This window comes from Gymnoscopelus braueri (genome assembly GCF_963280865.1).
Source record: "Gymnoscopelus braueri genome assembly, chromosome: 5".
Lineage (NCBI taxonomy): Eukaryota > Metazoa > Chordata > Actinopteri > Myctophiformes > Myctophidae > Gymnoscopelus > Gymnoscopelus braueri.
Window position 1 is genome coordinate 10,189,868 of NC_137606.1, and position 144,179 is coordinate 10,334,046.

At 40.3% G+C, this 144,179-nt stretch overlaps 6 protein-coding genes across 8 annotated transcripts in view; 5 read left to right on the forward strand and 1 right to left on the reverse strand.

Annotated features, from left to right (window-relative positions):
- LOC308085110 (beta-galactosidase-1-like protein 2) overlaps positions 1-12,645 on the forward strand; it is a 14,141-nt gene extending 1,496 nt beyond the window's left edge. Inside the window, exons 3-18 of the mRNA XM_080428187.1 lie at position 1; positions 474-582; positions 1,174-1,266; positions 3,074-3,155; positions 3,440-3,504; positions 3,880-3,964; positions 5,176-5,313; positions 6,270-6,350; positions 6,495-6,601; positions 7,659-7,805; positions 8,185-8,256; positions 8,512-8,590; positions 10,112-10,199; positions 11,243-11,354; positions 11,521-11,637; positions 12,430-12,645. The exon at position 1 is cut by the window's left edge and continues 95 nt beyond it. Of these exons, the coding sequence (XP_080284313.1) occupies position 1; positions 474-582; positions 1,174-1,266; positions 3,074-3,155; positions 3,440-3,504; positions 3,880-3,964; positions 5,176-5,313; positions 6,270-6,350; positions 6,495-6,601; positions 7,659-7,805; positions 8,185-8,256; positions 8,512-8,590; positions 10,112-10,199; positions 11,243-11,354; positions 11,521-11,637; positions 12,430-12,540 (1,487 nt within the window). The 3' untranslated portion in view covers positions 12,541-12,645. The remainder of the gene's footprint in view (positions 2-473; positions 583-1,173; positions 1,267-3,073; positions 3,156-3,439; positions 3,505-3,879; positions 3,965-5,175; positions 5,314-6,269; positions 6,351-6,494; positions 6,602-7,658; positions 7,806-8,184; positions 8,257-8,511; positions 8,591-10,111; positions 10,200-11,242; positions 11,355-11,520; positions 11,638-12,429) is intronic.
- Positions 12,646-14,836: 2,191 nt separating this feature from the next.
- On the forward strand, positions 14,837-30,863 carry ilvbl (ilvB (bacterial acetolactate synthase)-like). Its single transcript, XM_080428172.1, has 14 exons — positions 14,837-15,270; positions 17,970-18,171; positions 19,827-19,954; positions 21,593-21,843; positions 23,261-23,360; positions 24,513-24,610; positions 24,928-25,064; positions 25,221-25,355; positions 25,634-25,748; positions 26,125-26,294; positions 26,700-26,770; positions 26,890-26,961; positions 28,002-28,107; positions 28,862-30,863. Exons 1-14 carry the CDS (start codon positions 15,166-15,168, stop codon positions 29,038-29,040), a joined length of 1,869 nt encoding a protein of 622 aa, XP_080284298.1. The 5' UTR covers positions 14,837-15,165; the 3' UTR covers positions 29,041-30,863.
- Positions 30,864-41,597: 10,734 nt separating this feature from the next.
- Positions 41,598-66,099, forward strand: fam118b (family with sequence similarity 118 member B). 3 transcript variants are annotated; one of them, XM_080428130.1, is made up of 8 exons: positions 41,598-42,055; positions 43,938-44,018; positions 44,791-45,100; positions 53,568-53,795; positions 59,126-59,254; positions 59,946-60,246; positions 61,428-61,493; positions 61,808-66,099. In XM_080428130.1, the coding sequence occupies exons 2-8, from the start codon at positions 43,945-43,947 to the stop codon at positions 61,819-61,821; spliced, it is 1,122 nt and encodes a 373-aa protein (XP_080284256.1). In that variant the 5' UTR covers positions 41,598-42,055; positions 43,938-43,944; the 3' UTR covers positions 61,822-66,099. The 3 variants fall into 3 exon arrangements, with proteins under 3 accessions (XP_080284256.1, XP_080284255.1, XP_080284257.1); XM_080428129.1 differs by having other exon boundaries at positions 64,858-66,099; XM_080428131.1 differs by having other exon boundaries at positions 44,848-45,100; positions 64,858-66,099.
- A 1,097-nt stretch (positions 66,100-67,196) lies between these two features.
- Positions 67,197-88,698, reverse strand: srpra (SRP receptor subunit alpha). Its single transcript, XM_080428112.1, has 15 exons — positions 88,613-88,698; positions 88,332-88,478; positions 86,968-87,051; positions 86,620-86,783; positions 85,644-85,807; positions 83,475-83,637; positions 83,209-83,365; positions 81,572-81,705; positions 80,940-81,052; positions 80,170-80,256; positions 76,433-76,605; positions 74,146-74,359; positions 72,768-72,931; positions 69,664-69,762; positions 67,197-69,007 (listed from the first exon to the last, which is right to left on the reverse strand). The coding sequence occupies exons 2-15, from the start codon at positions 88,452-88,454 to the stop codon at positions 68,879-68,881; spliced, it is 1,968 nt and encodes a 655-aa protein (XP_080284238.1). The 5' UTR covers positions 88,455-88,478; positions 88,613-88,698; the 3' UTR covers positions 67,197-68,878.
- Positions 88,699-93,380: 4,682 nt separating this feature from the next.
- tirap (toll-interleukin 1 receptor (TIR) domain containing adaptor protein) lies at positions 93,381-96,852 on the forward strand. The gene is made up of 3 exons (XM_080428215.1): positions 93,381-93,521; positions 94,525-95,121; positions 95,803-96,852. Exons 1-3 carry the CDS (start codon positions 93,515-93,517, stop codon positions 95,907-95,909), a joined length of 711 nt encoding a protein of 236 aa, XP_080284341.1. The 5' UTR covers positions 93,381-93,514; the 3' UTR covers positions 95,910-96,852.
- A 6,849-nt stretch (positions 96,853-103,701) lies between these two features.
- Positions 103,702-105,338, forward strand: LOC308085761 (microfibril-associated glycoprotein 4-like). Its single transcript, XM_080429073.1, has 2 exons — positions 103,702-104,055; positions 104,572-105,338. Exons 1-2 carry the CDS (start codon positions 103,777-103,779, stop codon positions 105,151-105,153), a joined length of 861 nt encoding a protein of 286 aa, XP_080285199.1. The 5' UTR covers positions 103,702-103,776; the 3' UTR covers positions 105,154-105,338.
- The last annotated feature ends 38,841 nt before the right edge of the window (positions 105,339-144,179 follow it).

Genomic DNA, 144,179 nt, shown 5'->3' on the forward strand with positions numbered 1-144,179 from the left:
GGTACTCTAGGTCATCATGGGTTCTCAAAGTGGGGCCCGGGGATCCCCAGGGGTCCTTGAGGGGGTTCCAGGGGGTCCCCAGCAAAATCACATTTGAACCATTTTGAATACTTTTTGAAACATTTTAACAATACAAATATTGGGGGTCCCACTCCCTGGCACACAATATTTTCAGATGGGGGTCGACGGCCAAATGCATATTAATGTGGGGGTCCTTGACCTGAAAAGGTTTGAGAACGACTGCTCTAGGTTACATAATGTACAGGTGCTATAGTTATATATTGACATAAGATCCACTCTTTCCTTGACTTCCTTGGGAATACAACATCAAAGAAGCGTAATGCAGTGTAAAATAAATCCTGAGTAATTTACTCTGAGATTATAGAAATGGAACCGAATGGACTCTAGAACGATAGCCAGCAATTATTTGTTTAACTGTTATCTTTTGTGTTCTTTGTTATTCTGTTTTGCAGTTGGTTATTACAAGATGAAAACATGCAGTTGCGGACAACTTACCCTGGATTTGTAACTGCTGTTAATTCTTATTTTGACAAGCTCATCCCACTTATAAAACCTCTGATGGTAAGTTGAAATAGTCCAGGAATGTCTGAAAATGAGAAAAGAGAGTGTGTGTGTGTGTGTGTGTGTGTGTGTGTGTGTGTGTGTGTGTGTGTGTGTGTGTGTGTGTGTGTGTGTGTGTGTGTGTGTGTGTGTGTGTGTGTGTGTGTGTGTGTGTGTGTGTGTGTGTGTGTGTGTGTGTGTGTGTGTGTGTGTGTGTGTGTGTGTGTGTGTGTGTGTGTGTGTGTGTGGGCACTTTATTCAGCGGAAGCAGAAGAGACTTGAGACTAGAAAAAGTGCTCCTCAGCACAGGTTTCCGTCAGGTAGGTTATTGTAGGCCAACAATGTTCGAAATTCGGCAATGAGGATGAAATGTGAAAAATCGGACAGATCCATCTTGATCACATGACTAGAGATAATGTGTACCGATTTGCGTGATGTTTGGACAAAATCTGTATCCTGTAATCTGTCTCTGCCACTTTTTTCAGTCTAGAAGGCAATAAAGCAATATAATCAGTGGAAAAGTGAAATTATTAACACTGACATTCTCTCTCTCTCTCGCTGCATAATGTTCTTATGTCTGACTAGCTGCATAATGTTCTTATGTTTTTGCAGTTTGAGGAAGGCGGACCCATCATTGCCGTTCAAGTGGAGAATGAGTATGGCTCATTTGCCAAAGATGAGAAATACATGGCTTTAATAAAAGACGTAAGCTTATTTACTTCCCTCCCTGACATAACACAATGTCACAATCAAAGCAGTACTCCAGTTTCTACGGTATAATGCATGTATTTTGAAGTTTTCCATGAGATTCAGAATTTGTTTATTGGTATGTACAAGGAATCTGACTTGGTGCATTGCCTTCAGACACATGTATTTATGTAGAATCCAGGAAGATAAGAGAAAGCTATAAAATATGTAGGAGGGGTAACGCATAAGATGAAAGTTTAAAAAAGTGTGAGCACTTTTTATTTACAAAATAAATAAATAAAAAGAGTATTGGAAGTATGCTGTGATGAGATAATGCATGTGAAATACAGTACAGCATAATGTTGCACATATACCGGTTAGAAATATTGCACAGTTATAATACATAGAATATTCTAAGATTGGTGTTGACTAACAAAGTAAGGGACGGTGTAAAAAAAGAATAATTTGGCAACACATTATTCTTACTTGCTTCTAAATCACCTACCCAATAATATGTGCATAATGCCTTAACAGATTATCGCTCAATATTTGTGAAACTCTTCCAGAAAGGATGATTGGAATGTGCTCAGATCCCCTGAAGGAACCCATCTTTGTATTTAAACAGGTTTTATGTTGAAAAATAAGAAGAAAAAGTTGTGAACAACAACAACCGAGTGTTCTTTGGAGTCAAGTGTTATAGACATATCATATGCAAAGAGAATGATTGTCAAGGCACAGAGAGTTCTGACTGGTGCAACTTAGATAAAAAAAGGCATTATTTAACCAACTTTACCCTAGCGTCCTTTTTCAGGGCATGTGATCATAGCGATCTACAAGCTCACATTGTTGCCGAAGAGATTGGTGTCAAGGTAAAAAAGAGTCGGGCAAGGATAGAGGCCTGGGAGGCCCCTGGCCCTGACAAATTATATAGGGTTTAAATGGTTAACTTTTGTTAGAATTCCAGAATTCCTTGGACTCTCCTTCTTTTTGCAATACAAATTGTTTCAACACATTTGCATCCAATCCAATCCAATCCACTTTATTTATATAGCACATATTACAACTCAAGGTTTCCAAAGTGTGCTGCACAGAAAATCTAAAAGCTAAATACACAATAAGCTAAAACACTACAGCAAAAAACACACGGTAAAATAAGAAACTAAAATAAACAACAAAAGGAGACGCATACTGTATCCCTAAAGAATACAAGACGCAGCAGTGTCAGTGACAGTGAAATAAAACATAGACCACAGAACGCTCAGACGGGATCAAAAGCCAAAGCTATAATCATTATTTTCTACTTTGGCTATTAAAAAATTGCAGATATACAAGCTCATAGCGTGGCACCGAGTGCCGGGCTACAAGCTTGTATCTGCTATTTTTGAAAAATAGCTTGCTTCTGGAGGTCCCTGGAACAAAATATTTTACAAATGTTCGTTCTGAAAATATATTCATTCAAAGATTTGCACAAATGTTCATGATTTTTCTAAAATAGCAGATAGCTCGAGCTTGTATATCTGCTATTTTTGAATAGCCAAAGAAATCTAAAAATGACACGGACAGATGCGTTCCCGGATTGAATGGGTTAAAGCGAGATTTAAGTCTTTTAAATGGCTACTAATTCACAGTGAAATCCTCATTGATAATTTAGAATGTAAAAAATGGATGCTGTGACGTATGACACTCATTTTATATGGTAATTAAAGCCTCTCTCTCTCTCTCTCTCTCTCTCTCTCTCTCTCTCTCTCTCTCTCTGTCTCTCTCTGTCTCTCTCTGTCTCTCTCTGTCTCTCTGTCTCTCTGTCTCTCTGTGTGTGTGTGTGCAGTGCCTACAGTCCAGAGGGATCAATGAGCTTCTGCTGACTTCTGACAACTGGGAGGGTTTGAGGTTTGGTGGAGTGGAGGAAGGTATTGAAAACCTAATCCTTCCAAAACAAGACTCCACTATTTGGAGAGAAAGGGGGAGGGTTGTTGCCGAAACAAATGTAAAGTGCATTATTGAAAGGCAATTAAGTTAATAGTAATATACAGGGTATTTTTTGATGATAACATGTGCATAGAATCATCTCTACTTTTGAAATGTATTGATATCTGCTGATGCTTTTACACGTCTCTAAACTAAATGTTCCTGATGTATATGTATATATAGTATGCTTCTACTTAGTCCCTTACTTTAGTTTTCTTCATTTTAGTTCTAAAAACAATAAACCTTCAGCGACTGTCCTTTGGAGCCATACCATACCTAGCTGATATGCAGGTATGTGTTGTAGTGTCTATTATTACATGGTGATAGTAGCTGTCTAACCTTTGCACTCATTACTGTTATTTTGGCAATCTATGAATTTAGACTCCTGCTATTGTTGTATACACTGGCTATTGTGGAGCTTGGAAAAGTTATTAAAGCATAGTAGCCTACAATACATGTTTGCTTGTTTCTGAAAATGTACACCACACACTTTGTAAACCTCTGTGTGTGTATACAGTATGTGCACCATTTGTTTTGTAGTGAAGTGCAAAGTTCCTTTTGCACTTCACAAGGACATCCTACTTCATTTTTCGTTTCATTTCATCCCCTGGACCTCTCCAGCCTAAATTTATATTCACTTTTTTTCCCACCTCATGTTTCATGTAGCCCCAGAAACCTCTCATGGTGATGGAGTATTGGTCCGGCTGGTTTGACGTTTGGGGAGAACACCACCATGTCTTCCATGCAGAGGGTATGTGTACTCGTGCAGAGCAGGGCTGCCCCATTCCCTTAGCTGATGTTTTTTTCTTTACTTTATTGAGACAGATCGCCAGGAAAACAGAGAGGGAGACACAACGTAATGTACTGTAAAATGGGGGATGCACGGAAGACTTGTTTGTCCCTGGTGGGATTTAAGTCCAGGCCAGCAGGAGTATACTTCTACACTATGTATGTCTGGGGCAATTATCTAGGGAAAGTGTTTGCTGAGCATGCATTGTCCTTTTCAAAATGACCCTGTTTCGTTCAATTTGGATGCACCTCGGACAAAGTGTTGGGCACTCTGTGTAGAGTCACTGGAGCTGCTGGAGGTTAAGTGCCTTGCTGAAGAGTCACTTTGAGGATGTTCAGGCAGGGAAGACTAACCTAATTTATTTGTCTTACCCACAGTGGTGGAAAAAGTACTCACATTTTTTACTTAACTAAAAGTATCAATACTGCAATATAGAAATACTCTGTTACAGGTAAAAGTCTGTTGTTAAAAATGTATTTGAGTAAAAGTACTTAAGTATTGGCATCAAAATGTACTTAAAGTACCAAAAGTAAAAGTACTCATTATACAGAATGTCCCATTTAAAGTTTTCAAATGTATAAAAATCTCTTGTAAATAGCAGATCTACAAGCTCACAATGCGTCACATCGCGACGCATTGTGAGCTTGTAGATCTGCTATTTTCAAATGGCTGACATAGGGCTGAAGTGGTTAATGTATGTTTTGTCATAATAATCTAAATCTATAAAGTAATAACTAAAGTTTTCAAATAATTGTAGTGGAGTAAAAGTACATTATTTGCCTCTGTGTCGTCTGTCATGTAGTGGAGTAGAAGTAAAGTACTGAAAATTAGGGAAGTACTGGAAGTACTCCAGTACAGTAAAATAACCTAAAAATTGTACTTAAGTACAGTACAGTACTTGAGTACATATACTTAGTTATTATCCACCACTGGTTCAGGCAGGGAAGAGAACTGTAATTTATTTTTCTTGCCCACCCATGTTTGGTGTTTCATTCATTCACTGCTACTTGTAGTTCCTGCCTTTTTCGCTGATCTACAGCACTCTGACTTCTGCCTTATGCCTACAACCACAGCACACCACTGCCAATATCTCAAGGTATATAGCATTCCCTTTTGTGTATTATATTGTTTACTAAATCAGGGATTATGTATATCTGCCTCTTGTCTGACAGACATGTTAGCTGTTGTTACAGAGATCCTAGAGAGAGGCGTCTCCATCAATCTCTACATGTTCCATGGTGGAACGAGCTTTGGCTTTATGAACGGTGCAATGGACGTCGGTACCTACAAGCCTCAGGTCAGCAGTTATGGTAGGTAGATATATCCCTACAATGGTTTTATTGTAATATTATTGTGTTGTTTGTGTAAATGTGTTCAAAGTCGTTCGTCATGATTATTAATTCAATATTTCTGGTTCTCAAAATAGGGTCCGGGGACCCCCAGGGGTCCTTCGGGGGGTTCCAGGGGGTGCCCAGCAAAATGTGTTAATATGGCATCACAATAATTTTAACCACGTTCACCTTTTATACTTTGGCTATTCAAAAATAGCAGATATACAAGCTGAACGAGTGCCGCGCTATGAGCTGCAATTTTTCATGAACATTTGTACAAATCTTTGAATATATATATATATATATATATATATATTTTTTTTTTTAATACTTTTTTATTGGGGATAATTCAACAGTCATTGCATACAAAGTCATTGCATATAAAGTCACCCCCATTTTTTCTTTTTTTCTACACATCACAAGACAAACAAAAACACGACATGCAATCCCCCCCAAACAGAAAACAACAAATAAACAGAAAAGACAAAACAACGACGTAACTGAAATTAAGCACTAAAAAATTAAAAGTACAAGCAAGGTCATGGGTCACATCATGGGTCACAGCCATTGTCATTGTGTCATGTACACCCAAGGGAGAGACACTGAAATCCACTGTCCGCTACACTTGCTGCCCCCAGAGCGTTCTAATCTGGAGAGGTCTGCTTATTAAAGTATTCAATGTAAGGTCTCCATGATTCATAGAAGCCTTCAGTGGTTCCTCTAAGAGAGATTTTTTTCTAGGCTTAGAAAGTACATCACATCATTTAGCCAAATTGAGTGAGAGGGTGGTTTTGGAGATTTCCAAGCTAGAATATATATATATTTTAAGTGGACATTTGTAACTCAAATCTTTGCTTCTGGGGGGTCCCTGGAAGTTTGAGAACCACTGTTTTAATTAACACAAATTGTAACATGTTTTTGTGTGTGTGTTTCAGATTATGACGCTCCATTATCAGAGGCTGGTGACTACACTACAAAATATCAGCTCTTGAGGAATTTATTCAGCCAATATCACAGTGAGGAGCCTCCCATCTACAATAATTATAGAGTGGAAAGCTAACGATCTTGGAAATGTCTGTCTGTCTGTCTGTCTCAATCTATCTATCGATCAATCATATATACTCACTGAGCAAAATTCATTTTCCATGCTTGTGTTCCAGTTGAGCCTCTTCCTGAGCTTCCTTCTGTCCAGGAAAGGAGAGCCTACCCTCCTGTTGTCATTCTGCAACACCTGTCCCTGTGGGACAGCCTGCACTTCACTGACAAGGTCAGCTACAGACACAGACAGACTACACTGGGTTCAATTGGCTCTGCCAGATCCAGTCTAGAGACAATCAGGGCATACGGAAATGGTCTGTGTGCGACTGTAGTGGTGGAAAAAGTACAATTTTTTGTTTTACTTAAGTAAAAGTATCGATACCACAATGTAGAAATATTCTGTTCGGAATTCAAAATGTACTTGAGTAAAAGTACAAAAGTATTGGCATCAAAATATACTTAAAGTACCAATTAAAAGTACTCATATGCAGAATGTCCCATTACCTCAAACTGGTACTGAAGTAGTACTTAAGTAAATGTACTTAGTTACTTTCCACCACTGCAACTGTGCGTGCATATAGTGTGGAAATGACCAGATGCAGTGTTGTTGAATAGGTGGGCTCGAGACCAGATGGCACTTAATTGGTTAACAGTAGAATGGAATGGAAAGGCTTGGTACTGCGGAAAGCCTGGTGATGCCAGATTAGCCTGCCTCTGTTTCTGCTTACTTACCTGGGATATCCCCTGACTACACCACAGTTCATGACAACATGTATTACACATGTTATAATTATATTTTAGACATAAAACTGTTGCAGTTCTTAACCCATTTAGACCTGAGGCCGATTCAAAAAACGCCTTCTAAATCCTGACCTAAGTTTTCTGGAAAAAAAACTGCTGCTCAAAAATGGGTTAAGTGCAGTGCACAATGAGAACAACAGAATGATAAGCATACATTCATTCAAACATTACAAGTCAAGGGTGCAAGGCTCAACGGCCCAGAACAGATGTGTCAAACCTCATCAGATACTGTACATAATAGGATAGATGTTTGACATATAGCAGTTCTATTGACCGTATTAAAACTAAAGTCAGCACACCACCTTGTTTTCACAAGAATGTGTGATCATTTGGTTGATGTATTATCGTGTACCTACGTACTCAGTTATACTCTGCACATGCATATGTTTTTGTGTGGTTGCCCAGTAAACCCCATTCTGATATCTGTCTGTGCATTGACAAAAATATTAATATTAGACACTGAGCTGCTCTACCTTTTCATCCAGCCATATTGGTCAGAGAGGCCAGTGAACATGGAGAATCTTCCTGTCAACAATAGCAACGGCCAGTCATATGGCTACACCCTGTATGAGACCACTATCACCAGGGGAGGACTCCTCAACTCCAGGAACAACATCAGAGATAGAGCTTTGGTAAAAGACAGAATTACACACACACACACACACACACACACACACACACACACACACACACACACACACACCAGTTTACGCCTATTTAATTAAAAGACAGTGTGTCCCCCCCATTCAGTCCTGTCGGGGAAAAAAACAGAGAGAAAAAAAAAAGTCCAGTCCCCCGCACCTCTGTGCCGAATTGTACAGATTTGACCGAAATAAAGTAAAAAAATAAATTAAAAAAAGTACAAACCCACACGAAAAAAATTGTTTCCCCATGTCATTTTCCATTCCAGCGCCCCTGACACACACACACACACACACACACACACACACACAAACTAATTATAAGTCACTAAGGACTTCATGTTTTAGTTTAACTGATGTTGTCCTCTAGGTTTTTGTGGACAGACAATCTGTTGGCAGCTTGGATTACAAGACTCATGAGATAGCACTGCCTGATGGAAAGGTACTGTGTTTATTCTTGTCTGAATTATTACCTCATGTCTATGCTGGAGGCCTAGTGCCCCATTACTTTATGAAAGTTTGTTTGTTTGTTTCATTTACTTTCCCTTTTCAATATCTTCCTCTCATGTATCTACACTGTCAATGTTCATTTTGAAACTCTTCAATTGCTCTCAGAACTGTTCTGTCATCATTAAAGTTGTAGTGCAGGCTCCTCTCGCAATAACATTCTCATGTTTTCTGTATTTTAATGCTTAAGGGAGAGAGAACTTTGACCATATTGGTGGAGAACTGTGGAAGAGTGAATTATGGAAAAGCACTGGATCATCAGCGCAAAGGTTTTCTGGCTACAAGCTTCAGTCCGATGTGCTGTATAACATGTCATTACTATAATGTTTGGAAAATCTAAAATGTTCATTAGTCTGTTCTGTCCTGGTGTATCTGCATTTACTCTGTCATTTGGTAAAGCACATTGTTGAAAGATTGTGTTTTTAAAAGAGCTTCATAAATTTGACTTCTCTTCACAGGTGCATATTAGCTAGCCTGGTAAACCCTCCCTCCGGAAATCTCAATTCCATTTCATTTCAGGAGTGAGTCTGGCATGATCCGCCTTTCTGCAATATTGGCTCTGTATGCCAAACGGCCGGGCCTATCAGCGTCGTCGCTCATTGTTCTGTGATTGACAGCTTACGTTGGCCAATCAGGTGGCGAGTTCGAGTGAGCCCAAAACACGAACGGCAGCCATCTTTTTCTTGTGCGGCCAATTCTCCGCTATTTTTTTACTTCAAAAAGCTCTCTAACTTCTATTTTGAGGCACGGAATTTACTTATAAGATATCGTTTGGATAGAATTTAGTTGTTTAACTTCATATATGTGGTCAATTAATCATGACAAAGCCTATTTAAAAATAAAAATTTAGAGAACCGGTAGGGGCGGGCAGTGACACCATTTTATCCGAATAAGGCAACCCATTTTGGGTATGGCTGTCTCAAAAGTCCCGTCGCGTCACATTAAGACTGGTGAACTGCTGATTGGCTGAAGGGGAAAAATTATCATTGGCTGAAGGGGTTGTCAGTCAACGGTATTACTCCCGCCCAACTCCAGCACAGCCAATATTGCAGACAGGCGGATCAGGCCAGACTCACTCCTGAAATGAAATGGAATTGAGATTTCCGGAGGGAGGGTTTACCAGGCTACATATTAGCCTGGAATCCAGACTGATTTGCTACGTTTGTCTTTTTGTCACTTTGCATGAGAAAAACAAAAGGCAGAATGTAGCAATCAGTCTGGATCCCAGGCTAGGTGCATATAGGAGCAATGCATTTGTCTGTGTTAGATATTATGCATATAGCTTAGAACAGTATTGTTAAGATTTTTTATTTTTATTTTTTTAGATAGGTCAGTATGGAGAGACAGGAAACTAAGGGCAGTGACATAGGAGCGATATGTGAGACAAGACTGGGGTCAGATTCAAACCCAGGTCCTCACACTCACAAGGAGCATGCTGTGGTCTGTACTGGCTGAGCCGCTAAGCACCCAAATTTGCCAATAGTTCTTAGCATTCACTTTACCGTACTTGGAGGATCAGAACGACACAGGACTTACCGTTTCTGGACTGTTCAGATGTTCAGATCATAGAGCAGCATTTTTAATAGATTTTGTCATTGTCTAATTATTCTAGTACATGTTGTACCAATATAGCAAAAACCCACTTTTACTATTCAGATTCCAAATCATAGAAAAGTATTTGTGAATTATGTTTGATCCAGGATTGTTAATAACTAATTACAAATGGATCAAGCTGTTCACTAAATTCACTAAATATTAATTTTAAACACATTTTCCTTGTTTTGTGACAGGGCTCGTAGGGGACATTTTCCTGAATCATGCTCCTCTGAAAGGCTTCACTATCTACTGTTTAGATATGAAACCAAGCTTCATAAAAAGGTCAGTTATAGTCAATCCATTTTCATTTGATCAACTTTTAACAACATGCATATGTTACTAATATCGTAAAATTGATGTAACAACATCTGACATGCCTACAGTATGTTGCTACAGTATTGATGTATCGGTTCCCACATACATTAAAGAACCCCTCTTTGGAGATCGAGCCCTGGAGTCTTAACACCTTTACCGCCGGGCCCGTAGTTCTACGGGCCGTTAAATCCAACGGTTAAGCGCCGAGCCCGTAGTCCTACGGGCTGCGGTCTTTTCGCGCATGCGCGGTCCGGGTGCACTTTCGGAATTTTTTTGATCCACTTCCGTTTCCGGTTTGATGACAGGAAATAGAATTATTTGGGATCCGGTTTCGACGATCACGCCCGCTCCCATTCTACAGACGAAACTGAAACTCAATTCTCTTCCTGTAGTTTTTTCTCCTCGCATTTCACTGTTTAACGTAATCCGCTCTAACTCAAACATGGATGCCCCGTTTGACACGCGATCTTCACTGGGAGATACAGGGAGATCTCGCGGATGTAAACAGACCGTTCACGGCTCAATCTTAAGGATTTTAACAAGATCTATGGCGACATGAAAAAAACAAAAAAACAACAAAAACACCTTGGCACTGGTGAGTACATTATGAGATTAACCTCTGGCGGTGGATGTGTTAAGCAATTAATGTACTGACTAGATATTTATTGAATGATTGACATTTTTATTATAGTGTGCTGCAGCTACACCATAAGATGCTTAGCCCTAGATAACTGCAACATCCAGAGTTTAATTCCTGTCCTAGGACCTGTGTTGCCTATCACCCTGCTCACTCCTTCACTTCACTAATTAATTTAATATAGTGCCTTGTGTATTTGCAGGTCTCTCCATTTTATTATGTATCTCAGATAATATGCAGTAGAAAGGAGAAATATAGTGTTCTCCATACTGTATATGGCAGACATTAGCAGATATTTGCACGGTGGAACTTGAATTTGGAATGTAAAAGCTGCACTCGGTGATTCAAATGTGGTGTTCTCCTCTATTCTCAGATTAAGTTCAGGACAATGGAGGCCTGTCAGCCATCACTCTTCCTGCCCAGGGTTTTTCCAGGCCAAGCTTTTGGTAGATGGACCTCCAAGAGACACCTTCATCAGACTGCCTGTGAGACAAATAGTCAATCTGCTTCTGGATTTAATAGATTCATATCGCCATACTGTTGCAATCGGTTCATTTCTGTAACTATGATCATTATCTATGAATTAAGTTTTGAAAAGAGATGTACAATCAAGAAAATCTAGTGATCATTATTGTGTACTCCCATCCACAGGGTTGGGGTAAAGGGGCTGTTTTTATCAACGGGCAGAATCTGGGACGCCATTGGTCAATAGGTCCCCAGCAATTCCTGTACCTCCCAGGACCCTGGCTCAGAAATGGAGATAATCAGGTATACTGAGTGACATATTTGAGTGGTTACTCAACGTGGGGACTGGTAGTACATATAACAATGCATTCCAGCACTAGTGTTGTCTGACAAGTTCGTGGTACAAGTTTTTTTTTTGTTGCACTGGCAGATTCATCTGGTCCCAGGTACCCACAAACTGACCAAAACTGACCAAATGGACACTTTTTTGATTGGCATTGCACTGACAAATATTATTATTATTTGTTTTATGACGAGATACGGTGAGACACTCATGAAGCACTGACTGTAATGGACACTTTATTTGTTTTTACATCCGTTTACCGTTGCTCTGTATTGTTGATGCTTATGTATTGTAGAGGCAGTTAACTAATTCATGTCAAACTCCAGTCCACATGTTTCAATATGAACAAGAGAAGAAATGTAGAGCTTGCCGCCCCATGCTTTCTCATGCTTTCTTCCACCAGGGAGAGCATCCTCTGAGAAGAGACTGACAGCTTCTATGGCCCAGAAGTAGTGCTAGGTGCCCTATCAGCTAACATCACTTTACCCCATTCCCCAATAATCACACAAGCCCGGGGAAAAGTACCTCCCCTCCCTCACTAGGCACTGTCCCAGGTGCTGAAATGTCTCCTCATGTGGGTCATGTATTGTCTGTGCAGTGACACTCCACAGACAATACTATTTTTCCCAGATTCTGACCTGTCTTACACTACTACTGGCTGTATGGAAGTTTGGGGTAATTCACTCACACACAATGGCAAATGCACAGCAATTGTCCCTGAACTGTTTCTTTCCCCTGTTCTTTTGTTCTAGATCACTGTGTTTGAGGAACAAAGGGCGAATGAGAAAATACTATTTGCAGAAAATCCAGATCATGGAAGGACAACTGATGTGTACAAACTCCCCTTCTGTACACTGCTGTGAAAATAATCCTTCATAGCTCAATGTTATTCTATAGAGTGCCTTCATACAAACACTGAGGAAGAAAGGAGCAATAACTTAATTTGCTTGATATTGACTGTGCATCATTGTGATTAATGTAAATTTACAAAATAGTTATGTGTTTAATGTATTTATTAACCTGTGCATCTCAGTAAGCTATGTATAAAACGTGTCTTGAATTAAAAGTCCAAACATCTCCAAAGACCATGTCAGTGTTAATTTCACTTTTACACTGATTACATTGCTTTATTGTCTCCGCCAGGCCGAAGGCGTGGCAGAGACTATGTTTTGCACCCTGTATGTCCGTCCGTCCGTCCGTCCATCCGTCTGTCTGTGAGTAGCTAATCTCCTGCACCGTTGTGTTGATGGCAGCGAAATTGTGCACACACACTCCCTGGATGCCAGAGCAGAACCTCTGCCCCGAATTCTTCAGATCGGCCTGTTATAGCACCACCAGGAGGCCGTTTTTTTTTTACTCCTACAGATTTTGTCCAAACATCATGCAAATCGGTACACAGTATCTCTATAATCATTATTCCATACTGATTGGCTAAGATTGGCTTCCAAAGTTTGCAGGAGTGGTCCGTTTTGATCAAAATGCCTGAAATCATGAACACAGCGTGCGATTGCCATGAAACTTTGCACGCACATTGCCACTCTATATTTTTCAGATCGGCCTAATGGTGACGCTATAACAGGCCGATTCGCGTTTTTACCTATAACTGGACTGAACTATGTGAAACTTTGCACACTCACTCCCTAGACTAGAGGCCAAGGGAAAACCTGTACCCTGCATTTTTCACATCAGCCTTTTATAGCGCCACCAGGAGGCCAATTTTTGCAAAACACATTTCTTGATATTAGGCTACTCATACAGATTTTGTCCAAACATCACGCAAATCGGTACACAGTATCTCTATAGTCATGTGATCAAGATGGAGCTGCCTGTCTGTCATCCGCATTAGAGAATTTCGAACATTGCTGGCCCACAATAACCTACCTGCGCAGTGCGCTCTGAGGAGCACTTTCTAGTTTTCTAGTTGTGTGCGTGTGTGTGTGTGTGTGTGTGTGTGTGTGTGTGTGCGTGTGTGTGACCTTAAGCCCACAACACCACGACACGCCCCCACACGCTTTCCATTGGACGAATGACGTGTGTGTGTCATGGAGACGAAGCTTTCGTATTCACAAACAGCAACAGTAGGAGGGTTGCCATGTCCGCTTATTATAAGTGACTTTGGGCTTATTTCTGTTAAGTTGCTTGTAAATATTGGTTTGAATACTTTATTTAGAAGTTTGCAGAGAGAAAAAGCACATGGAAGTACAGTTCAAAATACAAGGTCATCTAAAAAGGATCAAAACCCCAAAGAAGCCTTTCGGCTTGATTCAATGGAAGTTGCGGGTTGCGTTTTTGCGGGCTTTGTTTCAAAAGTGCGGTTAATATTTTGGGCTTGTTTTGTAATGTTGTTTAAACCAGTGTTTTTCAAACATTTTCAAGTCGAGGACCCGCAAATTAATATGTATTTCTCTGCGGACCCCCATCTGAAAATATGTTATGCCAGGGCCCAGGGATACAGGCACCCCCATACAAGATTTGTATTTTTTCAAATTTTCTTTCAATATTGTTTGAACATAGCAGAGCAGATTGAGCATGGCAAATCTATGTGTGATGGGAAACATTAGCCAAAAATAGCAGATCTACAAGCAAGCTCACATTTTCAAATAGCCAATGTAATATATTTTTAAATAGCGAAGGGCTCACTTATTTTGGGCTTGTTTTTCTAGACATGGTTGCTTATTTCTCCCACAATACCTGGCAACACTGAGCAAATCCACTGACGCTGTTGCGGCATTTGCGGAGCGTACGGCACACCGGCAGTGTTGCCATGTCTGCTTATTATAAGCGACTTTGGGCTTGTTTCTCAGTAAAGTTGCTTGTAATATTGGTAGTTCAAGTTCAAGTTGTTGTTTAAGCCAGTGTTTCTCAAACATTTTCAATTCAAGGCCCCCCTAATTAATATGTATTTGTCTGCGGACCCCCATCTGAAAATATTTTATGCCAGGGACCACACATACAAGATTTGTGTTGTTAAAACGTATATTTTATTGTATTAGCAGTCGCTTTGCGACGCATCGTGAGCTTGTAGATTGACTTATTTTCAAATAGCCGTCGTCTAGTCGCTTCTTCTGGGCTTGTTTTCAGAGACCTGGTCGCTTATTTCTCTCGCAGAATCTGGCAACGCTGGTCGCTACGGTATTTGCGGAACGTACAGAGAGGAGGTGCATCATTTATATCTATCGGTCATTTCAAGTTGAAGTGTTTTAGATTCTTCCTATTGAACCCTATGGTATTACATACATGGTTGAGCTGACATGAACTTCAACTTGAGCAAGTAAACGGTGACATAAAACAAGGAGCTATAATAGAAGTTGTATGAACAGCTTCAGGGTCTTATTACACAGGCTAAACAATAGCCTAGCCTGTTACCAGTGAGCCACTGTGAAGCAGGTTGAATAGGAGAAGATATTACATTAGATATTTAATAATAATAGAAACACCTGCTTCCGTGTATTTGTCACACTGTGGTGGTGTGACAGATACACAGAGAGATGGATGCGTTGGGAGGCGTTGTAGGGAGCGTTCTGGGCGGCTTGGCGTTGGGACTCGTATTTGCAGCCTATAAACTTGGCTTGTTGTACCAGTTATTTCACAAGGTAAGTGCATATTTCATGATTTATTCATTTATTTAATTTTGTATTATATATTTTTTATTTCATCCGTTTTAATACTCTGTTCTCCAACGTCTCTCTTGCAGGCGCATGACTGTCATATCAATATCATGACAAGTCATGGAACCACTTGTTCCTGGTTTTTGAATGGTCTCCATTTTACAACCCGTACATCTACATAAAGGTTCACATTTCATATGTAAAAGTGCTGACCTCATGGATATGGATGTAACAAGTTAAAGCGCCCGGTTCTAACTACCCATATCTTCCGTATTGTTAAATAAAAAGCTTTTTAATCCGATCGGCGGCCATTTTCTCATAGTTATAATGTATCAGAGTGCAATACACCTCCCAACCGATAAGGGCGCGTAGTTGAACACATATGGAGACAATTCTGAAAGAATGGCCACTGATCGGATTAAAATGTTTTTATTGAACAATACGGTAGATACGGGTACTTAGACCAGAGCGTTTTAACTTGTTACATCCGTGACCATGAAGTAAGCACTTTAAATTTGAAATCTGAACGTTTATGTAGATGTACGGGTTGTAAATGGAGACCATTCAAAAACCAGGAACAAGTGGTTCCATGACGCTTGTGACAGACGAGCGTCATGTGAACCATGGCTAATATAGCAATAAGCAGGAAACTCAGTATATTTTAGCATCTGTTGTTGTATGCACACAGTGGTGTAAAGTAACTAGTCTAAGTACATTTACTCAAGTACTGTACAAGTACACATTTGAGGTATGGTTTACTTTACTGTGTTATTTCCAATTTTCTGTACTTTTGCTTCTTCTCCATTACATCTCAGGCAAATATTGTACTTTTACTCCACTGCAATTTTTTTGAAAACTTAGTTACTAGTTACTTTGCAGATATACATTATTATTTTATAAAACATACATTAACCACTTTAGCCCTATTTTTCTACATAGGCTATTTTGAAAATAAACTCACAACGCGTCATATTGTGAGCTTGTAGATCTGCTATTTTCAAACATTTTAGTACTTTTACCTTTGGTTCTTAAAGTATATTTTGATGCCAATACTTTTGCACTTTTACTCAAGCAACATTTTGAACAGGCCTTTTACTATAAGTATTTCTACACAGTGGTACTTCTACTTACTTAAGTAAAATATCTGAGTACTTCTTCCACCACTGTGTTGTATGCATTCTCTTCAAACTTGAGAAAGCAGGGGTGTTTTTCAGCAAATAGATCATGCATTCTTTCTCATGGTCACTGGTCAGATAATAAAAACCTGGATTGTGTATTAAAGGTGAGAGGTGAGCTGCTAGGTGTGTGAGCTCTCCATTCATGTAATATGAGCAGAGGTAAACTTTGAACAGCCCTGGCCCCTGTGGCTATCTGGTACAAAGGCTATCACACTCTGGATCTGCCTAACGTTAGTGACACTAACTATTTCACAATAGTATTGTCCAAGCTTTGTGCACAGTAAAGTGTGCACAAAGCTTGGACAATACTATTGTGAAATATGCAGTGATGATGACATAGGATAACACAGGGAGTTGACACGTGAATTCTGCAGTGGTGGAAAAAGTACTCAAATGTTTTACGATATGGTATTGATACTTTAAGTATAAGTATCATTACCACAATATAAAAATACTTTTTTAGTCCTTTAAATAGCCTAGGTACAAAATAGGGCTAAAGTGGTTAATGTATATTTTATATTATAATATAATTTATATCTGCATAGTAACTAAAGTTTTCAAATAATTGTAGTGTAGTAAAAGTACAATATTTGCCTCTGAGATGTAGTGGAGTAGAAGTAAAAGTACTGAAAATTGGAAATACTCCAGTAAAGTAAAAAAAATACCTCAAAATTGTACTTAAGTACAGTACTTGAGTACATGTACTTAGTTACTTTCCACCACTGGAATTCGGTTTCATGTAATATTTATAGCTTGCATGAGGGTGTAATGTTAGTTCAGAATAAGGAGAATGTGGTTCAACTGGTTTTCATGTGTTCACATGATATTGATTGATTGATTGAATATTTCATTAGACAGAAAAGCAAACAGCACAAGTACATTCAAACACTTAGACTAAAAGAATCACGCAAAAAAAGTCCAGTGGACTTAGCCTACTTTGCATAAAGGGCTTATGCGTTTTAAGTCAAAACGTCTATCCGACAAACCTGTCTTGAAACAACAACCACAAATGAGACACAAAAGTAATGTGTATACCGTGGTCTCTTTGGCACAGTATCTTAAAGGAGTAGTTCACCCAGAAAAATGAAAATGTTCCATCAATGACACACCCCATGAAGCATTGAATTCATGGAGATTTTTTAGTTTGTCGCATTCCTAAGCCAATAATTTGATGACCGGCGGAAAGATGCTAATGTATCCGGTAGGAGAGACCGCCAGTTATCAAATTATTTACGCGACAAAAACTAACTAAAACTAAAACATCTCCATAAATTCAATGCTTCATGGGGTGTGTCATTGATCGAATATAAGTCATTTTTGGGGTGAACTACTCCTTTAATGTTGCTCCTTCAGTTATTATCATATGTATATTATGACTGAATGGTCTCTTCTCTCTCTTACTGTTCTTCAGACTGAGGCACAGTATCTTCATGTTGCTCCATCAGTTATTATCATAATGCATATATGACTGAATAGTCTCTTCTCTCTCTCTTGCTGTACTTTCAGACTGAAACTGAAAGCCCACGCCATGGTGGGGAGAGTGTGGCACAGGTGCTCCGTGCCCATGGGATCAAATTTGTGTTCACCTTGGTGGGGGGACACATTTCACCCATCCTGGTGGCTTGTGAGAAGCTGGGCATACGCATCGTAGACACCAGACATGAAGCCACTGCTGTCTTCGCTGCGGATGCTGTGGCACGGCTGTCAGGTATGTACCTACCGATGGAATCAGTTGTAGAAAGTAACTAAGTACATTTACTTAAGTTCTGTACTTTGAGGTATTTGCACTTTACTTGAGTATTACCAATTTCCAATACTTTTTCTTCTACTCCACTGCATCTCAGAGGCAAATATTGTACTCCACTACAATTATTTGAAAACTTTAGTTACTTTGCAGCTATAAATTATTACATTATAAAACATACATTTACCACTTTAACCCTATTTTATACCTAAGCTATTTGAAAATAGCAGATCTACAAGCTCACATTGTGACGCGTTGTGAGCTTGTAGATCTGCTATTTTCAATCATTCTAGTACTTTTACTTTTGGTACTTATAGTATATTTTGATGCCAATGCTTTTGTATTTTTACTCAAGTAACATTTTGAACACAGGCCTTTTATGGTATTGCTACTTTTACTTAAGTAAAATATCTGAGTACTTCTTCCACCACTGGATGGAAGTAGCACACACCCCTTTGTTGGAACCCATTCCCAGAGTGGGAATTTACATTAAGACACATTTCTGTTGCATTTCTGCATTATTCTTGGCAACAAAGGTACCTATGCCAGGATTTAAGCGGGGACAGCCATGTGGTCCTCAAACCATTCAGCTATGGGAGCACCCACCTATAGTGGTAATTTAATGCTAGACACCTGTTAAGAGCTCTTAAATTTGATCTGAGGCTGTAAATTAAGTTAATCCTTTCTGACAGCCGCTTTGCCCCCGGGCCGTGGTTCTGCTTTGGCTATTCAAGAGCATAGTGGGAATTATTATTACATAATAATGATGATAATAAATAATAATTATGTATTTTTATTATTAGTATTATCTTATTTTATTTTATTACCGTATTATAAACTAATAATTGCATTCACAATAGTAAGTCAATTATGAGTTTTTAAGAAAAAAAAAATCAGGGCAAAAAGCTGTATGCATACGTCTCAGTGTAGCCTGATGGCGTGTTGCGGGTCCGAGTCCCGATCCCGACGGCCTTTGCTGCATGTCACTCCCCATCTCTCTCTCCCCATTTCCTGTCAGCCTACAGTCCTATCAATAAAGGCATAACCCCCCCCCCCCCCCCAAAAAAACGTGTATGCATAAAGTAGTGATTGATATAATGTTAATAGGACTATAGATATTGCAAAATGGGTTTCAATAATTGGCACATTAACTCTTTCACTGCCAGACTTATTTCAGACTGTGTCTCTGCACTGCCAGGAAAAAGGTGCATTTTTCCTCTGTTTGTTTTTTAACATTGAAGTGAATGGAGCAGCATTTTTTTGGATAGCGTTATCTCCTAGTTCATTTGAGATAAACCAAAAAAAATCAGAAAAATTCAAAAAAAAAATTTTTTTTTTTAAATTTTCAAAACAATTTTGTTTTCGTCTTTCCGTCATTGGCCATGATAGCCATAGAGCCATCGGACGGGAATTCCCGTTTTTGGCAGTTAAAGAGTTAATGGTCTTTGTCAGTATGCAGTATGCACAGTACCAGGACACGGCCTCTTTTTTATTTTTATTTTATTCTCATAATATGAATTTTCAATTCAATACAGCAAGGCTAGAACCGTAAGTTTCAGATTAGCATTTTGGTGGGTTGATCAGTTTGGGGCAGGTGATGATACTAGTGTGTTTCCTAGGTAGTGTTGGTGTAGCGGTAGTGACTGCTGGCCCAGGTCTCACCAACACGGTGACGGCGGTGAAGAACGCTCAGATGGCCGAGTCTCCACTGCTGCTGATGGGAGGAGCTGCTAGTACACTGCTTCAGGTTTGCATCAACCAGAGACACAAGTCCAAACATAAATCCAATTAAATTTGACTTGTTAACCAATTAACCCATTCAATCCGGGAACGCATCTGTCATTTTAGATTTCTTTGGCTACTCAAAAATTGTAGATAGATATACAAATCAAATCAAATCAAACTTTATTTATAAAGCACATTTAAAACAACAGAAGCTGACCAAAGTGCTGTACAAGGTTGAGACAAACAAAGCATCAACTGATGCGTTGATGCTTTTTGGCGCACAGACAAATACAGTGCATTATTAAGACACAGTAGCGAATCAAGGGCAATTAAAAGCCAAAGAGAATAGGTGGGTTTTAAGGAGGGATCTGAAAACCCCAATGGACTGGGCAGATCGGATGGGGAGAGGGAGGTCGTTCCAAAAGCGTCGGGGCGGCAGCAGCAAAAGCGCGGCCACCCCTGGTCCTTTTATTGGTTGTTGGGACGACCAGTAGCGACTGATCAGCAGACCTCAGGGCCCTGGCTGGAGTGTATGGATCTATGAGCTCAGCGAGGTATAGTGGAGCTAGCCCGTTTTGAGATTTAAAAGCAAATAAAAGGACCTTAAAATTGACAGGGAGCCAGTGAAGTGAGGCCAGGACAAGACTGATGTGCTCACGTCTTTTTGTGCCAGTAAGAAGGCGGGCCGCAGCATTTTGGACCAGCTGTAGGCGCCTGAGAGATGACTGCTCTAAGCCGGTGTAGAGGGAATTGCAGTAATCAAGTCGTGAGGAGATGAAGGCATGTATAGCTATTTCTAATTGTGGTCAGGGGAACCTTGGCGAGAAGTCTGAGTTGAAAGAAGCTAGCTTTTACAACAGAACTGATGTGTTTGTCAAATTTGAAGGTGCTATCCAGGATTACACCAAGATATTTGGCAGAGGAGCAAATGTTGGATATATGAGGGTGTCCGGGATGTTGGGGGGTTTGACGGTGTTGTGGCCAAATAATATGATCTCAGTTTTATTTTGGTTGAGTGTCAGGAAGTTGTTGTCCATCCAGGTTTTTACATCGAGTTGTGGTTGAAAAGAATTGTTTGAGTCTAGTTTGATGGGTAAATAAATCTGGACGTCATCGGCATAGCAATGGTAGGAGATATTATGTTTGTATTTCAAAAATATATGTATTTGGCTGCGGATCTCAAAATATGTTGTTCTCCCCCCGAAGCACTGATTGGAGTTAAAGATGTTCGCAATACAAATTTGCACAATTTCCCCCCCAAAATAGCAGATCTACAAGCTCATAGCGTGGCACTCAGTGCTTGTATATCTGCTATTTTTGAATAGCCAACGAAATCTAAGATGACACAAATGGTAAAATGGTGCGCTATATAGCGCTTTTATCCAAAGCACTTTACATAGATTGTGCATTACATTCACCCATTCACACACACACATTCATACAACGACGGCGGAGGAAACCTAGCCTGGTAAACCCCTCCCTCTGGAAATCTCATTTCCATTTGGGGGGAGGGTCCCCATTTCAAATATGATTATTTGAGGGGGTCACTGTCTGAAAAGGTCGAGAACCAATGGTCTATAGGGCCAATTTAAATAAACATACCCCCCCCCTGCCAGAATGCCTAATATCCCTTTGACTTTGTGATTGGTGCACACTACAGGGCAGAGGAGCGCTGCAAGACATCGACCAGATGTCGCTCTTCAAGCCGCTGTGTAAGTTCTGTGCCTCCATCAGGACGGTGAGGGAGATCATCCCTACGGTCAGGAAGGCCCTGGCCATCGCCCAGTCCGGGACCCCTGGCCCCGTGTTCATCGAGTTCCCCATCGACACCCTCTACCCGTTCCACCTGGTGTCCAAGGAGTTCATGGTGAAGAACCCTCCCAAAGGCCTGATGGGAAAGATCATCACTTGGTATGTTGACGGTCATGGGGCCATAAACAGTGGTGTGAAGTAACTAAGTACATTTACTCAAGTTCTGTACTTAAAGGTAGGGCAAGTGATATTTTTTGGTTAAAACAAAAAGTATTTTGTTAAAAGGTTAAAGCACTATATTCTGATAGTACTCATTGCTATAGAGTGTTTGTTCAGTAACAGGAGTCTCCCCGTCTCTCCAGCTCTTTAATAAACAGAAAATACATTTTCCGGTAGGTGTCAAAATCTCAGCCAATCAGGAGAAAGTACCCATTTTTAAGCTTCATTTTTATAGTGTTCCAGCTCCAATTTTGCATGCTCATTTCTTAGTGTCATCACTTCCAATTTCACTTGTTTAATCTGTATCCTGATTGAGTTCTCTATCCTGATTGGATAAAATTGGAAATGAAACTGAAACGAAAATGCAATTTCTGTTTAATAAAGAGCTGGAGAGACATGGAGACTCCTTTTACTGAACAAACACTCTATAGCAATGAGTACTATCAGAATATAGAGCTATTTAACACTTATTTTAACCAAAGGAAATCACTTACCCTACCTTTTAAGTACAATTGTGAGATATCTTTTACTTTACTGGAGTATTTCCAAATTTCTGTACTTTTACTTCTACTTTTACTTCTACCCTCAAATGTTGTATTTTTACCCCATTACAATTATTTGAAAACTTTAGTTACTTTATAGATTAATTTAGATTATTATTACAAAACATGCATTAACATACATTACATTTAACATACATTTCTTTTGAAAATAGCCAATCTACAAGCTCACAATGCGTCGCGATGCAACGCATTGTGAGCTAGATCAGCTATTTTCAAAAGATCTTTTATACATTTGAAAACTTGGAAATGGGACATTCTGCATAATGAGTACTTTCTACTTTTGGTACTTTAAGTACATTTTGATACCAATACTTTTACGAGTAACAGCGTATTTCTACATTGCATTATTGATACTTTTACTTTGAGTACTTTTTCCACCACTGGCCACTAGAAGCGATTTAATTGCTTATCTAAAGCTGTGCTTTATGAGAAAAACCTGGCTGAAAACAATTAATGATATGAAGTGTGTCTAGCATTATTATTAGTGGGTCTATTCGTAGCAGTATTAGTAGCTTCAGTATTGAGAAATGAAGTCTAACATCATTGCCGCTAGAGAACGCTGAGTTCACAGAGTTATTTATTCCATAGAAAACACCATAGGGTCTCAATAGCATCGTGGCATAGAAGAACTGTGTTCCAAAAATACAAAAACAAATCCTTCCGTGACCCCGGGGATAACGGAGTGGCGTTAAGACTTCAATACATCTATAGTGGTACAGTGGGCTGTTTGGCTGCTATAATATGTAAATGTTGAATTTTTGACGTTACAAAAGATGACATGCTGATCTCTTAAGGTACCTCCAGAACCACCTCTTGAATCTGTTCTGTGGTGCCTGGGAGACGAGGGATGCGTCTCCTCTGCCTGTTGATGTTCCACAAGCCACAGATGATCAGGTGAGGCTGCTATGATACATAAAGGTAAACATGTCATGTGTTCTTTCCACATTAACCCATTCAATCCGGGGACGCATCTCTGCCATTTTAGATTTCTTTGGGCTATTCAAAAATAGCAGATATACAAGATCATGGCGCGGCACCGAGTGCCGCGCTATGAGCTTGTAGATCTGCTATTTTTTTTATTTTTATCGTGAACATTTTTGCAAATCTTTAAATACATATTTTTTTAAAGCGCACATTTGTAAAATATTTTTTTCCAGGGACCCCCAGAAGGAAAGATTTGAGTTACAAATGTTCGCTTTAAAAAATATATATTCAGAGATTTTCACGATTTTTCTAAAAAAGCAGATCTACAAGCTCATAGCGCTATGAGCTTGTAGATCTGCTATTATTTTGAATAGCCAAAGGAATCTAAAATGACAGAGACGCTTCTCCAGACTAGTTATTTTGTCTTTTTCAACCAATCAAGACATGGATGTGAAGTTTGGTTGCGTGGGACTGCTTGATTATGTCTGTCTGTTTGATTGATATATAATAAAACAGATTTACTGATAACATGCTGTAAGTCCCTAGCCTTGCGTGGCCAGACAATATCACACGACACACTGCGTGGATATTAGTCTGGTCCCTATCAACGATAGATTTTTTTCCAAGGGGCGGTTACAAAAAGATCCAAACGGACTCTATTGGTTAGACCTAAACCAATCAGAGCAGTGCTTCCTTGTTCACGAACCAATCAGAGCAGTGCTTCCTTGTACGTCATTGCTCCAAATAAGGTGATAAGCCCGCCCACATTTGGATACTGGGCCCTGGTTGGTTCCGCACCACTGCGGAGGGAGAGAAATGAAATCTCTATGGAGGGGGGCCAGACCTAATCTGCCGACGGCTAAAGTGTGATGCGATTTTGCAAAGGCAGATTCGTCTGGAACCAGGCTAGTAAGTCCCCACTGATGACTGCAGTTAAGCAAAATGACAACTGAAAGTGTATCTCACAGGACAGCCATGGCATTTGATTGCTAATTGTCTGTGTTCACAATAGAGTGAAATAATGTGTTGCTGCCTCGTTATGCCTGATTAGATATTCAATTAAGCCAAGTGGTATGCTTTACTCAAACTATAATTACTCTCCCTTGTGTTATACATAATCAGGTACAAAAGTGCATAGAGCTTGTAAGCCGAGCCAAGAAACCCGTGATTCTGATTGGTAGCCAAGCAACACTGCCCCCAACACCTGCAGATGATATCAGGTACAGCATATTCCCTTTTCTTGTACCTGTACTTAAACATACATGTAAACTTATCCTGTTGTGATAAAACATGTTTTTTATGCCTGACTCTCATGTCCCTAACTGATAATCCTCTGTTATATTTGTATATTAAAGAACACAGTAACATTTGTTACCGGTGGTACCAGCACATTACATAGAGCTAACAAAGACCAGAAACATACAATACAGTGAACAAATGTACACACCCCAACACCACACCACATTGACAAAGCTTTCATGCCCATAAGGATTCTGCTTATAACATATCTGTTCCAATGTATTTGTCTATAACACAGGAAGGCCTTGGAGTCATTGGGTATCCCGTGCTTCTTGGGGGGCATGTCCCGTGGCATGCTGGGAAAGGACAGTCCCATCCACATCAGACAGAACAGACGGGACGCCCTGAAAGATGCTGACCTGGTCCTGTTGGCAGGTCGCACATTCCGCTTGTATAGTCATTTCTTGAAACATACAGTATTTATTTTATAGTATTTATTACAGTAGATATAATCTGTATTAATCATTTCAAGCAGCCAGTATTGCATATTGTTGTGGTATATTATGATAATGTTGTGTGTATTATTTTTAGGCACTGTGTGTGACTTCAGGCTGAGTTATGGTAGAGTTCTGAACAGACGCAGCAAAATCATCACTGTCAACAGAGACAAGACACAGCTGCTGAAAAACTCTGACATGTTCTGGAAACCTACAGTGGCAATTCAAGGTACTTACAAATAGTTAGTGATTCATAGCAAGCATAAGCAAATCTGTAATTTAACTAGTGTTGAACTGATGACAAACCCCCTCTGTTATGCGTGTGATTGTCTGGGTTTGGGTTGGTGTGGATGTGTGCTTGTTTGTGTGACCGTCTCTGCATTGTTGTGTGTATGGATGTACAGTACTGTATGTATATCCATCTATGCATGGAACAAACTTTACAAATGTGGTGGTAGCCATTTCCACTGTTCAACTATTCTGTCATACAGTATTTATGTGTTCTAGGTGATGCTGGTTCGTTCCTGCTTCGGCTATCCAAAGGCCTGAAGGGTCACAGATGTCCAGAGGAATGGCCACAGAGTCTCAAGGCAGGAGATGTCAGTAAAGAGACAACAAATAGGTAAATGGGGATCAACTGTCGAATGTTAAATGATTGATTTAACATTCGACAGTTGCACACAGATTCACATACCGAAATATTCTTTCAATATCTGAATCTGTGAACTAGGGCTGTCACGATTACACATTTAAGTTGACGATTAATTATCACTCAAATGATTGCGATTAAAAAACGAAAAGAATAATAATAAATGAAAACGAATGTCATGAAACCTTTAAAATAGAAAAATCCAAGCGTTGTGAAATGTTCATTTTCACTTAAACTCTGCAACTCATACTTTACAGAGATAAACATAAACAAAACCATGACAATTTGCAAAAACATCCTCTCATCCATTTCTTACACATAAATAAGTTCATGTCATTTGTGCATCCAGGGCAAAAGCTGAAGAGAAGACGGAGCACCACCTGAACCCGTTGCGTGTTCTTCACCGTGTGGACGAGCTAATGGCAGAAGACAGTATCATTGTGGCAGACGGAGGGGACTTTGTGGGAAGTGCAGCTTACATTATGAGACCCAGAGGACCTCTGCGCTGGCTTGATCCAGGTTAGGGGCCTATTGACTTTTTCATAAAGACAATGGACAGTGCTAATTTGACAGAAGTCCGTTTGTGAATAGAAGTCAACTGAGATCAAAATCTCTGCATAACCAGGCCCACGAGTTCCAAAAAATGTAAACCCTATCAGATCGGATAAGATTTTGAAATCCTATAGTTTGTGATCCAGGATCAGACAATCCAGACATATTTTGTCCCGAAGTTCAGGATAGGATCAATCTGATCCAGATTCATACTTTTCAAGATTTAGCAGATCCTGATTTGCAGTGGTTCAATCCTATCTATCTCCACCTAGTGGATATGAAAAACAACATAAGCAGGCTGACAGTTCAGCAATTCAGAGACTTTTTGCTCTAAAGTTTAAACCTTTTTTAAATTACTTCACATCTCTGCAGGTGCCTTTGGAACTCTTGGTGTTGGAGGAGGGTTTGCCCTCGGTGCAAAGCTGTGCCGACCAGAATCTGAGGTACAGTATGGTCGGTACACAGACCTAAGCAAAGTCCTGTATGTGTGCATCACTTCTTACCGTTCATTATCAGACACATATACACTGTTTTTCATTATCTGCATGTTTGTCACTTTCAGGTATGGATAGTTTACGGTGATGGCTCCTTGGGATACAGTGTAGCAGAGTTCGACACATTCACTAGACACAAGGTAAAACCACCAAATATGAATTTGGAGTATTGAACTGATTCTTATCCAGAGAAACTTAAATGATATATAATATATAATTCATCATATTATGATGATATATTTGCTTCTCTCTGTGTATGTTATTTTCCCTGTAGTTTTCATTGTTTTTTAAATTTGTTTATATTTTTAATTGTGAGGGACTTAGTATTCGATTCTATTCACTCTCTTAGCATTGTGAATCAGGTCTCAAAAACAGACTTTGAGCACATCGCATATTATTCTGCCACTGTTATAATAAAACAAGTCATGGTTTATTTTGTTCCCCGCCTGTTCAGCCTACCGGTGGTACTGGCACTCACATTACACAGATATTGTTAACCTGTCTATTTTTGAACTAGAGAACTTTTATCAAGGGTACTATAACGTTGGCCTCATAGCATAATTGCTTAAGTAATATTTTGAAGGTTATCAGGAAAGAAGAAATGTAAAATTGACTTAGGCAATTAAAAACACACTCATTTTGCCTAAGTCATGTTTCTGCCTTTATTTATATCTGCCAAACTCTACTCCCCTAACACTGCTGATTCATCCTGCCTTATTGCTTATGTTCTCAGCCAATCCGAATGCTTGTTACGTTCAAAAAGTTTGCCTCATAGCATAATTGCCTAAGTTTAGGCAATATGCAATAGGCACAATGAAGCAGCAGTGTTAGGAGAGTAGAGTTAGGCACAAATGTAGATTTGGCCAAAATATTACTTAGGCAATTATGCTATGAGGCTAACGATAAGATCAAAACTGTCATTTCACTTTAAGTACCAGGACTCACACGTATACTATATTGGTAGACTCTGATTTTAAGATCTGTTCTGCCATACAGTGAGAGTGTCATTGTACTGAATTTAACTTTAGGTTTGTTGGTCACAGAGCACAGATGCAACATCTGTCCCTTATATCATGGCCAGTTAGCTATACAATACTTTTTTTTTTTTTTTTTTTACCAAATCACTGAATTCAATCTCTTATTCTCCTATCTTCTTTTCCCTTTGGCATTTCTCTCCCAGACTCCTGTCATTGCTGTTGTGGGCAATGACGCCTGCTGGAGTCAGATATCCAGAGAACAAGTGCCCATCCTTGGTAGCAATGTGGCATGTGGCCTTGCATTTACAGGTACATATTTGTGTTGGTATGACCTGGTTGGTCTGTGAAAGTTATTTACCCTTTAAGACTGAGAAGGGAATTTGCATTGTTGTCTCCGCCAGGCCGAAAGGCATGGCCGAGACTATGTTTTGCACCCTGTCCGTCCGTCCGTGTGTGTCCGTCGCCCCCTCCGTCTGTGATCAGCTAATCTCCGGCACCATTGGCTTGATCGCAGCGAAACTGTGCACATACACTCCCTGGATGCCAGAGCAGAACCTCTGCCCATTTTTCACATGGGCCTGTTATAGCGCCACCAGGAGGCTGCTTTTTGCAAAACTATTCTTTTGACAGTACTCCTACAGATTTTATCCAAACATCATGCAAATCGGTACACAGTTTCTCTATTGTCATTAAACGAAACTGGTCTTTCAGATTTTTCATATTCCATCCTGATTGGCTAAGATTGACGTCTAAAGTTTGCAGGAGTGGCCCGTTTTGAATAAAATGCCGCAAATCATGAACGCGGTGAAACCCTTTCTAGTTATAATATTTTTTTAATTGTAAACCCTGTCTGTTAACCTAATTTCTCATACAAGACCACAATGATTTGAATTTGCACTGTTTGTCATACAGAGCAGCCTATGTGTCATTCCACATTCTGCACAGTGAAATTGGAAACCTGGATGAGTTTGACAAATCAATCTATTATTGTCCTTTGACTAGAGTCATGTAGAAGCAGACACTACCGGACCCAATGACAAAAACAATCTCTTTCCCTTTGCAGATTATCACGTAGTTGCTGATGGTTACGGTGGCAAAGGTTACCTAATAGGGCGTGAGGACGAGGACAGACTTGATGACATCATCCAGAACGCTCAGAAGGAGACGCGGGAGGGCATGTCCACGCTGCTCAACGTCCTGATAGGGAAGACCAACTTCAGAGAGGGTTCCATCTCTGTATAGAGTAGTAGTGATGCGTGATTTGGGAACCAACCGGAGCTTTGGGCAAACCACGGCCCCGGAGCTCTCGGTTGGGTAAAGCGAGCTTGCTTTAACATTGAGAGAGAGCGCGCACCACCACCGTTAAAAAAAAAGAAAGAGCAAGTTGAGTTGATATTTAAGATATGTTTGGAGTGGAGTGAGGAGATAATTACAGCTGCAGGAGCATATCTCACGTGACTGAGAACGGTACATACTGCAAACTGTACTGGAAAATAGGGCATATAGATTGATATTTAGCAATATGTGTAGAGTGGAATGAAGAGATTTTAGGCTGCAGAACAGCTCTGTTAACCCCTGCATCCTACTGTACAAATGCACAAGTTGTAGCACACTATGCTCTAATTATAAAATATTGCATCATTTTCTATTACTATACCACCTCCGGGGGTGTGGTCTGCCCAAAGCTCCGGTTGGTTCCCAAATCATACAGTAGTGACTGCTCTCAGATTGTCCGGGGGGGGGGGGGGGTGCATTGCTTCTCCTTCTCTTGTAAGTTTTCTCTGACTTCCTTCATACACCGGTGTAGCCAGTGAACAGTGAAGACAATGAACGGTTACAAGGTAAAGGAGCATTCTAGGCTGCAGTTCAGCCCTTATACTTGTCCTTGCTGATCTTGTGTGCTATTTCACTTTGGTTTACTGTGATATTTTACTTTGGTTGAGCGTGCATACCTCCCACATGACTTCTTGAACAGTCAAGTCACATTTTATTTGTACAGCCCACTCTCAAAGGGCGGTATGTATAGGCCCACATAACAAAGGAAACAAAATGACTCAATCATCGATAATGGTTGCCCCAGATATCCATAACATTGTCACTTAGTTGTTTTCACCTTTTTTTTAAACATCTATTGAAAAGTTATCCTGCTAACACATACTATATACCGTCAGTAGAGATGTGACTCTGATACCATGTATCATGTGTTCTCCATGGAAATGCATTTAAATTATTTTGACAGAAATAACTGGTAATATCTGGCCACTTAAAGGGCAAGACCACTTTAGTAGAGGTTTGGGTTGTGTAGTTACCTTGCCATGAGGTAACTCCAAAGGTGGACAAGAAATCAAAACTTTTTGCTCCATTAATTAGAAATTGATAATTCAAAATATACTTCTCATTGACTTAACTTACATTGTACGCTGAAACGGCTCTCAAAGTCACTCTTTTAGCACGTAAACAAATGCAAACAAAGTTGATTCAGACAGTATAGAACATCACAAAACCCAGTATTGTTTTTATTTTTTATAAAAATGTTAACCACCTGTTGATTTGACTATTTGAAGATCTGGATCCACGGATCCAGTCCGGGTTTTCTTCCTAATGAAAGTGGCAAATTAGGAAGTTAACATCTTTATAAAAAATTGTACGCTGTTTCAGCATGCAATGTAAGTCAATGAGGAGCATATTTTGAATTATCAATTTCTAATCACTGGAGAAATTATTTTTGATTTCTTCACCTTTGGAGTTACATCATGGCGAGGTAACTACACAACCCCAAACCTCTACCAAAGTGGTCTTGCCCTTTAAGCTGGGTTCACACTACAGGATAATCATGGCGATTTGGGGTTGGCAAACCCCCCCCCCCCCCCCCCCCCCGTTCCTGGTTTGAGGATGATTGGTACTGATGATCTGCCCAGATTATCCTGTAGCGTGCGGGGTTCAGTGATCTAATCTTAAACCTCCCAATCTGCTCTCAGACAATCAGGGCTGCCCCGATAATTACCAAACATGTTTGATATTTATCTGGATGATTACGTCTGAGTGGGACGGGGGGGGGACGGGGACGGGGGACGGGGGACGGGGAGTGGCACATGACCCAAACAAGTCTTCAAGAAGACAGATGTGAAGTGAATTTGAAGACTTCACAAGGCAACAGGTCTCTATATAACGTGTATTCCCTGACATATCCAGGCATGCAAAACCTGTCTCTTTTCGGGGGAGAAATCTCCATTTTGCATCCAAAATTAAGATTATTAATTGTCTGCGCGTGATTCGTGCAGATATAAGGAGACATTTTTTGGGGGGGGTGTAGGGGTCTGACCAGAGTCTGCATATAGGGCTGTCACGATTACAAATCTAAGTTGACGATTAGTTGTCACACAAATAATTGCGATTTACGATTTAATTGTGTTTTTAGCATTGAACATTGGAACATATAATTATGAAGAATTTCTGTTTGCCTTTTAGGCTTCGTAATCACAAGTTGCACAGGGAAGATTACTGACATAATTAATCATTTTAAACTAATTTGTGACGCGTTGTAAGCTTGTAGATCAGCTATTTTCAAAATTTTTAATGCTATATTTGAAAATATATGAACATTTTCAACATGGAAACGATTATGACGATTATGCAAAAATAATTGCGATTTTCTCAAATAATTATGATTAGACAATTATGTAATAATTGTGGCAGGCCTACCTGCATAGGCTTCCTAACTTCGAGGAACCAGAACCGATTCCATCACACTTGCATTAACGATTCTCCCAAAACAATCCCAGATTTCCGCTGCTCTTTAAAAGTCTGCATTCTTCATTCTTTGTGTCTTATTCGGCTGTGTGCAAGTTAGTGCAAGTGACTGAGGATGTGTCATCACCTGTAGTGAACGAAGCAGAGAGTGGAGCACTGTGAACGCACGCAGAGAGCGAGTGATGAACAGAGAAAGTCAATCCAAAGTGTTGTTGCACCTCAGTAAAGACAAGTCAAGTGCATGGAATGCAACACTATAACGCATTGGTTCTCAAAGTGGGGTCCTTGAGGGAGTTTCAGGGGGTCCCCAGCTAAATGATGGATAGTTAGGAACCAAGTGGACCCTTATGGGCCTGTAACTCAGAGAGTGTACAAACTTTGTACACTCTCAGAGTTAAATGAACATTGATTTTACAATGTAAATTGGGGTCCCAGAGATAGAAATGCCATTAAATGGGGGTCCGTAGCCTCTAATGCATGTCAAACTGGGGGTCCTTGAAATTAAAATGGTTGAGAATCTCTGCTAGAGCCGTAAAAGTCTTCTCTTATGGAGGTCCCTGGCATATAGTTTCAAATGGGGGTCAGCGGGCTAATAAGTGTCAATTTGGGGGTCCTTGACATGATAAGGTTTGAGAACCACTGCTATAACGTGCACGCGACACTTTGTGGCTGAAGCAGCTGCAGTCCCCCAGCATGCTATAGTAGATAGATCATTCTTCTATGTCAACTATTAACTATGTACAGTAAGTTGAAATGTCCTTTTCTGTATGGTTACAATTGCAGGTTATTGTATTCCTAATTAATGACTGCTAGACCGCTACTGTAATTAAATCTTTCTGACTTCATATGGCCAGTAATCAGGATCAAGATTCAAATGCGCACCAGATCTTACCCCTATACTCAGTTTGCATGCCTGCATATCTCAACCATTAGTCCGTTACCACAGCAAGTTTAAAGGGTTAGTTCACCCCCAGAAATGCAGATTTTTTTGTTTTTTTGTCACATTCCTAAGCCAATAATTTGATGACCGGTGGCGGCTCCAGTAGGAGACTCAAAGTGTCAACTTTGAGTCTCCTACTGGAGACATTAGCATTAGCATCAAATTATTGACTTAGGAATGTGGCAAAAACCAAAAAATGTCCTTGAATTCAAGGCTTCATGGGGTGTGTAATTGATAGAAAATAAGTCATTTTTAGGGTGAACTATCCCTTTAACCTTCTCCATTGTATACACCTGCTTCCGCATGTGATCATGTTGAGGTGCTGTGTTGTTCAGCCAAGCACAATAATCTTAATAAAATCCTGTAGTGTGTGTGATGCACCATTATTTTAAAATCTTGTAATGTGCATTAAGATTATAGATCCAATTATTTTAGGACATGCATGATGCAACCAGTTTTCAAAATCTGTGAGGATTTTAATTTAAAAGATCCTGTAGTGTGAGCCCAGCTTTACGGCATATCAGAGGTTGACTATCCATAACCTCACATGGGGAAATAAAATGTCCCACCAAAGAAAAATGTGCTTTAAACCCTACAGCCTAGATAAGCCCCAAAGCTGCTCACTTTGTGTTATGAAATGGTGCAGCTGCTACATCTTTTAGAAGGGAAGAAATGTAATAACCGTCTGCTTTGTTAAGGGACTTAAACTATTCAGGAACTTGTTCATCACTTGTTTTAACTTTTAAGCATCCTGTCTTCAGAGATGTGTTTCTATTTGACTTTAGACACTTACTGAATGAAACCACTTGAGAGAGTAGTGATTTTACTCTAGAGAAAACTTGACCAGTATGCCTTTTCTGCTGTATGTCAAACCTTGAATGAATAGTCATATTCAGTAAAGTTCAACTAGAGGGCATCATTTGTTGATTTTGAAATGTAAAAAAAGTCAGAAGTTGTACTGAATGCCTTTAATTGATGAATGTGCATTTTAGTCAAATGGTAAATAATTTGCAGTGTAACAGGCCGTTAAAACTGAGCACAACAACTATAAAATTATAGTTTTCCAAATCAAGTCAAGTGGATGGCAGAGTTCACACCACAACTATAACAAATACAATGGTGAACGATATAGTTACAGTTATATAGTGCTCAGTGTGAACGGCCCTTAGAGTACCAAACTTGTGGCTTGTCACTTGAGGCAGCACATTGAGTACACTACTGTACATACATACACATAGTGACTATTTGAAAATCAATTTATACAGTATGTTTAACCCATTAAGACCGGGAACGCATCTGTGTTATTTTAGATTTCTTTCGGTATTCAAAAATGGCAGATATACAAGCTCATAGCGCGCTACGAGCTTGTAGATCTGCTATTTTTTGAAAAATCTTGAACATTTGTGCAAATATTTGAAAACGTTTTTTTTTTTTTTTAAGCGAACATTTTTTACTCAAATCTTTGCTTCTGGGGGATTCTACGAATGTCTTATAAATCCTGAAAGTTTTTTGAAAAAACTTATGTTATTATATCAGTGGTTCTCAATGTTTTTTCATGTCAAGGACCCCCAAAATGATATGTATTTGGCCGAAAATATGTTGTCAAAATATGTTGTTCCAGGGACCCCCCAGAAGCCAAGATTTGAGTAAAAATGTTCACTTTGAAAAAACAGATATTCAAAGAGTTGCACACGACACAGATGCTTTCCTGGTCCCGGTTAACTGTGATTGATATGGCATGTGCCCTGTTGTTAATCTCCACTCATCCGGTGCTCTAACCTCAGTCATAATAAATGACTACTTGACAGCTACACAGGTCTGATTCTAATGCATTTAAATGTGTAGATGAATAAATATGTCTAATACTATTTAATTAACGTGTTCATTTGGCCATGAATTGAAGACTGCGCTATAATTCATTATGATTTATAAACTCACCAGATGGGTGTTTACAATGTTATGTGTAACACCTCACTTAACTCGTTACAATTTTAGATGGTATATTGAGAAAACATGTTAATACACTGCAAACCTTTGCCAAATTGACACTGTTTGGGTTCAATCTTAAAATAAATTGTTGAAAATGCAATTGCCACTGTTTGGTCTGGTATGTTATGATGTAGCCCAGTGGTTTTCAACCCTTTTCATATCATGGTCCGTTATTCATTCGGCATTTGAGCCACGGACCACCGTTTGATGAGATTTAGACTCTTAGACCCAAGACAATATTTTGTTGTCGTTGGATGAGATTTTGATTTTGTCCACAATTGATGTTGGTACCAATAGGAGAGATAACAGGCAAACGTTGATCAAAATAACAATTACTCAATTAAGTAATGCAGATGTTTAACAATTATTTAACGCTTGAGAGCGTTAAATTAAACCAAATTAACCCCATTTGGTTTAATTTTACGCTCTCAAGAGTTAAAGATCTATAAGCGTCCATTTGGTTACCAACTCTCCATCATTTAGCTGGGGACCACCTGGAACCCCCTCAAGGACCACTGGTGGTCCCCGGACCACTGGTTGAGAACCACTGATGTAGCCTATCAAGTGTGCCTCAGTAATCAAAAATAAAATTTGGCCATATATTTAATTACATGAACATGGTTGAGAAAAAATCATATACATTTGTTTTATTAATTATGTATCCACATTGTGGAAAGTAGTTTACCATTATGGTTAAAAAAAAAGATGCCCTGGTTTTCTGATGGATGTTTTGAAACATGTTCTAAAACATTTAAATGACAGATTTTTGTTCTAATGCATATCTTTATGAACTGACTGAATGTGAAACTAGCAAAACCATCTGTGGAAAATATCAAATCAACGCTATTTTGAAATTGTGTTATCCTCCTTTCTTGTTTTAGGTTTCATTCCAGACTGGGTCTGAGAACAAAGTGTGACTGATGAGATCTTGATGTGACCATTCACTGTATGAATACGTCAAAATAAAAGTAAATCTGTATAGACCTATTATAGATGCTGTTTATTTTTGTGTACAAGGAAGTTACAACTATACATGCTTATGCATGACAACTGACAACAAACTTAAAGGGATAGTTAACCCCCAAAATGACTTTTTTCCTATCGATTAGTCACCCCATGGAAACTTGAATTCATGGATATTTTTTGTCTTTTTCTAGTTTTTGTCACATTCCTAAGGGAATAATTTGATGACCGGCAGCGTTTCCGGTAGGAGACACGATTAAAGAGTCTCCTTTGTATCTCCTACCGGAAACCGCTGCCTACCAGTCCGCCGGTCATCAAATTATTGGCTTAGGAATGAGACAAAAACCCCAAAAATATCCATGAATTCAAGTCTCCAGGGGGTGACTAATCCATAGAAAAAAAGTATTTATTTGGGTAAACTATCCCTTTAAAGCGAACCGATTTTGTTCTTATTTTATCTCTGGTAAGAATTGTTTTTATTTTATTTCTAATCTGGTAATAATACAAAATTATATGTTATGGTGTAATGGTTTAATTGAAAAGGGGGGGGGGGAGGCCTCCAGTAACCTAGTTGTTACCTACAGCAAGTTAGTTGCTAGGCATTGGTATTGGAACATCCAGTGTTTTACTGGAACTCTTTTGGGGGGAGTTATCTCTGGTAGGAGATAGTAGCTATCCATTATGTATCTCTGTTGTGGAGTATATCCCATATCATCATCACCTAGTAACAGTGGTGGAAAGAGCACTCACATTATTTACTTAAGTAAAAGTATCAATACTGCAATATATAAATACTCTGTTTCAAGTAAAAGTCTGGAATTCAAAATGTACTTTAGTAAAAGTACAAAAGTATTGGCATCAAAATGTACTTAAAGTACCAAAAGTAAAAGTACTCATTGTGCAGAATGTCCCATTTCAAGTTTTCAAGTGCATAAAAATCTTTTGAAAATAGCAGATCTACAAGCTCATAGGGCATATGAAGCAGGAGCAACGCTGAATGGAGAGAACAGACTGCGAAACAGCACATTATACATGGTTTTAATCATGATGTTTTTTGAATGAAAATCTGTGGTAATGGGCAGCGTGACATGGTGCCATCATGATGACCTTGCTCTGCCATGATGTGGCACAACGCTGTCATCAGCCTTGGTCTGTGTCATGCTGTGTCTCTCTAAGCAAAAAACATAGAGCAAATAGTAATGTAGCCTATCGTGTAACCCAGTGGTAGAAAAAGTACACACATTTTCGAAGTAAAAGTATCAATACTGAAATGTAGACTACTCTATGGAAGTCCTGTATTCAAAATGTACTTGAGTAAAAGTACATCAAAATATACTTATAAAGTACCAAAAGTAAAAGTACTCATTGTGCAGAATGTCCCATTTCGCAAGTTCAAAATGTATTAAAAAATCGTTTGAAAATATCAAATTTACAAACTCACAATGCGTCGCATCGTGATGCATTGTGAGCTTGTAGATCTGCTATATTCAAATGGCCAAAATATATATGGCTGAAGTGGTTAGTGTGTTTTGTAATAATGATCAAAATCTACAAAGTAATTAGTAACTAAAGTTTTCATATACTTGTAGTGGAGTAAAATTACAATATTTTCCTCTGAGACCTGAGTAGTATTGAAAGTATTGAAAGTAAAAGTATTGGAGTAAAAGTATTGAAAATTGGAAAAACTCCAGTTAAGTAAAAGTACCTCAAAATTGTACTTAAGTACAGTACTTCAGTAACCTAAATGTTCTGAGCTCTAAAAGAACATCTCAATGAATCAATGAAAACAATAGGCCTATATAATAATATCAGATACCATTGTATAACAATGCAATGAACCACATTACTTCTGGCAGAATATTATCATCTCGCTGCAGCTACACAGTGTATTGTTTCTGTCTTTGTTATGTACTGTATCTCTCAGACTCAGACAACATCTACCCTTGACCTTGACTGAAGTCTGTAACCTCTGGTCCACTATTTCATTGTGTAGTTCTCATTTTAACCAGCAGGCGGCACATTATCTCCTAGTTTACAAGCAGAAGCCTGTCCTGAAAATCGAAATGAAAAAGCTGACTCTAATTAGATCTCTTACATTTTTTATTGTAGGCCTGCTGCTAAATCGTTGTAGTTATATAGCTACTTATAAAGAAGCGACTGTTCCTCTCGGTACAGACTGTACCGAGAGGTACAGTCTGTTCGCTCAGACTGTACCTCTCAGAATGTTCTCTCTGTTCATTGATTGATTTATGAATGGTGTTGTTGCATTGGGGAACCCAAAAGGCATGCCTCTGTCTCCACTCTCCACTGTCAGTTTGTGTAATAAAACAGATGCAGCAGGCGCAGCAGACAGACAGTGCTACCGTTTATGGTGGGCAAACGCAAACTGAGTTGTGAGAACTTCAGAACTACCTTGAGAACTACCACGTCTCTAACCTCCCAATGTCCCCCCCTGTATGAATGAATGAACCATTGTAAAGCGCTTTGAGCACTTGGAAAAGCGCTATAAAAATGCAATTCATTATTATTAGCCCTGAAACATGACTGTCATATCATGACAGTCATGGCGCAACTTGTTCTTGTTTTTTGTTTCTTCTTCATTTACAACCCTTGCATCTACATAAACGTTCAAATTTCAAATATAAAGTGCTTACCTCACGGCCACGGATGTAACAAGTTGAAACGCTTGGGTTTAAGTACCCGTATTTTCCGAATTGTTCAATAAAAAGCATTTTAATCTGATCGTTGGCCATTTTCTCAAAATGTCCTTCATATGCTTTTGACTACGCGACCATATCGGTTGGGAGGTGTATTGCATTCTGATACATTATATCTCGATGAGAAAACGGCCATCAATAGAAGACGGAGGATAAGGATATACTTAGACCCAAGCGTTTCAACGTGTTACATCCATGGCCGTGGGGTCAGCCCTTTATATCAGCAATCTGAACGTTACGTAGATGTACGGGTTGTAAATGTAGAAAAATCCAAAATCAGGAACAAGTTGCGCCATGACGCTTGTGACAGACGAGCGTCATGTGAACCATGGCTACCACGTCTCAATCATTTGCATGCACACGGATCCAAACATCCTCCGCCGAATGTGATGTTGTTCATGAGCCCGAGCCAGGATACGCTCAGCTGTGTAATCACATTATAATTGATTGGGATACAGGAAGAGTGGGCGCATCGATGTTGAATTGGCTATTTTGTCCAAAATGTAAATGATGATGATAATAATAATAATAATAATAATAATAATAAGGGATAATATTAAGTATAATTTGATGGGTTACATATCAGACCTAAATTTACCCAACTTCTTGTTTATACCCAAAATGACTGGATGCATGTTTCGTAGCAATCTGTAGCAAGTTGCAACTCACTGTAGACATAAGCATGTTCTAATCATGTATGCTTGATTGAATCCAATGAATTAATCCAATTAAACCTCTTTGAATTTTTTGGGGAACTGCATGGCCCCTATAATTTTTGTCGTTTGTATTTTTGGCTGTATAAATATTGTATTTTTCTGTAATTACATTGTAATTTACTGGCACAACTCCTTGAAGCCCATTAAAGTTTGGTTGTATTGTATCTCTCTTGTAGCCAGGCTACAGTTGTCTATGTCTCTATGCTACGCCTCATGGGCGGGATCGAGTATCTCGTCTGAGCGGTAACCAGAAGACTCGCCCCAAAACACGCTCATCCCCATTTTTACATAAGTTTAGGGTTAGGGTTTTACTGATGTTAAGTTTAGGAATAAGGTTAGGTTGTCGGTTTAGGCATTGTTTTACTGAGGTTAAGGTTAGGAATAAGCTTATGTTTTGGCACCGTTTTTCTGAGGTTACGTTTAGGAATAAGGTTAGTTTTAGTTTTAGGTATAGTTTACTGAGGTTACATTTAGGAATAAGGTTAGGTTTAGACATAGTTTACTGAGGTTACGTTTAGGAAGGTTAGGTTTAGTGATCAGGTAAACATTTGTTCTCTCTCTCTCCTTTCCAAGTTTGATGTCAGTAAATAAACAGTAAGTTACAAAGATGCACAGACATTTCTCTCTAGTAGCCTAGTAGTGTTGTGTCTGACAAAATTGAGAGTGAGTGAACATGCCATGGTTTCATGGTCTGTCTGTCTGTCTGTCTGTCTGTCTGTCTGTCTGTCTGTCTGTCTGTCTGTATGTGACTGTGTCACTGTCTGCGAATGTGAAGGCACACACAATTGACGAGAGAGGGAGAGGGAGGGAGGGAGGGAGAGAGATGTTTCTGCGCTCCCCTCCCCTCCTATTTTTGTATTTGATGTGAAAACAGTACCCCTTATGCTGTTATTTGGCCTAGCTTTCTGGGGTAGCCTATATGGCAATATGGTTAAACATGCTCTCCATAGCACGGAAACGGCTCTCCTGAAATAGTCAATGACCTTCCCATGGCCGCAGATTCAGGAAACTGTTCCATCCTTGTCCTGCTGGACCTGACTGCGGCCTTTGACACCATTGACCATGCGGTCCTTATCCTATAAAAGTGTGTGGGCATTTCAGGCACCGCCCCTTGAGTAGTTTAGGTCGTACTTAATTAACCGGCAGATATATTTCCATTGGCATTGGTGAAGCAACCTCATCCCTAGCCTCCCTACATTCCGGCGTCCCTGCAAGGTTCGATCCTTGGCCCCATCCTCCTCTCACTCTATATGCTCCCCCTCAACATCATCTGTAGTCAGAACATTCAATTTCTCTGCTACGCAGACTCCTCGGGCATACCCAAACTTCAAGCATGCCTAGCTGACATCAAACACTGGATGTGTGAAAACTTTCTACAACTGAATGACTCTAAATCCGAGGTTCTTGTATTTGGCCCGCCTCAGCAAAGAGTCCTGCTGGGTCAAAACCTGGGCTCTTTGGCTCCAAACCTTAAGCCATCCGTAAGGAACCTGGGTGTCACCTTTGATCCTGACCTCAATTTTGAAGGCCATGCAAAGAACGTCATTCAGATATCCTTCCATCGACCCCTGATTTAACTAAAGTAATTCACGCATTCATTTATTCACACCGTGACTATTGTAACTCCCTATATTCCTGTCTCTCCAATAAATCGATTCAACGGTTACAACTGGTTCAGAATGCTGCCTCCTGGGTCCTGACCAGCACAAAAAAAGTACGATCATATTTCACCAATTCTGGCATCCCTACATTGGCTCCCAATCATTTTCAGAATTGATTTTAAAATGTTATTAATTACCTTTACGTTTTGGCCCCCATCTCCGACCTACTCAAGCCATATGTACCAAACCGCAATTTGAGGTCCTCAGACAAAGCTCTACTCGAAATCCCATTTTCCCAGAAAAAAACAAAAGGTGATCGGGCCTTGCTTTTAGAGCTCAGACTCTTTAGAATGCCCTCCCCCAAGAGATCATGGCTCGCACAGTCTGTGCCCTGGTTCAAATCCCTCCTGAAAACTCACTTTTATAAAATCACTTTTGTTCCCTTAATGCTTTTACCCATTGTGTGCTACTGCATTGGAGGGTAATGTATTTTTTTGCTTTTAATGTTTTTAACTTTTTTGCTCTATCTTTTGCTGTTTTAAATCTGTGAAGCACGTTGTAACTTTGTTTCGAAAGGTGCTATATAAATAAAGCTTTATTATTATTATTATTATTATTATTATTATTATTACACTTATTATTATTACACTTATTATTATTATTATTATTATTATTATTACCCTTAAATCAATTTATTTTATTTCATGAAAAATATAAATGTTGTCGGATTCATGAGCTCCGGCACCTATTAATGTACAAAATTAAGCGCTGGGAACAAGGTTAGGTTTAGGCATAGCTTACTGAGGTCGCCGGATTTGCCCCAGGGCGACTGTGTTTTTGGGGCGAGCGTTTTGGTATGTTGATGTTCGTCTGTGCCCATAATATCGCTTGTCACACGCACGCGCACACTCACACACACACACACACACACACACACACACGCACACACACACACACACACACACACACACACACACACACACACACACACACACACACACACACACACACACGCGCACGCACGCACGCACGCACACGCACGCGCAGACAGACATGCAGTACAGGCGGTGACTTAAACCAGCTCCCAGTCCCACACGCAGCAGCACGCTTTAGATGAAGCGTAGCAGCAGAGGCAGCGTGAGTGGACTTTAGTGGACTGTAGCCTACTGTCTGTCTGTCTGTCTGTCTGACTGACTGTGTACACAGAGGAGATCAACTGAGAAGAACATCTCTGCTGGAATAGATCTGTTATAACGTAATAATAACTGTCCGGGTCTCTGCACACTGTGTGTCTGCGTGGCTTTACAGTCAGAAGAAGGTCCAGTAACACGGCGGGCTTTTAACCAGAGAAAGACGGACACAAAGATGAGCTCCACTCGCTGGGGATGCAGTAATGTTAATGCTAACGTTAGCTTCTCCTCGGGTTAACGTTATATACTTTCATTTCATAACTTAACTTAGTTACTCTAGTTGTTTTAAGACTAGCTAACACTCAGGTTAGTTAACCAGACTCCCTGCAGGGTGCAGTTTGTCTCCTACATTGTATTGAAAGACAGAAACTACCACTGGGAGTTCACCAGGGTGAGTATTAGTACTACGTGTACTTGAAATGGCAGCTGTTAGACTTAGCAGTGGTGGGAAAAGTACTATTTTTGTTGTTTTACTTAAGTAAAAGTATCAATAGTGCAATGTTACAAGTAAAATACCCGGAATAAAAAAATGTACTTGAGTAAAAAGTAAAAAAGTATTGGTATCAAAATGTACTTAAAGTACCAAAAGTAGAGAGTACTCATTATGCAGAATGTCCCATTTCACAAGTTTTCAAACAAATAAAATGTATAAAAATATTTTGAAAATAGCAGATCTACAAGCTCATAATGTGTCTCAATGCCAAGTGTTGTACGTGAGCTGTAGATCGGGTATTTTAAATAGTCCGAAATGTATAGGCTGAAGTGGGTAATGTATGTTTTGAAATTATAATCAAAATCTACAAAGTAACTAGTAACTTAAGTCTTCAAATAATTGTAGTGGAGTAAAAGTACAATATTTGCCTTTGATGTAGTGGAGTAGAAGTAGCCTACTGAAAACTGGAAATATCCCAGTAAAGTAAAACATACCTCAAAATTGTACTTAGTACTTGAGTACATGTCTACATGAGTACATGTCTTAGTTACTTTGTCTGTTAGCACTGTTTACCTAATAGTGCATGAACAATGTGGAATGTTTCGTTACTTTATTAACAAGAAGACAGTAGTTTGTTTAACAAACACATTTAAAAACGTTATAAACATGTAACTCAGGGCTGCCAACATTGGACTGTCAGAATCCAGGAGATTCTTTTTGGGGGGGGGTCTGGGGGTCCTCCCCCTGAAACCTTTTAACAGGGTAGATGTAATGTCCTGAGTTTTGGTGAATTTGTGAGTTTGATACTTTTATCAGGCTTGCTTTTCTAGCATTGGAAAATGAAACGCTAAAAGTAGGCCTACAGAAATTGATTTGATGACTGAAGCAATGCAAGACCCATCTTTAATAATAACCATTCATTACTTAAAAGTTAATATCTCTGTATGGTTGCGTGCACTGACCACACCCCCCAAGCAGGGTGTGGTTTTTAGCATAGTAGATGTAATTTCCTGTGTTCTGGTGAATTTGGGGAGTTTTATAACAAATCCAGGAGAAATGACAATCCAGGAGATTGTCAGGAGGCGTGGTCGGAATCCAGGAGACTCCTGCAGGATCAGGAGTGTTGGCAGCCCTGGTGTAACTAACATATTATCCTTGGTGAAACTATTGTGTCTAGCAGCTAGACACAATAGTCTAGCAGCTAGACTCTAGCTGATAGACTAGTGTAGGGGAAGCCAGAATCAAAACAAATCTTGTTGATCTGCTATTTTCAGTGAAAGCTTTCCCCACACTAACAGAAAACAGAGAAGACACACATATTGAGCCCTGGGGGACTCTGTTTACCCATATGGGGTTTAAGTGGTTAAAGTAGTAAGGTTACGCCATGACAGAGTCATGACTCATGTCTCATGTCAAGGAAAAGGAGTGTCGCGGAAATATGTAAAAACATAAATTCCCGGAATGCAAAACTGTTATGACCGGATGTTAGGCCACGTGGAGTTCCTTCCTTGACTTCTGTCTATTGTTATAATGCACACATTATCAGTGACAACAACACATCTGCCAAGTTGAGGATATTCGAGTTATATATATATGATATCCAAAATTCCACATGATGTTTCATAAGAGAAAAACAGCAGCAGAAATGTAATTAAGCATTCGATTTAAGCATCCTCCCTTTGCCATATTGTTTTTTTTTTTCAAAGTGTTTAATATGTTTGGTCTCATATGTTTCTATCTCTTTTCTTGTCATCATATTTCCCTCCTGCATTGTTTTAATGCATGTTTATTATGACATGCATTTGACATTAAATGTTGTGGGATAATATTTATTTTCCAGGAGCTGAATGGCCACTGTGAAAACTGAGAAGCGACCAGCAGTTGATTCTCAGGATGCAGACTCAAATGCCAAAAAGCCCAGGTAAGCCCACTTGCTTTGTTTAGAAGCCAACTACACACATATGCTGTATGTTGTATGATTCTCTTTTATTTTATAAACTATTGCTTAAAATCATAATGTTTTGTTGAGTCTAAATCTCACTAGTCCTACATCTTCACTAGCTCTGGTCCATATCGTTAGAAGGAGTTCTCCTTAATGCTATGGGACTTTCAAGCCTTAGCGCACGTACCACAAGCTGCGCAGCTTCTTGTCTGTCGCAAAAAAAAAAAAATACACTTTTGCTACTCACCAAAACAAAGACGGTTTTATGTTGAAACTAGAGAAAAGATAAAATATTTCACTGGAAAAAAATCTGGTCAATAGAAAAGTTCCATTGACCAGATCTGTAGGGGGCGCAGTGGAGTAACCAAAAACATGTTTTCCTTCCGGTGAAATATTTCCGTTTCTGGCCAAAAAGTTTATTTTAGACGTGAGGTGGGGGGCTCAGTGTGTTCCCACTAAGTAGAGTAGGCTTTCAACTCCATAAAACCGTCTGTGTTTTGGTGAGTAGCGAAAGTGTAATTTTATTTTTTACTACAGATGAGAGACTGCGCAGCCTGCACTACCACGGGAGCAAGGGGAAAGGATTGAAAGTACCACAGCATTAAGGAGAACTCCTTCTAACGCTATGGACCAGAGCTACATCTTCACCAACTCGATAAAAGTGGAATGATAGCTTTTTTTTGCGCACACTCTCATTGCATCCTAGCATGCTTTAAAAATGCCTTGTTTAACTTTATGCGGTTTGGGGAAGGGTTTGGGAAGCAGCATCAGTGGAACCATCATCACTGAATCTCTGCCTGCCCCAAAGGAAATTGCTGCCCAGCCTGAAAACAAAGCGAGCCCCCGAGCTGGTCCTCGTGATCGGCACGGGGGTGAGCTCGGCAGTGGCCCCTCAGGTCCCTGCCCTCCGCTCCTGGAAGGGCCTGATCCAGGCCCTGCTAGACGCAGCCAATGACTTTGACCTGCTTGAGGAAGAGGAGAGCAGACGCTTCCAGAAACACCTTCAGGAGGACAAGAACTTGGTGCATGTGGCCCATGACCTTATACAGAAGCTCTCGCCGGTAAGACTGCCTTTTGTTAAGACCCTGTAAACAGGAAATGCCTTGTTTGGGCATTTCCTGCTGAGAGCAGTTTTTCTGGGAGGCGGTAATCACCTCACCTGAGTACACGCTCAGGTGAGTTTCAGTGATGTCATCAGAATCACTGATGGCAGACGACTGGTGTAGTTAGGAATTATGCCATGGTACACCGAAGGTATACCAGTCTTCTGATGCTATACCCTAGAGTGTACCGCCACCTTTAGGCCAGTCGATGGCCAAAATGCAAAACCTCCTATGTGCAAATTTCATGATTTTCGGATTTCACTGTGGATTAGGACTATAGGCTATGCTCCACATGCTCAGTCTGTTTGCAAGATAGTCCCGCCCCTCATTTTGTCAGAAAAAGTCATTTGACTAAAACCTCCTATCTTGTTCAGTGCCAATTAGTGCTAAAATGTTGAAGCGCAAAACCTCTTATCTGCACCAGAACTAGTTGAGCAGCAGACAGAGCTTAAACTTGGGAATTCTATGTTATGTAGACCGGCTAAATGTCTTTCAGTTTGTAGTCATCTATTATTTTCTGTGGGAGTGGGGGAGTATTGCAGTAGGTACAGTTGGGGGGTATAGGGTATGGGGGGGATTATGTTGAGGGGGGCATAGGCCAGTTAGGCCGGATCACACAGGATAGGGTCTTTGCGATGCGAGAGTGTGGTCTAGCCAACACCAACTCGGGACCCCTGAAGTGGGATGGGGTTTTGAGTTATGAAGGTGGAGAGGTGTGGGCTGGCAGTTGGGGGGGAGGTTGTGGGAGTGGGGTAGTATTGCAGGTGGTGGAGTTGGGGGTAGAGGGTATGGGGGGGATTATGTTGAGGGGGTCATGGGTCAGTTAGGCCGGATCATATAGAATAGGGTCTTTGCGATGCGATGTGTGAGTGTGGTCTAGCCAACACCAACTCCTGAATCGCTGCCCTCCACACTCTCCTATCTAGCATCAGGGTCTTGAGCTCTACAGTATTGTTGGCTAAACTGTTACGCCGAAGTGTATCTACGTAGGTGATGCACTTCTTGTCTCTCCTGGCTTTGCCCTGGGTTGGCTCTCATAGTGTTAGTTTGCTTGCCACTAGTTATGGGTCCCTGACGCAGTGCCCTGCCTCATCCTTCTCTCTCTGACTTTGTCTGTGACCCATGGTAGGTTCCTGTAGAGGACCACATTTCTGATGTGGTCCGTCCATGTGACTCCTAGTGCCATTCATAGCATTCTTGTGTAGACTCCATCCAAGGACCTTTCCTGTTGTGCTGTGACGGTCCATGTCTCAGCCCCATACAGCAGTATTGACTCCACTGTAGCTATACGAACAGCCGCCTCTTGAGGTCTTCTCCCATGTCTGATTTCCACACTCTCCTCATCCCATGCAAGGCATTCCAGTCAAGTGCCCCCCGGACCTTCAGGTCCTGTTCCATTGAAGCAGTCCAGGGCCAGGTTATTAGAAGTCCTGAACTGCCTCGAGTAGCTTGTCTCCATCATCTGAACCATCTTCTCAGGAACTCCATAGGCCCAGAGAATGTTCATCAGATTCCCCCGGTGGATGGTGCCAAAAGCCTTTTGGAAGTCATGAAGGTGATCACCACTGAAAGATTCCGCTGCTTACTCCTTCCAGTATCCTCCTCAGCACCAGTATCTGCCCGAGTTTCTCATTACAGGGTCTAATATGGGTCTAAGACGGTTGAGGATCTTCCTGTTAGCCGTCTTGGCAACTTGTGAGCTCTAATGCCTTGGTGAGTTCGCCTGACTTTGGTACTGGATCGATGATCATTTTGCTCCACAGCTTCGGCAGCTTGCTAGACGTGTGTGCTTGATAAAATCCAACACCACCTCGTCTATGGGCACATACATCAGAACCTCTGCTGTCACTCCATCTTCCCCGCAGCTCTTGCCTCACTTGATAGTAGCCTTGGCCCTCTGGTACTCATCCATGGCATCCTGGTTTGGGAAGGTCATGGAAGACAGGAGCATCGGATCATCCTCTTCTTCGGTTGAAGGAGGATTTCCTAGGAGTGTTTTGAAGTGCTGGTACCATGTTTCAACTCGTTCCTCTGCGCTTTCTCCCCAGATCTTGGAAGTCTGAGAAGAGCTTCTGCCAGAAATGTCATTGATGAGCTTCCAGCTCTTGCCATGTTTCTGGTTAACATGCACCTCTTTAATGTCCCTGATCTTTTGGGTCGGCTCCCGTTGTTCCAGTTGCATACACTTGATATAGCTCCTCCTTCCTCCGCTTATATTCCTCCCTCAGACCCTCTCCTTTTTGGTCAGCGACAAAGTCCCTGTGTGCTGCTCTCATCTCCTCCCTGGCTGTGGTGATTCTAGGGTCAAGGCATCCGTCTTTCCTCCTTGCTTATAGGCTCTTTAAGACATTCAATGATCTTACATACTATTCCACTATCCACACCGGACACAAGGTTGGTGATCCAGTTGTATGAGTTAGGGGAGTTGGAGGGCATGAGGGTTTGGGTGGGTGGGGTTTGGGGGGGGTGTTGTGCTGGTTGGGGGGAATGGGGGTTGTGGGAGTGGGGGGGTATTTCAGGTGGTGGAGTTGAGGGTATAGGGGGGATTATGTCGAGGGGTGCCTGGGCCAGTTGTTTTGTAGTCCACCTAATTGTTGTTGTTTTTGGAAAAAAAGCGTATACAGTCTACTAAGCATTTCATTCATTGAAAATGCGCTAGCGTATACCCACGACCTCGCGCAGGGAATAATTATTGTATACCTCAGAAAACAAACCTAGACCACACCACTGATGCAACTGTTTGCAGCTGTAAATGTATGTATTTACAGCCTGTACTATTTATCATTATTTAGTTATGCAATCACTTAACATCACAGTGCAAAAGCTCCTATCTGCAGAATTATCCAGGAAAAGTGGGGAAAAACCTCCTATCTGCATTTGCAATATGAGATCAGTGTAATTAACATTTAATATTGTAATATAATCCAGAAATCCAGAAACGGTGAATTATGTGATGGGTATCATAAAAAAATAGCATTGTGCAAAAAAGATACAACATTTTGTAGTTTTCTTTTTCATTTTCCCAACAATGTTAATTTTTCAGATAGGAGGTTTTGCGTTTTGGCCATCGCAGTGTGTCATGCTATAGACCCCTTAACAGATGACGTCACACTGACAAGAACCAGTATGCGCGCGCAGGCCGGCACCACATGAAACCCATTCTGTCATGTCTCGCTAGGACGCGCCTCACTAGCCAACACACAAGAGGAGGTTGAATGAACTGAAACCAGCGCACCCCGAAACAATATGTTGGGAATTGATTGCATGAAACAATCACCTGTGCGTCCAGTCTCAATGTTGGTAAACAAATAATTGGTCTATACCCTACAGTGCATCGCCATCCTCTGGCTAAAATAATTATTTCACAGCCTTCAGTGGACCCCCCCCCCCCCCCCCCCCCCACAGCTTTGCCAAAAAAAAGTTAGTTTTCATGACTTTGAAACCAATTTTTATATACTTAACTTTTAAAAAAAAAACATTCTAATCTGGCTGGGTGGTTTATAACATATTATTCTGTGGTCTGACAAAATGTGAATACATAATACTGCTTATATGCCTACTTCCTGTTTATAGGCCTACTTCCTGTTTCCAGGGTCTTTGCTTTCACCTTTACCTGCTGCTGCTGAACACATGTCAGACACACATGGACTGAAGCTTACAGTACCAGCTTGTTGTATAGTTGCCACAGCCAGGCCAGGGACACGTTGTTCTAACGTTCATTGGATGAGAGAAGATATCTTGACTCTTATCTCATTAAACAAATTGACCATTGCTCATGCCTGATAAAAGGCTTGTTTAAGGTGCTGATTAATATCCGTTTTATTCAGGATATAAATTGCTTAGCTTTTTCTTTTGCAGCAGAGCACCACTTCCCATTTAATCACGTGCATATCTATTTATGGTCATTTCCTGGTCAATGCAGAGAGATGTCTCTAGCATCATCATGGCCCTAAATCTTAGTGGGTGTTAAATACCACACACAAAGCCTTTGGCTTAAAGGAATAGTTCAACCAAAAATGAAAATGATGTCATTATCTACTCATGCCAGCAAAACGATACAGCAGTTTTCTTCAAAAACCACTGAGGTCAATGCTTACCAGGCCTTTTAGAGATCCATAGTACCATTAAAATCTATAGAGTACCATGATTTTATCTTTGTATTATTAAAAGGGTAAGATAATTCTATACTACATTATGATTTCTACATTACACTACTAAAATAAGTTAGCCAACTTAATGGCCTATCCAGGTTGTTACAATGTCACCCTTACCCAAACATGTTCGGATTTTGTCAACTATATCCAATAATTTTACAAACGCCAACATGTGTTCATGTAATTTGGGACATTTTCAAAATGAGACTTGCAAATACGAATGTCTCACATAGTCCAGAAAACGACTCAAAGTAAATGTAAACAATAGCTAGTCTACTTTGTATCGTGCATCATTTTATGCAGGAGAAGGCAGGTACAGGCAGCAGTAGGAGAGAGAGACCGGTGGAGCTGCAGGGGCGTAGGCAGTTATTATTTCCTCTTAGCCTGGCTCGTCATGTGGGAGCGTAGCCCTATCCCTGAGGCACACAGTCTCCCACAGATATTGCAGAGAATTCTGTCCTGTGTTTTCCACGTTTCCTGCCAGTCTCTCTTGTCTGGGATGGATGGATGCCGCTCTTGCCCGTTCGAAGGCCTGATTGATTGATGTACTTTATTTAGTAAGACATGAGAAACAGTATACGGAAGTACAATTCACAATACAAGGTCTCTACTGAATTGGATAACTCGTAAAGCACTAAGCTTGTTTAAAATGAGTTCCCACACACACAAATCATGATGACATATAAGAGACAGACAGATAATACACTAGTTACTATACAGAACGTGGGATGGGACGATATGAAAACTTCATGTCACGATTATTGTGACCAAAATAGTTGATAATAAGGATTATGGTCCCATCCCTACTCCAGAGGTTAGCCTTCAGCGTGTCTCTAAAGCAGAGAAGGGGTCTTCCTCCCAGGCCACGCGGTCCCTCCTTCAGTTGCCCGTAGAGCAGCAGTATCCTTGGTATGCGGCTGTTAGGCATATTTCGGACAACATGACCTGCCCACCGGAGCTGGGCCTCGATTGGTCAGGCTTTCAACACTGGGTAGACCACACCAGTGGTGTAAAGTAACCAAGTACATTTACTCAAGTACTGTACTTAAGTACAATTTTGAGGCATTTGTACTTTACTTGAGTATTTCCAATTTCCAATACTTTGACTTCTACTCCGCTACATCTCGGATCCAAATATTGTACTTTTACTCCACTACAATTATTAGAAAAATGTAGTTACTAGTTACTTTGTAGATTTTGATTATTATTACAAAACATACATTAACCCCTTCAGCCCTTTGGCCATTTGAAAATAGCAGATCTACAAGCTCACAAGAGCTTGTAGATCTGCTATTTTCAAAAGATTTTTATATTTGAAAACTTGTGAAATGGGAAATTCTGCATAATGAGTACTTTCTACTTTTGGTACTTTAAGTACATTTTGAATTCCGGACTTTTACTTGTAACAGAGTATTTCCTACGTTGCAGAATTGATACTTTTACTTAAGTAAAACATTTGAGTACTTTTTCCACCACTGCTACTACCCAGGCCCTGAGTCAACTAAACGGGCCAGCAGAATCACCTTTATTGGCCACAGGATGAAGAAGAGAAAGGTGGACCTGTGCCTCTGCACCCTGTTTGGTCATTGCGTAACTAAAAGAAGCACCAGGTGGGACACCAGGGGTGACGTCGAAGCTAGCTGTGTGGATAATGACTTCCTTCCTGTGGAAATAAAGTGCTTCTACCGTTCAGCCAATTTAGAGTCATCTCAGCAGGGCTTTTTCCCTGAGCTGAGATCACCTGGGTCACTCACCAGTCACCACAGACCCTGCTACCTACGCCCCACTGCTATTCATAGCAGCCTGCCTTTTCCTCTTGAGTTTCTCTTCTCTCTCTCTCTGCCTCTCTCTTACTCCCCAAGCAGTAGATGGTGCACACTGAACTTACTTAGGATCAGTAGTGGAAAAAAAACTCACATTCTTAAGTAAAAGTATCAATACTGCAATATAGAAGTACTCTGTTACAAGCGAAAGTCCGGAATTCAAAATGTACTTGAGTGAAAGTACACAAGTATTGGTATCAAAATCTACTTAAAGTACCAAAAGTAGAAAGTACTCATTATGCAGAGTGTCCCATTTCACAAGTTTTCAAATGTAAAAATCTTTTGAAAATGGCAGATCTACAAGCTCACAACGCGTCGTATCGCGACTCATTGTGAGCTTGTAGATCTGCTATTTTCAAATGGCCTAAATGTATATAGGGCTGAAGTGGGTAATGTATGTTTTGTAATAATAATCAAAATCTACAAAGTAACTCGTTTTCAAATAATTGTGGTGGAGTAAAAATACAATATTTGCCTCTGAGATGTAGTGGAGTAGAAGTAAAAGTATTGGAAATTGGAAATACTCAAGTAAAGTACAAATACCTGCGTAGGATCAACATTGTAAAAAAAGGGATTTATCATCCTTGTAGACACGCACGCACGCACGCACGCACGCACGCACGCACGCACGCACGCACTCACACACACACACACACACACACACACACACACACACACACACACACACACACACACACACACACACACACACACACACACACACACACACACACACACACACACACACACACACACACACACACAGCCCATAATCACATTGCAGCCACTTTCAAGCAGCCTGCCAGTGCAGCGTCCCTGAAGACAAAGGGCTCACGTTGCGTCTCAGTCTGGTGTCACTTAGCAGAGGGCTAATTGCCACTGTGTCAAGCCCGGTTAGAACCAAACTGAAATGGCATCACAACCTTGTTTCGGTCACGTGACTTTTAGGCCAACAGTAGGCCTTCCTGACCTAGATACTGTGTCTGTGAAATGACTAGTTCATTATTTAAGCCTGTGACAAAGACCCTGATTATAGACTGATTATAGACTGCACTGCAGCTTAATCCATTCAATGCGGGAACGCATCTGTGTCATTTTTAAGATTTATTTGGCTATTCAAAAATAGCAGATCTACAAGCTCATAGCGCGGCACCGAGTGAGCTTGTAGATCTGCTATTTTTTTTAAATAAATCGTGAAAATGCGTGCACATCTTTGAATATATTTCTTTTTTCAAATGAACATTTTTAACTCAAATCTTTGCTTCTGGGGGGTCCCTGGAACAAAACATTTTGAGATGTGTGTCCGCGGCCAAATACATATAATTTTGGGTGTCCTTGAGAACCACTGATATAGAAACATACGTTTTATTTGAATTTTTTATGTATGATTTAGAAGACATTTGTGGAATCCCCAGAAGCAATGATTTGAGTTACAAATGTTTGCTTTAAAAAGAATATATATATATTCAAAGATTTGCACAAATTGTCAAGATCTTTCAAAAATAGCAGATCTGCAAGCTTGTAGCGTGGCACTCGGTCACTCCCGGTCTTAATGGGTTAAGACAGCCCTGTATACCGACAGCTTCAAGGAATAAGCATACTGATCTGGGATCTCTGATCAGCTCCTACTTCATGTGATGTTCCATGCTGTGGTGGAAATGTATAGGTTTTGTTTAGTTACACTAACGCTGAGAATTGTACAGTTTGGGACTCAAAACAGCCCTCAGATCAATAGTCCTAGAATCTAGGATACCTGATGCAACGGGAGCCTGAGTCATGAATGCCTGATGGACGTGGAGCATGAGTCATGTGGTATGATTATGCAGAAAAACAGGCTACTCACTCACAGAGACGGAGACAATCCCATTAAAAGGCCCGTTGTGACTCGTACCATCTTGGTCAATTTAAAAGATTTAGAGATGGCTGCGTCAACTTGTTATTGTGATTTCAATTACACAACGTTATTCAGGCCTAATAACACTTATGCCAAAGCTAATAATACAGTTTAAACATAATTTCAAGGGGAGGCCCAGGGTCCCCTGCTCATTCGTCAAGCAAGGTGATTTTATCTCTTTCAATTATGTTGAAAATGTGTCAAACCTGTCTTTAAAATATCTACCAATACTGATCCGCATAAATAAAGTTATTTGTGATTTATATAGTCTGTAATCTGCCATTCATAATTACTGTACTACACTAACGGTCAATCAGTGATAGGAAATATAAAGGGGTCACAGTCAGTACTTAGAAGGCGGTGGGGTTGGTGCTTTAATACATTAGTGGACAAGGGAGATGTGCCAGGAGCACAAGGAATCAGACCATGGTTATACTGTGTTACAAGGACAAGCTGTAATAACCAATAGCTATCAGGCCTAGGAGAGACATCTTGACATCTTGTGTGTGTGTGTGTGTGTGCGTGTGTGCATGTGTGTGTATTTTTTCTCACAGAGGACAGGCAACGTGCGGTCCACATTTTTCAAGGACTGCCTGTACGAGGTGTTTGACGACCTGGAGTGTAAGATGGAGCACGCAGGAAAACACCTGCTGAGCTCGGTGCTTCAGCTGATGGAGAGCGGCGCGCTGGTCCTCACCACCAACTTCGACAACCTGCTGGAGATCTACGCGGCACACCAGGGCACAAAGCTGGAGTCTCTGGACCTCACAGACGAGAAGAAGGTAAGAGGTTCCACTCAGCTTCTTCTGAGGTATATATCATGTCATGTAGTACTGGAGGGGGTAACAACAAAACGTCCACACTGCATTGTAGATTTAGCATTTTCTAACTTTGATGGGTAGGGCTGTCACGACTACACATATAAGCTGACGATTAATTGTCACTCAAATAATTGCGATTAACGATTTAATTGTGTTTTTGGCGTTGAACATTGGAACATATGAATAAAATAAAAAGGCTTTTAGGCTTTGTAATCAAAATGATTGCACAGGGCAGATATGAAAAATAACTTAAATATACAAAGAAATTATTGACATAATTTTATAATTTTATACATGTAAAAAAAGCTGAAATAGCTGATCTACAATCAATTGATCAATCAATCAAAGTTATATAGCACGTTTCATACATCAAGTGCAGTTCAATGTGCTTCACAGAATAGGTTTAGAAATAAAGATTAAAAAACCCGGAGGATAACAACAAAATAGCAATTTCTGCTTTTTTTTATATATTTGAAAATGTGTGTGAAAATTTTTCGGGAAAAATGGAAATGATAATAACGATTATGCAAAAATAATTGCGATTATTTCAAATAATTGTGATCAGATGATTATGTAATAATCATCTGAGGCATCTTATGTAAAAATCATCTGAGGCCTATAATTGATGGGGTGATAGTGTTGATGAAGTTGTGCAGTTTCTTGTTGCTGCCACCTGTCTGGCATGGTGTCATGGCCCTTTGTAACCCTTGGTAACCAGCGTTCCAACAAACATTCCATGGCAGACCTCTGCTACGCTTTTGCCAGAGGAGAGTTTGGTGTCAGTGTCATGCCATGTTATCATTCAACTTAAGTTCTTCCCCTCTGAGTCTCTGGAGAGGAAATGCAGGTACTTTGACCTGAAAGACTCTTTTGTCTCTGACAGGTGGAGCCAGTTTGCTCCAAGGTCAAAGGTCTCTCCAACACTCAGCTGTTGTCAAATTGATTGAATAATATTTGCTTTAGGGTTAAAAGCAGGGCTGAAAAAAGAAGTATGGCATCCCACCTTAACGATTATGTTATTGAATAACATTTACTTTAGGTTAAAAGCAGGGCTAAAAAATAAGTATGGCATTTCCCCCTTAAAGGGTTAGTTCAGATTTTTTGAGTATTTTCTGTAGGAAATACTTACCATTAATGTAGTGGTTGCAAAGGTATTAATTGATTGCCCGAGTCCCGTGGTCAGAGTTATGGTCCGGTTCTGATAAATATGAAGTAGTTCCGGTAGTCGGTAGATTAGTAGATTTGGTGGGGGCCGCTCATTAAAAATAAATTATTTTAAAAAACTAGCGTCATTTGTATTGTTGACCTATTTCTACCATATAGAGCAGGTTTCGTTCAATTTCGACCCCTCTGTCACATGGTACTAATGTTTGTGTCCAGAATCACTGCGCCGCGGCAGCCTACTCACGCACAAAATATATGACACAAAAAATAGTACCATGTGACAGAGGGGTCGAAATTGAACGAAACCTGCTCTATATGGTAGAAATAGGTCAACAATACAAATGACGCTAGTTTTTTTAATTAATTTATTTTTAATGAGCGGCCCCCACCAAATCTACTAATCTACCGGAACTACTTCATATTCATCAGAACCAGACCATAACTCTGACCACGGGACTCGGGCAATCAATTAATACCTTTGCAACCACTACATTAACACATTGAATGCCAAAAACGGTCCGGACCGTTTTTGAGGATCCAAACGAGAAGTGCCGAAAACGGTCCGGACCGTTTTTGACCCAATTCTATTTTTATACATGTGGGCCACGTGGGGCGCTAAAACGAAACTTTGACATCACCCAAGGAGTTTCTGAGAAGAAGAGGCTGGATCTGGCTCCATGTCAAAAATCCTTCCGGTCGGCGTTTTCAATGTTATCTCCTTGACTAAAAGCTTAATATCTCCATTTCTTTTTAACGTGGTGAAAACGAGCCGTTTTCGATCGGCGATCACGCTGCAATGGAGGATCGCGTTAGAAATATTATTGTTCCAGGCGTTAGTCGGGACCCTCCGCCGTCTCGCACGCACGCTTTGTTTACATGCACTTCCGCGTCGGGGCTTCCACAGCACGAAACGTATAACGCAAGTGGATGGAAGAAATGCAGGCACTCAACGTATAATATTTTAATAAACCTCTGGCACCCAATGTGTTAATGGTAAGTATTTCCTACAGAAAATACTAAAAAAATCTGAACGAACCCTTTAATGATTATGTTATTGAATAATATTTGCTTTTGGTTAAAAGCAGCAGGGCTGAAAAAGAAGCGTAGTATTCCCCCTAATGATTATGTTAAATACATGTTTGTCACATCATTCCACCAGCTACTTATTCATGCATGTCTGTTGTCTGATTACACTGTGGGAGTCAACCCATAGGGCAAAGCCAGGAAAGGCAAGAAGCGCACCACCTATACATTGATGCACTGCGGCGCGACAGCTTGTTGGGAGGATTTACGGTTCAGTTTGTGTTTCACACCCAAACCGTGGTGCTCACTTTGAAAACATTCAATACATAGGCTACGCTGTACTGCGCTGTATATTTGCTAAAGGTGACTCTCCACCAAACAGACTATGTCAGACTACTTCAGACTACAACAGACTGGTAGTCTGTTGGCAAAAGTTGGCATTTAGTTGAGCACAAACTGTCGGCCACATTGTTGTGCACATTGTTAACACTGGCAGGCTGGCCTGTTAGTGTTGCCAGGTCTGCTTATTATAAGTGACTTTGGGCTTGTTTTCCTGTAAAGTCGCTTGTAAATATTCATAGTCGCTGGTTGCTTTTGTTTGGGCTTGTTTCTGAAGTGTAGTTGCTTATTTGGGCTTGCTTTCGAGATTCTTTTTGAAAATAGCTAAGCTGGTGAAACTGGTCGCTTCTTTTGGGCTTGTTTCACTCACAGAATCTGGCAACACCGAAGCCGGCTCGGACCAAACCTTTACCCCCCTCTCTCCCGCCTCTTCACATCCCCACGGCTCTACCAGTCGGCCCAAAGACTGAAGAAGCTCGGTTTCTCTGAGTTGGGTCGATAGAGGTCCGAAACTCGGCAGCAGATGCTTTCCAACGCTTTCCGACGCCGAGTCGGCCCAAAATCGGTGCAGTGGAGAGCTGCCTTTAGCTAACAACACGGCAGAGGTCAAGACCCTGATGCTAGACAGAAGGGTGTGGAGTGCAGCGATTCAGGAGTCCCGAGTCGGTGTGTTGGCTAGACCGCACGCTCGCATCGCATCTCGCATCTTGCATCTCGCATTGCATCAGGTTATTTATAATCAGGGAGACCTCAGCATAACTTAAGCTAATTGCTATATCATGCACTAACATAGGCTAGTAGCTATACCATGCTAGTAAATGTGGTTACAGCTGCTACTCTCCCAGTAGCTCTATTGAAACTATAGATAGATGATAGATAGACCTTTATTGATCCAATGAAGGATATTCATTTGTAATTACATTTTTGCCCTCTGAGAAGTATTTCATTTGTCATGGGTGGTGGCTGTCAGGTGTATTTGTTCTACCAGCGGTTTTATGCATTTAACTCTTAAACTAACCAGATGGTTGGGTAATTTGTGAAGTGGCTGGTCAATGTTATGTGATCACCATGGTTGCTTAAATGCTTAATTAAAACACGTTTTCTGTCATGTTAGAGCCTGAGTTTTAAGTTTTTTTTTAAAACTTTAGTTATAACATAATTTTGCATGAATAGATGGCATCTTATACTTTTGTTGTCTCCGCCAGGCCGAAAGGCATGGCGAGAGAGTATGTTTTGCCCCCTGTCCGTCCGTGTGTGTGTGTGTGTGTGTGTCCGTCCGTCCGTGTGTGTGTCCGTGTGTCCGTCATTCTGTCATTTTGTGTACAGCTAATCTCCGGCACCGTTGGCTTGATCGCAGTGAAACTGTGCACACACACTCCCTGGATGCCAGAGCAGAACCTCTGCCCCGAATTTTTCAAATTAGCCTTTTATAGCGCCACCAGGAGGCCGCTTTTTGCAAAACACATTTCTTGACAGTACTCCTACAGATTTTATCCAAACATCACGCAAATCAGTACACAGTATCTCTATAGTCATGTGATCAACACGGATCTGTCCAATTTTCCATATTTCATCCTGATTGGCTAAGGTTGGCTTCCAAAGTTTGCAGGATTGCTCCGTTTTCAACAAAATGCCTCAAATCATGAACGCAGCTTGCGATTTCCGTGAGATTTCACACGCACATTCCCACTAGGCCGAGGAAGAAATGCCACTTGAAAATGTTCAAATCAGCCTCATGGTGGCGCTATAAATGGATGATTTGTGTTTTTAACTATAACTGCACCGATCTGCATGAAACTTTGCACGCACACTCCCTAGAGGCCAAGGAAAAACAACTGACCTGCATTTTTCACATTTGCCTTTCATAGCGCCACCAGGAGGCCGACTTATGTAAAACATTTTTTTTATATTAAGCCTTCAGAATGTATCCAAATTTCACGCACATCGGTACACTTGATCTCTATAGTCATGTAATCACGATGGATCTTTTAAAATGTCATATTCCATCCTGATTGGCTAACATTGACATCTAAAGTTTGCAGGAGTGGCCCGTTTTGAACAAAATGCCACAAATCATGAATGCAGCGTCCGATTGTGGTGACACTTTGCACGCACATTCGCACTACATTGAAGAACAAATGCCACCCTTTTAACATTGCCCTATTATAGCGCCACCAGGAGGCCAATTTTGCAACACTTTTCTTTTTTATATTACTCCTACAAATTCAAACATCATGCAAATCGGTACACATATAGTCAAGTGATCAAGATGGTTCCGTCCAATTTTTCATATTCCATCCTGATTGGCTAATTCCGAACATTGCTGCCCCACAATAACCTACCTGACCTGGCGGAGACCTGTGCTCCGAGCAGCACTTTTTCTAGTTATAACATGATTTTGCATGAATACTGTAGGTCGTATCATGATGCAATGCACTGTTACTGTAGTTTGAAATCAGTTCTTGTCGGCATAAGCGAGCGAGTTTAAATGAGGCTGTAGCTGGTTTGTCAGGGCCTGTGACTTTGTGCCTCTCAGTCTTGGTATTTATGCTTTGTCTCCATCAGGGCTAACAATCCTCTCCCTGCTGTTTAAATTGAGTTTACTACATGACCCAGCCAGAACAGGATTGGGTGCAATGGACTGTAAACTGTCGGTGTGTTATTCTTGTGTGTGTGTGTGTGTGTGTGTGTCTGTGTGTGTCTGTGTGTGTGTGTGTGTGTGTGTGTGTGTGTGTGTGTGTGTGTGTGTGCGCGCGCGCGTGCAGGTGCTGGAGTGGGCTCAAGAGAAGCGCCCGTTGAGTGTTCTCCACATCCACGGTGTTTACACCAACCCCAGTGGCATCGTGCTGCACCCTGCTGGCTATCAGAACGTGCTGAGGAACACAGAGGTCATGGTGAGCACTTGAGGGCAACCCACCAAAACGAATAAAGCCTGATTTACAGTGGTGTAAACTAACTAAGTATATTTACGCAAGTACTGTGCTTAAGTACACTTTTGTGGATTTTTTTTACTGTACTGGGGTATTTCCCATTGTCTGTACTTTTACTTCTACTCCACTACATCTCAGAGGCAAATATTGTACTTTTACTCCACTACAATTATTTGAAAACTTTTAGTTACTAGTTACTTTTCAGATATAAATTATGATATTATGAAACATACATTAAAGGGATATTTCACTTTCAGATAAAATAAAAAAATATATAAAAATGGATTGAAAAAAGTAATGGAAAAAATCACGGCCCCCTCACGCATTAAAATGTTCTTCTAATGCGTGAGGGGGCCGTGATTTTTCCGTTACTTTTTTCATAAATGTTTTATATATTGTTTTAATGTTTATTTTATTTGAAAGTGAAATATCCCTTTAACCACTTTAGCCCTGTTTTATACCTAGCCGATCTACAAGCTCACAACGCATTGTGAGCTTGTCAGTGGCAGGCAAAGAGTTAACAGCAACAGTCAAAGACTCAATTTTGGTTTCCTTTTTTTCTAAAGCTACATTGGGCCAATATCAGATCACCATTATTATTAAATCCTTTGGTAACATACTCTCCTTTAATTTAAACTTAATTTATTTCATTCAGCGTGAGATTCAGAAGCTTTACGAGACCAAGTCGTTCGTGTTCCTGGGCTGCGGACGCACCGTGGACGACACCACGTTCCAGGCGCTGTTCCTGGAGGCCGTCAAGCACAAGTCGGACCTGGAGCACTTCATGCTGGTGCGGCGCGAGGACGTGGGCGAGTTCAAGAAGCTGCGCGACAACATGCTGGACAAGGGCATCAAGGTCATCTCCTACGGCGACGAGTACGGCGACCTGCCCGAGTATTTCCAGCGACTGGCCAACGAGATCTGCAACCGAGACGTTGTAGCCGTCAATGGCTGGGGTGAGGAAAAGAAAGAGACACTGTGAATGTATTGGTGGTGAGGGGGGGGGGGGGGGGGTCATGCTGCTTGTACTGGAGAATGTCAAATCTGATGATCTGATGATGAGCTAACTGACCTGGATTAAATTGTGTTAAAAAAGTATTTTCATTATTTAGTTTAAAGGAGAATTCCGGACTAGCCTTTTCCTTACCTTTTATATGATTTTATTATGTCTTAGGACGAGTGGTACAGTAGAACATTTTCATAACTCCATCCCAAGTCCACCGCAGCTAAAAATCACAGCGGACGGTCCATGCGCTAGATGGCGTATTTTTTTGGGGGGGTTTTATCTGGCGTTCATATTGACAGAAACCTTGCCACAGTGGTTTTGTCCGAAATGGACCGCCATAGTGTTGACAAGCGGCTAGGATGAAATCACGGGTGAAATCTCGTCTTGCGAGACTTCCGGAGGAGCGCTCTAACACAAACACCGTGGAGAGTTTTCTGTCATTAGGAAAGTCAGAGATTATTTTTTTAATAGATCGATGAAAATACGCGACCTAGAGCATGGATCGTCCGCTCGGGTTTTTAGCTGCGGTGGACTCCTGATGGAGTTATGAAATTGTTCTTCTGTAAAATTCTTTTTTGGTCAGAAAGTGTATTTTAGACATGAGGTGGGGGGCTCAGAGTGGGCTCAGAGTAGGCTTTCAACTCCATAAAACCGTCTTTGTTTTGGTGAGTAGCAAAAGTGTATTTTTTTATTTTTACTAAAGACGAGAGGCTGCACAGCCTGTGGCTCGAAAGTCCCATAGCGTTAAGGAGAACTCCTTCTAACGCTATGGACCAGAGCTACTTTATCTGCACTTACCTGTCAAAATGGTGTGTGCTGTGAAAAGGGCCATTATTAACCACAGTCCAATTTGTTTTTTAAACAAAATACTACAAATTAGGGCTGTGAAATTTCCCCCGATTCAGCCCAGAATTGCCACTTCTCAAAAATGTCATTACACAAAAAAAAAAGATTTTTTCTTTTTGAAAATCTCCTTTGTTTTTATGAGAATGGATTCTGAATCGTCCAACATGAGAATCACGATTTGTATTCGAATCGTTTTTTTCCTGCAGTCCTACTACAAATGCTTTGCAGATGCAGGACTGTCTGTATCTGTCATTGTTAATGGACTTTTCTTTTTACACCCCACAGGGTCTCCCTCACCAAACGGGGAGGAGCAGCAGAACGGCTTTAACACACAGAAAAGCCTCCTTCAAGGTTAGGATTGAATGCTTCCGTTTGGTGTGAGCCAAGTGCCTTTTATACAAGAGGGCATCCCCACAATATCAGTATGAATAAAATAAAACGCCCTTAGACCTGTTGTTCTCTTCCCTGCATGCTCGTAGAGATAAGAATGTACCTACAGTATACAGTATACCCCCCAGGCTTTTCATTATAGAAAGACCTTGGGAATCCCCTTCATACTGTATGCACACTGACTTTATTGCATGCAGCCGGTCGTTGAGTTTCAGCTGATGATGCTCCTTGTTTCGCACCTTGTTCACAATCCCTTCCTTCTCTCTTTGCCCCAGACCTCCATTGTTGACAGGTACACACACGCTCGTGGATCAGTGTCAGTCATTTTCCCTCACAGCTCCTTCGGTAGAGATTAATCTACTCCCACTACTACTACTGCTACTCAGGTCTGATTACATTTGCTGGACTTTCAAATCCAGGAAAATGCTTGGACCAGAAGAGACCTTTTACACTGTTGTTGTTACTTCAGTCATTTTGATTTACTGTGTTGAAAGGATCCCTGGCTAATAAGCCAAATATAATACATTATAATTGCCCCCTATAACTAAAATAAAAAATGCAAAACACCTTAAATATTTAGAAACAGTTAATCTTTCACTCAATGGGGCAATGCCTGTCGCATAGTTGATGATGTCATTTGCCCATGTGTGGTTTATGGAATTTATAGAATGCATGTGAAAATAAAAAAGCAACTTAATACTTCCTACGGTTAATATGAGCATCAAATCAATATTTTAAACATGTTTTTTTTGCACATGCATTCCACATGGACAAATGACAAATCATCAACTTGCGACGGGCATCGCCCCTATTGAGTGAAAGAACTCTTTCTAAAATAAATAAAATATTTAATTTTACATTTTAGTTATAGAGGACAGTTATAATGTATTAAGGCATATTTGGCTTATTAGCCAGGGATCCTTTTAGGTTACAAAGGGAAGAGGAGGGTGTGAATGGGAACGTCAACGTGGCTGGTGCAGCCTGAATGTTTCCAAACCAGCCCTCCCACGTTTTGGAATAATGGGTGTTTCAGTGGAAATAACCATCAGTGTGCTATACGTAGTCATAATAACAACCCAAATGTTGCGGAGTGTGGATATTGCAGAGGGTAATGTAGAATGACAGATGTTTGGAAAGTTATGAAACAACAAGGAATTCTCAGCTCCTACACCCCCCTCCCTTCTCTCTCTCACTCTGTACTGTATTCATTTCCAAATACCTAAACCTCTAAAAAATGATATTTAGGGAGGGGCTTAGGAAGCGATGAAATATACGTAGAATTATGTCATCTGTTGTTATAAAATTACATAACTACTGTGCTCTTAAGTCTATCGATTGAAATTGGTGGACTGATATGGTTCGTTGAGAGGAGGTATCTTGGTTTAGAGTTCCTGGTAAATTATTGGGGGAAATTACTGTACCATCACAAACCTTAAAGGGATAGTTCACCCCCAAAATGACTTTTTTTCTATGGATTAGTCACCCCACGGAGACTCGAATTCATGGATATTTTTTGGTTTTTGTCACATTCCTAAGCCAATAATTTGATGACAGGCAGCGGTTCCGGACACAAAAGAGTCTCCTTTGCGTCTCCTACCGGAACCGCTGGTTTTGGGTGAACTATCCCTTTAATTTCTATATTCTGCGACCAGCACGACCCACCTCTCCAAGACAACCACTCTTACGTGCACATTTTGACATGCTGTGTGCCGTGTGCTCAACTGAAAATAGATCTGTCTAGAATGTATGAGTCTCTCTTGATGCTAAACTTGAAAGAAGCCAACTTGATTTGCACACAGCTGTGAGGTAGGGGGAACTTGTACCAGTCATGGTTAATGGTTCCCTGGTTATGCAAACACACACTCATGTGCATTGGTCGTCCTCAAATGCAAGTTCAGCAGAGCAGTATTCAGCTGATGAGAGAGGCTGTCTGTCTGTCTGTCTGTCTGTCTGTCTGTCTGTCTGTCTGTCTGTCTGTCGTCTTAGCCACTCCTGGGGCCTCATTCATAAACCTTTTTATTGGATGTATGCTTAAAGTTCATCTTGACCCATTAAGACCGGGAAAAACATCTGTCATTTCAGATATTAACCAGTATTTTAGGCTTTGGCTATTTTAGAAAAATCATGAAAAGGTCTTTGAATATATATATATTTTTTAAAGTGAACATTTGTAACTCAAATCTTCTGGGGGGCAAAAATATTTTGAGGGGGGGGGGGGGGGGTACCCGCGTACCCAATACAAATAGATATAATTTTGGTGGGTCCTTGACATGAAAAAGTTTGAGAACCACTGATATTATAGCAACATAAGTGTTTCAGAAGGTTAGGATTTAGAAGACTTTTGTAGAATCGGCCTCAGGTCTTAATGGGTTAAGATCATTTCCTGTGATATACTCTAGGCCTGATTTACAGAAAATACTTACCAAGGACAAAAAAAAGTTGCGTACAGTCATTTTAAGACATGCTATTGTGTCTTTACACACCTTTTGATTTATGAATCTTAAATGATGTTGAATTTGTACACATGGACATGGTTTACCTCTGCCTCTGGAAAAGGACCAATTACAGATGTCCCTGTACGTCTATATAAATGTAGCACATGAGTAAAAGTGCTTATTCAGATTGAGCCATGGAAAACTAAAAGTCAACAGCACCTATATAACCCCAGGGGAAATTAAATGTGCGGCGCACAAAGACATTTTGTGTGCCGTGTGCCTGCTCGTTGGCTGCAAACCGAAAACCCACTGACAGTTCCAATGTCGAGATAGCAGCCTAAGTAGAATAACCCGGAGCACAGTGGGCAAGATGTGGCTACGAGACAGCTGAGCAGTGGTGGAAAGTAACTAAGTACATTTACGTAGTAAGTACTGTACTTAAGTAAAATGTTTAGGTATGTGTACTTTACTTGAGTATTTCCAATACTTTTACTTCTACACCACTACATCTCAGAGGCAAATATTGTACTTTTACTCCACTACAATTATTTGAAAACTTTAGTTACTTTTCAGATATTAACTATGATATTATGAAACATACATTAACCACTTTAGCCCTATTTTATACATAGGCTATTTGAAAATAGCCGATCTATAAGCTCACAACGCGTCGCATCGCGACGCGTTGTGGGCTTGTAGATCTGCTATTTTCAAACATTTTAGTACTTATACGTTTGGTACTTTAAGTACATTTTGAAGCCAATACTTTTGTACTTTTACTCAAGTACATTTTTCATTCTGGACTTTTTCTTGTAACAGAGTATTTCTATATTGCTGTATTGATACTTTTACTTAAGTAAAGAATTGTTGTACTTTTTCCACCACTGCAGCTGGGATACCCAAACTCTCAGAGTTCTCTGGAAGGTCCCTGTAGCAGTGAGGAATTCCAGATTTGGTATGGCAGGGTGGGGTTATAGCGCATCAGCACATACATCTGACAATATATTCTGTGGAAATAAACACATAGCCACTCATCAGCATGAGCAAAAATGTAATCCCTGTCTCTGAAAACTTGTTCTCTTTTAAATTGATGTCTTCCAACAAGGCAGGAACGGCCGTGATGACTTGAGTTAATGTTTGCAAATTTGACCCACAATTTATAGCATGTCTTTAAATTGATGTCTTCCAACAAGGCAGGAACAGCCATGTTGAGTTAATGTTTGCAAATTTGACACACAATTTATAGCATGTCTTTAAATTGATGTCGTCCGACAATGCAGGAACAGCCATGCAATACCTTCACGTTGAGTTAATGTTTGCAAATTTGACACAATTTATAGCACGTCTTTAATTGATAACACACGTTTGTTTTCTGGTGTCTTTAACTGAATAGATGCCATGCTACACCAAAACATCACAAAGGGAGCACACGGCTCTCTGTATTTTGGACCTGGGGTCAGGGCTGTCACGATTACAAAATTAAGTTGACGATTAATTGTCACTCAAGTAATTGCGATTAACGATTTTAATTGTGTGTTTGGCCATTGAACATTTGAACATATGAAGCCTTTTAGGCTTCCTAATCAAAAATTGTACAGGGCAGATTTGACAAATGACTGAAATATACAAAACATTGACATATTTGATCATGTAAAAAAATAGCTGAAATAGCTGATCTACAAGCGTACAACGCGTCACGTGTGTACACTTGTAGATCTGTTATTTCTACTTTTTTCAATATTTGAAAATGTGTGAAAATCTTTCAACATGGAAATGACGATTATGCAAAAATAATTGCGATTATGACGATTATGTAATAATTGTGACTGGCCTACCTGGGGTATGTCTGCTGTCGTGCCTACAGTACACAACATGACATAGACACAAACATTTCCATGTCGTGAGGTTTTATGAAAACGTGCTTGATCATCGGTTTGTGCGTGAAGTAGTTACTGAATATGAAATATTGATCTTAAGACCATCTTATGAGCGAGGCCCCTGTGCTGACCATAATAGCACATTTGTTATACTGTTCTTTGTAAACATTTTGTATTTTTAATACTTGTGTTTTTGTGACATCTGTTTTAGGTATTTATAAGTGCTATTTTCAAAATAAAGCTTTTGGTATTCCATGTGTCGTTTAGTGATTGCAGAGCAAAGAAATGCACAGACAAGCTTCAAACCTCATTGTTTTTAGGCTACACGGGTACAGCATCTGCATGAGCAACATGAACAAAAAGAAAAAACACCACTTAACTGACTGTTATAGCATATAGCAGCTTTATTTAGAAATATGTTTTTTTTTTTTTACATTCTCATAAATTAGGACAAATTCTCTATTAGAGCTCTTGATTTCTCTGTTATTGCACTACCGCAAATTAAAAAGGGGCAGAAGACTTTCTTCTCACAAATGGAAAATAAATTCAAATGGGGGGGGGGGGGGGATAAATAAATTACAGGCCAAAAGAATTTCAAAAGAAAGCTTGGCCTTTTAAAATCTAGGAAATAATGTACAAAGTAAGTGCGCCTTTTCACCTGTCCTCAACTGTAAATAAGAGGGATTAAAGTCTAAAAGTAAATGTTTTAATAGTGTGTTTTTGGAAGAGAGGCTATCAGGTAGAGAGGCCCTTCATACAACTGTCCATGAAGAGCTTCCGTACATGGCCTGGTTCATGTCCCCTCTTTAACCGACCTTAAGGAAGTTGCTTCAGTACATGGCCTGGTTCATGTCCCCTCTTTAACACACCTTAAGGAAGTTGCTTCAGTACATGGCCTGGTTCATGTCCCCTCTTTAACACACCTTAAGGAAGTTGCTTCAGTACATGGCCTGGTTCATGTCCCCTCAAAGTCTACCTCAATGAAGAGCTTCAGTACATGGCCTGGTTCATGTCCCCTCAAAGTCTACCTCAATGAGAGGAAGACAATATTCATTGCTTCTTTTGACACTCATCAGCAGTTTGCACTTTATCCAGATTTAACCAGGTGAGGTAATGTTTTCTTAACCCATTCAATCCGGGAACGCATACTGTATCATTTTAGATTTTCTTTACCATTATTTTATACTTTGGGCTATTCAAAAATAGCAGATATACAAGCTCTCTACGATTAGAAAAATCGTGAAAATTTGTGCAAATCTTTGAATGTATATATTTTTTAAAGCGAACATTTGCAACTCAAATCTTTGCTTCTGGGGATTCAACAAATGTCTTCTAAATCCTATTTTTTGGGGGGGTTGCTATCTGCTATTATTGAATAGCCAAAGAAATCTTAAAATGACACCGATGCGTCCCGGATTGAATGGGTTACTTTCTCGTTAACTGGGGTGAGTTAATGTTATCTTTTTTTTGGTCCCAATTTTGTTAAGCCAATTCAATGTGGAGGATTCAAACCCCCCCAATCTCCACAGTGGTGGGTGGGCAGCTGTACCTGTATCCCTGCACTACCCGCAAGCCTGGAGGGAGCGAGTACGTTTTTACCCCAGTGGGGAGGCAACCACCCCTCAAACCAACCCAAATTAGTACCGAGTTGCATGACAAAAGGGGATGATGCAACAGTGTCAGTCTTTTCGGCTGGACCACACACACACGCCTTGGAGGACAGCGGACGAGCAAAATAAATGTTTAAATTTCATTATAACATTTTGATATCATTAAAATGGTTGGCTCTACAGCTTGCCATTTTAGTTCTAACATTCAATTTGCACATCAGCAGTTCTGAGCGGTTAATTGGCAGTCGTCGTCTGCAGTAGTAATTATACCCTGAATTAGTTGGTGCTGCAGACTGCATGGTTAGATATTATTAAGTACAACCAAATTACTCGAGATTTTAGGGTCTGAAGAAAGTAAAACTTGATTATTCAGAATAATTCCTCATGGAGAATAAGAGCCAAAGTACAGCAAGTGTGCAGTAAAAAGTGGGACTTCTGCAATGGACTACTACATCTGCGCTTCTTCAGAATGCTTCTCTGGAGTAGGAGGAATCTGGACTGCTTTCTGCATGGTACAGTTGATGGAGGACTGCCCAAGCTGTGACAATATATTAAAGAGACAAACAGGCACTATGGTCACTAAGCATTTATGACCTGACCTCATTCACATGAAGTGTGAGACCTCCATGTGTTAAACCGGTATACTGAAAACATTCACATCCCTAATGCCCATTTGATTGGCTTAGATAGAAGTCAACTAAAATGTCACTTGTATTGTATGACTTCACGAAGGGTTTTGAATCATTTGTGAAGCTGAAGCACAACCGAGTTGCTTTTTTCCAAATTTGGCCCAAAGGTTTTTGAAGTGATGCGTGATCTTTGTAGCAGTGGTTCTCAAACCTTTTCATGTCAAGGACCCCCCAAATGAGATGTATTTGGCCGCGGACCCCCATCTCAAAATATTTTGTTCCAGGAACCCCCCGAGGAGCAAAGATTTGAGTTACAAATGTTTGCTTTAAAAAATATATGTATTTCAAAGATTTGCACAAATGTTTTTGCACAAAGGATTTTTCTAAAATAGCAGATCTACAAGCTCATAGCGCGGCGCCGCGCTATGAGCTTCTAGATCTGCTATTTTCGAATAGCCCAAAGTTTAAAATATGGATAAAGGGGTTAAAATGATTGTGACGCTTTATTAACTAAAACCCCCCCCCCCAGGACCCCTGGGTGATGGTCCCCCACTTTGAGAACCAATGCTTTCTAGCACAACTTTCTCTCTTTCAAGAGAACAAGCGATCCAATTCTCCTAGGAGGAGAATTGGAACTTCTGTGAGACTTTAGAGTTTATTTGGTGCAATGTGGAGGGGCTTGGAGAGGAGAGGAGGATGGTCAAACTCAGGGCTAGCAGGGCCACATCTTGCAGCGTTGTTGGTTTTAAATCACAGAGACGATGACACGGACGACAGGAAACGTGCACAGCCACTTCAAGCCTTCATCAGGGCGCTGACGACAGCACGTGGGTCGAGGCTGCGCAGGTCATTATAGGTCTGCCCTGTGCCCACGAACACGATGGGCTGGCCGGTGATGTAGGTCATGGAGATGGCAGCGCCCACCTGTGGGAGAGAGAGAAAGAGAAGAGTTTCATAGTAGGGGGTGTAAACGATACAGTAACTGCATTGAAAAATCGATTTTAATTTCGAAGTATATCGATATGTAAACAGCAACATATCGTATCGTTTGACTTTGTATCGTATCGTTTTGCAATGCAAATAATCGATTGTATCGATGCTAAGTTCTAGTGCATTGTATTTAGCAATTTTAAGAAGAAAAAAGAGAAACAGGTTTAATTACTTTTCCATTCCATATAGCAACACTTGGTTTATCGATAAATGTGTGTAATCTCTGTGTTCATGTCAAGGTGCGGCTTTGTCCATAATATGTTCAAATACAATGTCCATGTATTTGCCAGAGAATCACTGTGTTTACTTATTTATATCCATAATAATAAATGTTTCCCGTAAAAAACCTGCACTATCCACACAGATTTAATTTCTTTGCTGAATAGTTACTGTATCGATTTTTAATCTTTGAATTGTATCGTATCGCCATGAATGAACCAATATTGTCACTGTATCGTATTGTCAACCATGTATTGTGATGCGTATCGTATCGCAGTTAAAATGTATCGTTACACCCCTATTTCATAGGGAATAAGTGGTTGAAGTTTCATGGTAGAGAAATGATTTAAGTTTCATGAGAGAGAAATTACCTTGTCATCAATGGTGTCAAACTTGGTGAGAACGATTCCATCGATGAGGCGGGGCTTGTCAGACATGGAGTGGTCGGCCAGAGCCTGATTAAACTTCACCTGAGGGCAAAAGAGAGATATGTAAGTGAATGGAATGATAGTTTATGAATGGCAAGTAGGGAAAGCTGGGGGACAAAAGCTGTTTTGACATGTGGCCATTCAACTAGCACCGAAATTTTAAAAGTGGTTATCAGCAGTGGTGGAAAAAGTACTCAAATTGTTTACTTAAGTAAAAGTATCAATACTGCAATGTAGAAGTATTCTGTTACAAGTAAAAGTCCGGAATTCAAAATCTAGTCGAGTAAAAGTACAAAAGTATTGGCATCAAAATGTACTTGAGGTACTAGTTATGCAGAATGTCCCATCTAAAATGTGTAAAAGGCTTTTGAAAATAGCAGATCTACAAGCTCACAACGCGTCGCATTGTGAGCTTGTAGATCGTCTATTTTCAAATAGCCAAAGTTTACATAGGGCTGAAGTGGTTAATGTATGTTTTGTAATGATAATAAAAATCTACAAAAGTAACTGGTAACTAAAGTTTTCAAATAATTGCAGTCAAGTATTTGGAGTACTAATTGTAATAATTGTAGTGGAGTATTTATTGGAGTACAATATTCATCTCTGAGATGTAGTGGAGTAGAAGTAAAAGTATAGAAAAATGGAAGTACTTCAGTAAAGTAAAAAAATCCTCAAAATTGTACTTAAGTACAGTACTTTCCACCACTGGTTATCAGCAGTGACAGAGGTGTAAAACTAAGCACCTGTGCAAATAATGTTGACAGATTTTTTTGGGTATGTGTTATGTGTGAACCAAGAGAGCTGGGTAAACAGTTGAGGACAATGAGACTAGGGGGGAGACTGCAGACCTACCCAGGCAGTGTCATGACCCTGCTGCCCCTGACATCTGTGTTATCAGATAATAGTTGATAACACTTAAAGGGTAAGACCACTTTGGTAGAGGTTTGGGTTGTGTAGTTACCTTGCCATGATGTAACACCAAAGGTGGGCAAGAAATCAAAAATAATTGCTCCATTGATTAGAAATTGATCATTCAAAATATGCTCCTCATTGACTTACATTGTACGGTTAAACAGCTCTCAAAGTCACTCTTTTAGCACGTAAATGAGCCCAAACAAAGTTGATTCAGGCAATATAGAGCATCACCAAACCCAGTACTGTTTGTTTTTTTAATACAAATGTCAACTTCCTGTTGATTTTACTATTTGAAGATCTGGATCCGGATCCGCCGATCCAGTCCGGGTTTTCTACTTATTAGAAATGGCAAAATCAACAGGAAGTTGACATTTTTATATAAAAAAAAAACAGTACTGGGTTTGGTGATGTTCTATATTGTCTGAATCAACTTGGTTTGCGTTAGTTTTTGTGCTAAAAGAGTGACGTTGAGAGCTGTTTTACCGTACAATGTAAGTCAATGAGGAGCATATTTTGAATTATCAATTTCTAATCAATGGAGCAATTATTTTTGATTTCTTGCCCACCTTTGGAGTTACATCATGGCAAGGTAACTACACAACCCAAACCTCTACCAAAGTGGTCTTGCCCTTTAAGGCGAGAAATAGAGACCATGCCGTTGCTTAACAGCTCGTTTAAAAGTGTCTTAACAATATTTGGGAGCAGAATTACCTTTCGTATCAACATCATGTTCAAGATGAATGTGGTCTCATTTACTTTCATTGTCAGGTAACTGTGTGCCATTTCAAAATAGATTATAACTGATAAGTTGATTCCCAACCTATTGATATGCCACTCGGACAGTTCCAAGTTGACAGCATGGCCATCGCACCGCTTGGCACACCTGCCTTGTTTTCAAGTGAAGTCAAAATGTTAAAATTAATCAACATGTTAACTATTGTTGTTGTACTATTCGGATAAAATAGAGATTAATACAGAACTGAAGGTCCTTGGTTATCATCTTCAGGTCTTGACTTTGAGCTAAGCTCTGCCCCTAACGGACAAGTTTTTAAAAAGTATGTAAAAATTATTTGCAATGACCGATGACTTTTAACAGGTTTTTTCACATGAAAAGAAAAAAAACTCTGGAAAAGGGCTGGAAGCACATTTATTCCTTTTCCCTCAGAGAAATTCTGGATTTATTAATAATAACAAGCTATGCGTCTCAGTCCTTCCCACCAAGAATGCAGGGATGCAAGGAGAAACATGTTTTTCCATAATTATGAGGGTGGTAGCCTCTCCTCTGTGAAGCAACGTCGATTTGTGATTACGGACGGTGACACAGCTGGACCTGCTGTCAGCATCTGTCGTACGGTTACATGGTTTCATATCAGCACGTTGGAAACGTATTTAAAAAAAGAAAAAAATCAGTCAGGGTCATGAAACAGCCTAATATGCTCCAGGTCTGCAACAGTGACCCCAGGTGGACAGAAAATAGTCCACAGGCATTATAAACCTTGATTACATCTATCATTTTCACAGTTTGATGTTTAAACGTCAGAGGTTAAAGGTATTCATTTGTTTAACTGCATCACAAGGCCAGATGGTAATTTGTTGTTAAAATGTTGCACTCTCTTCTCAGTGTTGGGACTTTCTGAGCCAAGGTGACAACACATTTCCCATTTCAAAATTCCAGACTTTTTCTGTCCTCTTGTCCGTGTTTTAGTTTTTAATACCGTGTCTCAGACTACTGATAACTAAATGTTTACCACGCATGTAAATACATCTTTTAAAACTCCCAACTGTTACATTTTACATTCTTCATCCTAGAGGGTTTTAACAATGGCTTTATCACAGCAAATATGACCAGTGTGTCAACAAGTGCTAGTTTAGGCATTTGTTATACCGTTATACCGTTATTTTTAATATAGCATGATATGCATTTGGTCATTGTTTCCTGTAACGATGGCAAAGACGCAAGATACTTAAGTCGTGATCTATAAAAGGTTGACGTGATTTTTTTATTGGTCGATCAGTTTTTAACTCATCCGGGAAACGTATTCAGACATGGAAATGATCAAAATCAGATATCAAGAATACTGGAACCCTGTTGAGTAGAAGAGCCAAAACAAAGCGTTTGTTGGCAGTCTTACCAGCTGGTCGACAGCCTCGTTGCCCACCAGAGCCTCCCCTACGAACAGAACCAGGTCAGGCACGTTGACGGCGATGAGCTTGGCCAGCGCTGTCATCAGGGGGGCGTTGTCCTGCATACGCCCTGCAGTGTCCACCAGCACCACATCAAAGGCCTGGTTACGGGCTGAGAGAGAGGAGAGGAGGAGAAAATTACATCATGTTGGAGATATCTGTGGCATTGTGATATAGACCAGTGGTTCTCCACATGGGGGTCCCCCCATGATTTAGGGGGGGGGTCCCCAGATGACAGTTAAGTGACAATTTAAGGACTTTTAAGACCCATATACTATAAAAACTAGTCAAACATTGGCCAAATGGTCAAATATTATAAGTTTAATTTCTTAATTTCTTTAATTTTCTTATTATAACATTTTGAAAATAGCCGATCTACAAGCTAACAAGTACGCCTCGTTTCACGATATTTATCTGTGGAACCGAGTCAAACTAAATGTAATGCCCTACAATTCCAAGTGCTTGTCAGGGTGGGGGGTTCCCAGTTCAAATATGATTATTTTGGGGGGTCGCGGCCTGAAAAAGGTTGAGAATCATTATAGACCAATACAACTTAGTGAAGCTTTCTCAGGAGCCCCATTTTTTGTCTCACGGTTTAACAATGTCATCTTTAAAATGATGTTTTTACAATGAGTCTAATGAGGAGTTATGGATGTTGAATAGGTTACTATTGAATGGGCGGGTTGTTTGCTCAAATTAATATCAAATATCTAATTGTTGAAGCAAAAACTGGGGTGTACACAAAAAAGTGGTGGAAAAAGTACTCAAATGTACTGTAGTGTAGAAATACTCTGTTACAAGTAAAAGTCCGGAATTCAAAATTCACTTGAATAAAAGTACAAAAGTATTAGTATCAAAATGTACTTAAAGTACCACAAGTAAAAGTACTCACTGTGTAGAATGTCCCATTTCACAAGTTTTCAAAATGAATAAAATGTATAAAAAATATTTTGAAAATAGCAGATCTACAAGCTCACAATGCGTTGTGAGCATGTAAATCGGCTATTTTCAAATGGCCCAAATGTATACAGGGTTGAAGTGGTTAATGTATGTTTTGTAATAATTATCAAAATCTGCAAAGTAACTAAAGTTGTCAAATAATTGTAGTGGAGTAAAAGTATATAATATTTGCCTTTGAGTGGAGTAGAAGTAAAAACACAGAACATTGGAAATACTCCAGTAAAGTTAAAAAAAATACCTCAAACGTGTACTTAAGTACAGTACTTGAGTAAATGTACTTTACACCACTGCACAAAAAGCCTTAGGTATAGGTATGAAAATGACCCTAGAAGAAGTGTTTAAAAAGGTGACAGTTCTGTTTTTTACCATAGACAATGGCTTCCATAGCGATTCCAGCCGCGTCCTTGCCGTAGCCCTTCTCGTACAGCTGTACCATGGGCTGCCCGCCGTGCTGCTCGGGGGGGTGCAGACAGTTGAGACGGCGCTGGTGAGTACGGAGCTGCTCCACAGCCCCGGAGCGGAACGTGTCGCAGGCCGCGATCAGCACGCTGAAACCGTTCTCAATCAGCCAGTAGGAGATCTGGACAAAATGAGGGAGGTCATCAGTTTCTTTGTAGGAACCAGTGTTGATTTTGACAGCAACATTTTTATTTAGTTTTAGTCATAGTCTTTTGAATAAAATTCCATAGAGTTTTAGTCATATTTTCGTCATCTGAAATGTTTTAGTCGACTAAATATCATAAGATTATAGTAGACTAAATATCATAAGATTATAACGTTGATTTAGTCGACTTAAATGTATTGATGGCGTCGTAATGACTGATTTCACAGTTGGTTGCATGCTGAAAATAATAGCAGATCTACAAGCTCAGATCTACAAACATGTTGCAGCGTGACGCGTTGTGAGCTTGTAGATCTGCCATTTTCAGAGCGCAACACCCACACGCAACCAAACATAAAATGACTTGTCTTTTAGTTCTACTGAATCTCCTCTCCACTAGTCCCTCCTTAACATCGTCTTGTTTTTATTTGTTGACGAAATTGTCAATATATTTAGTCTTACTTTTAGTCATCATAGCTTAGTTTTTATTTAGTTTTTATCAGTGAAAAAAGGTAGTCGACGAATATTTTTCGTCATAGTTTTAGTCGACGAAATCAACACTGATATTGTGTTGAACATGTAAGCCCTGAACTGAAATATACAGTACATACAGTAGCATGTTTACATATTGAGCGAGTCTATGAACTGTGACACACATACCCCTACAAAATTATGCCAGGGTTCAAGTAAAATGATTTCTTGTGACCAAAGTTACCTTCAAACCTTTTCTCACAAAGTAGTAACCAAAAATTGTATTTTTCAGTCTCAACTTAAAGTCAGTTCTGACATTAATCTGTGGCATGAATACTTGGGCGACTGTAGCTGAGTGGGTAGAGAGGAATCAGCAACGGCAAATTATTTAATGTGGTAGCCTTACTTTCTTTGCTTGATAAGAAATTGCGCTGCTTATTAGATTACTTCAGCCTGGACTTCAGCCTGTTACGTCTATCCCTCTCTTTGAGTGTGTGTGTGTGTGTGTGTGTGTGTGTGTGTGTGTGTGTGTGTGTGTGTGTATCTCTCACTTCGAACCCACCAAAGCATGAGGCTCCTTATCATTCTTTCTTTTTTTATGGTTGCTGTTGGCCATTATTTTGCCTACCTCAGACACTTTGCTTTTGCTGCTACTACCTGGATGCATAGTGGCAAATTACCTTCATCCTTGGAACACATCTTTGTAATTGCCTTTGAATTGATTGTCCCCCTGATGCAACATAAAATTGCTCCTAATTATAAATGTTATAGATATATTGTTGCTACAAACATTGATCATTTTACCACCGCTTCTATGCTGCTACAGTACGTGCTACAGATTGCTGCCAAATGCACTTTTACCGTTCTCCATTACAGCATGGCAATAAACAATGTAATCTAACCTAAATGTTATCTCATTTCCATCACCAACAACCCTTCTGCATATACTGTATACCGATTCGCAACTCACATCAATCGTACCCACTACTCAAAACAACAATTCATTGTCACTACATTTTAGCACCAATAACACGACAACACTGTGATAACCACACAGAAGGGCACTTTTTTTTCCTCTGAGTTGACAGATATTATCTATCAAAAGAGCACGTAACCACTTTATCCTTCGTACCCAAAAGTCAATGATTATTGAAGCACATCTCTTGATAATAGCTCATATAGCTTCACCCATTAAGACCTGAGGCCGATTCTACAAATGTCTTCTTAGTCCTAACAGTTTTCTGGAGAAAAAAAAAGAAGTATATTGCTATACCAGTGGTTTCTCAGACTATTTCATGTCAAGGACCCCCAAAAGTATATGTATTTGGCCGCGGAACCCCATCTCAACATATGTTGTTCCAGGGACCCCCCCCCAGAAGCAAAGATTGGAGTTAAAAATGTTCGCTCTGAAAAATATATATTCAAAGATTTTTCAACAATAGTAGATCGAGTGCCACGCTACAAGCTTGTAGATCTGCTATTTTTGAATAGCCCAAAGAAATCTAAAATGACACAGATGCGTTCCCTTCCGGGCCTTAATGGGTTAAGTAAGAAAAGAGGAAAAGAAGATGAAACACTCACCTTAGCCAGGTTGGTGGACTTGCCGACCCCGTTAACGCCACAGAAGGTGACGACAAAGGGGCGTTTCTGACTGCGGGCCTCCAGCACGTCTCTCAGGATATCCACCCTCCTCTTGGGCTGCAGAATGTGCACCAGAGAGTCCTGCAGTGCCAGCTTTACCGTTGAGGCCACAGCTAAGAAGAACACACCAAATAAGAGTTTAGTTACGCCTCATTCATATAATTAGTCATGTGCCAGTGTCGCAGCACCAAAAAATAGCCAATCTGTAAGTTCTCAACGCGTCATAGAATGTCACAATTATATAATCGTCTAATTGCAATTATTTGAGATAATCACAATTATTTTTGCATAATCGTCATAATCGTTTCCATGTTGAAAATTGTTCACACAATTAAAAAAAAAAAAAAAGCAGAAATAGCTTATCTACAAGATTTCTGCTTTTTTTGTTACATGTATTAAAGTATTAAATCAACAAGTTATTTGCCATATCTGCCCCGTGCAATATTTGATTACGAGGTCTAAAAGGCTTCATTTGTTCCAATGTTCAATGCCAAACACATAATTAAATCAACTTAAATGTGTAATCGTGACAGCCCTATTTTCAGTACACAACGTATAACGTATAAGTGTAACGCCCGAGATTCGAACCCGGGTCTCCCACGTGGAAAGCCAACATCTTAACCGCTAAACCAAAGGGACGTCCCTATCGCTCAGGGGAGATATCAGACTTTCAGGCCATCAGGCTGAGGTAGTGAACCACTCCATAAGTAAGACATAAGTATGACTATTATAACGTTTTTTTTAGGGGGGATATTTTAGAAGACATTCCTGCATTTATCCAGCCTTTGCACAGCATGCAATTGTAATCATGAATATGCAATGGAAAATGTGTCATTTGCTGTGTAGCCGTTAATTCAGAAAGAATGCAGTAAAAGTTGGACCTCAACAATGGCTGCATCAAAATTATTTTTGACAGTCAACAGTGATTAACCCATTAAGACCTGAGCCGATTCTTAAAGATGTTTTTTAAATCCTAACAGTTAAAAAAAAGAAAAAAAAAATATCAATCAATATTTTTCAAAAATAGCAGATCTACAAGCTCATAGCGCGGCACTGAGCTTGTATATCTGCTATTTTTGAATAGCCAAAGAAATCTAAAGTGACACCGATGCGTTCCAGGTCTTAATGGGTTAACCCGACTCCACCAGATGGGGCGGTATTGAGTTCACAGGTTCACAATTACAGCCTCCGTCCGGGATCGCTCAGAGATTGGAGTTTACGCCGACCCACGGCCAGTCGAACCAATCAGCGGCAGCTACGGGCGGGATCTTGGCGAGACCGGGTGCGACGCCATCGAGAAGCGCCTGTTCCTTCCATGTAGTTCTTTCACTATTCATCATGGCCGATACCACGAACAACAACACTACAAGTTGCGCAGCGACTATACGTCATGTAGACACGTCAATATGATTGGTCGGAGTTAGCACGCCCAGACGGTGATAGACAGACGGTCCCATCCAATCACCTGCCAGGTATAGGGCTTTCACCAACTAGTCGACTAGTCGACTAGTATAACCACTAGTCGACTTTGTTGGTACTAGTCGAATAGTTTTTTTTTGTAATTTGTTTTAATGCCATAGTAATGGCCCATCTTACTATTATTATTATCCTCCTGACTTTATTTTTTATCAAAAGGGGGTCAAAAGTAAGCCTATTATTGGGCAATGGGGATCCTTGGAGACGCTGCTGTGGTGCTGTGCTGCTGTGCCAGAAGCGCTTCCCTTAAAACGCCATAAAAATAAGGGCAGGAGGATAATAATAATAGTAATATAGTAGTAGGATGGCATTAAAACAATGCCCCCCCCTTTTTCTTTTCTTTTTTAATGTAAATTTCGACTAGTCGACTACTACTTGGTCAAATGAGTCGATTAGTAAAAATCATTAGTTGTGAATGCCCTACTGCCAGGTAGAAGTAGCTTGAAAAAAAGGGACCGCCGTCTTGCAGCGGTTGGGCTACCGAGGTCCCAGATGGAAGTAGGTTGTGAGACAAGTGTGTGAAGCAAGCTTCTTCCATCTGGCGGAGTCAGGTTAAACAATGATGGCCACATGGTCTGATGTCACTTCTGAATTTAATGTTGATATTATCATTGTTTATGTTACTGATGGTAATATGGAGGCCTGTGTTAGTGACAGCAGTACACCATGAAGTTGGTTAACCCATTGAGACCTGGAACGCATCCATGTAATTTTTGATTTGAGCTAAAAAGCATTATTTTACACTTTGGCTATTCAAAAATAGCAGATATACAAGCTCATAGCGCGGCACTGAGTGCCGCACTATGAGCTTGTAGATCTACTATTTTTGAAAACTTATGAAAATGTGTGCAAATCTTTGAATATACATTGTTTTAAAGGGAACATTTTTATCAAAAATCTTTGCTTCTGGGGGTCCCTGGAACAAAATATTTTCAGATAGGGGTCGGCGGCCAAATAAATATAATTTTGGGGGTCCTTGACATGAAAAGGTTTGAGCACCACTGATATAGAAACAGATTTCAGAAAACTGTTGGGATTTAGAAGACCGTCCCGTAAAATACGGAATCGTTCCTTATTTGGAAACTAAAAGACGTGTTCCGTATTGAACCGTTACAGGACGCACTATGTTCTGTATTTTGGGGTCGTGGAATGACGGCGCGATTTTTATATGAGAGAGAGTATTTCTCACTCACACACACACACTCACACTCAAACGAGACGGAGCAGCCGTCCTGTCTCTTCTCTGTGTGAGTGAGAGCTCAATGCGGGTGTCAGTCAGTGTTGCCAAGTATAGTGAGAGAAATGAGCCAGCCGACCTACAAAAACAAGCCAAAAACAAGCCAGATTTTGTTCAAGGGAAGTTGCGGGAAATAAGCAGACTTGGCAACGCTGGCTATGAAGCCATTGTCTGGGAGTGCGCTCAGCTCATTGAATTCTTCATAATGGATAAACAGTTAATAAATACATAAATAATATAATTAACTCATTCACTGCCACAATTATTGCTGGCCGCGTTTGCCCACTGCCAGAGATTTTTCATTGAAAAAAAAAAGTACTCAGGAGCCGAGATACAGAATTTTTAAGTTTTAAGTTAACAAGGAAGTGGATGGGAGTGTAGATCTTTAAACAATCATATCTCCTTGGTCTTTGGGTCAAATTTGAAAAAAAAACTAAAAACTAAAAATAAAAAATATTTTTTTTGAAAAAAATAAAATTACGTTTTTTACGTCAGTGGCAGGATTGGTAAACGGGACAAATTACGTTTTTTACGTCAGTGGCAGTGAATGAGTTAATATATAATAATTCAATATAATTAATATAAATTTCATAGATTTTTTTATTTAGATTTCATAGATTTCTATGCATTTCAGGAGTTGGGGGCTGGCTCCCCCAAAAAGAATTAAATAACCCTAACAACCCTAACCCTAAAACCGAATTAAAGTATAAAAAAAACTCCCCAAAAAAATAATTAAATAACCCTAACAACCCTAACCCTAAAACCAAAATAAAGTATTAAAAAAAACTCCCAAATCCGCGCAAAACCGCGCGCGTGCATGTGTCCCGTATTTCCATTTCTGAAAGTTGGCAACCCTAGGTGGGAGTGTTCTACCCTGCAAGGAGGAATTAACGGTCCAAAAGTGTATTCATGTAGCTATAGCTTCCCTAGCCTGCTGGTTGTCGAAGGAAGGAATGCCACTTACTGGTGAACGTGCCCATGACTTTGCCCTCCAGTTTCTTGGCAATGGAGTCACAGAGCCGGGAGGCAATGTCGGTGGCTACATTCTTGGCTGCAAGACAGTTTAGTTTATTTTCACTACAGTAAATCATAATAAGTTGATATTATCAGTTGAATTAAAATACAGAAAGCATTTGAAACAATGTCATAATTTGTAAAGGCATACTAAGAAGATACAGAAAACGACATAGGTCAACGATCAGTGGTGGAAAAAGTACCCACATTTCTTACTTAAGTAAAAGTATCAATACTGCATTGTAGAAATACTGTGTTACAAGTAAAAGTCCGGATTTAAAAATGTACTTGAGTAAAAGTACAAAGGTATTGGTATCAAAATGTACTTAAGAGTTCCAAAAGTAAAAGTACAAAAATGTTTGAAAATAGCAGATCTACAAGCTCACAACGCGTCACGATGTGAGCTTGTAGATCGGCTAATTTCAATTAGCCTATGTATAAAATAGGGCTATAATTTATATCTGCAAAGTAACTAGTAACTAAAGTTTTCAAATAATTGTAGTGGAGTAAAAGTACAATATTTGCCTCCTAGATGTAATGGAGAGAAAAGTACTGAAAATTGGAAATACTCCAGTAAAGTAAAAAATACCTAAATATTGTACTCAAGTATAGTACTTGAGTAAATGTACTTAGTTACTTTACACCACTGTCAACGATATAGATCCCAAAGTGTCAAGTAATGAAAGCTTGAGATAATAAAAAAGGAAAAGTTAGTCATACCGATGAGGTGGTCCCTCATCTTGTCCAGCACTGGTTCCATGTCCTCCTGGGTTAGGCACTTGGAGCCCACCAGACCCTTCAGCATTCCAAACAGGCCACCCCCCTTTTTGGGGCTGAGGAGAAATCCAACAACAACTCACAGTTATATATCAGTTAGATAACAATACTACTTATTAGGGCTGGGCAATAATTTAAAAATATAGCCACCAATAACTTAGTAACTAAGAAGCAAAGTTCGTTTCAACAAATCGACACAGAAGAATTCATGTAGATTTTAAATTAAATTAGTCTGATAAGCCACTTACGGTAACTCTGTATTATACTTCATTGGACAATGGTGCCGTACAAAAATAGCCAAATGCTTGAGCTTGTAAATCTGCTATTTTCACTGTTTATTTTTTTAAACAATCGTACATTAAACGTAATCGAGGCAAATAGAGGCATTCCAATGCAAAAAAATATAACGCCATGACCCAGGGGGGATAGCGCCCTCTAGCGGCCGTGAGGTCAAACTTCGGTGCCCTTATATTTCATGTGATGGGTAAATTGTTTTTAAAAAAAAAAGCCAAACACTGGTGCTGCGATGCAGTAATGCCAAAACTTAAAATAAGAGAAATCAAAAGCATTCTTACGCTTTCTTGCTTAGCTTAGCGACCACAACTCTCTCCTCTTCCTCCTCCTCCTCCTCCTCCTCCTCCATCTCCTCCTCGCTGGACTCACACTCCACAGGCTGCAGCTCACCCTTCATGGAGTTAAGCTGCGGCCCCTGAAAACACAACACAAGATGCTTAATGATTATGTAATATTATGACATGCTCCGAATACGGACCCTATAGGGTTAATGTATAAACCATAGTTAAATAAAGGTAATAAAGTACGAAACGGTGGCAAACTCATCACAAGCATTCACATTTTTGGTAAAGTAGTAATAATGTAGTCCTAAAACTATTATTTGATAATTAAAATTGAATTTGATAAATGTTCCTTTGATCGATTACAATTTAACAGTTAACCCGTTAAGACCTGGAACGCATCTGTGTAACCACTTTAACCATCATTTTATACTTTGGCTATTCAAAAATAGCAGATCTACAAGCTCATAGTGCGGCACCGAGTGCCACGCTATGAGCTTGTAGATCTGCTATTTTTGAAAAATCGTGTATAATATAATATAATATATATATATATATATATATATAGGGGTGTAACGATACGTTTTAACAACGATTCGATACGTATCACGATACTTGGTTGTCGATACGATACATGAACGATACAGGTTAATTTAGAACGATACGATACGTTTCGATTCAGCGATTTAGTCGATACGATACATGAACGATACAGGACAGGTTAATTTAGAACGATACGATTCGATTCAATGATTTAAAATCGATATAGTAACTATTTATTTACCCAAGAATTCTGTGTGAAAAATAAATACCTGGATACTGGATATAAACCCCTCTTTCTCTTTTCTTCTTCTTAAAAGTACTTAGTATTGATATAATTGATTATTTGCATTGCAGAACGATTCGATACGATTATTTGCATTGCAAAACGATTCGATACGATTCAAAGTCAAACGATACGATATTTAGCTGTTTGCATATCGATATAGTAGATCGTTGAAAATTCAAAACGATGCATATATATATTTTTTTTTAGCTGAGATTTTTAACTCAAATCTTTACTTCTGAGGGTCCCTGGAACAACATATTTTGAGATGGGGGTCCGTGGCCAAATAAATATCTTTTTGGGGGTCCTTGACATGAAAAGGTTTGAGAACCACTGATTTTAGCAACATATGTTTTTTTCAAAAAACGGATAGGATTTAGAAGACATTTGTAGAATCCCCCAGAGGCAAAGATTTGAGTTACAAATGTTCGCTTTAAAAAAAATATATATATATTCAAAGATGTGCACAAATTTTCATGATAAAAAAAAAATAGCAGATCTACAAGCTTATAGCGCGGCACTCAGTGCCACGCTTGTATATCTGCTATTTTTAAATAGCCAAAGCAATCTAAAGTGACAGTGATGCCCGGATTGAATGGGTTAAATAAGGTAATAAAATACAAAACGGTGGCAACCTCACCACCACAAGCATTCACATTTTGGTAAAGTAGTAATACTTTAGTCCTAAAACTATTATTTGATTATTAAATTTAATTTGACAAATCTTCCTTTGATCGATTATAATTTAACAGTTAACCCGTTTCACGTGTTTTTTCAAGTGTGATTGTTATGTTCATCTTATTCTTATTACCAAGTCAATGAGTGAGTCCTGGCCCTGGTTGGCATTCTCATGGGCACCATCTCCATTCCTGTGGCTGTAGTCCAGGTTTTTGGTGCTGTTGCCGCCCATCTCCCAAACACGACTCTGCTTTCCCTTAGGCTTGCTCGGGGCCGGTTTAGGGGACTTACTGAAAGGCGGTGGAATAGCAGATTATAAATCAACACACAGGACCAATGTTCAATAGTCTATAAGTTGGGCATACAATCTTTGCAATATATCCATCTGGTTGTCCTGACCTTGGTTTCTCGACAGGTCCCCCCATGCGCTTGCGCTTGAATTCTCTTATATTCTTCTGTATAATCTCATCCGCGGTCAAGCCGTGATTTCCATTCTCAACCGCCTTGGGGCTGCCGGTCAAGGACTTGCCTTGTTCCTCTTTGATTGGCTCGACTGCAGGAGCTGGGAGGAAATGTACAGGAACAACAAATTAAGACCAATCACCATACAATTATTGCTATAAAAAGGCAGCTGCCTTTGCTGAAGTCTAGCGTAGGTTGAGTGAGGCAAGTGCTACCGTACATAATGGCCACCGTATTTGTCATAAGCTGAATTGTTGTTTTGTAAAGCGACTTTGAGTACCCAGACAAGTGCTATATAAATTGCATGTATTGTTATTATTAATTCATACTTTGTTGCACAATGGTGTGTCACTCACCACAAAAAAACTGATTTGCAGGTGCCAACAACAGTTGCATTGTTAGCTTAAAAATCTGTTACAACAACACCATGTAATGCAGTATAAATTAAGTATGAGTCACTGCTTGATGAGTAAGACTGGGTAAGCACAGTGGCCCTTATTTATCAACGCGGCGCAGACCAAATAATGGGCGTACGGCGAGATCACCGCAACTTTCGGCATTTATCAATATATCCTGACGTTGGCTTCATCCTACCGTACGCTGAGATCTCACGTCTGGTAGAGAGCAGTTGTTGACTTTGGCTACACCCGTTTATTCCATTCTAGACCTGCGGAGCAGCATTGTCTGACTGTCTGACAGGCATCTGGACACATAATCCACTCCTAAATGTATATCTACACTAATAAATAATCCCTGTGAAAATATAACATTTGATAAAGTAATTTAAACCAACTGCTTTAACAGTCATTCGGATAAGCTTGCAGATCTGGCTGCATTGGCTATTTGAAAATAGAAGATCTACAAGCTCACAACAGGTCCCATCCCGAGGCGTTGTGAGCTTGTAGATCTGCTATTTTCAAAATATAGAGCGCTTCTGCGAGAGCATTTTCGGGAGCCCCGACCATCTTTTCATGGACAGTGAGGTCTACAAACTTACTGTAGCTTGTCCTATGTTATGGAGTTATGCCATAGAGAGTTATGTAGGCTTCACAACCTGGCTGGGTTAAGGATATAAACCCGACGATCGAATCTCTTATTAACGTGGCAGCACGGGATCACTGCCGCCCGTCCGAGTCTCATGGGGAATATCCTACATGACTGCTTGTGCACTGCTCGGTATGGGTTAAATAAATTAATATACAAACCCCATTCATGGCGATGTGATTGGTATCATAATATGTCATTCATGTAGGCTACAAACCTACGTGACAAAGATTGTACCGCTACGGATTACATGAAAGACACAGTTGGGCGTGTGTGTGTATGTGTGTGTGTGTGTGTGTGTGTGAGTGAGAGAGAGAGAGGCGTGTGCGTATGCGTGTGTGACTTGACAGGCAGCGAGGCGAGCCGGTAAAACTCTTTTGGCTTCCCATGCTTTATTTGGTTGTATTCTGGTTCTCCATGTCGTAAAATCAGGGCGTTTCGAGAATATTTAAGGGCGTGTTATTTAAATGACGCTCGGTTTCAGCCGTGACATTTATCAAGGCTCCGACCCAATGTACGCTAGGATTGGCTGTGTAGAATTTGTTGATAAATGTGACTTCGACGTTGGTGTGCGGCCTGATATATGGAAAAATATAAGCCGGTTTATACGCTCCATTGATAAATGAGGGCCAGTGTGTGAAAGGATAACTTCCGCTACCCTCACAGACTCACAACTCGACAATGAATGAACAAAAGCATTTGTCATACATATACACTACACCAAAGCACACCCTGACATTGTACCTACACAGGTGTGTACTTCACCCCCCAGACCATCGAGCAATCCTCTGATGAAGGCTCTCAGAAACGTAAGCATTCGTTTATTGGAGTGTGCCAATAACAAAGAGTGGAAATGGGAGTAATTTGTCTTCCATTGATTTGAAATGTGGGATGTGAAACCTTTTGGGGATTTATTAAATTCCTGTTTCTGTTTTTGTATCCTGGATTTTGGATCTACAGTAGCACTCCTCTGAGAGAACCCATTGTTGACGCGCCACCTCTTTTTCTTATTTACACGATAGTTAGCAGTTGTATCTCAAGTTGTTGTGCATACCGACTTACCCTCTTTCTTGGCGTTCTTGTTCTTTTTTCCACCCTGTTCCTTGCCTTTGTCTCCACCCTTCGTCTCGATGATCATTGACTTCACAGTTTTCTGGGACTTAAGGGACATATTGAAAGTCCGCATTGAGGCGGGGCCTCGAGCTTTGCTGCTCTCCTCCGCCTCTCTGATTTAGAAACATAATGATTGATCATGTTTTAGTATGAACAAGATACACTTGAGTGTGAGTGGAAGCATTGGCCACTGTAATTTTAAAGATACATTACTACTCTGTTCTATTTCTATAACTTCTATTATCGAATTTGATGCTTGACCTCCTTAATATGGTTAAAATAAGCAGTAACTACGAAGGGAATGCAAGCAGCACTCGTTTCAAACAATCGGTTCTTACTGGATGCACCACGGTTCAAAACGAAAAGATCACCAGCACTCACTTCTAGTTCTTTAGGGTTAGAAGTGAGTGCTTAGGCGTATATTTATCAGTATCAATACTCGACTTGTATTATTTTGTATTGTTCTTAATGAACCTTTAATCGTTGTTATTTAATTACCTCTTCCATGAAGGAAAGGATTCCAAATAAGTCTGCCGGCTTCTTCCTTTCCTTGCACAGCAACTTGTTTTCTTTTTCTTTTTCCTTTTTTTTTATAACAATGTGCTAAATAAACTGAACTAAACTATATGCTGAGGAAGGCTCACGCTAAACACGTCTGTCTGTTTTGCTGCCCATGCCTGACAATAAAACAACCTATAAGGGCTTGGGGTGAGTGCTGGTAATCTTTTCATTTCAGATCAAAATATACAGTTTACACATTTCATGTTGTAAAGGATAGTTTCTCACAGTGCCATATTTTGTTTTTACCTGTGTGTGTTGCAGAAACAGGTAATACTTTACTTTTTCCCCATTATGATAGATTGTCTCAAGGTCTGTGTACACTACAGATTCTGTTGTTTTTAATGTATCTATGTTGTTTCTTTACCTAAGAAGCATTGTGAAGTCATCGTTGAACTCAAAGTTGTGGGAGAGATGTATCAATGCTCCCTTCTGCTCGAGCTCATTTTTATAGCGATCCCTGAAGTGAAGCTGAACATCATCTATGAACTTATCCACATAGGTCAGCGTCAGGATCTTTTGAAAACCCACCTTGAGAAAAAAGGAGAACATCAGAGGTTAAAAGATGAACGTGGTTTCACTTGTAATGAAAAGAGACAACTGAATATTGTTAACGTGTGAATGTTGTAAGGAACCTGGCAGACTCCTCACATTAGTTTGGTGTTATTTGGTCCCTTTGATTAATGTGGTCTCTATGTGTTGTTGGGAAACTTACCACAAAAACCAACTCAAATTCATTATCCAACTTGTATTTAAGACTCAGAGCATCATGAGTATAGGAATTGTTCCCAGTCCTTTCCTGCAAAGATGAGAAAGACAGTTGCAAGCGTCATCAGTTGTGTGCGCAGTGCAGTCTCCCTGCTTTCAGGGCTTCCAACCAACAAGGATTTTGCCCTCAGTCCTGATTTGGGCAATCCTGCTGTAGGTTTACATACTGTATATGCTTCTCAATCCTGATATTAGAACGCAATTAGGCCTAAAACAAAACAAATTGGAATAATGTGCGAATTGAATGTGAAATCGTCAATATTTATATCAGTTTTATTGTAAAACACAGGATCAAGAAAATAGTACTTGTTCAATGTGATCGTTTCTAAATTGTCTGCATATTAGCTTGCTTTTGTTCTTCTTGACCCTGTATTGTATTGTATTGTATTGATATTGTGTCCACTCCGTTTAGTGTGCGCACTACAATGCATTAGCTTGTGTTTCACACGGTTCTCTCTTTGCTTGGCCAGGGTCACTCTTGAAAGAGAGTGTGCCCAGACAGCTACGCCAACCGTCCGGGCCGTGAAAAATGAGATTTAATCTCAAAGAGACTTTTACCTGGTTAGATCTAAGATAAGATGCTGTTCACACTACAGTTCCAGTCCTGTTGTTTAGCGTAAATTACGCAATCAGTTATTAGGCCAGTGGTTCTCAACCTTTTCAAGCTGCGACCCCCCCAAAATAATCCTATTTGAACTGGGTATCCCAGATAAGCACTTGGAATGTAGGAGTTTAGGCATTATTATACATTTTGTCCACAGATAAATAGTGTGAAAATAGCCGATCTACAAGTTCACAAGGCAAAAATTGTATTAGATCTTGGGGGGGGGCAAGATCTTATATTTTCAGAATTTTTGCCTCTTTCTTATATTATTTGACAATTTGGTCAATGTTTGACCAGCTTTTATAGCATAGTTTGGTGGTTACTTTTGATGCAGTTACTGGTCTTTTTTTTCTCCATTTCTTTTAGGCATTAAAAAGGTCATAACCCATTCAATCCGGGAACGCATACTGTGTCATTTTAGATTTATTTTGCTATTCAAAAATAGTAGATCAACAAGCTCATAGCGCAGCAATGTAGATGTGTAAATAGACAAAGTATAACATAATGGTTTAAAGTGCTGTTCCCGGTTTTAAAAAAGGTACTTAATTGTCACTTAACTGTCATTTGGCGACCCTTGGGGGGGGGGAACCACAGGTTGAGAACCAATGAGCTATAGGCAGCCATAGCATTAGCCATACTATACAACAACAACGTGACTGACAGCTGTCACTTGATTGATTCTAAACCGTTTGATCGTCTCTTTTTACCTGAAGGATGACGGATCTGATCAGGGCGTTGACAGGTCCGGTGAAGGACTCGGACACCCCGGCTCCCTGGAAACACCACAACACGATCCCCCCCTTACTGAAGATGGTGAAGAAATCCAGCATCTTGTCACCACGCAGCAGCAGCAGCTACAACCACCAACCACAACAACCATTCACAAAAGACAACAAAACACAGGAAATGTGGATCTTTACAATCAAACAATCAACGATCAACGGATCGACAAGGTCTTGACGAGGGATCTGACTGTGAGAGATCTTACCAGGTGTACTTTAATAGATTATAAATGTTCCCCACCAACACACACACACACGAGTAAGTAGCACCGCTTCTTCTACCTACCACTGCAAAACTGCTTTTTTAGACCACGTCAGATGATGATGCACGATCCGGATCCGGAAATGACGTTCTGTTTCCGGGGGATTCGGCGGCTGCGCACCAAGCCCCCAGAGGAGCCGCGCCGGTAGTAGAACAGTGAAGCGGCCGTCGCCTGGTGGTCAAATCTGAGAATGCAATACTGCAATAATGCATTTAAATAATAATAATGCATTTTAAAATGCTACTGCGCGTGCATCTACCGTCTGTGCTTCTGCTCATAACTCTGGCCTGCTCTATTCAATTCTGTTGGACCCATATTGGACCCAATATTGGTACTTCCGGCAGACTTCCGGGTGTTCAAAAGCCATTGAGAAACTTTCATTGAAATGAATAGCTGGGGGCAGGCCAGTCCGCCCTCTAGATATATTATAACTCTATGCTGCGCACTGACTGTGCGCGGTTCAAGCAGCAGCAGTAGCCCTGATTGTCATAATTATCATGACAGTCATGGATGAACTTCAACCTGGTGTTTGCACTTTCTCCATTTACGGTCCGTACATTTACACAAACGTTCAAATCTCGAATATAAAATGCTTACACCGTGGCCATGGATGTTATAATTATATACGGGCTCTCAGAAGTACCCGTATTTTCCGTATTGTTCAATAAACAGCATTTTAATCCGATCGATTGCCATTTTCTTCGCATTTCCTCCATAAGCTTTCAAAGTGATCCTATTGGTTGGGAGATGTATTGCACTCCCATAACTCTATGAGAAAATGGCCACCGATCGGATTAAAATGATTTTTATTGAACAATACGGAAGATACGGGTACTTCTGAGGGCCTAAACATAATTGTATCATCCGTGGCCATGGGGTAAGCACTTTATATTTGAAATTTTAACATTTATGTAGACGTACGGGCTGTAAATGGAGAAACACCAGGTTGAAGTTCATTCATGACGATCGTGACAGACGACCGGCGTCGTGTGAGCTTGTAGATCCGCTATTTTCAAATAGCCATAGTATATATGGGGCTGAAGTGGTAAATGTATGTTTTGTAATAATCAAAATCTACAAAGTAACTAACTAACGTTTTCAAATAATTGTTGTGGAGTAAAAGTTAAAGTACTGAAAATTGGAACTACTCCAGTAACATAAAGAATACCTCAAAATTGTACTTAAGTACTGTACAGTATTTGAGTAAATGTACTTTGTTATTTGACACCACTGGATTTTACTGTCTATGGTTCCTATCCCTATATCCAGAGGCCGTATATTCCCTCTTGCTGTGATACAATCCTATCTAGCTGTGGTTCTCAAATGTTTTAATTTCAAGGACCCCCATAACTTTGAGAGTGAACAAATGATGTGTACACTCTCAGAGGGTCACTGGACCCCACTCTGAGAACCACTGGCAAAGTGTTATATGCCTATATTCCATAGAAACAGAATCCAAACGGCATGGTGTTCTAAATTGATATCCATTATACAGAAGTGATATGATAGATAGCCTAAGTAAAAAAAGGTGAGCTGCCTACATTCAGTAGTGGAAAGTAACTAAGTAAATTTACATAAGTACTGTACTTAAGTAAAATTTGTAGGTATTTTTACTTTAATGTATTTAACATTTTCAGTATACTTTTAATTCTACTCCACTACATCTCAAAGGAAAATATTGTACTTTTACTCCACTACAATTATTTGACAACTTTAAGTTACTAGTTACTTTGTAGATTTAGATTATTATTATAAAACATACATTAACCAGCCCTATATACATTTGAGAATAGCCGATCTACAAGCTCGCGTTGTGAGCTTGTAGATCTGCTATTTTCAAAAGATGTGAAATGGGACATTCTGCATAATGAGTACTTTTACTTTTGGTACTCTATATATTTTGATGCCAATACTTTTGTACTTTTACTCAAGTAAATTTTGAATTCCGGACTTTTACTTGTAACAGAGTATTTTTACACTGCAGTATTGATACTTTTATTAAAATAAGACGTGTGAGTACTTTTACCACCACTGCCTACATTATTAGCTATAGCCCTTTGACAGGGCAGCCACAGGTGTACTAATTAATGAATGAATGAATGAATTAATTAATGATTTTATTTAAACAGGGACAGTGTACAGAGAAAACAATGAGATATGTCATGTACAAGGTTTTAGACATCTTTTATTTTCCACATAGTCCTTTTGCAGGTAAATCAAATACTATAATACAGTAAAATAGGCCCACCAACACAATCATTGACTTTCCTGCCTGACCAACTCGTCAATCATTGGTAGCCTAGTGATGGAGTGGCTGTACGCTGAGCTGGACATCTGGTGATGACACACGAAAGAAGAAGAAGCCTATTGATGCCTCAACTAGTTAATAATTAGCCTATATGTCAAAAAAGTTGACCATGTTAAATTCACATAGGCTACTTGTTGAAGTCAAGAGGAGCAAGAGTAACATACAGTATTTAAATTCATTCAGTATTTTTTCATTTTCTTTTTCCATTTATTCAGAGAGTGTTTCTTAACAAGATTTAGAGTTAGACAGGAGTCATTGGAATCAAGTTTTTCTTCCTGTCCGCTGTTAGAGCACTAAATGTGGACATGGCCATAAAGCAACAAAAAAAAGAGGAAAACATAAAACAACAAGTGTTATAACACTGTCTCTATGCTTTATCACGTGTTCTTGTATTGAGAAATGCTGCTGCTGCATATGTGACACTTGCACATTGAATGACAGTGGTGTAAAGTAACTAAGTACATGTACTCAAGTAGCCTACTGTCCTTAAGTACAATGTATTTTTTACTTTACTGGAGTATTTCCAATTGTCAGTACTTTTACTACTCCACTACATCTCAGAGGCAAATATTGTACTTTTACTCCACTACAATTATTTGAAAACTTTAGTTACTTGTTACTTTTGATTATTATTACAAAGCCACTTCAGCCCTATATACATTTCGACCATTTGAAAATAGCCGATCTATCTGAGCTTGTAGATCTGCTATTTTCAAAAGATTTAAATGCATTTTATACATTAGAAATGGGACATTCTGCATAATGAGTCTACTTTTGGTACATGTTGATACCAATACCTTTGTACTTTTACTCAAGTACATTTTGAATTCCGAACATTTACTTGTAGAGTATTTCTATATTGCAGTATTGATACTTTTACTTAAGTAAAACAAAATGTTACCTTTTCCACCATTGTTGATTGATCCTGTTGCTTTGTACATCTGCACATGGTGACTTTGCACATTTTGGGAAGTGACCATTGCTGTTTTTGATCCTAAATTGACTGCACATGGTCACTCTGTCTACATTTGAACATGTTTCGATCAGAAATTTACTGCACACGGAAACGCTGCTAATTCTGTCTAAGAGTCCCTGGCGTATAACCCTATATTTGTATATACATTATTTTTTATTTTCTTGCTTTAATATGTTTTTTGTTATATGTAGCACAATCTGTGGGACAAGTCCCAACAACATTTCGCTTGTACCTGTATAAGTCAGTGACAAATAAAAAACTTGAATCTTCAATGGATAATACAATAGAGAATGGAGCCAATTGGTTATTGAATTGTTTCTTCTCTAGATACTGTAGTCAGTAAAAAATCTAAACTAAACTAAACACCCCTCCATATACTTAAAACCAGAAAAAGGAGGGCAAGGGTGTGATGAGCTGTTCCTGTAACCCACTTCTCTAAAATAGACTACTGTTTCCCTTGTGACTAAGCAGCTGACAATAAGCTGTTATATCCTCCCCCATGCATGAAATCTGATTTCCTTTAATCAAATGTCCATTTCAATAGAAATGCCACGTCAAAAGGATGTTCATGTTTGATATTTAATAATAAAACACCTTGGTTTGTTTCTCTTTGTATTAAATAAGCCCCCAAAAAATATTATTAGTATTTTGTAAGAATAGGGCTCAAGTTTTAATATTCAATAGTGGGGTTTTATGTTACTTTTTCCCCTTTTCATTTCATTGTCAGAGTTGGTGTAACATTTTTACAAGTGTATCTCATTTTGGAATTACACTGGCAGTGGTTTATAAATGCAGGTATTGATTTCATAATCATTACCGTATTAACAATGGTGTAAAGTAACTAAGTAACATTTACTCAAGTACTGTACTTAAGTAAATTTTTTAGGTGTTTTTACTTTACTGGGGAATTTCCAATTTTCAAATACTTTCACTTCTACTCCACTACATCTCAGAGGCAAATGTTGTACTTTTACTCCAATACAATTATTTGAAAACTTTAGTTACTAGTTACTTTGCGGACATAAATCATTATATTATAAAACAGACATTAACCACTTTAACCCTACCTTCAAATAGCCTAGGTACTTTTACTTTTGGTACTTTAAGTATATTTTGATGCCAATGCTTTTGTACTTTTACTCAAGTAACATTTTGAGCACAGGCCTTTTACTTGTAACAAAGTATTTTTATATTGAGGTATTGCTACTTTTACTTAAGTAAAATATCTGAGTACTTCTTCCACCTCTGTGTTTTAAGAGGGGAGAATGTGTGGTTTGAATTATGCTTGTGCTTTATGAATGAACGCTTCACTCTCTGCAAGTATAGTGCTGCTCAGTGCTTCCTCTTTTTTAAAACGGAAACCAAATGGAAATCAGTGAAACCCTTGATGCATTCATTGTCTGCTTTGCTTTTGTTAGGTTAGGTTGCTTCTGTCTTTTAATGTGTTCATAATATTTAGCATCTGTTATTTACATGAGTTCTACGTCTGAATGTGACATTAACATCAGAGACCGATGTGTTCATTGATGGATGAAAGTAACTGGACAATGATGTTAACAACATGCATGGTGAGTTGACAGGATTTCTCTAGTTGGAACATCTGAGCTTGATGACAAGACAAACAATTTTTAGTTATGTTTTTTCTATTTCAGTACAATTGCTAAATAATTGATAATTAATTGTTCTTAATTTCTTTAACGTAAAAAAGTGATCATTAGAATAATACCTGTTCTATTATATACCTGTTCCATTTGAACATGAAGGTCTTCAGAATATAACCACATTTTGGGTACTATGGTTCCTGTTCTCATAGAACTTGTCGTTCACTAACTTTTTATTGATTAATTAATTAATTTCATTTATGTGTGCATGCGCGCGCGCGCACACATGCACGCACGCACGCACACTACTAGGGCAGCCGGCGGTTCCGCGCGCCGCACAAGGTGCCCTTTTCTTTTACTTGAGCACCTGCCCCTCAAAATGTCTGTGCACGCCACTGCACACACACACACACACACACCCACACACACACTGTATATACATTCTCTCTCTCTCTCTCTCTCTCTCTCTCTCTCTCTCTCTCTCTCTCTCTCTCTCTCTCTCTCTCTCTCTCTCTCTCTCTCTCTCTCTCTCTCTCTCTCTCTCTCTTCTCTCTCTCTCTCTCTCTCTCTCTCTCTCTCTCTGTCTCTCTTACTAATTAATTGCCAGTAAGCTTCCGGCTCAAACACATCACATTAAGTTTCATTATTAGATGATTATACATAATTAATGGTGTAATGATATGGTGGGTGAGGCATTGTTACACTGTAAGTGGATTTGATAGGAATTTGTACTTTAAAGAAACAGTTGATTTTCATTGTGGACAGTTGAATGACATTTAAACTTCAGAGATAGATTACTCCATTTAATTTAATAGTTACATTTCTGAGCCAAAAGAAGATTGTGAGTGGAATGATTTAATTCCATATTTATACTTATTTATCATTTTAAGTGAAACGATTGGCCTTATCATGACCAGGGAGAGTATAGAGAGTACAGTGCAGACATTTGAGCATCTTCCTTTTGTTTCAGTTTGGCTTCGTAAACTCTTGCAAAAGTCAAGAGTAGCTTCGCCATGCAGAGACCCAACACAACATGAACAAGAAGATCACAGTTCCAGGAAGATCAGGGTTCAGTCATCATCCTCTTCATCATCATCGTTAGCCTCTTCCTCCTCCTCCACTAAACCGCCACAGTCTGTTTTGAGCTCACCGCTGCGGTTGAGCAAAACACATGACGTGTTTGTGTGCAATAGCTCTGCGGACGCCGATGTCGAGGAGGCCACGCGCCTGGTCTCTTTCTTGGAAGGCTCAGGCTGTGACCTTCGATGCTTCCTGTGGCAGAGAGATGCCACCCCGGGAGCTGCCATTCCCACCGAACTGTGCCAAGCCGTGCAGGACAGTCACTGCAAAGCCCTGCTTATCACACCTGATTTCCTACAGGATGAATGGTGTAAGTATATGATGCACCAGGCCTTGGCGGAGGCGCCCATGTCTAATCGGATGATTCCCCTGCTCCACAACCTCAGCCATGCCGAGTGCCCACAGGAGCTGAGATTCTTCTACTGCATTGACCTGAGCAAAGACCCAGACCGGGGTTATGCCAAGGTCAACGTGGCCGTGCGGAAGTGTGAGTGACAGAAATTATAATAATTATAGGTTCAAGGACAGTGGTGGGAAAAGAACTCTGCAGTGTAGAAATACTCTTAATTGGTATCAAAATGTACTTGAAGTACAAAAAGTAGAAAGTACTCATAATGCAGAAGGTCTCATTTCACAAGTTTGAAAATTATGTAAAAAATGTATACAAATCTGTTGAAAATAGCAGATCTACAAGCTCACAATGTGTTGCATCGCGACATGTTCTGAGCTTGTAGATCGGCTATTTTCAAATGGCCGAAATGTGTATAGGGCTGAAGTGGGTAATGTATGTGTTGTAATAATAATCTAAATCTACAAAATAACTAAAGTTTTCAAATAATTGTAGAGGAGTAAAAGTACAATATTTGCCTCTGAGATGTAATGGAGTAGAAGTAAAAGGATTGGAAATTGGAAATACTCAAGTAAACTACAAATATGAAAAAAAAAGTACAGTAGCCTACTTAAATATACTTAGCTACTTGCCACCACTGTTCAAGGACTCAGAACCTTAGTTTTACAATTATCTCATCTCAGTTAGGATTCACTTCAGCATTATGTGTTGATTGAACTGCTTTTGTATTTCTTTTAATGCGTAGAGCATGTTAAATGTTTTTAGTTTTTTTGCTGTGCTCCAAAAAGAGTCTTAATAATCTCTTGTTTTCCTTCGTAGACCTTGAAGACATGGTTGAAAAAGAGAAGACACTTAACATGGACAGCTCTAGCCGCCAATTTGACAATGCATCCAGTTTGTTCACAGGAAAGCCAAACGTCAAATGATGAACAGTCAGTCAGATGCTTCATTTCCTACCAGGGCTGGACTGGGACGCATATTGAGCTTGTAGATCTGCTATTTTCATTCTCTGCTATTTTTTCATTGTATACATTTGAAAACTTGTGAAATGGGACATTCTGCATGATGAGTACTTTCTACTTTTGGTACTTTCAGTACATTTTGATACCAATACTTTTGTACTTTTACTCAAGTAATTTGTTTTATTCTGGACTTTTTACTTGTAACGAAGTATTTCTACATTGCAGTATTGATACTTTTACTTAAGTAAAACATTTGAGTATTCTTTCCACCACTGCCCTACACTCACTAACAAGGGGAGTGTGTTGCTCTTATAAGGAGGATGCTGGCTAAAGCACATCATGGCACTGGCAGCGAGACCCAGCCTACTCTGGGGAGATCATCTCAACTGGAGATGATGTATTGGATCTATTACAAGCCTGGACATGAGAAGTAGAAGACTATTATGAATGTGTGAATTATAAACATGATTACGCCAAAATGTATCTGCATGCATGCAATCAGAACTTTGGCTAGTATAGAAAACAAGGGTAGGCTATAATAATCTGATCATTTATCTGTTATAGATCTATAGGCTATATGAGGATGGCATAATAGGAAATGCTTAACTTGTACATACAGTCAGCGAAGGCTGTAATTTGTGTGTGTATGCAAATCAGTCGTTTTATTGTAACAGCAAAGTAATTCAGTGTTTTCAATAACAACTATGAATGACCCTGTGAACATGTTGAAAGGACAGTAAACAATAACATTGTGACTGAAACAAACATGTGATGCCTATTGCCAACATATTGCTATTTATTTTTGCATGATGACGCTTTAACCACTTTAACCCTGGCGTCCTGGTTTTTGGGATATCAGTATTGGTAGAATTGTTCATTAACTGCAAAATAGCAGATCTAAGGACACAATGCGACACTTTGTGACTTGTGCGTGACATAATCATATGACTATATACAAAATAGGGCATAAGCGTCCGCTGGCCTAGTGGTCCAGACGCATACCACATGTCTGGTAATACAGTCTTACAGCGTGTCGAGGGTTCGACTCCCGATCCTGACGACCTTTGCTGTGTGTCACCCCCCATCTCTCTCCCCATTTCCTGTCAGCCTACTTTCCTCTCAAAATAAAGGCAGAAAAGCCCCCCAAAAAATATTTAAAAAAAACACACACCATGCAGGGTTTTCTGTTTAACGTTCTTCAGATAGCTAAGCAACAATTCTGGTCCATTTTGTTGAGTCTGTGTAGGATTTGTTAAAAGAGAGAGTCATCAGGGGCCTGTCAACATGAAACTTGGGGAGTTTACTTAGGCAGAAATGTTGTTACATAACTCTCCTACAAACCATGAAAAGTGAGATTTTTATTGATTATTGAACCAAGGTATTTGTAGCTGACAACTGGTTCTACCTCTTGACCCTCGGTGATGGTGTTCTGAATGAGATGACCATATGTCTTTGATACATTGAGTTGAAGGAGTTTGTTTTTGCACCAGTTTAAAAAATAATCAACCACAGGGACATGAATGATTCATCGTCAATTGTCAATCTTCAGGATATATCGGTTATCAAACTGGCCCGACAGTCATCTGTACACAGAATATAAATGAGTTATGAGTAATTACAGAACAGACTCATGGGGTCAAGCATGTACTGTAGATGAACAGAGCTCACCTGACATGCTCTCATTCAGCCTCACCATCTTGGAGAGGATCCAATTAACAAAACAACAGACAACAGTGCTGACTGAGCTTGTAGATCGGCTATTTTCAAATGGCCGAGATGTATAGGTCTGAAGTGGATGTATGTTTTGTAGGCCTAATAATAATCAAGTAAGTAACTAGTAAGTAAGTAAAGTTTTCAAATAATTGTTGTGGAGTAAAAGTACAATATGAGATGTAGTGGAGTAGCCTAGAAGTAAAAGTAGCCTAGTGACAACTGGAGATACTCCAGTAAAGGAAAAATACCTCAAAATTCTACTTAGGTACAGTAGTTGAGTAGCCTAAATGTATTCGTTACTTTACACCACCAGGCTAGAAAGACAGACTCAGCTTCATGGCCCATGAATGTGAGGGGGAGAAAAGATGTGATACTGTAGATATGTTGCCTACCACCAGGGGGAGCATGCTTCCCATAGTTTGCAGGGATAGGACAGAGGGGAGAGTTGTTGAGCAATGTTGCATCATCACTTTTATGTTCATTCAGTATAATCATTACTTTTACCATCCAAGCTAAATTAGTCAAATAAGTAGCACTCATTACCATGTCCATGGAACAAAATGGAGTATCTGCACACTTGATCACGATAATAACATGCATGTACTATTATCTAGTAGTAAAGAGTACAATTTGTCCGAATTTTCCATTGGCCCTGCATGCTCTGTTGCTTGTCATTCTGTGTGACAACAGAGTACAGAGTTTGTGACTCTGAATCTATTTAGATGAGCTTAAGTTTCTAACAAAAGCCAGGACACACTCCAAAAAGCTTTGATCCTCCAGTCAGGTCTAATTCCATGTCCCTGGCAAAGCCTGGCGAGCACAGGATCTCTTTACTAATGCATGACAAAATGTTCAGATTGTTGTGATATAGTCAAAGAAAGACAACATAGTGTTCTCCCCTTCAGTCTATTTGTGAGTATGTATCTGTTTTGTATGCTCTTCCTCTCCCAAAACACCACCAACTAGAAAAAGTGCTCCTCAGAGCACAGGTCTCCGCCAGGTCAGGTAGGTTATTGTGGCCTACTGGTGGCGCTATAATAGGCCAATGTGAAAAGGGTGGCATTTCTTCCTCGGCCTAGTGGGAATGTGCATGCATTCATGATTTGAGGCATTTTGTTCCAAAAATGTGTTTTGCTAAAGTAGACCTGCTGGTGGCGCTATAACAGGGCAATGTGAAAAGGGTGGCATTTCTTCCGCGGCCTAGTGGGAATGTGCGTGCACATTTTCAGGGAAATCGCACGCCGCGTTCATGATTTGAGACATTTTGTTCAAAACGGACCAATCCTGCAAATTGGTCCGCAGATTTCACGCAGATCGGTGCAGTTATAGTTAAAAATGCAAATCGGCCTGTTATAGCGCCACCATGAGGCTGATTTGAAAAGTTTTAAGTGGCATTTCTTCCTCGGCCTAGTGGGAATGTGCGTGTGCAATTTTATGGAAATGGCAAGCTGCGTTCATGATTTGAGGCAGTTTGTTCAAAACTCACCAATCCTGCAAACTTTGGAAGCCAACCTTAGCCAATGAGGATGGAATATGGGAAATTGAACAGATCCGGGTTGATCACATGACTATAGAGATACTGTACCGATTTGCATGACGTTTAGTTAAAAGCTGTAGGAGTAATAGGAAAAAATGGGTTTTGCACACATCGGCCTCCAGGTGGCGCTATAACAGGCCCATGTGAAAAATGTGGGGCAGAGGTTCTGAATTGGCATCCAGGGAGTGGGTGTGCACAGTTTCGCAGCGACCGGGCCAACGGTGCCGGAGATTAGCTGCTAACACACAGACAGGACGGACACATGGACACACACACACACACACGGACGGACGGACGGACGGACGGACGGACGGACGGACAGGGGGCAAAACATACTCTCTCGCCATGCCTTTCGGCCTGGCGGAGACAATTATGTAATCTATATCTACAGTGGATGAAAGGCTCTCAATAAATTGTGCTTTAGGGGAAAGCCAATGTAGGAGCATGAAAATTGGGATAAATCCTTGAAAGGCACAGAGAGGATTTTTCTTTGTTGCAACCAGAACACTTCTAAGATGAGGATGTAGGCCTATATAACTTTTGCACTGACTGGGCAATTACAACAAAACAAAATCTGTCAATGTCAATCAAAACTGTTTGCAAGCTGAGAGCAGCTGTGGGGCTGGTCCATGCAGGCAGCTGTGTTTGTGTGTGTGTGTGTGTGTGTGTGTGTGTGTGTGTGTGTGTGTGTGTGTGTGTGTGTGTGTGTGTGTGTGTGTGTGTGTGTGTGTGTGTGTGTGTGTGTGTGTGTGTGTGTGTGTGTGTGTGTGTGTGTGTGCGTGCGTGCGTGCGTGCGTGCGTGCGTGCGTGCGTGCGTGCGTGCGTGCGTGCGTGCGTGCGTGCGTGCGTGCGTGCGTGCGTGCGTGCGTGCGTGCGTGCGTGCGTGCGTGCGTGCGTGCGTGCGTGCGTGCGTGCGTGCGTGCGTGCGTGCGTGCGTGCGTTCAATCAATCAGCAGTGCAGGGCTGAATGAAATATTGAGACTTTGTACAAATATTGGTAATTTGCCAATACATTATTTTGTGAAATAAACAGGTTATGTGTCACAGTCCAATTCATTATTTCCATGGACTTAAAATCATTGTTTTACCAACACCAAAGGCTAAGTGGCCTTGACCCTAAAATGACGAAATTCGAAAACCTTCTCATTTTACAGCTAAACAGCTAAAGGCAATGCAGTAACAAAATCTTTACCAATATTTGATCAGCACTGCCTGGTCTGATAGTTTGATTTGTGTTTCGTGAGCCGGCCTTGTGTGCTGGACAGTCCTAAATGGCGTAAAGTTGAGGTCGAGATGAGTGTATGTAAATTATGTAAATCACACTTCCTGTCTCCTAAGACCTGCTCCTAGACTCGGCCCTTAAATTTGACAAACAAATTATTTTTGCTGTTGTCAAAGGAGCCTTCTTCCAAAAATTAAATCCTCTTTAACAACCCACGACCTGGAAAAAGTCATCCATGCCCTCATCTCCTCCCGCCTAGATTATTGCAACTCACTATACTCAGGGGTTTCCAGTATTTCTCTCTCTAGACTGCAGCTCGTCCAGAACGCTGCTGCTAGACTCCCGAAAGTGGGCTCACATCACTCACATCTTGGCTTCCCTTCACTGGCTTCCTGTCAAATACAGAATTGATTTTAAAATTCTACTTTTGTTTTTGAAGCCCACCCTGGGCTGGCACCGTCATAATACATATCTGAGTTGCTTCCTCGCCCCGACAGCACTACTGTAGGTCACTAAGATCAGCAGATCAGAAGCTCCTCAAAGTCCCACGCACCCGCTTGAAGTTAAGAGGGTGTGCCTTTTCCGTCGCTGCTCCACAATTGTGGAACAGCCTATATCTCTACCGATTAGGTCTGTGCCCTCCTTCGATATTTTTTAAAGCAGACTCAAAACGCACCTTTTCCCTGGCCTTTTGAAAACCTCCTGCCTTCATGGAGAAATGGTTGGACGCTTTTTCATGTGCTCTCCACATTTTAACCTCAGCTCTTTGTCTTCCTGTTTGGATTTGAATGTTCTGTATTTGATGCTTTTTGTGTTTTTAACTTTGATGTCTTGTGTGTTGTAATTTTCATGCTGTGCAGCACTTTGGTCGGTTTTTGGTTGTTTTAAATGTGCTTTAATTAATAGAAAATTGACTTGACTTGACTTGACTTGACTTGACTTGACTTGACTGCCGCTGCGCCAAGTGGTTGCATGTATGGAACTCCATTCACTTTAGTACGTCATCAACACAACATCAGCAGTTTCTGACGCCATCAGGAATCCCCATAGGCTATCTCCATAATGAGTTGATCGGGTCTTATGGTAGTGGGTACTGCCTTGTGTAATCTGAGAACGGGTACAGTGGATTGGATACTCTGACTGAACAAGTATTGCATAAATGGGGTTCCCATTAAGTATGTGGGTGCCCGCTGTTATACAGCACTGGGTGGGTGGTATACTCTTTGAATGGGTACACTACAGCGGCTCCTCTGACAATGGGTACAACGGGCATTGCATAACCGTGTGGGGCATGCATTCCCAATTTACAGCGTTCAATAGCGATCTCAATCTACAAAATCACAGAGATGTGAGCTTGTAGATCGGCTGTTTTAACACATTTTGAATTCTTGCCCATAATAATGTCATGCCCAAAAAAACAACACCAGGTTTGAGATCAGCTCATGCCGTCATATAGGTTCACATCTCTACGCGTGCCGTAGCCCATCTCGGCAACCATATCACCGTTACATCTTCATTTGCACCTTTTCCGCTCTCTTGTTCTCACTGCATACTGTACGTGCGTTCGTGTGCATACGAGGTGTCAGCTTTTGGCAGATATGATAAAGGGGGCTCAAAGGAAGGCAGCTATCAGTGATGGACACTCAGTTGAGTCAGTTTGAAAGAGATTTGGGTTGATCCTTGGTGGCTTTTAATGAGTTAAAATGGAACAGATGAATCAAGTATTCAAACACATACACAGTGGTTCATTCATTGTGTGTGTGAGAGAGAGAGAGAGAGAGAGAGAGAGAGAGAGAGAGAGAGAGAGAGAGAGAGAGAGAGAGAGAGAGAGAGAGAGAGAGAGAAAGAGAGAAAATGGAGGCTGCAATTCTAAACTGGCCCCTGAAGAGGTCATAAACCCTGACCCCCCCCTATATATATACATATACATATACATATACATATACATATACATATACATATACATATACATATACATATACATATACATATACATATACATATACATATACATATACATATACATATACATATACATATACATATACATAAGTGAGGATCCCATTTGGGGGATCCCATTTGAAACAAGCCATTGCAGCTTTTCTGGGCTTTTCAATCCTATTTAGTTTACCTTGTATTGTGAACTGTACTTCCATGTGCTTTTTTCTCTGCAAACTTCTAAATAAAGTATCAAATCTATCAAAGAGAGAGAGAGAGAGAGAGAGAGAGAGAGAGAGAGAGAGAGAGAGAGAGAGAGAGAGAGAGAGAGAGAGAGGGGGGGGGGGGGGGCAAGTATATATCAAATCAAATCAAACTTTATTTGTATAGCATTTACAACAGCCCAAAGCCGACCAAAGTGCTGGACATGGTTAAAACAAGGTAATTCAAACATAAAAAATCATCAACAAATAATATGTATTTACAGAGGACAGCAAAGAAAAACAAAACAATGCAGAGTTAAGACAGAACAGGAGAGCTAAATACAACTAAAAGCAAGAGAGAACAAGTGAGGTTTAACTAAGGTTTTAAAAGCCCCAATCGACTGGGCAGATCTAATGGGAAGGGGCAACATATTCCAGAGCTTGGGGCCCGCAGCCGCAAAAGCACGGTCACCCCTGCTCCTCAAATTAGTCGTATGAACAACCAGCAACAGCTTGTCCGCAGACCTTAAAGCCCTGGCTGGGATAGGGCTCGAGTAAATATCCTCACTATATGTGAGAGAAATACACTTCCTAACAGTAAGTTCACAAGTCGAATAATTTCAGATGGATTCACACTGACGAAGCAGAGAAATGTTCCATGTCAACCTGCAGGATCAGCTACAAGATGAGCTGCTATTTACTGTTTGAAAAGGACTCTTAGAAAAAAACTCAATCTCCTAAACCTGACTTGTTGTCTAGGTGGATGATGAAGGACTCATTGTCTTTTCAATAACATTTTCATAGAAGTGGCCGTCCATAACACCTATACAATTAAATATTTAGACAGAGTGGAAAACCTATTTTGAAGATGTAATTAAATGTTTATAGCCTATGCACTTTAATTTTGTTGAAAGCATCTGAACAAATGGGAGATAACCAAAGAAAGTATATTTAGATGTAATGCTTATCTCTGTCTTTTGGTTTCATCAAAGATATCCTGATAACCAGTATAGTCAGACTGTCTGTCTGGTGGCAGCATACTTTTAACTATCATACTATCTCTTTAGTTTCAATACCAATACGTCATCATTCTTAATTATAAATGAAGGTTCTCTCGAGCTCAGACTGCATTGAACCTTGTACTGGAGCTGAACATACACTCAACACACTCAGACCTCCTTTGATCTGAACAACAAGGTGCGACTTAAAGACTTCAAGATGATACTTGTTGTTATAGTTCTGTTTCTGGCTGTAACAGTCCACTCTGCTCCTCGTTGTGATCTCAACCTGGTTCTGGACTGTGAGGAAATCTACAACAATGTCTCCACACAGAGTGGTGTGTACAGCATCTACCCCACTACTACACCTGCCAAGGTCTACTGTGACATGGACACAGATGGAGGGAAGTGGACAGTCATCCAGAAAAGAGTGGACGGCACTTTGAACTTCTACAGGCCCTGGGCTCAGTACCAAGCTGGGTTTGGAGACGCATCAGGCGAGTACTTAGCCTGGTAAACCCTCCCTCCGGAAATCTCATTTCTATTTGATTCCAGGAGTGAGTCTGGCCTTATCGCCCATTCTGCAATATTGGCTGTGTATGCCAAACCTGTGCCAAACGGCCGAGCCTATCAGCGTCGTCGCTCATTGTTCTGTGATTGACAGCTTACGTTGGCCAATCAGGTGGCGAGTTCGAGTGAGCCCAAAACACGAACGGCAGCCATCTTTTTCTTGTGCGCTATAATCTCCGCTATTTTTTTACTTCTAAAAGCTCTCTAACTTCTATTTTGAGGCACGGAATATCGTTTGGATAGAATTTAGTTGTTTAACTTCATACATGTGGTCAATTAATCATGACAAAGCCTATTTAAAATTTTTTTTTTAGAGAACCGGTAGGGGCAGGCAGTGACACCCATGTATCCGAATAAGGCAACCCATTTTTGGCATTCGCCGTCTCAAAAGTCCCGTTGCGTCACATTAGACTGGTGAACTGCTGATTGGCTGAAGGGGAAAAATTATCATTGGCTGAAGGGGTTGTCAGTCAACGGTATTACTCCCGCCCAACTCCAGCCCACAGCCAATATTGCAGAATGGGCGATAAGGCCAGACTCACTCCTGGAATCAAATAGAAATGAGATTTCCGGAGGGAGGGTTTACCAGGCTAGCGAGTACTGGCTGGGACTGGAGAACATGCATCTCCTTTCTAAGAACAAAAAGTATCAGCTGAGGGTGGACATGGAAGACTTTGAGGGAAACACAGCGTTTGCCTCTTACTCCTCTTTCTCTGTGGGTTCTGAGGCTGATGGCTACAAGCTGCAGGTTGCTGGCTTCAAGAATGGAGGAGCAGGAGACTCACTGACCTCTCACAATGGAATGAAATTCTCAACCTTTGACAAAGATCAGGACAAGTCGGGCAAGAACACTGCAAGTGATTATTACGGTGCATTTTGGTACTTGAACGGTCACCGTGCTAACATCAATGGTCTTTACCTCTGGGGAAAGACGGCTCATTATGCAACAGGTGTAATCTGGTACGACTGGAAGCGTCATTATTACTCCCTGAAGGCTGTAGCGATGAAGATCAGACGTGTTACTTAAACATGTTTAGGTTTGCATGCATATATTTTAGAAAGGTACAGCCGTGGTATAAAAGGCATGATGCAATATTTACTATTTTTCATGGTTTTGATTCGTTTTTTTTTCTCTCTTTGGGACTCTGTTTAATCCTAAACTCATACAGTAGATATCTGTATTGTATCACATATTATTAAAGTGGTGACCTGTCAGGGCTTTTAAATGAATACTCCAAGATGTTGTAAACATCGTTTGAATAAAGAGATGCATGCAAAGACAAAGCAAGGTGTATGTTGTAATGCTTTACTTAAAGGTCGGGTCTATAATTCATTATAATCACATTTACAATGCATTATAAGTTTATATTTGAAACATAACAACTTATAACAAGGTTTACGAAGTATTTTCAGTGTTGTTCAAATTACATTATTATGCTTAGAAGCACATTATAACTACCATACTTTTGTATTGTAGCTTGTTTTACTAATAGAGGGTCTAAGTGTTTAAAGTGTATGTTATGCAGAGAGACTCCTTTACAGAATAAGCTTGCTGTTACAAATATGCACAGGGTCAATAGTATACAGCTACTTCATTCCTATTGCGGGAATGATTTTTAGTTTATTGCAATATTTTTCTTTTTGTCATATAATTAATATACATATTATGTTTAATTTTTAGAACCACATCAGAACAGCAATACTATCAGTGAGTGAATATCTAAAGAGTGTCGTCATTCCCTGTTGTAGCAGAGACATCTGAGGGAGAATCTGAGTACATCCACACATCAACCCTAGCTCACTTAAAGATCCCAGTACAAATATAATTGGCCCGTGTTCAGTAAATGAAAAAATATCATAATGTAACATTTCGTAGTCTATGTGGTCTAATTTGTATTCCAGTTTAACTCAAATGTATCGTCACATCACAGGTATACACATGGTACAAGCGGGTGAAATTACTTGATGCACAAACCCCATCATTGTAGTTTTAAGAAAGGTGTAAAGACATATGGAAAGGAAGAAACTGAAAAACATACATAATAAATATACATACGGTATATTACGTACATATAAGGTGTGTGTGTGGTGGAAAAACTTGCAGTGGCATCAGGTAGTTAGTTGTAATGAAAGATAATGTACATAAGGTGCATGGATTAAGGAAAAAATATAATAAAACTAGAAAAAGTGCTCCTCGGAGCACAGTTCTCCGCCAGGTCAGGTAGGTTATTGTGGCCTCCTGTTGGCGCTATAATAGGCCAATGTGAAAAGGGTGCCATTTCTTCTTAGGCCTTGCACGGCAATCGGACACTGCATTCATGATTTGAGGTATTTTGCTCAAAAAAATTGTTTTGCTAAATTAGACCTGCTGGTGGCGCTATAACAGGCAAATGTTAAAAGGGTAGCATTTGTTCCTCAACATAGTGTGAATGTGCTTGCAAAGTTTGACCGTAATCGGACGCTGCGTTCATGATTGACAGCATTTTGTTCAAAACGGGCCACTCCTGCAAACTTTAGATGTGAATCTTAGCCAATCGGGATGGAATATGAAAAATTTAACAGATCTGTCTTGATCACATGACTATATAGATCATGTGTACCGATTTGCGTGAAATTTGGATAAAATCGGAAGGAGTAATGTAAAGAAATATGTTTTACATAAGTCGGCCACCTGGTGGCGCTATAAAAGGCAGATGTGAAAATTGCAGGGCCAAGGTTTTTCCTTGACTTCTAGGGAGTGTGCATTAGAAAAATCTCAAGTGGCATTTCTTCCTCGGCATAGTGGGAATGTGCGTGCAAAGTTTCACTGAAATTGCATGCTGTGTTCATAATTTGAGGCATTTTGTTCAAAACGAAGCAGTCCTGCAAACTTTGGAAGCCATTTTTAGCCAATCAGGAAGGAATATGAAAAATCTGAAAGACCCAATTCGTTTAATGACTATAGAGATACTGTGTACCGATTTGTGTGATGTTTGGACAAAATCTGTAGGAGTACTGTTTTGCAAAAAGCGGCCTCCTGGTGGCGCTATAACAGGGCCATGTGAAACAATGTGGGCAGAGGTTCTGAATTGGCATCCAGGGAGTGAGTGTGCACAGTTTCACTGCGATCAAGCCAACGGTGTGGGAGATTATTGTCCACAGACGGACAGACGGACGGACGGACGGACGGACGGACGGACGGACGGACGGACGGACGGACGGACGGACAGGGGGTAAAACATACTCTCTCGCCATGCCTATCGGCCTGGCGGAGACAATTAGGCATTTAAAAGTAGCAGATTATAAAAATGTGTCATAGTATTTAGTCATAATAGTCATATATCGTCTCTGTCGGGTGGAAACCTCATATGTCCTAAACTTACTTTTCAGGATTCAAATTCAAAAGCATCAAAAGTAGCAGATCTACAAGCTCAGCTTGTGCATCTGCTACTTTTGATACTTTTCTTTGACGCTATAGTATGATCAAGTATGTCGTTAATTTACAAAATAACACAAAAAGTTAGAATCTGGAGATAAGAGTTTTCTGCCCGACAACAGCAATATAAAAGTACCACAAATCAGTGGTGGAAGTACCCTTTTTTACTTAAGTAAAAGTAGCAATTCCACTATATAAAAATACTGTTACAGGTAGAATTTACTTGAGTAAAAGTACAAAGGTATTGGCATCAAAATATTCTTAAAGTATCACACACACACACACACACACACACACACACACACACACACACACACACACACACACACACACACACACACACACACACACACACACACACACACACTCCCAGATAGGTCCGATGGTAGATCTATTTATTTCACCATTTAAACCCTGTATATTTAGTTGACCTGTGTCCCCCTGGGCTCTATGGTAGAACCTTTTTTAAATTATTAATAGTTTTTTTTTTATTATTTCAGTCCTAGCTGTACTGGACATCTCTGTCATTGACTGTATGGTCAAGACTGAAAGAACACTGACCGGTGTATCCCTGCATACCAGTATTGTGCTGCTTATGAGTGCTTGTGATGTGCATGTAATGTCACGTGCATGTGATGTGCATGTGATGTGCATTAGCCTGAGATCAGGACAGGGTGCTCAGTAGTGGCCACTGGTAAGCAGGTCAACACTCAGCAGTTTATAGAATTCCTATGTGTTTATACTGTATCTGTGGACATAGTAGAAATGCACAATGACAATGACTTTCTCTGGCCACCACTAGAAGCATTGTGCTGCAGTCGGCTAAGCAGACAGCAGACCGAAAATATCTTTACACATGACAATTTCCCAGCCTAATATCACCAAAATGCAAATGAAATATGTTTTTTTACACATATTCACACCGAAAACAAATACTAGGCCTACTTTATTCAACCTGACCTGATTTGAAGTTTGTGCTAAAAACCTGTTCATTTTTGATGATCGCCTTGCCTTGGCTCTTCAAATGCAATATTGTAAAGATTACATAAAGTTTAAACCGGAGGCAGAGACATGGCTTTATTATCCAACTGATTGATCTGAAACATATTAATAACAACTGATTCAACAGTCTGATTCTGTGCCTTGGAGGGCACGGCAACTTCAGCAAGCAGCCTCTGTGTCTGCCTGCTTCACTTCACTCTGCTGACTGCTGTTGTTGTTGTTGTTGCAGCAGACTGGGGCCGGCCGGCCGGGGAGTTACTTTTTCGGGGACAGAAGCAGCAGCAAACATGTCTTTTATTTAACCCTCGTAGGGTCCTCGGGTCCTTTTGACCCGGTTTAACATTTTCAACATGAATTAAACGTATGTAAACATTTTTTGTTCTCTATGAAACTTCTTCTATTTGCCTTATTTACTGTACTAAACATGTGATATGAAAATGAAAAATTTCATTTTCATGAAAATGAAAATTTTCACACAGGGCCTTCGGTGGCTTCGAAGGCCCTGGGTGTGACTAAAACACGAAGACCCTACGAGGGTTAAAACATGTGACATCTTCAACTCGTTTTTTTTTGTATTAAGGTTTTTTCTCCCTCTGCTTTTCAACTACCGCCCCCACCCCCCCCCCCCCCCCCCCCTCTCTCTCTGTATCTTGTTACATCTGTGAACATCAAGTTGAATCTAGTTTTCGTATAACACTCACGTGCACAACAGATGCACAGCACACACACAACATGCATTCATAAGCACCATAAGAACACTGATTTGCAGGGTTAAATTGGTCAGTGTTCTGTCTTCAATAGTGATTCTCAAGTCTCAACATGTTTCAAATGGAACCACATGTTTGGTGTTGACCAGGAAGTCAGTGTCCAATATATTAGGGTCCTTTGCCTGCTTTTGGGTGCCGACCCACTGGTTGAGAAACAGTGCTGTAGAGCAGGGGCCTTCAACTTTTTCTGTTTTGTTCTTTTTTTTTGTTGTGACCTGATTTTCCTCCCGCGGGGGAACTTCAGTTTTCAGCTTCACCCAGCTGAGGGCTGCCCCCAGAGGAGCACGGAGGGGGGAGCAGTTAGGGGGGAAATGTCTTGCTCAGGGACACTTTGACACATTGCTGAGGCCTGGAATCGAATCTTGGACCTCCGGCTTGCTATGGCCAAGGACCCCTTAGTTGAGAACCAGGGACCCCTACTCCATATTGTATTATGTTGCAGATACATTTTTTCATAGATTTCATAGATGGCTTCATAGACTTATTTGACAGCACTATGATCAATGTTGTGTCAATACATGTTTTTTTGTTGTTGTCTTTTCTATTAAAATAAGTGTTTTTTCACACATTTAACCACTTAAACCCTCAATACTTATTAAACTTGACCTGTGGCTCTGTACTTGGCCTGCTCTTTTTTCCCTCTACACCAAACGTCTATACAGAAAATAGCTGATATGTGAGAGGAGAGGAGAGGAGAGGAGAGGAGAGGAGGGGAGGGGAGAGGAGGGGAGGGGAAGGGAGGGGAGGGGAGGGGAGAGGGGGGAGAGGAGTAACTGACAATATTGTTTACACGGAACTCTTTTAATTATTTTGAATTATTATTTATTTTTTAACTTTATTTATTGTCTCCGCCGAAGGTGGAGAATATGTTTTCGCTTTGTGTGAGCAAACATTGTTAGCCAAGCTAACATTGGGCAAGCTCCACGTGACACGTGTCAATTTGTTGACACCAATGCCTCTGATTGGCTAGAGGGACGCGTGACGAAATAAAATTCTATAAATAGGTGTGTCACTTCAAAAAGCCCCTACTTTTTGAAGTGAGGTAAAACAGGATCAATCAGACTTGATTGGAACAGTACCTTCAGTAAGTCCAAGTCACCCGTCTGTGCGTGTGTGTTTCCCTCTGAGAACACCTAACATTGGTCAAGCAAAGGCGCAGAAGGCCAAAGCTAAGAAAGCATACTCATCTACAATTGTAACGTAGAAGAGGACTAGAGTTGAAATGATCCCACAACAAAGCCGAACTCTTAATACGTGTCAATATGTTGACATCAATGTCTCTGATTGGCTAGAGCAGTGTATATCAACCCTGGTAAACGTCCCAATTTTGGGCCGGGGCTACTGCTGAGGTGTGCCGCGCCGTTTGAAGAAGGTTTGAAAAAATATCATTTTGAAAAAAAAAAAAAAAAAAAATGTTTTTTTTTTTTTTTTTTTTTTTAACAATAATAATAATCAGGCATGCAAACAGCCCCGAGGTGAAAAGGGTGACAAAATGCTGTTTTTTTTCGGGTCAGGTGTCACACTATTGCCCTATTTGGATTCAAAACGGCTAGTGGAAGCTGAAAAGCTACAAGTTTGCATGTCTGAATAATGCAAAAACAGAAATATTTGTTTGCATTTGCTTTTTTTCTCCCCCAAATATTTTCATGATAAAAAAGTGCGTATCGTATCGTATCAAAATCGTATTGAAGTTGTGTGCCCAATATCGTATCGTATCGTTTCGTGAAATTAGTGTATCGGCACACCCTAGTGTGTGTATATATATATATATATATATAATTATATATATATATATATACCGTATATTTAGGTGTGCCCTGGGATTTTTTGGCTATGCCAGGTGTGCCTTGGCACAAAAAAGGTTGATAGACACTGGGCTAGAGGGACGCATGACGAAATACAATCCTATAATAAAAAGGTGTGTCACTTCAAAAAGCCGTTTACGCTTTTGAAGCGAGGTAAGACAGGATCAATCAGTCTTGATTGGAACAGTATCTTCTAGTCCAAATCACCCGTCCGTGCGTGTGTGTGTCCCTTTGAGAACACCTGACATTGGTCAAGCAAAGGCGCAGAAGGCCAAAGCTAAGAAAGCATACTTATCTACAACAGTAACACAGAAGAGGACTATAGTTGAATTGATCCCACAACAAGACCGAAATCTTAATACGTATTAATATGTTGACACCAATGCCTTTGATTGGCTAGAGGAATGCATGACGAAATACAATTCTATAAATAGGTGTGTCACTTCAAAAAACCGTTTACGTTTTTGAAGCGAGGTAAGACAGGATCAATCAGTCTTGATTGGAACAGTATCTTCTAGTCCAAATCACCCGTCCGTGCGTGTGTGTGTCCCTCTGAGAACACCTAACATTGGTCAAACAAAGGCGCAGAAGGCCAAAGCTGATCAAACACACCAATCAACTGCTGAAACTGTTCAAGACAATGAACAATGATTTTTAAATCATTTCTTTAACATACACCTTTTTTTTTAACTACAGTATATATCTTTTACTCTACTGTATCTCATTAGTTATTGCTATGATAATATAATTGCTATAGTAATTGCTATATGAAGCGAGGTAAGACAGGATCAATCAGTCTTGATTGGAACAGTATCTTCTAGTCCAAATCACCCGTCCGTGCGTGTGTGTGTGTCCCTCTGAGAACACCTAACATTGGTCAAGCAAAGGTGCAGAAGGCCAAAGCTAAGAAAGCATACTCATCTACAACAGTAACACAGAAGAGGACTAGAGTTGAATTGATCCCACAACAAGGCCGAAGTCTTAATACGTGTTAATATGTTGACACCAATGCCTTTGATTGGCTAGAGGGATGCATGAGGGATGCATGACGAAATACAATTCTATAAATAGGTGTGTCAACTGACCGCTTCTAAGGATGAGAACGCCATCAGTAAATCTGAAAGACACTACATATTCAGTCGCCCCTGCAGAACACCAAAAACCACGCGCATTCTATCTAGACGACAAGTTTGAAGAATTGGCAAATCCATCAAAGTACCCTTATGGCCGTGGTGGTTTAAAAACAGAAAGAGAAAAAGACATCACACAGAGAAAATATTTTAACCAACGCCTTTTGCATTATGATGATGATATTATGAAATTAGAACATTCCTAGAGAACTATGGTTAAAGATAGGGTAGGTGATTTCATTTGATTAAAATAGCACGGGTCCGCTGGCGGAGACTTGTGCTCCGAGGAGCACATTTTCTAGTTTAATTATTATTATGCTTACATCATAATTTAAACATTAAACATCTAGATAATCTAGTAATAATAATCACACAAAGATTTGGCGGCCCCACTTTAATAACTCTGAGGACCGCCTAGGGGTCCCGGACCCCCTGTTGAAGACCCATGGTGTAGAGAGAAACCAGGAGGATATGTCCCAGTTGGACACTGCTATCGAATCGATAGGTCGAAGGTCAAGGTCACAATCAAGGACAAAGTCAGAATTAGCCTGGAAAATGTGTCAAAATTCTGAATTTTGATTTAGGCTTCCCACTCTTCTTTATACCACTGAAGTACATTCAGTTTGGCATCAGAAATAACAATAAGATAAGTTCAAGCTGGTGGGAAAATCAATTATGTTTGTTTGTAACTGATCTGGCAAAGATCTTGTTGAGGTTGTATTGTGTGATGCATCGGGGTGTTGCCCTTGAGCAAGCAAGCTGGCTAACCCACTAATCTCTAGACCCCATGTAGCTTTTTATATGATTAGGTGATTAGGGGAGCTCGGGTGGTGCGGTGGTGAAGTGCCTGCCCACCAGGCTGAGGGTTCGAATCCACCGCGTTGCATCAGGCTTTGTCGAGTGTCAATACGAACACAAAGTAATCAACAAACTATACTATAAATCTAGCCAAACATTGGCCAAATTATCAAATAATATGTATAAGAAAGAGGCAACATTTTTGGGTGGTGTAGCCGCCCCTATAAGTGGGGTTGGGACACCTCATTAGCTGTATTGTGATTGGCTCATTAGTACACCCCTAGCCGTACTGTGATTGGCTGACTCTATTGGCTGACTCTATTCAGCACTGTGATTGGCTAGCGAGACACATGATGACATTAATAACCTATAAATAGGATTATGCACTTCGAAAAATCAATTTTTTTCGAAGTGAGCTTCCATCACTATGATGACCACCGCCCACTTCACACTGGGTGTGATTTTTTTTAAATAGCCGATCTACAAGCACAACCATGTGGAAAGAGAAGGAAACTGGCAAAGATAAACAAGTCACAGTCCGAGGGGAACAAAAGGTGAAGGTATGAGGAAGAAAAACTATGATGGTGGAGGTTTTTGCGTGACGAGGAAACACATACATTTGCAGAAAAAAATCCCCTCTCTCTCTATCTTGTTCTACATCAATTTAAATATCTAGTCTGGACGTTCACGCTCTCATTGTTGGTTGATAAAGTCATGCTGTTGTAGAAACCATGCGTGTCTGGCTGGGTTGGATAGACATACAGTACAACATTCAGGTGCATGCGTGCCGGCACTGGCTCAGGTGGTAGAGCGGCCGCTTGGGAATCGGAATGTTCCCAGTTCGATCCCTGGCTCCACCTGGTTTAGTGTCGAAGTGTCCTAGAGCAAGACGCTGAACCCCTAACAGCTCCCAATGAGCAAGTTGGTGTCTTGCAAGGTTTCCTCCACCGCCGGAGTGTGAATGTTTGTGAATGAGTGAATGTAACGCACATTGTGAAGCTCTTTGAATAAAAGAAAGGCCGGTTCTAGGCATCCGCCCCACCAGACTAACATTCTAAGATCGCCAAATTCTAAAATAACTCTACTACACCAAACAAACAGTGTTTTATCCCAAAATCAGTCCCGTGAGGCATTTTCTGTTCGGAGGTAGTCCAAAACTTCGCTTCGCATTATTGTGACGTGTCGTGAGCAGGTAGATTAATGTAGATATTTTCACTATTCGTTGGTACGTCCGTGCGTACGTGCATACTGTAGCTTACATTCACGTGAAAACTAATGAAATGTCTGAGGTAGGTGGATCACCCACGTTCCTTTAATTGAGCCAACTGGCTCTTCCATTGAGCAGAGAGAAGCTGATTTTTCTAGCCACCACAGCTAGAAATGCCCAGGTCAGTGCCCCACCCCTCCGGTGACCGCCACGGTCCGACCACAGCCCTGAGTGCTTCTCCAGAATGTTGGTGGTCCAAAACACAGCAGCTAGCCATGCTCAGGGCCCAGCTCCTGTGGTTAAGTTTGCTTGGTTTGTGTGGTAGGTGTTGAGAAGCTGGCACACACAACATCCCTCAGCTGTAAAATACAGAGTGTTCATTTAACTCAGACTCTCCTCTCGGACTCCAGAGTGTAGGCTATATGAGCATTTTGTAACTCAGAGACTGTCTTATTTGCAGTGGTGTAAAGTAGCTAAGTACATGTACTCACGTAATGTTACTTAAGTACAACTTTGAAGAATCTGTACTTTACTGGAGTATTTTCAATTTTCAGTACTTTTCCTTCTACTCCACTACATCTCAGAGACAAAGATTGCACTTTTATTCCACTACAATTATTTTACATTGTAGATATACATTATTATAGTATAAACCAGGAGATCTGGTTCTGCCAGACCAGACTTCACATGACGTGTCAGCCTGTGTCTATGCCCATGTATGGACGAAAGGGGGACAGACTTTTATGGCTGGGGCCTAAGGACAAAGTGACCAAAACCATTTTTTTGCCCATGTATGGAGAAAACAGGTACAAAACATGCCCATGTATGGACGAAAGGGGGACAGACTTTTATGGCTGGGGCCTAAGGACAAAGTGACCATGCCCATGTATGGAGAAAACAGGTACAAAGCCTCATGTAAGCCGGACCCCCTGGGTCCGGCAACAAACATACCATTAACCATGTCAGCCCTATTTTATACATAGGCTATTTGCAAACAGCCAAGCTTGTAGATCGGCTATTTTCAAACATTTTAGTACTTTTACTTTTGGTACTTTAAGTATATTTTGATGCCTATACTTTTACTCAAGTACATTTTGAATACTGGACTTTTACTTGTAACAGAGTATTTCTGCATTGTGGTATTGATACTTTTAAGTAAAACATTTCAGTACTTTTTCCACCACTGCTTATTAGAGGGGTTTTCCCATCACTTCCACTGCACAGTCCAATTTTAATGGGTTGAAAACCATTTACCTACTGTAGAAATTATAGATTTTTCTTTTTTTTAAATCCGATATTGGTTTGCAGTTTAATTGTCTCCGCCAGGCCGAAAGGCATGGCGAGAGAGTATGTTTTGCACCCTGTCCGTCCGTCCGTCCGCGTGTGTGTGTCCGTCCGTCCGTGTGTGTGTCCGTCTGTGAACAGGTTATCTCCGGCACTGTTGGCTTGATCATAGCGAAACTGTGCACACACACTCCCTGGATGCCAATTCAGAGCCTTTGCCCCACATTTTTCACATGGGCCTGTTATAGCGCCACCAGGAGGCCGCTTTTTGCTAAACTCATTTTTTGACAGTACTACAGATTTTATCCAAACGTCACGCAAATTGGTATACAGTACACAAAACGGGTCTTTGAAAAAACCTTTGCCCTGCATTTTTCACATCTGCCTTTTATAGCGCCACCAGGAGGCCGACTTATATAAAACATTTTTTTTTATATTACTCCTTCACATTTTATAAAAATTTCACGCAAATCGGTAGACATGATCTCTATAGTCATGTGATCAAGACGGATCTGTTAGATTTTTCATATTCCATCCTGATTGGCTAAGATTGACATCTAAAGTTTGCAGGAGTGGCCTGTTTTGAACAAAATGCCGCAAATCATGAACGCAGCGTCTGATTGCGGAGAAACTTTCCACGCACATTCACACTATGTTGAGGAACAAATGCCACCCTTTTAGCCTGTTGTAGCGCCAGCAGCAGGTCAAATTTAGCAAATCACATTTTTAGAACAAAATGCCTCAAATCATGAATGCAGTGTCAAATTCCCGTGCAAGGCCTGGGAATAAATGGCACCCTTTTCACATTGGCCTATTATAGCGCCACCAGGAGGCCAAAATAACCTACCTGACCTGGCGGACACCTGTGCTCCGAGGAGCACTTTTTCTAGTTATAACTGTGTTGATTTGGTGAAGAATCAAGTGGAGTTTATTTGACACTTACAATTACAGATGCAAGCAGGAAATGTTGGTGTGACATGCATGGTCCCCATCCACAAGACAGCGATACAATATACAAATAATAATAATAATAATGGACTGTAATAAAATGAAATAAAAATGAATAAATAAGATGATGTATTATTATCATTAAAGGTAGGGTAAGTGATATTTTTTTGTTATAATTTTTTTGTTAAAAGGTTAAATTACTATATTCTGATAGTAATCATTGCTACAGAGCGTTTGTTCGGTCACAGGGGTCTCTCCAGCTCTTTAGTAAACAGAATATAGTACCTTTTCAGGTATAGGTGACAAATTTAAGCCAATCAAGAGAGAGCACTGAAAATGCATTTTCTGTTTAATAAAGAGCTGGAGAGACATGGAGACTCCTTTTACTGAACAAACACTATAGCAATAAGTACTATCAGAATATAGAGCTATTTAACACTTATTTTAACCAAAGTAAATCACTTACCCTACCTTTAACTATGAAGTTGTACCGGCCTTGATTTTTCAATGCGAGAATTAGTTAATCAGTCAGTAAAAAAAATCTTACAAATAATTTTAATTGATTGTAATTAGTATATAGTGGGATGGTGTTATGGACAAAGGTCACTTAATATTGGGCCTCCTGGGCGTCCGGGGGGCGCAGGGGTAAAGTTCCTGCCCACCATGGTGGAGTCTGAATCATCCATGGTGCATCCAAAAAATCCTAAAGGGGCGTCAACATGTGTCACTTGGTAGCGGCGGCCGTTGTTGGGGTCGGAGGGTACAGTACATAAACAGCTTGGAAACAGTGACTTTCTCCCCCGAAAATAGCCGATCTACAGGCAGTGCGCTTGTAGATCAGCTAATTTCGGAGAACAGATTTAATGTGCATATTACCAATCTCTTAAAAAAAACACCCTATCTACATTGTTAATAAGTGTTCTTGAATCTTGAAACAGTGTAAATTATAAACCATTGGCAAGCGAAACATGACTCCTTCAGAGTGACCCAGGCCAGATTCTTAGACCAACAGGTTTTTGTGCAACGACGACAGCATGCAGTATGCAAAACAGCTTCTCTAAACAACACTTTACAAGTGAAATATAATTTACAAATGAAGCACAATTTACATGTGAAGCCAGAACGATGATATAATACTTTATTTAGAAGTTTCCAAGTACTGCAAGTACAGTTTAAATACAAGGTCAACTAAATAGGATAGAAAATACAAAATAATACAAAATATGAAAAATAAATAAATATAATAAAATAATAAAAAATATTACAAATTTGAAACAAGCCCTAATGGCTTGTTTAAAAAAAAAATGGGTCATTTTGTACTCGATTATAGTGTCATTAAATGACAGACAGAGATACACTGGATATGTGGAGATTACCACATTACCTATCTCTAAAACTAGCTAATAAATGTATTAAATGTATAATAGCTTGTTCCTTCAATAAGGTACTGCATCAGGTGTAGTCATGTAAGTGGTGGTAGCAGTTCGAAATCATCTTCTGTCCATTCTGTGTGTTCATACGGGCTAACGCTGTTTTTACTCATTGTTCAGCTTGTCCTTGTATGGTACAGTATGTTGAGCGCGAGGTTCTTTCTATCCATCCTGTTCACTATGTAGTCGGCAAAGAAGTTCCCCCCTCAACCAAAAGTACACCTTGCGTATGTCACTGATCACATGACCTCAATCAATTACCCAGTTCTAGGCAACATACAATAGAGGGGGGGGGGACTTTTTCCTTATTTCCACACAACAGTTCTAAAGTGTATTAAAGACAGTTCAATGTTGAAAATGAGTGTCCCCTTTAAGTTTACAAACACAGACCTATCATCTACCGTCAACTCTCTAGTCTTAAGCGCGTCTCTGTGTACTCTCTCACGTGTTAGACATGGTTGTCTACTACACCCTCCACAAGACGCAGTAGTGACAGGACTACATGGGGGAATTGGCAGTTGGCATAATGACAAAAAAAAGGGGAAGAAATACTGGGATTTTTTTTTGTTGTGCTTCCTCTTTCAATTTCTGTTAGGTAAATGTTTTAATCCCGTCTGTGCCTGAATTCACTGTGTTTCTTTGTTTTATTACTAGCCTTCAACTGCTGCAATAGCGCCTACACTCATTGAGTCCCCCCCCCCCCCAAAATAATCATATTTGAACTGGGGACCCCCCGAAAATAATCGTATGTGAACTGGGGACCCCCTCACCCTAACAAGCACATGGAATTTTAGGAGTTCAGGGCGAGGCATTACATTTTGTTTGACTCGCTTCCACAGATAAATATTGTGAAAACAAGCTCGATCTACAAGCTCACAACGTGAGCTTGCGGATCGGCTATTTTCACAATTGTTGCCTCTTTATTATATTATTTGACAATTTGGACAATGTTTGACCAGTTTTTATAGTATAGTTTGTTGATTATGTTTTATGCAGTAATGGTCTTTTTTCTTTTCTTGCTTTTATTAAAAAGGTCTTAAAAGTCCTTAAATTGTCATTTCACTGTCATCTGGGGCCACTTGTATTCCACTTTGTTCTTTCTGGTCATGACCCACATTTCACGCCCATATAGGCGAGAGTTGGAACTTTCAGGTCAAGTTAATACACCGTGGAATGCAGCATTTACTATGGTGAAAGAAATGCAAATGCCCCCCTTTCCATGCCGTACCCGAAGGCAGCATCCAGGAGAATTGCCTTTTTCCGAAGTCTCCTGAACTTGAACGCAGCATTTAGCGTTGACATAATTGTCCTCTGTGTAGAAATCCATGTGGTACGCCGTATCTTCAGCAGCTAAAAGAGTGCTGGGTCGTGCAGCGAAAATAGCGGATCTACAAGCTCTCAATGCATCACAGCGTGACGTGTTTTGAGCTTGTAGAGCCGCTATTTTTCTATTTCTTTCCAAAAGTGCCCTTTTAGGGAATTTCAGCCCCTGCTTCTCTAACATTCTCTGCACGTCCCTGGTCCAGAGTCCTGGAGTCTCCTTCCCAAACGTAAATGGTTCTTATAAGCACCATATATGGGACATAACATCATCAATACGTTGTGACGATTCAGATGTATAGCCTGGCGGCAGTATATAACCCCAGTGAGGGAATCTGTTAGAGTAACAATATAGGACTTTTACATTTTCTATCTAAACTCAGCAGCCTCTAGACATGGAAGTATTTGTAATGATCAGGCGTCAGAAGACCACAATCTTCTGCGATGCCAAGGAGACCAACACTGTCTATGACCTGAAGCGCACCGTCGAGGGTATTCTAAATAGACCGCCTGAAGAACAGAAACTCTACAAAGATGACCAGTTGTTAGAGGACGGCAAAACTCTCGCCGAATGTGGCTTCAACAGCCAGACCGCAGGGCCCGAGGTCCCAGCCACGATCGGTTTGTCTTTAAGCGTTGAAGACGACAGCTTTGAGCAGTTGCAGATCGAGCCCTTCTCCACCCCACCGGACGCGGCCTAAGCTATAAGCACCACCGACGAACAGGGTTCTGCGGGGGAGAGGGAAGGAGCCCCAAGGGAGGAAGGGAGGGATGGATCTGGGTGTTGTGGATTAAAGGGATAGTTCACCCAAAAAAGTACTTTTTCCTATCGATTTGTCACCCCATGGAGACTTAAATTCATGGATATTTTAGTTTTTGTCGCATTCCTAAGCCAATGATTTGATGACCAGCGGACCGGTAGGCAGCGGTTCCGGTAGGAGCCACAATGGAGACTCTTTTGTGTCTCCTACCGGAACCGCTGCCGGTCATCAAATTATTGGCTTAGGAATGCGAGAAAAACAAAAGTATATCCATGAATTCAAGTCTCCATGGGGTGACTAATCGATAGAAAATAAGTCATTTTGGGGGCGAACTATCCCTTTAACAGCGATGGGGAGAAAAGGGAGAAGATTTTTTTTCTGTGGTAAGATATGTCTTGAATCCCATCTTACAAGTTGTGTGTATGTTGTTTTTTGTTTACAGCGTGGCTCTGCAGGAGGCTAGCAGTCTATAAGAAGGTTGGTCTGTCTGTGTGTCTGTGTCTGTCTGTGTGTATATGTTTCTTGAGCTAATCTCGCAAACTGCTGGACCAATAACTCATGTCATATATATGACTGACTTCACAGGCTGGCTGGCCACATGAAGTCCGAGATCCACATCGGAGACAAGTGGTTCCAAGTGGATCCCAGGATCCTCATGATTCATGATTTTTATTTGTCACGGCATCTGACCCCCCAAAGTGAACGGAGCTAGAGTAAGTAGTGCAGTACCCGTTGTCAGAGTACCTCTGAAAGAAGGAGGCTGGCCATCTGTATGAGGGTCAGTGTTTTGATTGGTCGAAAAAGATAGTTTCCGGGGGGAATACGTGCGACGGAGGTCCCGCCCCATAGACTCTCACTACATTAGGTCGTGAGCAGGCCTTTCTCTTCGCAGATGAGTAAGGCTGGGAACGAGGCTACACAAAGCCCTGGCCTGATCAGCGTGGCCCAAGTGTCTTGTGCACACTGCCAGTAGGCTAGCTTAGTATACCTCCATATTTTTTTCATGTTTTGTACTTTTTGAAATTGAAAAGGATGGCTGTCCATCTAGAAGAGAAGGTTCTTGGTGTTTATGTGCGTGCGTGCGTGCGTCCATGTCCGTTTGTCTGGAGCTCGCAAACCGCTGGACCTATCAGCACCACATTTCTTGTTTTTGACCTGGCTGGCTTCATTCACCTTTTTGTTTAACTGCATAGCATACCTCACGTTTTATTTGTGACTGGCGTCCTTCACTTATTTGTCCCATAGAACTCGTATTGGGTTGAAACCATGCCCATCTTTTTTGCAAATATTTATAACTTTAAATTCTCCAATGGTAGACTCCATTGGTAGTCAGATCAGGCTGAAACCGTGCCCAAATACGGAGTCATACTGTATCATGTCATAGATTTTTTTATAGATAGATGCCCTTTATAGATAAATGTGTCTGTCATCTGGACACCAAATGTCTTGTGCATTCTGCCACTAGGCTATCATATTGCAAGTAGGCCATACTTTTTGTTAAATATTTTTTAATATTATAGCGGATGTCAATGGGTCTCGGGTTGTCCAGTATGGGCATGGTTGACGTATATGATGAGGTCATCGATACCAGGGGGGGAATGCGTGCTCACCAAATTTCTCTCTCTTTCTTTTATATGCAGCATGACGATTTCTTTTTTCAAATTTTTATTTGGGGGATTTTTTTGGGACTTTTAGAGTTATAGCAACTTCACACTATCCAGTTATTTTATTATATTTTCGTTGAACTGAAAATATTTATTTTAACGACTGAAAGTATTCAGTTTTTAACAAGCATTTCCATAATACATTTTTATTTTATTTTATATTATATTTTATCCGAGTTTAATGTTACCTGCTCTTTGTGTGGCCTTATGAGACGGAGAGTCAGCATGCACCAAGTAATCTCTTAGGTTTTTACCACGTAGAGTACATCTAAAAGAAAAGGTATTTTTAAAAGATGGTGGACCTGGATCTGAGGTTAAATGCCAATGTTTTATTTGTTGTTTGTTTGTTGTTTTTTATGGACTTGATCTTGTGAGAATCAAGCCTAGCTACATATGTTACTGAGAACTTATTTTCATTTCTCTTAAGCTTTTATTGTCTCCGCCGTAGGTGGAGAGTATGTTTTCGCTTCGTCCCGCCGTGTGTGAGCATGGCCCCTAGCCAAGCTAACATTGGTCAAGCTCCACGTGACACATGTCAATATGTTCACACCAATGCCTTTGATTGGCTAGAGGGACGCATGACGAAATAAAATCCTATAAATAGGTGTGTCACTTCAAAAAGCCGTTTACGTTTTTTGAAGTGAGGTAAGACAGGATCAATCAGTCTTGATTGGAACAGTACCTTCCAGTCCAAATCACCCGTCTGTGCGTGTGTGTGTCCCTCTGAGAACACCTAACATTGGTCAAGCAAAGGCGCAGAAGGCCAAAGCTAAGAAAGCATACTCATCTACAACAGTAACACAGAAGAGGACTATAGAGTTGAATTGATCCCACAACAAGGATCAATTCTCTCATACTCTCCACCTACGGCGGAGAGTATGTTTTCGCTTCGTCCCGCCGTGTGTGAGCATGGCCCCTAGCCAAGCTAGTACTGGTCAAGCTCCACGTGACACGTGTCAATATGTTGACACCAATGCCTTTGATTGGCTAGAGGGACGCATGACGAAATAAAATCCTCTAAATAGGTGTGTCACTTCAAAGAAAGCATACTCATCTACAACAGTAACACAGAAGAGGACTATAGAGTTGAATTGATCCCACAACAAGGCAGAAGTCTTAATACTGTAACAATTGGCCACCTTGATCAAATACATTATGTAGCACTAGAGAAAACTGACATAGATCAAATACACCACGCTGAAACTGTTCAAGACAATGAAGATGAAGAAGACAGACAAGCATTTGAACAAACCAGTCAATTACGAGGACTCCCATATGACACATTGCTTCAAGAAGAACATTTTTTAGATGCAGACACTACATATTCAGTCGCCCCTGCAGAACACCAAAAACCACGCGCATTCTACCAAGACGACCCGTTCTACCAAGACGACCCGTGCTATTAAAATAGCACGGGTCTGCTGGCGGAGACTTGTGCTCCGAGGAGCACATTTTCTAGTTATAACTCAGAACGGGGCTTGTTTAAAGCCAATGTGCATGCTTTACGTACTCAGTTGAGTACCCAGTGATCTATGGAGTGGTGCATATCAGATAAGATACTTATGAAGTTTATAGGCTCGTTTAAATGTTGATACGGCATTGACGTGGATTGTTTTACGCAAGTAACTTTTTATTGTAAGGTCAGAGTACACCAACAAAGTACAAGTAAACACATTGAAACATGATGCAATGTGTTTAAACAGTGAGCTATGGAGTGGTGCATATCATTATGAAGTATATGGCTCGTTTAAATGTTGATACGGCATTGACGTGGATTGTTTTATGCAAGTAACTTTTTATTGTAAGGTCAGAGTACACCAACAAAGTACAAGTAAACACATTGAAACAAAGAAAACATGGATCGTGCCAGTGTGAGGCTTGGCCAGTTGGTACACAGTCAGACCATATGCTCCTTGTGAGCATGACATTTGAGTTGGACCTGTCCTGCATGTCTCTTGTCTCTCTCTACCCTTGGTTTCCTGTCTCTATCCACCAGTGGTGGAAAAAGTACTCACATGTGTTACAAGTAAAAAAATATCAATACTGCAATGTAGAAATTCTATGTTACAAGTAAAAGTCAAGGATTCAAAACTTACTTGAGTAAAAGTACAAAAGTATTGGTATCAAAATGTACTTAAAGTACCAAAGGTAGAAAGTACACATTATGCAGAATGTCCCATTTCACAAGATTTCAAATGTATAACATTTATAAAAATCCTTTGAAAATAGCAAATCTACATTTCTGCCATTTGACAATAGCCAATCTACAAGGTCACAATGAGTCGCGATGCGACGAATTGGGAGCTTGTAGATCTGCTATTTTCAAATGGCCTTGAGTGGTTAATGTATGTTTTGTAATAATAATCCAAATCTACAAAGTAACTAGTAACTAAAGTTTTCAAATAATTGTAGTGGAGTAAAAGTACAATATTTGCTTCTGAGATGTAGTGGAGTAGAAGTAAAAGTACTGAAAATTGGAAATTGGAGTATTTAATATTGTAGATATACAGTGTGAGAATGGGAATGGCTGAACCAGAGTGAATTCATTGACACTCAATATGGGATTATGAAATACTGCAATTCTAAAGTGTGGACTTTCTCCCCGGCAGTAGGCACAGTGTCAGAGATAGACAGACCCCTCTCTATCTATTTACTGAGCATTGACACTGTCCTTGGTCTGGAGCCAGCAAACATTTACTCAACGAGTAGCCCTTAAAATAATGTAAAATAAGATTTTATAAAATAAATAAATACTGTAGCGTTTTCAGTCCCCTCACAGCTGACTCACTAACTTAGGGAAAAATGGGAGAAAACATTGACTGACGTTTCAACCGGAGAACCGGGTTTTATTGCCCTTTTAATACAGGCTAGAACTGGGTTGGGAGGGTGCCCAAAAAATCAACAAAGAGGCTGCTCTGTCTGTCTAGGCTGTCTCTCTTTTCACACTTTCTAACAATAGTGTCTCTGTCGCTTCCTTCTTTTCTTCGCGGGCTTCTTTCCACCAACCACCTTTGCCCATTGTTTTAACCCCCTCTCAGCCTGACCTGTATAACTGCATACCTGAACTTGACAGGGTGCAAAACATAGTCTCGGCCAGGCCTGGCAGTGACAATCCCCTACTTCTGGTCAGACAAAGGAGGAGTGCAATAAATAGCAATACATAGATAGAGAGGGATCTGTACCTTGATACTGTACCTCTGCCAGGGAGAACCCACAGTGCCTAGAGCCTCCTGGTGTCGACACCAGCTGCCAACTAACCTGGCCTGGCATCGGACAGACTGATGGCGTTAGATACAGGCTGTATGTAGCAGGCCGTAGCTGTAGCATGCGTGGATCTGCCTAGACGGTCTGGCTATAGTGCCAGGCTAAACCTAAGCCCCTAATTAGCACTGTCTCATAATTACCCCCAAGAGACAGTGGGGGCAGTATAGCATGCCACTTGGACACAGGCGGGGTCTGATCAGCCTCGGTCGGGTCGCCTGGAGGAGGAGGGTGTCTGTTGGAGGACCCGAAACACCCAGTGACTCCAGGAAACAACACTGATGATGTGTCCATGTTTGTGCATCAGTTGATGTTTTATTAACATCGAATTGGAGCCACCAAAAAGAGTACCTTCAGGTGGCTGCATTTCGATACTGGCCCCTGTAAAGGTCATAACCTATAGCCCCCCCCCTTGAAGTGCAACGGCTTTCTTGGGTTTTTTCCTATTAGCTGACCTTGTATTGAACTGTACTTTCATGTGCTTTTTTTCTCTGCAAACTTCTAATAAAGTTTTCAATCAATCAATTAACAGAGGAGTTCTGGAAATAGAAATGCTTTTGAATAACAAAACTTGATTGCTGGCAAACATTCTGAGCAGTTAGGTCTGTGCAGCAGGGGACATAATGACAGATTGATGACCTTGACGCCATAGTAATTTTTATAAATATGATGAAGTCATAGTCTTAGAAATCGTAGTAGACCATTAACTCTATTCCACTGGATGGCACTAGAATAGTGTTTGGTCCTAATAGGCCTATTAGCCTATATTGTCAGCTGTGATGAATGACGATTGATTTCAATGTCTAACACATACTGTAGGCTACTGTCTTTAATTTCTGCAGTGGTGTTAACTTAGTACATTTACTCAAGTACTGTACAATTTCGAGGTATTTGTACGTAGGCTATTTCCAATTTTCAGTACTTTTACTTCTACTCCACTACATCTCAGAGGCAAATATTATACCTTTACTCCGCAACAATTATTTGAAAACTTGAGTTACTAGTTAGTTTGTAGATTGTTGTTATTATTACAAAACATGCGTTAACCACTTTAGCCACTTTATGTATACACTTCGGCTATTTAAAAATAGCTGATCTGCAAGCTCACAAGGCATCACGATGCTACACGTTGTGAGCTTGTAGATCTGCCATTTTCTAAAGATTTGTATACATATTGAACTTGTGAAATGGGCCATTCTACATATTTGAGTACTTTTACTTTTGACACTTTAAGTACATTTTGATACCAATACTTTTGTACTTTTACTCAAGTAAGTTTTGAATTCCGGACTTTGACTTGTAACAGAGTATTCCTACATTGCAGTATTGATACTTTTACTAAAGTAACAAATGTGGGTACGTTTTCCATCACTGAATTTCTAACATCACGATATATTTTCTAATTTCCGAAACGAAAGTGATTTTACTGGCATCCATTGTCCTACTGTTAAGCAGCATTCCCATGTAACAGCAATATCCCCCAAATGTCACTTTAACCGTTACATTTCCTATTCGTTTGTGGCCCTATGATTTGGGGTAGTGGTCCTTGAGGGGGTTCCAGGTGGAGGTGGTCCCCAGCTAAATGTGATGGAGAGTTGGTAACCAAATGGACCCTTATAGATCTTTAACTCTTGAGAACGTAAAATGAAACCAAATGGACCCGCAAGAGTTACATTATTGTTAAACATCTGCATTACTTAATTAAATAATTGTTATTTTTGATCAACGTTTGCCTGTTATCTCTCATATGGTACCAACATCAACACAGCATAGAATTGTGGACAAAATCTAAAAAGTTGTGTGTTCTGAGAGTCTAAATCTCATCAAATGGTGGTCCATGGCTCAAATACCGAATAAATAATGGACCTTAATATAGCGTCATATCATTTTAACCACTTTATCCATATTTTTTGGCATATTTGGCCATTCAAAAATAGCAGATTTACAAGCTCATAGCGCGGCACCGAGTACCACCCTATGAGCTTGTAAATCTGTAGCCCTAGAACGTCTGTCATCTTACATACATTTCATGTATTTCAAATAGACAGTCATAGATCGGTCTGGCCGACGTTTCATATCCATTTGAAAGTTCTGCCAGAAAACGTGTGTTTAGTCAAATATCTCCACGTTTCCACGAGCTGCACACGGACGACTTTCTGTACGGGCAATGGGTCTGGAATGAGTGCAGGGCTGAATATATCGTGGAGATATTTGACTAAACACACGTTTTCTGGCGGAACTTTCAAATGGATATGAAACTAGAGGACAATATCTGACTCCAAGTCTTAGGAATTAATTCTTGGGTGAGTAGGCCTACAGACGGAGCATTTTTACGCCCGCGCAGATCCTGCACTACACAGCGCGTCGGCCAGACCGATCTATGAATTTTTGAGATGGGGGTCCACTCCGCAACCAAATACATATCATTTTGGGGCTCCTTGTTGTTACCCCGCTAAATAAATGTAAGGCAGACCAAAGTGTAGGTTATAAAAATAGCAATTATTTTAGCTTACAAAATGGTACTTTAATTTATTTGCATCTATAGAAATGGTTAAAAGTGTTTGAGCAAATATAAAGGGAAAAGACTGGTACAAAAAGTAAAGTAAATCAAACATAAATCAAAGGGAAAAGGAACAGCGGTCCTTAAAGTGCCGCTTGTTCATAAGGTGGATCTACAATCAATGACAAAAGCACATTGGTCAGTTAATAATATGCACATGGCATGACATCATATAACATCAACACAATATAATAAAATGCACTAATGCCATCTACGAAATGTCACAGGTACATTACAATAGGCAAACCAATAAGGAATACCTTACCATATAGCTCTTAAGTTTATACTCATACAATAAACCTCCCTCTCAAAAGGTTATACACAAACCACAGAACAGGCCCCGTCTCCAACTGTATCTGTTGAGCAATGACATTATACATGAAAGTTAAACACAGTGTTACACAAACAAACCAACGCACATATATCAACCCTTGTTCACCTTTGCACATACAAATACTCACATTTCTTCCGTTTAAATGCCTATTAAAAGTAAAGTAAATCTAACATAATAATAATATGCACATGGCATGACATCATATAACATCAACACAATATAATAAAATGCACTAATGCCATCTACGAAATGTCACAGGTACATTACAATAGGCAAACCAATAAGGAATACATTACCATATAGCTCTTAAGTTTATACTCATACAGGCAAAACCGCCCTCTCAAAAGGTTATACACACAGGCCCTGTCTCCAACTGTATCTGTTGAGCAATGACATTATACATGAAAGTTAAACACAGTGTTACACAAACCAACGCACATATATCAACCCTTGTTCATACATATACTCACATTTCTTCCGTTTAAATGCCTATATGTAGCTAAAGCAGCCACACCCCAAACAATGGACCGGCACGACAACAGTACCGTGGAACAGACCTGACGATATAAAAACATTTCATTGTAGACCATACAAAATACAACAGTAAAAGCGAGGATACAAAACAGAACCAAACAGGCTTACCGGTTAACAGGTCTGTACTCAGCACTCAAACATCCCTCTCAACAACACGTTACCGGCAGTGTTGTGAGGACCCACAGATTATCGACCTGTTCGCTGCCTGTTCAGAACCCTGTTAAATATGCGTCCCACTCAGGACGTCACCCTGTACTCTATTACACTCTAGGGGCTACATTGTCATGAAAAGGGTTGAAAAGCACAGGCTTAAAAGATTTTTTTTTTTTTGGTTTCTGAAAATAGAAAAGAAAAAAAAAGTAGGCCTATAGGCTAATAGGTTTCTTCGCTCAACGCACAAGCATTCTGTCATTATGTCACCAAACGTATCATATATGATACACACATTACACTGATTTTTTTATAAATCAGTGTAATGAATACTTGGACCAAGAACCTGTTGTATCATATCTGACACATCCCCACTTCCCCCTGGACCATACCATTTGCACTGCAGGTAGTTACAGAGCCTCAGGTGGTCTGACCCAAAATGGCTGCCATCAACTAAACAGGAGAGGTTGATGCACTACTAACAAACAATTATTTTTTAAGCAGTTCGGGTACGTTTTCCTAGTATATCTTTACTAATATTTTGAAATAAGTGTTGGATAACTTGAATGCACTTATGAGCTCTCAAAATTTAGCATTTGAGTTTGTTTTTTATGTCAAAAGTGTTTGTATCATATTTGATACTACAGGTCTATAGTCCTTTATGATTTGTATCATATTTGATACTACAGGTCTAAAATAAATGTTTTTGTAATGTTAAAACCGACTTGATTTTTTTAATTTTTTTTCAAAATTTTATCCCACGATTTTGTAACCCTATTTTTTACACCCAGTGCCAATCTCTATGTAATCCTGGGCACTACACTCCCTCTGCAAACCTAGGGAGGCCAGGGCCGAGCTCATGCCTCCTTCAATGCATGAGAGCTAACTGACCTTCTTATCACCTGACAGGGGAGAGTTTCCCTGGTTGGACGTAGCGCGTGGAAGGAACACGTTATTCCAACCAGTTCCTTTCCCCTCCATCAGGCGCCCGGCTGGCCAGGGGGGAGGCAGTAAAAAAAAAAAAAAAACGACTTGAAATACCCCTTTTAATACCCCTTGTATCAAATATGATACAACAAATAAATGATACAAAGGAATGTTAAAAAAAAAAAAAAAAAATCAAAAATGTTTTAAGACCCAATAAAGTGTCCCTTTTCAAAATTTTGGAATTTTCTGACCTCCTTCATAGTTCAGGTTCTAGAGGGTTAAACTTGCCCATGGGCAAGTTTAAACAATGACACCGGTCATCACAGTCACATTGACAATCATACAATACAATCAATTTAAGACCAGTCACAATTTCACACAGTTTCATGGAGAACTTGTAGCTCTGGAGTCTGGTCCACAGCGATAGAAGGAGTTCTCCTTAACGCTATGTTAATTTCTAACCGTTGCCCCCGCGCACCCACGGTAGCACAGGCTGTGCAGCCTCTCGTCTGTAGAAAATAAAACATACTCTTTCGCTACTCACCAAAACAAAGTCTGTTTTAAGATGTTGAAAGCCTACTTTCTTTAGTGGGAATACTCGGAGCCCCCCACATCACGTCTAAAATACACTTTTTGGGCAGAAAATAAAATATTTCACCAGATGGAAACATGTTTTAGTTATTCCACTGCGCCCCTTACAGATCTGGTCAATGGCATTTTTCTATTGGCAAAATATGTAGGGAGCGCAGTGGAGTAACTTAAAACATTTTACCATCCGGTGAAATATTTTCTTTTCTGGCCAAAAAGTGTATTTTAGACGTGAGGTAGGGGGCTCAAATTGTTCCCACTAAGGAAAATAGGCTTTCAACATCTTAAACCCGTCTTTGTTTCGGTGAGTAGCGTAAGGGTATTTTTAATTTTTTACTACAGACGAGAGGCTGCGCAGCCTGTGCTACCGGGGGTTTGCAGGCAACGGCTGCAAAGTAACAAGGAGAACTCCTTCAACTTGGCCCTGAAACATGACTGAACACTTGTTCCTTCCTGGTTTGCGAATTCTTTACATATACAACTGCCACCTCTACATAAACGTTCATATTTAAATTTAAAGTTACAACCCCCAAGCCATAGATGTAACAAGTTAAAACGGCCTGGTCTAAGTACCCGTATCTTCCGTATTGTTCAATAAAAAGTATTTTAATCTGATTTGCGGCCATTTTCTATTTATGTATCAGATTGCGATACACCTCCCAACCGATAGGGGCGCGTAAAGTAAAGCACATGGAGAAAAATCGGCAAAAATGCTCACCGATCAGATCAAAAATGCTTTTTATTTAACAATACGGAAGATACGGGTACTTAGACCCGGGCGCTTTAACTTGTTACATTTGTGGCTTTGGGGTAAGCATTTTATATTTGAATTTTGAACGTTTATGTAGACGTACCGGTTTTAAATGTAAAACATTCTCAAACCAGGAACAACTGGTTCCAGGACTGTCATGATATACTGTATGACAGTCATGTTTCAGGGCTAGAACTCCTTCTAACGCTATGATGGACCAGAGAGCTAAGAGAACTTGCATCTGTTCACCACCGCTGACCAGCGCATCTAGCCTAACATGCGCATGCGTCTATACCGGAGGCTCAGGGTACGCGTTGTGCTCAACGCTAAGCATTCCAGAGGAGGACCGCTATCTGTCTGTCTGCCAGCTGCTGCCTCAGATCCCAGCAGGTCTATTGTAAACAACCATGTGCTCCTTGTGCGTGTGTTTTATTTTTTTTCCGCTAAAATGTGAGGGATGAGCTTTCGGTGCTCATGTGCCAGTGCTTCGTGGGCACCTCCCACTCGGTGCGCTGAAGACGGACGGACGCCTATTTCTCTCATTTACAAAACGGCGTTCGATGCCAATATAACCAACGTGAACTTGGTGGGTAACATCATCATTGCCCTTGTTGTACCAGTCCAGGACGCACACGGCGGAATAAATAGGCTACATGAACTATAGTGGGCAGCGTTGCTGGGTAAGTAGGCTATGATCCTTTTGTCAAAGTAACGGTACAATTGCTTATTTCCATCCGGCTTTGAGAATTGTGCGTATATGGGCTGGCCATGGGGGCATATACTGTATATAGGACCTGTAGAACAGACCAACAGACAGCAGCACTGAACCATTTACACTGCATTTGATTATATGGCTGTCAAATACCTTTTAGCTCTAAAAATGAATCTTGGCGTGAAACTTTCTATATCAGTGCCTGGCATGCCTTACATTCTTTAGATTACCATGAACGAATCTCATGCTTTTATAGTTGAATCAGTCATTTTGGTCTTTACACATGTGGGAGATCTGTGGACGGACAGCACAGATAGTTTAAGGATACTGGCACTTAGAGAGAGAGAGAGAGAGAGAGACAGTTCATTAAAGGCTATAGTTAATGGAAATAGTCTTACATTTTTTTTTAAAAAAAATCCCCCAATGCTCATTGAACTATATTGAAATTATAATCTTAATTACAGTGAACCAGATGTATAAACATAGCAAGCCCCCTGGTTTGTTTAATACTCAACATTTCTAGTGATTTTCAGGCACCATGCACAACGCTTTATTGGCAATTCTGATGGGCAACAGGGGGCAGGGCTCGAATTGACTCAATTACAGCTGAACATTGTCAGTATGGTTTCCAGGAAGCATTATTTATGAACACTTGATCAGTGGTGGAAGAGAAGTACTAGATATTTTTCTTAAGTAAAAGTAGCAATACCACAATATGAAAATACTCTGTTACAAGTAAAAGGCCTGTGCTCAAAATGTTACTTGAGTAAAAGTACAAAACTATTGGCATTACAATGTACTTAAAGTACCAAAAGTAAAAGTACTAAAATATTTTCAAATAGCAGATCTACAAGCTCTGCGAGCTTGTAGATTGGCTATGTATAAAATAGGGCTGAAGTGGTTAATGTTTTTTTTGATTGATTGATTGAATATTTTATTAGGCAAAAAAATGTAAAACAGCACAGTTACATTTAAAATACTTTGTCTAACAGGTCCGTTCATAAAAGTCCTTGCGGACTTGTTTCCAATGAGGGCCTTGGTATTCAATTCATAGGCATATATAGTGGCACCACTATATATGTACGTACGTATATGTACGTTTCATAATATAATAATTTATATCTGCAGTGCAAAGTAACTATTACTAATAATTGTAGTGAAGTAAAAGTACAATATTTGCCTCTGCAATGTAGTGGAGTAGAAGTAAAAGTATTGGAAATTGGAAATACTTCAGTAAAGTAAAAAATACCTCAAAATATACTTAAGTACAGCACTTGAGTAAATAGTTACTTTACACCACTGCACTTGATTCAGTGGTTTTCTACTCTTGGAACTATAGGGCCATCTATACTGCCCCAAAACTTTAATGTATCACCACCCTCATGGGAATGAATGAAGATACTTTTATAAATGTTAAAGCCAACCTGGGCAAGTATAAGAAGATGAATAGAGTTTTTTTTGTTCCAAATGTGTTTGAACTGAATTTCGTCATTTGATTTCGGCTGTTGGCTGCAGCGAACACACAAGAGAAAGGGACTTTTGTATAACAGATGTTACCCTTAACCGGGATTAAGTTATATTGTGCACATGATATTTCATGTGACAAACATGAAAAGTCCCATAATATTGACAGTGGTTTTGGTCGAGAGCTTCTTTGTTGCATCAGAATATCATCATCATGGTGGTCATGCCTGGAAATTGATGACACATTTTGAGCACAAGTTGAGTTAATTGCAAAAATTGTAAAATCATAATATTTACTGATGTCAGTTTGGAATGTGATTCATAGAAGGCCATAGGGCTTCAGACAGCCACAGTACACCATCACCATCCCTACAAATCTAATTGTATGCCAGAGAAATATTTGTATTTTATATAACTTATAACATTCCTACCACATGTGACAATTTTGTTTCGTTTTGATCTGATAGACTAAGTTATCATAAATGCAAACCAGACCCTGTGTAAAGCTATGAAATTGAATCATAACTACACTAAACGATTGGGCAAATGTAAAAGGTTATTAGAATATATAATTCAGCCTGATGGCTCTGTACTGCACTCTGCCAAAGCAGTGGGCTTTTATTGGATGCGTTTCCCTGTGCCTGGCTGGCTGTTCCTTTGCCGTTCTGATAATCACTGCTGCATTTAGGACAACATACTGTACATCAGAACTGTGGCTAAGACACAAAGGGCACAGGTTACCCCCCCCCACCAACCCTCCCCCCCCCCCCCCCCACACACACACACACACACACACACACACACACACACACACACACACACACACACACACACACACACACACACACACACACACACACACACAAAGGAGATTTTGGGCTGTGTGGTGAGCAGTGGTGGAAAGTAACTAAGTACATTTACTTAAGTACTGTACTTAAGTACAATTTTGAGATATTTGTACTTTACCACTTTTACTTCTACTCCACTTAATCTCGGATCCAAATATTGTACTTTTACTCCACTACTTTTATTTGAAAACTTTAGTTTAGTAGATTTTAACCACTTCAGCCCATAGATTTCGGCCATTTGAAAATAGCCGATCTACAAGCTCACAATACGTTGCGATGCGACGCATTGTGAGCTTTTAGATCTGTTATTTTCAAAATATTTGTATACATTTTATACATTTGAAAACTTGTTTGAAACGGGACATTCTGCATAATGAGTACTCTCTACTTTTGGTTCTTCAAGTACATTTTGATACCAATACCTTTGTACCTTTTTACTCAAGTAAATATTGAATTCCAGACTTTTACTTCGGTCACACCGCACTTTTATTTTACCTATGGGGCGGAATCTGCCAGTGCTTTGTCAATGCAAATGTGTGGATTCATGGTCTTGCACATCTTTCTGGAGAATCCACGCATTTGCATTGACAAAGCATTGGCAGATTCCGCCCCATAGGTAAAATAAAAGTGCGGTGTGACCGTGCCCTAACAGAGTGTTTCTACATTGCAGTATTGATACTTTTACTTAAGTAAAAACAATTGAGTACTTTTTCCACCACTGGTGGTGAGCGTGTCTCTGTGAATGTGTCTAATGGACAGGCCTGGAGAGAGCAGCTCAGAGAAGTGACTAATGGTATTATTGAGGGCTGCTGCCACAGAATGAAATAGGAACCTGATACTGATCATGGATTGATAAAATCCACCGTCATTTCCTTGTTGTGAAACAACTAAGAAATGGCCATTGAAATTCCCATCCAATTTCAGTTTGCTATGTTTTAGGACATTTTCTAAAAGGCTATGGATTTGATCCCAGACTGAGTCCTCTTGTTTCCTCTTTACTGTGGGAATGTTGGTGACCAACTGGAAATGGTTAACCAGTGTTGTTTGTAAAAACATGTCTGAGCTGCTGACTCGCTCTCTCTTCCACGGAGGTAATTAAAACCAGACTCATTCATTCTCGAGAACTGTACCGGGTTAGGATAATGATGCAAGTACAGTAACCTAACCAGACCAATAGTCACCAAATCTGATGGGTGTGCCATGAATTAAGATCAGATTGGTTCCAAAATAGCATCACATTTCATGTGCACACTGCTACTAGGCCAAGGACGAAAATCTCGGAAAACTTTTTTCACATGTTTTAGACTTTTTGAAATAACATATTTAAAAATCAATACAGCGATATAGGGTCACAGCGTCAATATAGTCACTTTCACACATGCACTGTATTATGGAAGTTTTCCAGACTTTTAAGCCATTCAATCGGGGAACGCATCTGTGTCATTTTAGATTTCTTTGGCTATTCAAAAAATAGCAAATATACAAGCTCATAGCGCGGCACCAAGCGCCGCGCTATGAGCTTGTAGATGTTCATTTTTTTTTTTATCGTGAACATTTTGTGCAAATCTTTGAATATATATATTTTTAAAAGACCTGAGGTACAAATCTAAATCTTCTAAATCCTATCAGTTTTCTGAAACACTTTCTGCTGCTATAATATCAGTGGTTCTCAAACTTTTTCATGTCAAGGACCCCCAAAACTATATGTATTTGGCCGTGGAAAATATTTAGTTCCAGGGATCCCCAGAAGCAAAAAGTTTGGTTACAAATGTTCGCTTAAAAATAGCAGATCTACAAGCTCACAGCGTGGCACTTGGTGCCACGCTATGAGCTTGTAGATCTGCTATTTTTGAATAGCCAAAGTATAAAATAATGGTGGTTAAAATCTAAAATGACAGATGCTTTCCCGGTCTTAATGGGTTAAACGGAGGGGCTGTATGAACGCAACATTCCGGCTCAGTAGGATCGGACATGCAGCAGACTTTATGCTGGCAGGACCCTTCTCTTAAGTCCGGGTAATGTCCGAATGAGCCCCAAAACGGCTCAATGTGTGAATAGACACAGTGATTTTCCGGTGAATTTGCATTCAGACAGTGGACGTGTTGATGATACTACTATTGTCGACGAGTGAAGCCCCCCCCCCATCCTCCCGAGGGGTTTGGAGAGAGAGATACAGCACTGAAATCCAGTATATTAGTGTTTGAGTTGGAAATATTCACAGATAGAACTTCAATGAATTTCTCATAAGCGTAAAAAACCCATAAACGTCTCTTTGGTAGGCTAATTGTAGACTACAATTAGCCTACAAGTGCTTGTCTGTATGACTTACTTACTTACGCCTATAGCCCAACTTTGGGCATAGGCCACGAACAAGAGCTCTCCAGGCATCCCGGTCCTGGGCCAATTTCTCCAGCTGTCCCAATGTGTGGCCAGATGTCTTCACATCTGCATCCAGGTCACACCGCCAGGTGTTTCTTGGTCTGCCCCTCTTCCTTCTCCCCTGTGGGTTCCAGAACAGGGGCGTATCTCGGGATATTAGATGCAGGTCTGCGAAGAGTGTGGCCAATCCATCGCCAGCGCAGGCCCGGCGCCAGGATGAAATGACTGAGGGTGCAGTTGAAAATTGTGAGGGTGCACACCAGTCGCGCAGCTGCGAGACCCGTGCGCGCGCGCGAAAATTTGCGGTTATTGCGCGGATTGTGGCCGTTTTTGGGCGTTCTTTTGTTACTTTATTTCGGTTTTAGGGTTAGGGTTAGGGTTAGGTTAGGCTTATGTTATTTAATACATATTTTTGCCTGATTTGACCAATATTTGATCAAAAAATTAATTATAAAAAAATGAAATTTCATTTTTTCTTTTTTTTCCTCCAAAATAAACTGAGGGGGCACAATTTGAAACTGAGGGTGCCAGGCCCCCTAAGGCACCCCCGTGGCGCCGGGCCTGCGCCAGCGTCTTTGGAGGATTTCTTCTTCTACAGGGTGCTGTCCTGTTCGCTGCCACAGTTCCAAGTTACTGATTGTGTTTGGCCAGGGAATTCGGAGGATTCTTGTAAGGCAGATGTTGTTGAATGCCTAAATTATTTTCATGGTGTTGACATGTTGTTCTCCAGGTTTCTGCTCCATAGAGCAGAACAGGCTTCACCATGGCATTAAATATTTAAGTAGGAGTGGCTAGTGTACTACTCAGACACCGCCCCGCCCCCTCACCTTATCAAACGGGCTGCTTACATTCATGTGTGAACGCGTCTGAGACGGACATTCTCCCGTTGCATGCTACATGTGTGAAAGGCCAACGCCGGACAATGTCCCGACCTGATTCCTCGAATCCCCGGACACTTTCAGTGTTCAAAAGAGAAAGCAGCAGTGGTGTAAAGTAACTAAGTACATTTACTCAAGTACTGTACTTAACTCATTCAGTGCCACTCGACGTCTAAGACGTCCGTTGTATCATAAGCCCTGTGCCACTGGATGTCTAAGACGTCCATTTAAAAAAATTATAATTTCATAACCCAAGATATCATGATTTGAAAATGTTCTGCTCCATTCACTTCTTGTTTAACTTCTTACTGAAAAAGGCTGTATCTCGGCTCCTAAGCACTTTTTTTTTACAATGAACTCCACTACAATTATTTGACAACTTTAGTTACTAGTTACTTTGTAGATTTTGACCACTTCAGATTAACCACTTCAGCCCTATGTACTGTACATTTCGGCCATTTGAAAATAGCCGATCCACAAGCTCACAATGTGTTGCGATATGACGCGTTGTGAGCTTGTAGATCTGCTATTTTTATACAATGTATACATTTGAAAACTTGTGAAATGGGACATTCTACATAATGAGTACTTTTACTTTTGTACTTAAAGTACATTTTGATACCAATACTTTTGTACTTTTACTCAAGTACATTTTTTATTCCGGACCTTTACTTGTAACAGAGTATTTCTACATTGCAGTATTGATACTTTTACTTATGTAAGAAATCTGAGTACTTTTTCCACCATTGGTGTCAGTTGAGATGAAATGAGATGAGATGTGATGAGATATACTTTATTAATCCCCGGAGGGAAATTGAGGCGTTACAGCAGCATCAATGTGATCAAATAAATAATCTACGAAACAAACAAACACATCAGACACAGATGTACATCATTTGATGCTTCATACCCATATGAGTCAAACCGCCGGGGCTCATTCGTTTTATTTTTTGGAACACGGTTCTTATTCAGAATGGGTGGTGGTGGGGAAACATACTGTGTAGACTCAGCAGAGGCGTGTTGTAGAGTGAATACCCCATTCGGTATTCCCCCTATAGTGATTCAATGGTGGTGGTCTCTCACTAGAAATCTGCCCCCCCCCGTGCAATCAAAATGCCCCCAGCCGCCAAAACGTACCCTACTTCCATACATTGTTGATTGTCGTCGAATACCTTTTTTCACTGACAATAACTAAATCAAAACTAAATCAAAACTAAGTTACAACGACTACAACTAAGACTGTAAATATATTGACAACAAATAAAAACTAGACTAAAATGTTAGTGAGGGACTAGTGGAGAAGAGATCCAGTAGAACTAAAAGACACATGTCATTTTATGCTTGGTTGTGCTCGGGTGTTGCGCTCTGAAAATAGCTATTTTCAGCATGCAACCAAGTGTAAAATCAGCCATTACGACGCCATCAAGGCACCGCCAAAATACATTTTTGTCAACTAAATTAACTGTAGATTTAGTCTACTATAATCTTATATTTAGTCAACTAAAACTAGACTAACCGTAAAAAAAACTGACTAAATTACTAAAACGGAATCAAAATTTGCTGTCAAAATAAACACTACTTCCATAAAATGACATCCACTGATATTTCTCCCGACTAGGTTCACTTCTAGAGGTTCTCCCTCACACCTACGTCACACCGCCTATCGGACCGATATGTCCATAGAGATCACTGTATCTGTCGTTCTATGTCCCTTTTATGCCCATATAGGCCTATTTAATATAGGATTGCTGGACAGTTGCCTCGCATTTTCTTCGCTAGTTACATGTCAACAAGCAGACTTAAATGTAATTTGGCATCACATTTTAGAAACAAACATCATTGCAATACACCATTGTCCATTGTGTGAAATACAAACATTTGATATGCGTCAACCGTCAAATATCATGATTGCATAGCAACATTTTCAATGGGCATAAAGTAGAGAAAGAGTCTAACAATAGCTTCTCTGTACAACTGAAAGGCTTATAAATGTATACAGTATCTTATATTATCTGATATGCACATACTGTAAGTCACTGATAAAACACATTGTATTATGTTATAAATATGGACTTAATGTAGACTGTTTCACTGTTACATTAGTTTATTATAAATTATTATAAATATGAATTGGAGTCGAGTTATATTAATTCGTCTCAAAACCATTAACATTTGGCAGCCTGTTTAGAAACAAACATCATTCCAAATACACCATTGTCCATTGTTTGAAATACAAACATTTGATGTGCATCAAATATCATGATTGCGTATAGCAACCTTTTCAATGGGTATAAAGTAGACAAAGAGTCTTAACAATAGCTTCTACTGTATGTACAACTGAAAGGCTTCCATACAGCTCAATTATTGTTATCTCTTGTGTACACGTAAGTAAGCCTTGGAAACCAACGATTCCTGAGCGGTGTGGCCCATTGTGTACAGGTACATAAGAATACAAAAAACCTTTTGTTTGGCTCAAGCCATGTGGCCCATTGTGTACGGTACATGAGAGTAAAAATCATTTTAGTTTAGCTCCTCTGACATTGTAGCAGATGATGTGTGTCATGACACGCACGCACGCACGCACGCACGCACGCACGCACGCACGCACGCACGCACGCACACACACACGCACACACACACACTCTCACACTGAAAGGAGACATTTCCTACACACATCCTTCCTAGTACAAAAGGTTGTATTACAGTATGAGCATCTAATCAACGTCTACTGTATATGACTTCTTACTGTATGTACCATGGCGTAAAAACACAGCGCAGACAAGACTACATTCATATTTTTGCTGAATATTTGCCTACATCGGGGGTGGACAGCATTTATTTCCAGAGGGCCATAGCGACTTCGATAAAGTGAGTGAAGGGCCACACATTTTAATGAATGAATGAACACAACTGAATTGAAACTTGAAACACATACTAGTAGGAGTGCTAAATTATGTTAAAACTGCACAGTGGCGCAGTCGGTGGCGCTGTCGCCTCACAGCTAGAAGGTCCTGGGTTTGATTCCCGCCGGGGACGCTGTGGGCGCTGGTGGCGTGTTCTCTCCTCCGCGTTATCAGTGCCCATACCCTAGGTGGGGTTGGCGAAAGGGCCTTTCTGTGTGGAGTTTGCATGTTCTCCCCGTGTCCACTAGGGTAGGTACCCTCACAAAAAAACATGCAGTAATCCTGGTCTCTATACTGCCTCTCCCTGGTCAGCTGGGGTGCCTGATGGAGGGGAAAGGAACTGGTTGGAATTCCACGTACTACGTCATACCGGGGAAACTCCCCCCCTGTCAGGTGATAAGAAGCGGCCTGCTCACTCCTCATGCATTGAAGGAAGCATGAGCTCAGTTTGGGGCTCCCCCCAGGCTGGCACAGGGAGAGTAGCGCCCAGGATTACAGCTTAGGCAATTGGCATTGGGTGAAAAAATTGGTTACAAAATCGTGGGATAAAAAAAAAAAAAAAAAAAAAAACTGCATGAATTTGGTAGACACGCCAGACTACGATACAATAAGGTCGTTGCTTTCACATCAAGAATTTTCCGTTACAAAATGTTAATCTTTTAAAAAAAAAGCTTTTAGCTGTACTGTACTGTATCACTCTGGTGTACTCTGAGGTTACAATGAAAAGATTACTTACACGTACATAAAACAATCCACGTCAATGCCTAATAAACTTTTAATGAGCTCATAAATGTATACAGTGTCTTATCTTATTTGATATGCACCACTCCAGATAGGTCACTGATAACATTGTTTATCTTGGGCAACAACAATAAAAAGCTAAATGATCTTATGATGATATCTTTTATGATTAAGCCCCATTGTGTAGATCTTATGATGATATCTTTTATGATTAAGCCCCATTGTGGCCAAACCTACTTAAATTTACCCTCATATGACATCGTGTGGCAACAGCTTTGTCCCGTGCGCTGGGCAGCTGAGTTTCCTTGAAAAACTGTACGAACATGGTTTATGTTTATGGTTATTTTATCTGACATGGACATCAGAAGTGTTACAGCACATTGTCAACACCTCCACAGGAGGCTTTTCTATATAGAATAACACTAACATCTAAAAAACTAAAACAATCTAAACTAGAAAAAGTGCTCCTGGGAGCACAGGTCTCCGCCAGGTCAGGTACGTTATTCGGGCCTCCTGGTGGCGCTATAATAGGCCAATGTGAAAAGGGTGCCATTTATTCTTAGGTCTTTCACGGCAATCAGACACTGCATTCATGATTTGAGGCATTTTGTTCCAAAAATGTGTTTTGCTAAATTAGACCTGCTGGTGGCGCTATAACAGGCCAATGTGAAAAGGGTGGCATTTCTTCCTCGGCCTAGTGGGAATGTGTGTGTGAAAATTCACGGAAATCGCAAGCTGCGTGCATAGTTTGAGGCTTTTTGTTCAAAACGGACCAATCCTGCAAACTTTGGAAGCCAACCATAGGCAATGAGGATGGAATATGGGAAATCGGACATATTTGTGTTGATCACATGACTATAGAGATACTGTGTACCGATTTGCATGACGTTTGGATAAAATCTGTAGGAGTAATGTAAAAAAAAAGGGTTTTGCTCAAATCGGCCTCCTGGTGGCGCTATAACAGGCCCATGTGAAAAAATTGGGGCAGAGGTTCTGAATTGGCATCCAGGGAGTGTGTGTGCACAGTTTCGGAGCGACCGGGCCAACGGTGCCAGAGATTAGCTGCTAACACACAGACAGGACACACGGACGGACACACGGACACACGGACGGACGGACGGACGGACGGACGGACAGGGGCGAAAACATACTCTCTCGCCATGCCTTTCGGCCTGGCGGAGACAATAATCGGTCACATTATTACCAAAGGCATAGCCTGAATATAAAACTTTTGGGAATGGGAATTCTTTCTTTTTTCATTCTCTTGGAACTCTCAGTTCCAGTCTTCTTCAGGTCAGTCGTGTGCGTGTATCCATGACAACGATATAGTTGGTAGCAGTCGTGTAAAGTAACTAAGCACATTTACTCAAGTACTGTACTTAAGTACAATTTTGAGGTATTTTTTACTTTACTGTAGTATTTCCAGTGTTCAGTACTTTTACTTCTACTCCACTGCATCTCAGAGGCAAATATTGTACTTTTACTCCATTACAATTATTTGAAAACTTTAGTTACTAGTTACTTTGCAGATATAAATGATATTATAAAACATACATTAACCACTTTAGCCTTGTTTTATTTATAGGCTATTTTCAAACATTTTAGTACTTTTACTTTTGGTACTTTAAGTATATTTTGATGCCAATACCTTTGTACCTTTGTACTACTGTAACATTTTGAACACAGGCCCACAAACACTCTATAGCAGGGGTTTTCAACTGGTGGTCCGTGGACCACTGGTGGTCTGTGGAGGTATTGCATGTGGTCCATGATCATGCATTCAGTGATGTAGGAAAGTGAAGAACTTCACAGTTCCTTGTGGAGTTCTGGATGAGTTGTCAGGCTGAGAGCTTACAGTAAAAGCTAAATGTATTTTTTTTAAACTACGTATCTTCTGTGACAGTAGTATTTTCATGGTGGCATACCTGAAGAATATGTACAGGGCAAGGTTCGAGCCAGAAAATGACATGAGACATGAGACTCCACTATAGCCAAGAAGAGACAGACATGGACATGGTCATGAGAAACAGTTCACTCAATGACCTGGTGACTTAAGAGGACGCGTCGATGTAGTTGACAGCAGTTACTAGTAGGAGGTCAAGAACTTCCACAGAAAAGGGAAGAGAAGGGGAAGTGTACCGGATTGCCTTAGTTATCATTATTAGGAAATATGCCATTTGTAATTAGCCTGGGACCAGACGAATCTGCGAGTGAAAAAATAAATTGCACTGCAGTGATATAGTCTGTCTACGCCAGGCTAATTTGTAATAGGGTGTGTCTGCTCACTCATACAGTACATAAGTTATTCATCACTATCAGCGCTATTATCAGGGCGTCCTTGAATAAGAGATCTTGCTCACAATGGGCTTCCCTGAATAAATAACGGAAAAAGAAAGAAAGAAAGAAGTGTATCAGTTAATGAGTTTAAAGGTTCTATGACATTCATTTTCACTTTTTTTATTTTTTATGTTTTTTGGGGGGTTTTATGACCTCAAATACACCTAAAAAATCAGAACTTTGAACATTCAGTGGATTTTCTGTGGTCTGGGGTTTTCTGAATAATTAGGCTGAAAAGTAATCTGAGCTTGGCCCTTCGACAGTGAGGTCACAGTCGATTAATCCCGCCCACTCTCCTCCTCGCCCCTCCCCTCCCCTATCCTTTCCTTTGGGGGGGGCGGAGCAGAGGCGATGATTGACAGGCAAAATCCCTCACCAGCGACACCCGCAGGCAAAGATTTCTTTTTACCCGCTTGCTGAAAGCTGGCGGGTCTATGAAGAGGCAGACCTATGACTCATCATTCGACAAATTTGCATTCGACAGATTCATTTGCATTCGACAGATTTGTTTGACAGATTTGCGTCATTGGCTGTCGTTTAAGCCAATGGGATACTTTCCCATACTCTGAACGGGCGGCCTCGTCCTCCCAAGCTATGGGACTATGCAGTCCTCCGAGCGCTAGCCGAATTTGGCTAATAGTTAGCTTGTATGATGTTACTAACTAACTGTTTTTAGCCAAGCGCGCAAATGTCCGCTCCCCATTAGTTATCGACGCAAGTCGCGTTATTACTCTCGTAATTTTCATGTATTGTACATCCCAAAATAAAATGTATTAACCATGTTATGGTGCTGTAATGACTTTATATTTTCTCAACATAATACTGTCTTTCACACGGGCCTTGGAAAAGAGGATCGCTTCCGCCATTTTCTTCTTCGTTGGTCTAAACAATGACACGGTTGCCAGATTTTGAGAGACAAATAAGCAACCAGGTCAATGAAAACAAGCCCAAAGATTTAAGTGACTATTAGGCTACATGAGCACTTTAAACCTATATGCATCGGCTATTTGATAATAGACGATTTGGAAATAGCCGATCTACAAGCTCACAACAAAATAATAACAAATAAAAAGCAACTACATACATTTACAAGCAACTTCACAGAAAACAAGGTCGCTTGTAATTAGTATACATGGCAACACTAGTACGAGTACT

What these genes read in the sequence shown, in the direction of transcription:
- srpra (XM_080428112.1), bottom strand. Translation starts at nt 88,454, where the DNA reads ATGCTGGATTTCTTCACCATCTTCAGTAAGGGGGGGATCGTGTTGTGG. An exon ending in AATTTGAGTTGGTTTTTGTG is followed by an intron (nt 86,784 to 86,967) that starts GTAAGTTTCCCA and finishes TTTTTTCTCAAG; the next exon opens with GTGGGTTTTCAAAAGATCCT. An exon ending in GATGAGGGACCACCTCATCG is followed by an intron (nt 80,257 to 80,939) that starts GTATGACTAACT and finishes ACTGTCTTGCAG; the next exon opens with CCAAGAATGTAGCCACCGAC.
- tirap (XM_080428215.1), top strand. An exon ending in CAACGTGGCCGTGCGGAAGT is followed by an intron (nt 95,122 to 95,802) that starts GTGAGTGACAGA and finishes TTTCCTTCGTAG; the next exon opens with ACCTTGAAGACATGGTTGAA.
- fam118b (XM_080428129.1), top strand. Translation starts at nt 43,945, where the DNA reads ATGGCCACTGTGAAAACTGAGAAGCGACCAGCAGTTGATTCTCAGGAT. An exon ending in TTATACAGAAGCTCTCGCCG is followed by an intron (nt 45,101 to 53,567) that starts GTAAGACTGCCT and finishes TTTTTCTCACAG; the next exon opens with AGGACAGGCAACGTGCGGTC. An exon ending in ACAGAAAAGCCTCCTTCAAG is followed by an intron (nt 61,494 to 64,857) that starts GTTAGGATTGAA and finishes CCACCACTGCAG; the next exon opens with CTGGGATACCCAAACTCTCA.
- ilvbl (XM_080428172.1), top strand. Translation starts at nt 15,166, where the DNA reads ATGGATGCGTTGGGAGGCGTTGTAGGGAGCGTTCTGGGCGGCTTGGCG. An exon ending in CTGCTAGTACACTGCTTCAG is followed by an intron (nt 19,955 to 21,592) that starts GTTTGCATCAAC and finishes TGCACACTACAG; the next exon opens with GGCAGAGGAGCGCTGCAAGA. An exon ending in TCTGCGCTGGCTTGATCCAG is followed by an intron (nt 26,295 to 26,699) that starts GTTAGGGGCCTA and finishes ACATCTCTGCAG; the next exon opens with GTGCCTTTGGAACTCTTGGT.
- LOC308085761 (XM_080429073.1), top strand. Translation starts at nt 103,777, where the DNA reads ATGATACTTGTTGTTATAGTTCTGTTTCTGGCTGTAACAGTCCACTCT. An exon ending in GGTTTGGAGACGCATCAGGC is followed by an intron (nt 104,056 to 104,571) that starts GAGTACTTAGCC and finishes AAGGGGAAAAAT; the next exon opens with TATCATTGGCTGAAGGGGTT.